This window comes from Pygocentrus nattereri, chromosome 8, assembly GCF_015220715.1.
Source record: "Pygocentrus nattereri isolate fPygNat1 chromosome 8, fPygNat1.pri, whole genome shotgun sequence".
Classification (NCBI taxonomy): domain Eukaryota; kingdom Metazoa; phylum Chordata; class Actinopteri; order Characiformes; family Serrasalmidae; genus Pygocentrus; species Pygocentrus nattereri.
The window spans coordinates 22189963-22306486 of record NC_051218.1 but is presented as its reverse complement, the minus strand read 5'-3'; the positions used below and the strand labels follow the sequence as shown (position 1 = coordinate 22306486).

Here is a 116524-nt window from a genome sequence, read left to right as displayed (position 1 = left end):
AAAACTTGTGATTGCCTGTAAACACAGGGTATTGCACACCTAATATGTGAATTATCTGAAAGTGATAATATGAAGGTTCTTTAAACCTTTAAAAGGTTCCTCAGCCTCAAAAATCTTTTTCAAACATGGTTCTTAAGAGAGCCAAAAAGCAGTTCTTGTATAGTATGACTCAAAGAATGTTTTATGAGAGAAGTATTGGAGACACACATGCAGGGAACTTTAAATTTTCCTGGTATTTCAGGTTTGTCATTAGTTAAGTATCAAGTCATGTCAGATTACAGTTACAGGCTTTAGTATATCAGATGTCATACACAATTTATTGTTAGTCACCACATGTCCACAAATGGTATTTCCAGCTTCTTTTTGTCCAGTAAAATCATTTGTATACAAAGTATGCATTTGTATTCCCCTTAGTGAACAGTTGTTTCAGAAACAGTACTGCTGGTAGCATGTTTAGTCCATTGGCAGTACTACAACACAAACTGCTTGTGTTTTGTAGCTGAACTGACATCTATCTACAATAAACTGTGTCATGAGCATATCCATCCATCCATCCATCCATCCATCCATCCACCCACTGAATTTAGCAAAAAAAAAAATCAAGCCACAGACTTTTGTGAATAAGACTGTAGATTGGTGACTCCTTCTCTACCTTATTTCTGAACACAGCGGTGACACTAGCATGGTAGTGGGATGCTAGTGAGTGTGGAACTGCTATGAGTGTAACAAGCTTGAGATCCACCATCCAAAAATATACCTGCTGATAATCAAGTTTCTGTTGGTTCCTAATGGTATTTTGTTTTCCTGATGGGTCACTATCACAGTGTAAATGTGCCTGGGCCTGATACCACATGCATTTGATGGTTTCTAATTCAGTCTAAAGGTGTCCTACATGGATTCCATTAAGCCAATTCCCATTAGAAAGTGAAAGAATCAGGTTTTAATCCTAATAGTTTTAATATTCTTTTTTCAACAGGAATCCAGCCAATAGTGGCCATGTGATTATAAATAAATGTATGGTTAAATCAGAACCCAACTCATGTAGTTCAGCCCTGGTTTGCTGACTGTAAACTAAGAGATTCACATATCAAATTCAGTGCAACGGTGTGAATCTGGTAGCCTACTGGCTGTTGGGAACAACCTGCAGAGCACAACAGGGTTCATTATTAGAGGCCTTGAAGAAGCATTCTATTGTTATCTCTCATACTCCTTCTTATTCTTCTTCCACATTTTTCTGTGATTAATACAGCCCGAACCGCTTAACGTACAGACTCTGTTCAAACTGTGTTTCGAAAGACATAGCACTGCGCTGTGACTTGTGCTATGTATTTTTGGAGTCGATCGGATTGGTAGTTTTTAATAAAATTTAAAAATGAAAAACCTCCCATAGGAATGAATGGCGGAATGTTCAGAACTTCACATGCTTACTGACATCGATGATGTCACAGCAGGCCACTCAGTCTCACAGACACAGCTGTCACACAGGGAATCTGCTGTAAAATCCTTAAACTTTCACCTAGAAACTCCAGTTCAGTTTATATGTTAGAGAATCTTGTCCTTTCTGAAACCTCAAATTATCTCATCATTTTATCAATTAGCTTTAGAGTTATGAGCATTTCTTTGGCACTAGGCACAGAAAACTGCCCCATTCACTCCCAGGTAAATATCTCAAAATCAGAATCTGCTCATTTCAAGGTTTTCTCTGTGTTTAACTTGTCATAACTCAGACAATTTCTTCTCAATACACACAACATTACACCAAAATAATCCTCAAGGGGTCTTATCTCACAACGTATATCCAGTTAAGTGATAGAGTAACATTTCCTGAGTTATGACTGTTTGTTCAGAGGGTGCAAATCAGACTCAAACAAGGCTTCTCCACTAAGTGCATAATAACAGAGTGACAGTAAATTTGAATGACCCCCCACTCCCCCTCAAACACATACATCCCTCCCTCTTTCTCTCTCTCTCTCTCTCTCTCTCTCTCTCACACACACACACACACACACACACACACACACCTACACTGTTGTTCACCTACACAGAAACACACACAAACATACACACTCTTGAAGCTCTTTTCAAGCACTCTTGCAGTTCCTTCAGGAAATACACATCTAGATATAATAATAATAATAATAATAATAATAATAATTATTATTATTATTGTTGTTGTTGTTGTTGTTATTGTTATTATTTGCATTACTGAATCAAGCACTAAGAAGACAGGGAAATTGTTACTTCTGGAGGATGAGGACATATCTGAGCAGGTAGGCACTGAGAAATGCTGACCTTAACTTACTGAGCTGGCATTAGTTCAGCGGGAGAAATGCAGCTAGATTTTTGAAGTGAGCTCGTGTGTGAAAACAAGCCTCACTCCAGCCCCGGGCAGGGCGGACCTACAAATGAGTTTGTAGTTAAATGGCCAGTAAGTACGGAGCCCCGGAGGGGAAGGAGGTAAAAAAAAACAATGAATTCGAGTGAACGTTTTGCATTTAGTACGTACGTTTTCTTTTATTCATGTTCACAATTTCTTACGTGGTTCGCTCGTTTTCTTTTACTCGTCCGCACGTTTTGTTTACTTCATGGGTACCTTTTTTTTATTCATGGTCACTTTTTTATAATTCGTTCTCTTTTAATGATGGTCATTTTTTATTTTTAACTGAACGTACATTTTTTTGTAATGGGTAATTTTTGTAACTGATAAGATAATGCTCATTTTGATTTGGGGAGTTATGAGGAAACCGTAACTCTTCACAGCAAACGTCCCACAGATTCATCAGTGCAGCTGCAGTTTGGTGGTGAATTGGAGGAAGACAATAAACTACAACCACAATCTTTACTAAACTGCACTTTCTACTGATCATATTTAACAGAGATCCAGACGCAGAGACACTGTTTCTGCTCCCGCGTCAAGCTGAGCTGTTAGAGACCATCACACAATTACAGGACAAAATGACCAGCGTTTCAACATCTTCACATTAACTTATCTACATCTAATCCATAGGTCTATTAAACTCTCTCGCCACGTGACCTCGTCCCACATGAATGTTTCTGTGTGTTTAATTGAAAGTTGACGCTGACGCAGGGAGCTGTTACTTCTGCACAGGACAAATAACACGACCTGTATCTACAACACTGATTTAAAATAAAAGATCGCCATAAAAAGAATAAAAATAAAATAATAAAACATGATCACGATTAAAAGAGGATCGCACTAGGACCCAGAGTCCAACTCCGAGGAAGTGGCCGCATGTGTTTGACTTCATTGAGAACCTTTCAGTGCAGTAGCTGTGGATCTGTCACAGAGCCTGCAGGAGGCTGCGAGGAGTGCCATGTTCGGTCCAGACAAGTCAGGGATTTTTCTTTGACCTGCCACACATGGAGGTAAACAACGGAACATGTGAGTAGATTGTTGCTGTCATCACAGCTAATCTAACAACGTTGCTCGTTCATTTTTATAGGTGTTTTTTGGAAGCTATCTGAAGGTAACAACAGGTGGCTGCTGCTATCTTGACACTAAAAGAAACAGTACAGAGGACGTAGCAGCACGCAGCCTGTCTGCCCACGACTTACCTTTAACCCTCCTGGAGTTCACCTGCACGTGTCTGTAGTGAAGGTGTGCATCTAACGGATTACTCTATGAAGGAAGGATGCTTTCTTCTTTATTTTGAATAAGTGCAGAATGCAGACATCATATATCTAACTAGCTAAAAATCACTGAACCGCACTAGCAAGCCTCATAGTGAACATTCCCCATCCAGTCTATGGTCAACTGTCCCCCTCTTTCTGAGGCATTGCTGCAGTACTGTCTTCAGCTTCATGCTGACCCGCATATTCAAAAGTTAAAAAGAGCTCTTACACCTGGAACATAAGCCCACATGAGTAGGAGAATGATTCAGAGGCTGTCAACTGGGATTACATTTTAATTTCTTCTGGTCTCAGCTTCTCAGACTGGCCTCCACCACCAGCACTCCTCTTTTTGTTTATAATAAGTAAAGCCAGTCTTTAAAAGAAGCTGAGTTCTAAAAGGACCCCCATGGTGAAGGGTTTGTAGGTTTAAGATCTCCTGGAAGTGCTTGTGTTTTAGTAGCCCCTTTCTTGGCGCAGTGTTTTCCACAGGAACTGTGGAGAGCTGCTGTTGTTTTCAGCATTTTCAGGAGCAGTCAGCAGGAGCTGATTTCTTGAAGTGTTTTTTCCTTCTCAAAAAGCCCCTCAATAACAATGAGGTGGTTCCGTCAGAGGCTAGGTGAGGGTTATCAGTTTAGAAATCATAAAAATACACTCAAACATCAGATAATGGTTGCAAAAGGTTCTGTGTTCAATGTTGTTACTATGTTTAGATTTAGGATTATGTTTTGGGCTAAAGTTAAGCTTATATTCAGGGTAAGGAAAAGAGAAATGTTAAAGTGGTGTTAATTAATCTTAATGACAAGTTCAAGTTATTTATGTTAATTGATACTTAATATGTCTTACTGACAACTTCAGCATCTGCAAAGCATCTATAGTGGATGATAAATGTATGTTACAATGAATGATGAGTCATAAGCATGTTGGTCTGATCATATGCCTTTATACTGTACTATGACATCATCTACACCAACTACCTCCCTGATCACCATCCACTGATTCCATAGGCATCTGGAGGCTTGTATACCGTCATAAAACACTCACACATGTACAGGAATGCATCATTAGAGGCATGAGGCTGAATACCAAAGGCATGAGAGTTATTAAAGTTCTGATCTTAATGTGTCCATATAAATAAATGCAAATAAAGACTACTTGATAATTTTTTTTGTTGCTGTTGAAAAATAATAATAATTGAATCAGTGAATCAGGAATGATTAGCTGGCAATTTTCATCATGATAATTATCACTGGTCTCACTTAAAGTGTCTGGTGGACACCAGCACTGCATGATTTGGAGAAAATATGTAATTGGGGATTTTCCCAATATTGCATTTGTGATTTAAATGTGATTATTGTCTATTAATGAAGCTCTAGGCCCTCTTTTGCCACGAAGATCAGAATATCCATTTTTTCCTTGCATTAATAGGTAAAAAGTAGAAAAAAATCTTTCACCTCTAATGGACACACACACAGTTTGAAACATTGTCCTATACTTGTTTAAATCACTGGAATCTTTGCAATCTCCATAACATTTAGAACAAAATTTCAATGAAAGAAAAATAAAAATGGCATTATATTCATGTTGTTGTACAACCTGATAATGGCACTAGAACTGGGAGGCGGGAGAAGTGCTAGAGGGATTTTTCAGCTTCGCCAGAGAGCTTAAGCCTGAAGTCAAGCCTGTCCGATAGGAAAAGAGCTGAGCTGTTGAAAAATCCCCAACTATGGGTTTAAGTTATCTGACTAGCTCAGAATTCCTGCTTTGCATAATACTCACCTGGAGTGAGGTGGTGTTGGTGCTGATTGTTTGCAAACTTCGGTGTTCGAACAATGCAGATGCACTGAATAGCATAATTAATAGAATGTCTAGTCTCCACAGTGCACCTCGTCACAGTTTTACGATGCATCATTACACCCCTATTCTATGACCTTCTTTGGAAACCCTTTTTTATTCAAATTTGTCATCAGTACACATGATACATCACCTGAAAGCTAATATAATCTGCTGCGACATACATTGTGAATACACTATATCACCACCTTAAGTGGTTCAAGGACATGAAGCTGCCTGTGCAGTCCCTTGAGCAGCCTTACTTGGGGATGTGTTTATGCAGTCTATCGTCAGGTGAACACAGGTGTGTCAAACTTCTGTGTTGACCTGTATTCCTCTATCACTTCCTCCTGAGGAAGCATGCACTCTGCTTCCTCTTTTGGCTGTAGGTGAAGACGCTTGTTTTGTGGTGCACTGAAAACTGTTTTTTTCTTTCTCTTTGGAATATTTGGAAATCTGCCTGGTGGATTATTTTCTCTCTCCCAGAGTGTGAGTCTGTTTACACAAACACTAGAGAGAGAATGAAAAGGAAAAAAAAAGAATGTAGCAGACATCCCATAGGGAGCAATGTTGTTCCTGTCTCCATTTATAACCAATCTTGTTGCCAAATGGCTTTTTGTTTATTGAACAGTAGACCTATTTTTTTATTTGTTTAGTTTTTAAAGAGTCCATCAGATTCAGTTAGTTGTAGGCATTGTGGGTCTCAGGTGAGATGAGCTTAATCAAGTTATTTTCTATTTGGCAAGGCTAAATAAAAATGTTATCGCTTTATTGATTTGCTGAAAATCAATGTGTGGATGCTTTCCTCATTAAGTGACCCACATTTGTGGTGAATGATTAAACGCAGAGCAGAGTCTGTTAGCAGAAGTGAATATGCTTCAGGCCTTCCTACACGAGTGTATCAGGTAGGCGTGAAGGGGAATATATCTGTCCTCATGGAGCTGTTTTATGTGTGGGATTGTCTTTTTATTTCAAAAGCTGCAGTGAATCATATTTATTGTTTCCTCCATCTTTCCCCCCCAAACTGCGAGCATATGGAAGAGCTTATGAGTGTCAAGAACAAAGATGTCCTGTCTTGTACCTCTCATAATGACACATGAACCAAACATGTATGTAGACTACTACTCCACTCTCCACTAATACCTTATATTTACTTTACCTTTAATACCTTATATTTGATCATGGAGATCATGAATGCCTGGCATTATATGGGCCAGAGCAATGAAAAGACAGTGTTTTCTGTTTGCTGGAGTTTCTACATGCCTGGACCAGTCTTGATTCAGGCAAGCTCATCAGGGCTGCGAGTCAGCACAAAGCATTCTGTTCCCTCAGGCTTGTGGGAATGCCACACTTGAATTAATACATGGATATGGGTTAGCAAGCTGTAGCTCAACAATGCAACAGTCTGTCAGTTCTGCTTTAAAGGCAAAAAGCTTTTCAGATGGCAGCATTCTGAGTTAGAGAGTGATGGGCTTAGCTTAAAACAGCTTTGTTTGCGTTGACTGTTTTGTGCCAGACCACTTATCTCACCTCATAGTTTGCTAGTGAGGCTGGGTGATATGGCAAATATAGAATACCAAAATATGTGGACCTGAATACATTTTCATGATACACAATATCTATCACAATATTTTGATATTTTATTTTTGACAAAACAGATTTTACAAATGCTTTAAAATGAGTATAATAATTATTTTAAAATTCAGTGTTTTACATACTGGACAGTGTTACATCCAATTATGCAATGTAACAACCAATTAAGTGGCATCCTCTGACATTGTAGGATTGAGCTAGCAGTCTCCTAGTCTTGCAGATGGTCAGAGAGTCTGGTGTTTGTTCCTTACTAGGTCCAAGAACCTCCTACTTTGACAGGACCGGGCCATCTGACTGACTTAAACTCAGGATCATAAACTGCTCTTAGACCAATCAGGGCTGAGCTCCTGACCAATCAGTGACAAACATCTGATGAAGTTGGACTCCTGATCCTTTTCATGACGTCTGAGGCATCAATCAGACATTTGAAAAAGTTCTTTTTAGCCGTATTCTCCAGTAAGTACTAATACAGTGGCAGTAGCAATGGCGTTGCTTTTTATTGTTATAAATGCTTTACGTTGTGCTTATTTACGTAGCATGATTTCTTTCTTCTTTGACATTTAGCCGATTGACTTATTATGCTTTCATGTGCATGTGCATCTAGGTTAATCACAGCTTGAGTATATATCCACAGCTATAAAACTAATTAACTGCTGTTCCATTTGTTAGGTTTTATGAAGCTAAAACTACGTCAGGAACCCTGTCGAAGTTGAACGTGCTTCGTAAGACAGGCCCCATGAGTAATGATTAATGATTTCAATGCAATGTTGAAAAAACAGTAGCTCAAAATTAAAAATGACATTATTGATATGCCCTTCATATTTTCAGAGGGTCTGTCATTTGCTGTCTTCCCAGAAAACCACTATCAATGTCCAGAACTTGGCATCTGGATTCATTTTATCAGATTACAGTGGGCGAGAAGTGGAAGGGGCTTATGCTATGCAAGGGCCCACACTTTAATTACAGGTCGTTTTTGTGAATTGATAAATTCTAGTGGTCAGGATTTTTGCATCTTATTTTTGTTAGCCAACTGGCATTTAAAAAGTTCAGTTTGAGAACTGTACAACTGTATATTTTTAACACAAAGTAATTAAAAAAAGAAATGCAGAAAATTGCATCAAGCATGGAAATGTCCATATTATTCCCAGGGACAAAGAGATTATATAGTCATATCCTTCACCACATACTGACAGCAGCTCCCATCTCCTGCATTTGAAGTCTAACAAAGGAGGCTTTAAATAGGGTTTGGTCCAGTGTTTAAGACCTGTAATGTAACCTCAGTGCTTTTTAGTGATGGTTAAACAGCCCATGGTGAGGTTCTGTTGTCTGCGGTTGCTATGGTGATACCCCAGCCTTCAGCCCTGCCCATGACTTGACAGTGAGCAGAAGCTCCACCTGGCAGCTAGAGGAAAGCCAGAATACATTAAGCTGTAAACATCAGCGCCCAATGCTGGTCAGCCCACAGCGATTTTAGGGTTATGCTCTCTGCCTCTCAGTCTTCTCCTGCCTGACTGGATAATGCTACATGTGCACATCTACATGCAGGTGCAGGGAGGGTTTAGAGTGGCGTGTCTGATTTATTAACCTGGCTCCGAGCAGAGCGCTCATTAAGTTTGCGTTTAGCGGCGTCGACCCACTAAGCTTGATTTCTCAGGGTGTATCTGAAGGTGAGGTTGTGGAAACATGCTGACTTTGTAGCTGCACTATAACCATTGGCTTTGTATGAATTTGTTGGGTCTGCAAAAGTGATTTATGGAATCTTCCACTCAAGTATTTGGCTCGATGGAGAGCTGCCGTAATGTTGTTAAAGCATAGTGCCTGTACACTTCCTCAACATCTCTCCTCTGTGTGTGCTTCCTCTCTAGAGCTGATCTATGAGGAGAGGGCAGGGGTCGAGACTGCGCCCTAGTGAGGGGAATTTTCCAACTTTCCTTGATTTCAATGCACACACATAGAGCAGACACACTCCCATGGACATCCTCTCCATGAATATTCCCAGGACAAAGCCTCCAGTCTTTGTGCAGTCACAATGTCGAAGGGGTCTGCACAGTCTTAACAGTGTCAGTGGAACACAGTAGTCCTTCACAATGGCAAAAATCAATGGCCAGTGGAAGGCATATCTGCAGAATGAAATCATGGGGGTTTTTGGGTGATAAGCAATATGAATTAGCCTGGCGGAACTGAAGGCCTCTTTTGTCCTGGAGTGTGGCTGACTCACCCTCTTCGTGCCATATTGGGGCAGGCAGTGAAAGAGGGCTGAGGGGTTCTGGCTGGGTTGGTGGCACTTCACTGACCTCTATGGCCTGACAGCACCAGAGCCAGCGTGTTTCATTTCCACACTCATTCACCCACTGCCACCCCTTCTGACCCCTTGAACCCCAGATCAAGGAACTCTTCTCAATGTACTGTACTGTAGCAATGGAATGGTTACAGGTTCTAATGACAAAACATGGTAGAAAACCCACAAAACACAAAAATAGGCCTGCAACATAGTATCAGAATCTAAAACTTTGCAAATAATTTTAATAGTAATGAAAATGAGAGACTTGTCAGACATGTTCAAATAGAGCAGCAGCAGATAAACAATGAAAATATAAGCCACATGTAACTATTTCAGCTGCTTCTATATGGGATGTCAGACAAGGGATATTTGTAGTCACTGTTCATATTGAGTGGATACAGTGCCCAAGATCTTATCCAGTACAGATTTGAGGCACAACAACTGAAGCAAAAAGGAAGGTTCCTGCACATACTGTAATCATTTTAGTACGTTAATTTTATGTAAACCCTTCATGTTACATTTTACATACCTTTATATTTTACATCACATTCTAAACAGGTTTTTTGGTTTTTAGCCCAGTGTGTCCTTAATTTTGACTTTGTGCCAAGGATTTTCATTTGAGTGCATCACTCCTCTGTATAACTACTTTTTAAAAAAAATGTCATGGTGGAAGTGAACAGTTTTCTAATAGAATATACATGAACACCAGCGCAATACATATTTACATAGAATGTAAACAGAAAACAGTAGTAGTGCTGGAGATCATTTTAAAAATGACTTCAATTGTAATTTATTCTCTGTCATTATAAAGAAATAAAGATTCACTATCTATCAAAGCAGCACGTATTGCATTTTTGATAATTATTGGTAACGGCCATCAAATCAATAGGTATATATTACACATGCACAGCAATGAGCTGACTTGTGAGCCACAGCATGAGTGAGTGTCACACGGGAGTGCTAGCTGCCACATTAGGACAATTGCATCTGAATGTGACAGTATTCTCCTTTCTTAACTTTAGTTGAATGTTTAGTAATGGATTTGTAGTAAAATGAAAACCTGCCATAATACATAATACTGAACAAACAAAATTGCTAATCATCCCTAGTAATACCTCTAGTACAATGATTTCAGTATGTATAATTATTTCTTAAACATTTTCAGTTAACTTTAACATAACTGTTAACATTAATAATTAATATTCATTTCAGTCACTGATATCATGTGACATTTTCATATTGTTTCATCCCTACTGTACCGGTGAGTTCCACCACCTGCCTAACCCACTGACCTCCCTATCACTGCCTCCTCCAGCTCTAAAGGCTCATATGACATATGACAGCCTGCAGGGGATTTCCCACTCTGCCCAGCCCACTTGAGCAGAGAAGCAGATAGACCATGATGAGTTACAGCTACCAAAGCTGCGACCAGCTTTCTTCTTGGAAGAGCTGTGGCAACCTGTTGCTTGATGATCAGTAACGTTATTCATGTCAAACATTAAGCAATGAGCATAAGCACTCATGCCGCTGGACTGATTTTTGTTTTGCAAATTCCATCTCTCTTCCCCTTGTGGCTGGGTGCGAGCTTCAGTGGTTATAGTGTATGTGTGTGTTTTTGTTAGTGTATGTGTCCGTTTACTCCCTCAAACCTGATATCATTTGCGACGAGTGATCTGGTATGATTCTCTACTTCTATCCTCCCTTCCATATTCACTAATGCATGAAGTCTGCCCCAGTAAAAGCCTATCTCACTATGGTGCATTGACCTGCAGGTTGTGATTCAACTGCATTAAAATAAAGTATGACATTGAATGTATAATCAAACCTTGAAATTATGCACAGGTGCTGGAGCTACAAGATTTCTTACAAGATACTAACCCCTTAGTGCAGGTTAAGTTCATAAGGTTACATGACAATTACACAAGCCTTTCAGGACAGCTAACATAAATATTTATAAGCACTTATTCCAATAAGTGCTTATAAATAATAAGTGGCAAAATGACATTGCATGTTATGACAATTGACTTTGTAGCTCATTGTATTTTTGGTTTGTCAAACTCTTTATTGTGAACATATTATACCACTTGACAAGCAAGACTGGCAAAGTTGAGCACTTCTAACAAGATGCTTTGACACTGTGATAACACTGAAATGAAAGTCTACTGTATTGTAGTTATATTGTAAAAGTTTAAATCCTAATATGAAGCCCTATAGCAATACTATAAACCTGGAATGCAATTTGAATATTTTCTCTGCCCCTTAAGTAGAATGAGTAAATTTTTTCCATTTATAAGATGCTATGAATTCTAATAGTAATGCCAAAACACTAAAATAAGTTATGTATATTTTATTTTATTAGACTTTGAATAAAATGAGCAGTTCGTACAGTTTTTGTTATTTATTTATTTTTCTGGGGTTCAAAAATGTGTTTATTTTTTTGAAACGTTCTGACACTCAAAATGTTGCTTCATTGAATCACGTCTTTCTCTCATTCTCTTAATTCTCATTGAAAAACTTCCTTGATGAAGGATACATCCAGGCCATTTTGTGTCATCTTTGGGAAAGACTTGGGTTAGAAATTTTGTCAGGATTAAAATGCCCAGTAGTATTTTAAGAATTGCATTGTTAGAAAGTGGAGATAAACTGTGAAATGTGAAACTAAAAGTCAGCTGTCATATTGTGCTACATCATTTCAAGCCAAAAGGATTATAGCAACTTGTGATTGTTATGGCAACTTGACATTGAAGTGGGCAAAAGCAGCCTTTATAACACTTTTTAAATGTATATGTAGGTTATTTTACATGTTATGTCAGTTGTCATGAAAGGCTTATGTAATTGTCTTGTTGCCTCATGAACTTAGACTACAGTGCAGTGTTCCCTCAAATACAAGTGTTGCAGTTATTGAATTGGAATTGGAATACTTGTATTTCTTTCTTTGCATTTTTACTTTTTGACAATGTTATGATAAGAGTCTGGTATATGACGTTGGCCTGACAAGTTTGATGAATCATCTTAAAAAAAACAATAGGAAAATATAAAAAAAAACCTGTTTGTTGCAGTGAGTTTTGACAGTAGATGAAGAGGAAAGCACTGTTGTGGTTATTCGCAAGCAGAAGTGTTTGGCTGAAGGAGGGTTAATTTCACTCCACCCAGGGACCCTTTAGGCCATGGACCGAGAGCTGCACTCCACAGGGTGGAAGTGATTACAGTTTCATTAGTGCTGTTGTCTTTCAGTATGTCCTCTGGCTTTAGTACCAGGCCCAGGACGTGCTGCACCTACCACACATTGTACAAGACAAGCTGCAAACTAGCTAAATAAAATCTCATTAAAATGAATAAAAAACCACAGTAGTGATAAATAAAACAGTAATTGTATTTATTTTTTGTTACACCCTTAGCATCCTATGTAATTCACAAAAGCTGTATTTGAACGAGACAAATGCAGGTTCTAAAGCAGCACATGGCGCATGAGCAGCTCGACTTCAGTCTGAGTATTAATACATTATTACCGCCTATTGGATATATTCTGAATTACAGTAACCAACAAATGAAGTTATATGTTATTATGAAATGTACATGTACAGTATGAATAGTATTCACATTTTTCTAAATGGTGTATTTTTGAAAGTAATTCTGAATTGCACCAAAATAATCAAATTGCACCGTATTGATCATGGTCAAATTTGGGCTTACAGGAAGTCTTGAACTGAAGTAATTTTTGTAAGATTTACACCCCTACTGTACAGTATAATAGGGTCCTGGCAGTGGTGGAGCTTCAGGCTGTGGTGGGAAAGGGGAGAGAGATGAAAGCTTCCTGTGTCCTGCTGAGCCAAGGCTAGCCTTCACAGCAGGTTAATGCTTAAACAGGTGAGTGGGAGTATCTGGGCTATAACTCTGCCACTGTGTGTGTAGATAGGCTGAACAGGGCGACCCTGAGAAGGCCTCCTGCTAATGATGAGCTTCCTCAGCTTCAACCACCAGCTAAACCTTTTCACTGAAACAGGACCTATTAACTGTGGCAGCGCCTGCAAGGCACTGGAGTTATGCAGGAGCACTCTCTGCAGTAGCCCAATTACTGCCAGGCATTGCATTGCTGTGCAGAATTGTCACCGTTTAAGGCGTTAGCTAAACAACATTAATACAGTTTTCCTTGTACCCCAAAATTCAAATAGATTTACTTTTGTAGTTTCTGACACTGTATGACAAAAATGTACAGAGGTGTGTTGAGTAGCTAAAAACGAGGATTGCTGCACCTCGCTGGCCCTGTAGTCGAGAAACTGTGAACTGGATACCTGAATACCTGAGTCACTCATGGCTGGCATGGTTGTGTAGGACGGCCTCTAACACTAACTAGCATGGGCATTTTTATGCTGATGCAACAGAATTGTCAATTAGTGTTCTCCTCCAAGAGAACTCAGTGCTCAATGATATTAAGTTAGTGGCAGATGTAAAAAATGCAGTGACTGGCTTTGTGTGTCTTGGAGGAAGTGCATGCTAGCCTGCACCCAACTAGGCCCAGCTAGCAGGTTGAATTGGCCATAATTCGAATACGATATGATGACAACGATGATGAAAACATTATGTGATATAATGTATATGACTACATCCTCTGAAGACATGTTCCTTAACAACTCGACCTTGTTTGAGACAACGGTGTAGTTGTACAATCCGAGTTGGTGTACATAAGCTTCCGTTACTTGTTAGCTACCTTAGCCTAGTAGCTCTAGTGCAAAACTAAAGAAGTCAGCTTCTTTAGATTTTCAGATTTTATTGTGGCACTATTCAGGTATTTGATGTGTAATATTATGGGTCAAACTAGTGTACACGGTAGATGACTGCACCTATGGTCTTTGTTTCAGATGTTTGAGAGTTGTCATTTTTTAAGATGGAGATGCAAAGTGATCTAGAGTCTTCCTAAGCTTTAGTGCAGTCCCACATTTGGGAATGAACGCCTCGAGATGGTCAAAGTTAATCAGTACTCCCGAAGAGTGTAGGTTTTCCCGAGCTTTACTATGCCTTGCACGTTCAACGCTGTGTGTCTCTGTACTGCTTTATTTTATGATAACCTGAAGCATGTTCTCATCCATCATAAAGCAGCAGGAGTGACATGCAATTTCCTCTTTTTCCACACAATGTGCACCAACCTTAATACAGTATATGGCTCAAGTCACACCCGGAGAACTGTAAATTTTTCCACATGCTCACCTGCTACCTTTTTTCCCCTGTGTATGGTTTATAGGGCAGACATGAAGAAAAGAATTGGAGATACTTCTCTGATATAGCCATTACTCATCACAGGTTTGGGAAAGCATAGATATTTGAAAAAAGACAAATGTAGGCCACTGTCAGGCCTGAAATATTCAATCCTAGAATCCTCATTATATTACCCTGATAAAATACTGATCATTAGGCTAACAGTAAGTAGATGTGGAGAGACAGTCAGCACAAACAAAATAGAACAAGAGGAGGACTGATAGACTGCAGAGGAGGAATAGGAAACAGAAGTAAGGGAGTGATAGTCAATGTCATCGGCTCAGACAGGAAACTGCTGCTTACCCTGAGTGTTTTTCACCGGTGTAGCCAACCAACGCAATCAAGACGCTTATATATAGAAGTGTTGTTTTCTATTTCTAGCACTTGGAGTGGTTTTGTTTGCTTGTGTACTTGCAGTTTAATCTGGTAGGCAGAAGTTCTGGGTTTTTTTTTTTAGACATACAGTTCTAAAAGTAAAGGCCCCCAAAAAGGGTTCTTTGGAGCAAAGCCATGAAAGAACCACACTGGGTTTCCCAAAGAACCAGTCACTTGAGTGTTTCAATACTGATGCTCAGAAAAGCATATTGTGATGACTGAGTTACACTAAGGCTAGCTTGGTTGTTTTTATTAGCTTATAGAACAGTGGCTAGGATAGCCATCAGGATTGGTCGACACCACACGAATTTCAAATGGTTGTGTCATGTATTAGCGTAAGGCACGCTGGGTATTGTAGTGAAAGAACATTGCTGAATGAACATGAGCCATATAAAATTGCGAATTCTGTAAAATCAATTAGGCTAATGGGGTATAATGCTGTGCTACAGAATACAGAATAACATTGTAAACAACATATTAATCTTACCATTTTAACCTGTTAAATTAGTTTTAGGCCAGAGTATTCAGCCTCCAGGTTTACACAGTGCTAATCAATGTCCTATAAGCTTCCATACAATACTTATACAGGGCTTCCATGTGTAGCATTTGGAAAATGGTTAATGTTTCACATTGATGTACATAAAATCACTACTTCTTGTATTAACAATACAAAATTGGTATTAATTATAATAGTAGTGTTTGTGTGCTAATAAATGCCAAACAGACAGCTTAACTTTTGTATAGTAATGCTAATAACTAATATCTAAGATACCTCAGCATATATCACCTAACAGTTACATCACAATTGGATTGTGTTATGAAAAAGGGAGTTTCCCTCTTTTCCCCCCTTTTAATTTAAATATTTTTTTTCTTGGTAAGTGGCATCCCCTTGCACCCCTTTCAAATTGCGCTCTGGCTATAAGTGTGACTAGCCAATGTGTATGCACTCCAGCAAACTACGCACAGTTGAGAGGTTTTCCTATGGGAATGTCAAGGTGTCCAAATAATAAGTGTTTATTTTTTTAATCTCTCAAATGTGGGAATTTCAGTGTGATGTCAGCTGTTTTGGAGCTCTGCGTAGACTTGGCTGTCTCCTGCAGATTTTTGGCCGCTCCTGATGTGAATATGACTGGAATTCAGAGATCTCTTCGTGGCTGAATGTGGTTAGGAGAGGATTACAATGTTTGGAGTTGCTTTCACAGTTACTGCCAGAAGCTATCACTCCATCTTAGCCTGGCTTTAGTATCAGAAAAAACACTTTCTTTTTTTTATTACTTAGATGAGTCACAGTGATGTTTCTGATCATCTTCAGCAATCGGTGACTAAGCACCCAGAATGCCGTTACACTATGTGGTACTGTTATGACGTGGATTATGGCTTTGTACTTCATCTCGCTGTAGCATCTCAGCTGAGTCACTTGTTATGTCCATGATGAGAAGGCACATCAGATTAGGGGGCAAAGAAAACATCCTGTAACAGCCCAAACATCTGCCTCGCCGCAGGATATCCATATTTGATGAGAGACCTGAGGTTTATGTTGGAGGGCTTTCCCTTGCTATTGACTTTGGGAGTGCTTAAGCAAGATGTCATCTCACAAATCTGATGCGGTATAAAAGAAAGCTGTGGGGGGATTGTGTGGAGAAATTCGAAACCCACTTATGGAGCCTTCTCCCTCTCCGAATTTGTGCCATTTAATAGGAATGGACTGCAGCTGTCGGTCTGTATCTCCAACCCAGTTGTTTGTGTGGCTCTGCTAGTGTGTGTTCTTGCTTGTGCAGGAGGCTAGACTTTATCTGTTTGTGTGTGTGTGTGTGCGCGTGTGTGTGTCCCTAGGCACCTCTGAGGAGGTCACAGGGCAAACTGCTCCGTCATTGTAATGCTGTCCAGTGTATGTCAGCTAGGGCGGTCTGCAGAGTTCAGTCACCCACCAAGCTCTGACATCAGTAGAGTTAATTATAATCTTATTTACAGTAGGCCTGGACTTTTCAGCACTGTTAATGCAACAGTTCAGCCATAAATTTTAATTTTCAAAATTTTCCACTCTAACCCCAAATGTAGCTCATTGGCCAAGACATGTTTGGTGTTTGAAGTTTGCTTCTTTCATTTTGCACTGGAGCAATGAGGCTAATGTAGCCAGGAATAATGAAAGCTTATACCCTACTTATTATCACTGCATGTTAAGTCATAACTCACTTAGCACAAACCACTTTAGATTGGTAAGTAATATGAAACAGACTTGTTTGCTGACACTGTGTGTAATATGACACACTTTTATCTAACAAAATACACAAAATATGCTGAATGGATAAAACAGCTGTAGCTGTCATTTTTATATTGGTATTTTGTACATTTTACAAGATGCAAGATCACCATGTTGAACATAGGCTTACATGAGCAGCTCTACAGTGTGTGCAGAATTATTAGGCAAGTTGTATTTGAGAGGATTCTGTTTATTATTGAACAACAACTATGTTCTCAATCAACCCAAAAGACTCATAAATATCAAAGCTTAATATTACTGGAAGTTGGAGTGGGGTTTTTTTAGATTTGGCTATCTTAGGAGGATATCTGTTTGTGCAGGTAACTATTACTGTGCAGAATTATTAGGCAACTTAATAAAAACCAAATATATACCCATCTCACTTGTTTATTTTCACCAGTTAAACCAATATAACAACACAAAATTTTCTGACATTTCTGACATTCAAAAACAAAACCAAAAACAAATCAGTGACCAATATAGCCACCTTTCTTTACGATGACACTCAAAAGGCTTCCATCCATAGATTCTGTTAGGTGCTTGGTCTGTTTATGATCAACATTGCGTGCAGCAGCCACCACAGCCTCCCAGACACTGTTCAGAGAGGTGTACTGTTTTCCCTCCCTGTAGATCTCACATTTTATGAGGGCCCACAGGTTTTCTATGGGGTTCAGATCAGGTGAACATGTCATTATTTTTTCTTCTTTTAGACCTTTACTGGCCAGCCACGCTGTGGAGTATTTGGATCCATGTGATGGAGCATTGTCCTGCATGAAAATCATGTTTTTCTTGAACGATAACGACTTCTTCCTGTACCACTGCTTGAAGAAGGTGTCTTACAGAAACTGGCAGTAGGTCTGGGAGTTGAGCTTCACTCCATCCTCAACCCGAAAAGGTCCCACAAGTTCATCTTTGATGATACCAGCCCATACCAGTACCCCACCTCCACTTTGCTGGCGTCTGAGTCGGAGTGGAGCTCTCTGCCCTTTACTGATCCAGCCTCGGGCCCATCCATCTGGCCCATCAAGAGTCACTCTCATTTCATCAGTCCAGAAAACCTTAGAAAAATCAGTCTTAAGATATTTCTTGGCCCAGTCTTGATGTTTTATCTTATGTTTCTTGTTCAAAGGTGGTTGTTTTTCAGTCTTCCTTACCTTGGCCATGTCCCTGAGTATCACGCACCATGTGCTTTTTGATACTTCAGTAACGTTGCAGCTCTGAAAAATGGCAAAACTGGTGGCAAATGGCATCTTGGCAGCTTCACGCTTGATTTTCCGCAATTCATGGGCATATTTTGCGCCTTTTTTTTTTTCAACATGCTTCTTGCGACCCTGTTGGCTATTTGCCATGAAACGCTTGATTGTTCAGTGATCACACTTTAAAAGTTTGCCAATTTCAAGACGGCTGCATCCCTCTGCAAGACATCTCACAATTTTTGACTTTTCAGAGTCCGTCAAATCTCTCTTCTGACCCATTTTGCCAAAGGAAAGGAAGTTGCCTAATAATTAAGCACACCTTATATAGGGTGTTGATGTCATTAGACCACACCCCTTCTCATTACAGAGATGCACATCACCTGATTTACTTAATTGCTAGTTGGCTTTCAAGCCTATACAGCTTGGAGTAGGACAACATGTATAAAAAGGATGATGTGATCAAAATACTCATTTGCCTAATAATTCTGCACACAGTGTACACTGAAAAAGTGTTATTTGGAAGCTACATGATTGAAATGTGTATGTTGGTAACTCAGTAAAATACATAAAATCAACACAATTCTTGCCTAACATCAGAAAAAAGAATTAGAGTGAGTGTGTTGATGTAATATATTTGATCCATATGGAACCAATGAACACATTTGAGTACATCCAAAGCAACTTTTTTCAGTGTAGTTGAGATTACTTTAGAGGGAAGCTCCCTTTAGCAGTTGCTGGATTGGAGTGGATTTTAGGAACCATCAGTTTTATTTATTTATTCTTTCTAGATAACATACTGCTAGGTAACGATATATTTTGCAGCCGTATTATTACTGTGGTACTACAAATCATCCTGGCAATAGACAGAATGGATTACTCAATAGGAATGACTCATCAAATAAAAGGGACAGCGAGCTAAAAGGTACCTGGATGGATACCTTAACTTAGCATGTCTCCTTTTCTTGGGATAAAAGAAACTTGTCCCTGGCATATATTTTGTGCTGAATATAAGGTACAAGGTGCTGTTTTCGGTACTTTTTTGTTCAATGAAAGAGGTGAGAGCCTGGGGGTGTGGCCATACAGAGGGCCATGCGAAGAGGCTCATGGGTCCCCTTAAATAGGGACATTGTTGAAGTTGCTGTACTGTGTGTTTTGTGTGAGTTAGTGGTTGCCATGGAGGGGAGAGCTATGGCTAGTCTTGACCTCCCCCATGAGTTTGACTGCATGTGCCTTCTCTGCTGTTGTTCAATAAAGGCTCTTTTCTTGCGCAGTGCTGCAATATGATGACTTATCAATGGCTTGCCTAGCATTCGTGAGTGGTTGACATCACAGGGATTCTTAGCTGTTATATGATGTAAGTGCAGAAAGCCTTTGTCCAGTTATTGGCACACATCATGACCCAGCATCTCTTTAACAAGAGTTTAAAGAGTTTGAACAGTTTTAGCCTTACCACAAATGTAGTCAATCATTCAAAGCATGTTTAGTTCTTTAGTTCTGTACTGAAGCTACGGGGCTAATGCAGCTAATAACAAATAGGTATCTAAATATGTCTGTGTATCTATAGACAGGCTTCCATTACTTCTTAGCTAAATTATCGCTGTTGTGCAAAACTAATCAACCCCACTACCTTTGACTGATTGACTGCCTTTGGGTGAAGTCTACTATTGTGTAAACTCTTTAAACTCTCTTTAAGAGAGTGAAAGGTCATTATGATGTGCCAAAATCTGGTCAAAGTGTTTTTGGACTCACTTATGATTCACTTTCTCTTTTATTCGTCTTCTCTTAAAATGAAAAATAAAGTTTTTTGCTTGGTTTATTGCTGCTCTTTTATATGAGATCTGAGACCAATGTTTGAAATTGTCCTTTGTAAATAAATGACATAGTTGGATAACTCTGGTGTTTTATGTACAATTAGATCATTGTTGTGGAGGGATGTCTGGAGTGAAATTGCTCTTATTTTGTTTCCAGTATATGGCTCATACAGCACTGTGTCATCTTTCAGTATCTCAGCTGTCTTTTTAACAAGGCAGATCTTAACATGCTTTCACGAGTGTTTTAACTGTAAGAACAGACAGAAAAGTGTCTGCTTTCATGCTTTCAGAAGCAGAGAGATGGAGCCACTGATATGAAGGGCTTATCTGAGCATGCGTGTGTGTGTGTGTGTGTGTGTGTGTGTGTGTGTACATAAGATGATCCACACATACGCGTGAGCTTGCCCTTCAGATATTCGGCATGTCAGATCCTGTGCAGCAGTCTGGACTTTTTGTCAGTGGGCTGGAGCAGCCCGTGCACGCCAGCAGTCAACTCCACTTTGCATGAGAGAACTAAACAGAGAGAAGTAAGACTCACCTGGGCATAGCTGGAGAATGACTCCTTTGTGTATCAACTTACAGCGGCTTGAAGCTTGGCATGCACGCTGTGGAATGGCCATAGTCCTCACACAGATAAAGCACTTGCATTCTTGTCTGCATATGGAGTAGAACACATGTTCTCCAATCACTTCTCCAATCATTTTTATATCACATGTTGTGAGACTGTCATAGTAAGAAGGTCAAACCGGCTGAAATTAGCATATAGTTATACTTTTCAACACAATACTGAAAGTGTAGAGTGAGGTTAAAAAGCTGGCAGAAATAAAGTCTGCTCAAAGCTGGTCAGGGCTGGTGGATGAGGCATGCCTTCACACTTTTTGCTCAAACTGAGGAGGGGGAGGTGTGAGTGTGTGTGTGTGTGTGTGTGTGTGTTCTTTTGTTTTTAGACCTGTGTAAGGACCAGATGTTATGATGATATTAGCATAAAGGGGAGCACTGAGGGTGCTGCAGCAAAACCAGATCTCAGGATTGTTTAATTTTTTACCGATTAAAAAAATGAGTAATAATGATACATTAAACTGAACTAAATCATTACAGAACAAGTAAAGAGGTGTGTTTAGTTGTTTTATGGGGGTGCAAACTACTAACCTCACTAACCTTTGAAAGTGTTTTAAACTATTTCTGAGCTAAGAAGCAGCCTAATATTTCTTTTTCACTTAAAATTAACTGGTGTAATGTGCAAAAACTAAAATAACAAAAAGAAAGAAAGCAAAAAAACTAAGTACTTCTACCAAAGTGTCTCTTTTAAGGTCACTTTGCTGGTCCTGAACCCGGATGAAGGAGGAGGGTTGAACGTAGAGTAGCAGTTCCACCGCACATAGCGTTAACAGTCTTTTGATTAAATTTAATATGCTAGTATGATATGCTAAAACACAGGACAAAATTGATTTATGTAGGGCTAATTTACGTAAAAATGATTTATGTAATGTGGTTCTAGACAAAGCATTAAAGACATGAAGTTATTTTGAGAAGTGACGGCCTATTTCAAAGGCAAAAAAAAAAAAAATCAACAGAAGAAGTTAATTTATTCTGAGTTCATTTGTAGTTCTAACATATTTAGGGTGTTTTTTACTCACTTTTTTTCTCTCCCACACAGTTATTCCTTTATTCTACAGCTTCAAATACATGCAAATTGACAATTATGCAAATTAGGCGATGGCGTCATTTAGCGATTTCTAGCGACTTTTAGAACAGCCAATAGCTACTTTCCTTACTGAGGAGTTGGCAACACTGGACCACTAAACAGCAGAGGGTGCCTGCGAGTGAGTCCTCAATGTATGAGAGTGAATGGAGCCCAATGGCTAAAAACGAACAGTTAAAATTGTTTCTAATCAGAACGTTTCTTTAATTTTAGAAAGTATAAAGATGTATTTCACTAAAAAAAGCAAAGAAAACTCACCTATATATTTCCTTTTCTACAGTAAAAGAGTTTGGGCAGCAGAAGGCGGGCATTAGTGCTAGAGCGGGATGATTGATTGGCGAGTGGAGCAGCTCATTGGCTGTCCATGACGTCATGGACCTACATGAGGCACCATTTTAAACTCCTACAGCTCGAGTTTAAAAGCTCTTAAAAATATAACAGCGGTGTTAAAATGTTTTATGATATTCACTGTTCAGGAAATTAATATATTCTTTTCTATTAAAAATGTTTAAGCATTTATAAACTATTTTGCTCAAATACTCCATATCAAGCCATTCATTTTGGACTCACTCGTGAGCGCCCTCTAGCGTTTGAGAAAACCGGAAGACATTGCAGAGTGGTAATTCTCTCTACAAGTTCTCTGATGTCGCTGCTCAGCTCAGGTTTTCAACAAGTTCCTCCAGAATGAGTAAGAGCTGAGAAATCAGGATGTGCATCATCAATATGATGAATTAGTTTTGCCTATTGTCGTATCTTGCCTCATAATAGTATGCTATGGCACGTCCCATTTAATGTAATGTGCATTCGAAAGTTTGGGATCACTGTTTTCAGTTAAATCTACCAACTGGGATAAATCTATTAAATAATTGTATTGTGATGCTACAACTCTATGACTTTGCAGACTTCAAGTAATTTGTTTGAATCTGTCAAAAAAATCTTAAATATATTCAGAATGTATTCAGATGATTCCATAATGACAGAGAAAACTGATGGTAGAGGTGGATATGTTCACGATATATATCACGGTATTTTTACATATAGACAGAGTGCACTAGTAGTGCCACATTATACAGTCATGTATTGTGTTATGTATTGTACCTAATTCAAAAATCCCTCAAAGATGAAAATTCCTTTGAACGTCAGTGTAAATGGGTGGAGCTAAACTACTGTAGACTGAATAGGTGGATAAATGTGTTGATTTTTGTGGCATCACAGAAACAATTACAAGTAGGCTGTTTGTGTAATTTAATTGTAATGTTGATGGTAGGGAATGGGTAGTAAATGGTATGTTTTGAACCTTTCAACAGTGTTTACATATTACTAATTAATATTATTATTATATTAATATTAAAGAAATCAAGGGAAATTGGTTTTCCATGATATAAACCTTTTAAATGACCAATAAAAATTAATGACAAAAATACATACTTTATAAGTAATAAAACAGCACCTTTTTTATCAGTTTTGAACACTAGAGTAAATAAAAAATAAAAAATTACATCTCCAACTTAAAACACCTTCATCCGTCTCTGTGTGTGAGGAAATTTTCACAAGAAACTCCTCTCGTTTTACCATAAATGTACCTGAAAAAGCTAAAAGGGCTTTTGGTTACTGAGGTTAATGATTAGCTTTAAGTGTAGACATACATTACTGAGCTATAGAAGTACGTGAGTCAGTGGAGGTACTCACAAACATAGTAATACCAACCAGTGCATGTGTGGGGGTGTGTTTACACAAAGCCTATCCCAGGTGCTTTAGAGTCCCCTGCAGATGGAGATTGGGTGCTTATACTAGCTACGCACACACACTGTGACCACCCTCCCCCGATGATGCATCAGAGCAGAAAGGGAGGGTAAATTCCCCTGTTACAGCTATCTTCACTCACCTTCATGAGAGAGAGACAGAGAGAGAGAGAGAGGGAGAGGGAGAGGGGGGAACTGGAAGGGTAAAGGCAAGAGAGTCACATTGCTGTCTGACTCAACCTCAGTTTGCAGTTCTGTTGTCTCTGGTCAGTAGTTAGACATTTACAGCTCCTTTGTTGCTGATTGTATGATTTTCTCCAGCCTGGTAGAAGATGGTGGGCCTGGCTGCCTCTTCAGCAGCTGTTGCTGGTAGGTGTTTTATTACTCATTCTCCTCTTTTCCGCTCTTTTTTTTCCTCTTTTGGCAATGATGTAGTACTGGACAGCTCTTGCCATTGCTCAGATGACTTCCCTAATGGCTAGAGCGAAACGTATCAGTTAGTTGGCTGTGTTAGACTTGGCTGTAAATAAGGAATAAGGAATATCTGAATCAGAGTGTGCTAAATCAAATCAAACACCTGTTCAGGCTGAAGTGAGAAACATGTTATTAACTGTCCTTTTCTACGAATAGCTTCATGGATAAAACTGTTTTAACTCCTTTTGTCTTGTAAAACTTGAGCCAAACCTGCTTTACCACCCTATTTGTGCAAGTGTAAGTGCAATACACATAAAGATTTTTTCCACATAGGTGTTTATCGCATTCTTGGGTGTAACCCTGATTCTCATGTGCAAGCAAATTGCTTTCCCAGTTTGCTGTCTGTGCTTTTGTCAGCTTAAAGGTGTTTGAGTAGGCTTTTTCAACAAGGTGAGGAATGTGCCCAGGCTTTAAAGCCCATTGTGTGAGGTGGCAAGTGCTAAAAGCACTAGTTCAGCTGAGGGGAAACCACCAAAACACTGCTTCCAGCGCCAGATTCCTCAAGACAACTCAAACATTCTGGCCCCAGCTACATCTCCGCTGGCGAAAGGCTTCTTTTTAAAGTGAGCGAGAAAGAAAAAATAGATAATCATCTGCCATAGGCCTCTCAGATCTCGCTGACAGACAGGGATCCTTTAGTACAGGCCTGATCTGAAGGAAAACAACAAGCACCCCTGCCATCAGCAGAGCCCGCAGGTTGGCCAGCCGTGGCTCGGAGCGCTGGTGTCAATTTCTGTGTGTTTGCAGTGCAGTGTTTTGATGTGATGTATTATCAGAGCGGACCACATGTGTGGCTCTTGGGAGGGGAGTGGGCATGTAGGCCCATGTTGTGCTTGGCTTTGGAAGTGACCCTCCACAGGTGCAGCTGAAGATAAAGAGGAGCTCCATGCGTTTGATCTCCTCCAGTGAGAGCGTATCGCTGTGGGAATCGTATATGCTTCGCTGCACCAGTGTTGTTTTAAGCTGGTTATAACTGGCCCCAAAGGAAGCTTTTTTCATTAAGATCTTAGAACATGCTGTGTAACCTGGCTGAGGTAATCTTAGGCCTTACTCAACAGTTATGCTACTTTCTTAAAAACAGATTAACTAAAAAAGCCATGACGTGGAGAACTCTGCAGTTCAGTTCATTTGCTCAAGGCAGTAAAGCTGGGTGATATGGCAGAAGTATAGCATCATGATACTTAAAGACTTTATCACAATTTGGCATATTAAAATGTGGTGTGTTCTCTGTAGACAGTGTGTACTTTTTCACTTCGAAAATCAGTGTAATTTGACCAAGGCCACTTCTACATATGACTGATCTACTTTGGATTATTAGAACTTGAGCATTGATATAGGAAATTGATGGCCTATGTCCGATTTTGCTTTTGTTCACACATCAACAAAATCATGAAACACCACACTTGAGTTTAGCATTTTCTGACTCAATATTTCAACAAAACCACCCCAAATCTCAGTTTGCAGAAAAATTAAGGTCCAAAAAGCCTGCTGCGTTAGTTAGAAGCTGCTCCTCTGATACAAGCCAGTGTCTCCTATGACACATGCTGCTATGTTGCACCACTTTATCATGCTGCTTTATCACACAGCTGTATCAATGATCAGATCTTCTATGGACTTGGGTTTTGAATTTAGTGCATTTGGCGTTTGATAACATATTGAAAATTTATTTTGGCTAAAAATTGTACATTACAAAAACTGAACACTGCAAAGCCTGTCTGTTACATCCTAATGTCTGTATCTCATCAGAGTCGCTTGTCATTTGAGTTTTTACGGTCGAGGAAATTCTGCACATTGTTATATCATGATAGTGATATCAGGTTGTATTGCTCACCCCAGTTCGCAGTTGTACAGTAATTTATGGCTTACCTATTCATAGACGCTTGAAGGCTTTCTTTTGGCTAACCTTCAGATACCATGGTTAGATTCTCAGTTACAGCATATTTCTGACTATAATAAATAAATTTCACACTCAAGTATGCATGACTAATACACCTCACCATGCTTCCTCCTCAACCATCACAATGTGATGGCACCCCTACTCAGTCTGCACAGCCTATGATTCTATGATTTTCCGAATTTAGGGCATTTCCAAAGATGCTGCCAACATTTTACCCACTCCCAGTTGTTGTTGCGCATTAAGTTGCTACTCAGCCATGTCTCCTGAAAGGGGTCATCATCAGGGCAATGTGGTGAGCTAAACCAACCTTTTTTCTTTGTGATGACAAAAGCTTGTGTCAACAAGTCTGAATAGGGAGGTTTTCAACATTCAAACAAGCACACTGGAACAACATATACACATTACTGGGAGTCTACCCTGGAGGCAGCTGAAGGGCATGAGGGGAGGAAGCAAGGTGTTTTTGCAGTAAGCGAATCATCAACAAATAAAGGGCTTTCTGCTCACTGTTATGCCCTCTGGATTGAGAAAGTCAGCTTTTTTCACTAGCAGCTCCGCTGACCTAAATTTCAGATAAACAATTTCAGTGTGTGGGCGTATGCATGCAACTGTATATGTTTGTGTGTGTGTATGTGTGTGTTTCTGTGTCCATAAACTCTTCACCTTCCCCATGGAGAAAGCTGATGTTGACTTGTTTTGACATAAGAACCTCTGGACCTTATCACAAGCTGATTGGAAGCCCATGTTTCACTAATAGATCTCAAGGCATTTGTAAAAGACAATGGCCTTAGTAGGGCTGGACAGTATGATATATTTTATTATCGTGATAAATTACATCACAGTATGCTTTTCTAAGCACATTGTTGATATCTTTAGTACTTAAAAACACTGACCAACTGTGTGGTTAACAAAGATGGCATAAATAGGCTTCCCTAATTGGATTTAATACAGTACAATATGTGAAATATTTGTTTTTTGTTTTTGTCACCATTGGTTCCTCCCACTCCCCCATGTGCCTTGTCGTCTATGTGTTTCTTTGTTTTGATTTTCACCGCCCTGCCCCCTTGTTTTGTGACTCCTCCCCTGATTGTTTCCATCTGGTTTCCACCTGTGTCTTGTGATACCTTGTGTTATATAAGCCCCGTGTTTGCCCTGGTCTGGGTTGGTCTTTGTTTGTATACTTGTTTGAGGTGCTGTATGTGCTGTTTGTGTTGGATGTTTTGCTTGTTCTGTTTGAAGTGTAGTCTTTGGATCCTGTGTTTATTCATTATGTCTGAATCTCATTCTCTCCGTATTGGTTCATTGACCCTGGACTGTTTCGACCATGACCCTGGATTTGCTATCAATAAAACTCACTTATCTCAGCGTATGCGTCCACCTCATCGCTCCACGTCACAGTTTTTCATAGCATTTTTAATGTGACACTATTGTGGCTTTTCTGTTCCAATTTACTAAACCCCAGGCAAAACTAGAGATCATGATAAATGTTGTGTACTGTGAAAGTGTCTTCAAATATTGTAACATTAAATATTTGCCATATTGTCCATCCCTGGATCACAGTATCAGCAACGTTGCAGCAAACAAAGTGACAACCAAAGACAATCGACCCGTCCATGTTCTGCTCATAAATGCATTCCTTTGTGGTAACACAGGCTGAGAGTGTGACATTTTATGTGCATATAAAATACAATAGTAACGCACTCTAACTATGTGATACACTACATTTTTCATTAAAGGGAAATTTCATGTCTTCCAAGTCTTCAAAATTTCAGCATAATTAGTGATTAACATATAAACCAAATCATGTAGAGTGGTTTGGTGTTGAAATGTGTCCCCAGGAACTTTAAACCTTTAAACTTACCTATCTGCTTGAACTAGACACCTACCATTCTTTCTTTGCTGGAAGTTCATTAAGACCTGGGCTAAACGTGTTTACGTTGACTGAACTGCAGGTGATGTAGCTAGTTGTCACGATTGGCCCCTCCCAGTCCTGTCCATGTGCGTTTTTGTTTTGGTTTGATTGTTTTCACCTGTCCCTCGTTATCCCTGTGTATTTAAGCCCTGTGTTTGCCCTTTGTTTTCGGTGGTCGTTGTTTGCTCGTCGTGTTTGTACTGTTTGTACCTTTGCATCCTGTTTAGTGTTTATCTTGTCATGTCTGTCCCCCGATCGCTTCGTGTTGGCTATATGACCTTGGACTGTTTCAACCACCACCTTGGATTTGCCCAGAATAAAAGTCGCTTATCTCAGTGTATGCGTCCACCTCATCGCTCCACGTTACACTAGTGTGTTTGGTGATATGACTGATGTGGAACTGAGGTGTAATTGCTGTCTCGTAGATTGTTGCTATTGTTTTTATAGATTGTTATTAATATTAATTGAAAATTAAAATACTTCTGCAGGCTGGAGAGGATTGCGCCGCAGGCCTGATTCGTGTTTGACAGATGGATTCTAGAGAAACTTGCCAAGTCAAAGTTGTTGAGTGGTGGTCACAGGAACCAGGCCTCTAAAAGCTACCTCACAGGATTATTACATCCCATGGTTACATACGTGTCCTCAGGTGTTGTTTATTTTGATAATTTCAAGATAAGGTTTTGCCTAAAATATATATTTTAAAATGCACTTATGGAAGAGAGGTACATGCAGGGCATTGTAAGACAAAATAGTCCCCAGAGAAAACTTACTTTTTCAGATTTGCCATTATTTTACCACCATCAACATTACATATAAAGCCTTAACAGACACATATATGTTCACTTGTAATTTTGAATGTTAGGTAAAGTTGCTATATTTTAATTGTAGACATTGCAACCTCTGGCTTTTGTTGCTACCATTGTAAAGACAACTGAATTGGAATACACCATTTCTACATTAAACACTGGAACCTTAAATGGCTTTACTTATAGCCTAACAATTACATTCTGCAAAACCTTTAAAGATTTAAAGGTTCCCTTAAAAGTTAGCTAATTTTTTGCCAATGTTCTATACAGCTTGCTAAAAAGAGCGCATTTGTGAGCATGGATAGGTCAACTGAAGCTGTCATCATACATAGTCTTTCAGCTTGAGATGAAAAAAGTGTCTGTTAGCTTTGCCTCTTGGTGTCTCCAAACATTGTCTTTAGAGCATGAATTGTTTTGAAGGAAAACATGTAATGATCCAGAAATGTACTCTCCATCTGTCTCCTGTCTATTTTCTTCTTGTTCTTGCTCATTTTTTCCCACTCTACTCTCTGCCTGTAAATGCATTAAAGATTTGTGAGCATAACTCATTGTCTAAGGAGCTGGCATATGAGAACGCTTCAGGTCCTGACCCATCGCGCCTGTTTATCGCTGTAAGCCCCTGGGCCCTGAGGTGGATGCTCTGGCTGGACTCCCCTACTGTTCAAGCCAAGCTGTCCAGCTGCATGATGGACACAAGCAATCACAGCCGCTCCTTTCTGAACTTCTCTCCCCTCTTTCTCTTCCCCTTCTCTAGCAGCGTGCAAGTGCTGTGGCCATGCTGTTGATTATGAGCTCATGTCCACTGGGTCAAGAGGTGTTCGCAGAGCACGTTTATTTTCCTCAAACAAAGCCAGGAGAATCCACCCACACCGGCAGGCCTCCTGCCGGAACGCGTGCCCCTCGGGGACGCTGATGAAACTCTGATTTATTATTGCACTTGCTTTTGAGCCGCCCCAAAAACTGGGTGGTAGATTTGTTTGAACTTGCAGAGAAGGCGTTTTTGTGTTTTTTTTAGTTAATTTGCTTACGATGCAGGTCCAAAGGCAATGCAAGGGTTTTGCATTAGCAGTTGTAGATCTCCAATATGGATGGGGAGCGTGCAGCTTAGGAGGCATTTACTGGCGTGCCAACTGTGCAATTTGTGGGCGGCAGCATCTGTTGCAGCATCCCAGGAGTTTTAGACTCTGCATGTGTCTCCTCCAGCGGTAACTCAGCTGCTTAGTGTGAGGCGCAGTTGTGGTTATCTTAGATCTAAGACTGTACCTCAGACATTATTATTATTGTTATTATTAATAGTAATAATAATTTTTAAAAAATAATAATGATATCCATGACTAAGAAACAGCTAGAATTTAATATGTTTCAAATGTTTCTTAAAATGTGTCTTAAGCTTAAGCACCTAATAAAAGGTGGAACTGAAGTCTACAGTTTGGAAGCATAATATCAAAGAGGCCTCTCTGTTGTTTCTGTATTTTACAGAAAGTATGTGCAGAAAGCCAGTATTTGTAGATATATGATCACATGTCGAAACATAAACAGACATTCTGTATTGTGCTCAACTGAGAAACTTGCCATTTCAAACAACTTGGCTAACTCCCCACACAAGGAGGTGGTTGTGATCTGTATTTCTAATCATCAGTGGAAACCAGGATATAGGCTGTAATTTCTATAGACCTGGATGTTTGCATCATATATGATCACATGACCACCCTCTAATCACATGGAAATTTCTAATATTGTTCATATGAAGCAATACTTTGATGCTGTATATGTGAACATAAAATGCTTTAGACATGTAGCTGCTATTATAATCACCCCTTTAATCAGCTTGCAAGATCTCACTTCTCTAATGGTTGAAAGGCTTCCAAAGCATCCACTGTTTCATGATACAGAAAATGTTTCACGTGGATATGCACTAGAAGACTAAATACAGGGAGTAGCAGTGGTTATCTGCCTGGGAAATCCACCAAATTTGTTTCCAGATGGGACTTAATCAGTCAAACAACCACAAAGTTTGATGAAAAACAGTAGGTAGTTCGGCCTGGAATTTTCTCATTGGAGCTGGGAGAAAAATACCAACATGGCCTATTTGGACTGAGATAAAAAGGAGCACCTTTTAGGGAGCACCCAGGACTTCATGTAACAAGAATGCTGACTTTACTTAATTCAAATGTGGATGTTTACACAAGAATAAAATATATTACGTCAACACACTTCAGACCAAAAATGATATGAATAACTGTGTTGATATAACACTTGTGGATTTGTGGAATTGATGTACTAATCTGAATCAATTAAAATCTGCACATTGTTTCAGTGTTTTTGCATGCTTGTCTTCAGTTTCTGTTCTCGGGCACTGATTTACCAGGCTAGGCTGAGCAGCCAGTCAGAACTTTCTCTCACTTCTGATAATGCATCATAAGTTAAATGGATGCTGACACAAACTATTGCCAATTATATGGGCATGCTGCAAAAAATGGGCCAATCGTCAGCTGTAGACACCCAACAAAAGCCCAAAAGAGGCCAACAGGTGGTTTGGTGTGTCAGGGCCCTTTTGGGGTAGCACAGCACATAACATTATTGCTCTGCAAAAATGCAAGATTCAGTGTTTGATTCTCTAAACAGGAAAGCCAAAGCTATACAAATGAGGGCCCCTGGGAAAGATTCCTAATACTTCATTTCTATACCACTGCTCTGTTAAAAATGTTCAATGTGGATGTGTATCTCTCCCGATGTAGTCAGGGTGTTGGTTAGAGAGGACGGGCAGCTTGCCATAAATTAAAGGGCATATCTTTGTTTTCCATATGCCTATGTGTAACAGGGGCGTTACATTACCCCAGCCGATCTCATCCCATAGAGAACTCTGGAGTCCCAGTGGGACGTTCTGAGATCCAAACCTGCTCCAAGTTATAAGCCCGCTAACCTGTCGTCATCTTCCCTGCCTATAACTCATGCTCTCCATTGACAGCACTGACGACACTCTGTGGAATATAATGTTACAGTGAACCATGTATCTTGATCTTACTCTCTTCAGCTCAGGAAGCACATGAGAGGCAGAGGTAGACAGACTTATCCACCATAAAATGTGCATTAAATCAACATAACTGATGTTACTCATATCCCTCCACTGAGAATTATTTTTATTTGTTCTGTCTCGCTGTGGTCATTAGCAGACTGAAGTTGAGATAATTGACCTGTTATTGTGGCATTCATAGACAGTTGTAAAGTCTGGTGTGTGATGACCTCTGATCTTGTTATTTGACCTATAGCAATGGAGCTGTTGGTGACTGAGCTGAACGTGCTGCTGAAACTGCTGGACCATGAGACCTTGAGTTCTGCTACAGAAGAGAAGAAGAGTGCTGTGAGGAACCTGCTGAAACAGCTGCAGCCCTCAGGTGGTTCTCGGCGACTTAATAAATGTATAAACTTATGGATAAACTCAATTTCTCCTAAGTAAATCACTGGTTAAAATTTTCAATGGTTAGCTCTCAGTTTGTAGGGCTGGGCCCACTTCTCAATCCATCAATAATTATCCATAATGGATATGAAGTTGCTAAGTAGAATATATCAGGTTTTTATCCATGAGCTTTTGGCACTCCAATCCATCTGAAACTCTTGTTTTTTCTGTACTTAAAAATATTGAGAAACATTCAACTTGGAAAGCTGGCACAAAGTGAAAGTGAAGCAGTGTTTTTACATTTTATCACATTAAGTCCAGTTTTCTTTTTTAAAACTGAGCAAGTGGGACACAAGAAAGAAAAAGAAAAAGCGGATTGATTAAGTAATGATGTCATCATATTCATTTGCCATGGATCAAAGATGCAAACACAGCCTGTTCAGTTTAAAAAAAAAAAAGAGTTTCAGTGGCAGACTGGAACTTTTAGAGCCAGGCCTTAAGTTCAGGCCATAAATGTCAAAACATTAGGGGAAAACCCACCTGTACGATGATGCTAATTTCTGCCAGTGTCCCTATGGCATTTCATGCTAGATTGAACACAAACATTTTAAGCTTCTAAAAGTCATGCCATTTCTTACATGAAGCTTGTGATAGAAATTATAGCATATACAGTATCTTAATTTATAGCAGTTTTACAGGCACTTTTTCAGTGGAGAACTATATTATAGCGCTACCTACCATTTGTCCTGATTTATTGTTTTTTCAAATTTTGTTATTGTCCTACCCCTACCAATTTGCATGACGAGTGCATATTTTGAATGTTATTGATCTCAATAAAAAAACAGAGGCTGAGATACACAGCTGCACATATGCATTTTGCTATATAGTTGTTTATGTATCTTTTAGTGAAGTTGTTCATATTCTGTCAAATGGGTAGATTTACTACTCCATTTGATAGTAATGGCTCATATCTCAATTGGTCAATTCTGACCCAATTCCCACTGCATATAGCCAGATTTAAGGAAACTAGTTTGTTGATTGATGCTGGCTCTCTTTCTTTACAGTTAATGGAACAGATTACATGTACATGAACACATCCACCTACAGAAATGGGACTAGCTTTGTGGAATCCCTCTTTGAGAAGTTTGGTAAGTAAGCACAGCTTTGACGTGCTTCACTCTGCACTCCCCATTGTTGGTGATAATTATGCTCACTAAAAGTGTTTACATATCCCTTCCACAGACTGCGACCTCGGTGACCTGAAAGTTGAAGTAGAAGAGCAGAAGAAAGACCCAAGCCAACCACACCAAACATCTCCACTGAAACCTGTAAGCACTCACCTTTACATACATATCCTGTTTCTTTGATTTCTGAGCATTTTTCCACAGGCAGCGGTCGTGTTTGAGTGAAATATAAGCTCTGGTGTCCATTTATAGTAAAGGGTGGTTCTCTGTCAGGATGAAGTATGTAAGAAGATTAATCACCCTACACTGTAGCCTCTTTCCAGCTGCACAGCAGACTCAGGGCCAGCTAGCCATCTTCAAGTCAGTCACTGTCCAGTCATCCCCATGTCCATGTCCCTAAAGGGCCATGATGACTTAATGAGGGAAATCGTTCTTCCAAGTTTTCCATATAAACATATTGTACACATTTTCTGTGTGGAAGCTTATCCTTGACTTGTGCCTTAAAACAATGCTCATTGCTGGAGTAATGTATTGTTTTGCTTGCTCATGCAGCATGTGGATTTTCATTTTGATTTACTGCAGGGCTTACATATCCTTGTTATTAAGCTAACTTGCTGAGTGGTGGATCTCTGCCATGTTGGTTGGCCTCTTATTGAGGACTTGTATGGACAAGCAGATGTTGATTCTGAGGAAGTGTGTGTGGAGCCAGGCAGATGGTTTAACGCTTTTGTTCCACCCAATTTCTGAGCAGAGGACAGCGGACTCACCACCTCCCCTGCCCAACACCCCTCCTCCAGAGGATTATTATGAGGAGGCTGTGCCACTCAGCCCAGGCACCATGCCAGAGTACATCACCAGTCGCAGTGAGTTTCCCCAGAACTACTGTTCCACTGAAATTAACGTCTTTTTTAGCACCCATACCTTCTATACGTAATGGTTCTGTTGAATGTTCTGATCTCTAAGTAAGATATCATCAAAACCTTATATTTCCATTTTTTTCATAAAATGCCACATGGCACATACAATGTGTCAAAATCTCATGATGAATAGACTAATTGAAATGGCCCAAAATTGCTTAAAATAAAATAGTGTCACATTAACTTCCATTAAAACTTAAAGGATGTTCTTTCCTTCTCCTGTAAAATTACTTTTTCGTACATTTAAGGTTTTGTTCCAACAGCAATGATATACTTCTTAAAAGATATACTGATGTGCACTTTATTGTTTTTTTAATACATTTTATTGTTTGTTTGTTGATCATAAAATATAGAGGAATGTGACAGTTCTTTGCCATGTGACTTTCACCACCTGACCCTAGGTAGCTCAAGTCCTCCTAACTCCATTGAGGATGGGTACTATGAAGACGCAGATAACAACTACCCCACTACCTGCATGAACGGGAGGCGCAAAAACTCCTGTAAGTGTGGAACAACAAAAATGCTGCATTTTCTCAGTGCTTCAAGAAGGAGATTTTCATTAATATAAAAGGCCAGCATTGGCCCTATCAGCAGAGTATTGTGAGTTCGATCCCTGGCTGCAGCCATCCTCAGCCAGGAATCCAAAATCACATAACTGGCCTTGAAAGTTGCTGCCAACCCAATAACTCAACATGGTGCTAGCCGACCTAAACTTCTATTAGCTGATACAACAGAATTGGTAGTTAGTGTCGTTTCCCATGCGTTCAATGGCATTGCAAAAACAGCAATTCAAAAAGACATGGTGGCTCACTTTGTCATGTCTCGTAGGTAGCACTGTGTGAGGGGGGAGTCCTACTTGGTGTATTGAATTGGCCATGAAACAAAAAAGGCCTGACCACATTTTATTTTCTTGCTGCAGAACTGTTTGTGGAGTTACAAAACAGAATTAAAGTGTTAAGAGCTGTTTTATTTCTTAATGCTACATCTTTATTGCCTAGATAATGACTCAGATGCTCTGAGCAGCTCCTACGAGTCGTATGATGAGGAAGAAGAAGAGAAAGGTCAGCGTTTAACTCACCAGTGGCCCTCAGAAGAGAACTCTATGGCCCCAGTGAGGGACTGCCGCATTTGTGCCTTCCTGCTGAGGAAGAAGCGCTTTGGCCAGTGGGCCAAACAGCTCACTGTCATCCGTGAGAACAGACTGCAGGTGAGCAGCTTCCAGCTTTGCCTAGAGACATGATCTGCCCTTTTCAAACATAATATAGCACTTTGTAAAAGAAAGTAAGTAGGGTCTACTTATGGTTATGTAATCATAAGTATGTAAGACATGTAATCATGCTAACCAATCCATTGTTAGCCATCTAAATTACTTTAGAGCAAATAATGGGTGATATAGCAGGTAAAAAACACAGCATACTAGTAAACAACACTACTGTACCAAGCATTTTTATGACACACAATATGTATGTGAGGATCACAAAAAAGCTGGGTCAGACAAAATGCATCAATAAATAGTAGCGCCACATTTTAGGCAGAAATAAAGCAGAAATAAAAATACATACTATGTGGCGTATTCACATAGTTATATACAATATTTGTTGCACTTACATGAGAGCAGATATTGCACCAAGTGGTATGGGATACTTAAATACACAATGAGTGTAAACATAACAAGAAGAGCAGCAGTATTTACAGCCTAAAGTGTGTAGTGAAAGTGTCATTACAGTAGCAATTATGATATGTTGCATAGTGTATATTAATAATAGTCTGAATAGTGGAAGTGATTCAGCTCAGTTCAGGCAGCAGTAGATCGGTATGATCTCTGCAGGAAAGCGACTCATTGCAGAGCCTAATAGAAGTGGATAGAAAGATCTTACATGGCGCTCTTTAACACAGCACAGCTGTAACAGTCTGCCACTGAATCTACTTCTCTGTTTTCCATTGTAGTATGCATGTAGTATGCATATGTGAGGAATTGTCTAAGATGGCTAACAGCTTGTTGAGAGTCCTTTCTTCTGCCACAACCTCCAGAGAGTCCAACTTGACCCATACAACAGAGCCAGGCTTCCTAATAAGATTGTTCACTTTGTTCAGAGCACTTTTGTTAATGCTGCTGCCCCAGTATAGAACAATATTATAACATATTTGCTACAGCAGACTGGTAGAATGTCCATAAGAGCTTAGTGTACACACCAAAAGACTTCAGCCTCCTCAGGAAGTACAGGTGGCTTTGGCCTTTCTTGTACACAGCGTGGGTGTTACAGTTCCAGTCCAGTTTGTTGTACAAGTACACACTACCTGTACGTCCCTACCACCTCCAAAACCAAAATAAAAATAAGAAAATGGCATGATGGACAGATATCTAATCAGTCACTTGTTACTGCATTGTTACTATAGACCAGTTGTTGTTGGCCCTCTATAGGCCCGCTATAGTTGAAATGTGTCTTTTTTTATGATGCAGTTGTTCTATGTTATAGAAGTGTGGATGATACCCATAATATACTCAGTAAAGCATGTTGTGATGTAATCATGATGGCGATAACATGACATATTTGGTCATCCCTACATTGTGCTAAATGGTAATTTGTGCACCTTGTTTCCCCACTAGTGTTACAAAAGCTCCAAAGACCAGTCTCCCTACATGGACCTGCCACTCAACCTGTGTAACGTAATCTATGTGCCGAAAGATGGGCGGAAGAAGAAGCACGAGCTGCGCTTTTCCCTGCCTGGGGGAGAGGCCCTGGTGCTGGCCGTCCAGAGCAAAGAGCAGGCTGAGAAATGGCTCCGGGTAAATATTATAAAAGACTTTTCAGGTCATGCAACCAGAGCATTAAGAATACACATGCAGTTTAATAGATGTATCCTGAGTGCAGGCCAGAGACAATATTGCACAAGAGAAGAATTCCTTTGGTGGAGGCACCCCAAGTGTTGCTGAATCTGTTCACGCACTGAGGCCTGCTAATGTGTGATTTTTTTTTCTCTGTGTGGTTTTAGGTGGTGCGTGAAGTAAGCAGCCCAGGGAATGCATTGGACAGCTCGACATCTCCCATGATCCCCAGAAAGATAGAGTTGGACAAGGTGAGGGCCTATTAAACTTTAAATTATCTCAAAGTGGATCTCACACATGCAACACATGTCCCATACAATTCATCCACACTCTTGGAAAGCATCCATACCAAAAGCATAACATGCAGAGGAAGGCATAGAAGACTTCATGTTTATTCCTTGGTCATCCAAATGGTGATCTCACTGAAACCATAGTGCTAATGAACAAATGATCTGCCTCCATAGGGTCAACTCATGATTGTAACAGCTGACACCTTTTCCTTTCTGGTTTCACATACTTCCAGCATTTTGTCACTGTTACAACAAAACTTTATATCATACAAACCTTGTTAATTTTAATATATATTAACATAATAAGAATTTAATTTTCTCATTAAACATAATAAACCTCTGAAGTCATGTCAGCATTCTGTAGTCACTGTCATGCCCATATTAGGGACTCTGGGTTCTTCTCAATGAGAAGAACATTTCAGGCATTTTTCTTCTGAATGGTGCCAGATTCTCTGAATTAGGTAATTAAGGAGTTGAAATATGACAGTTGCTATGTGCAAGTTCTTACTTGTCCACACTAAATTGACATCACAAAACTGAGTATTAATCACAGTCTAAGTTTAAACCTGAAACCTGGATTAACAGAGAAAGTTGATTACCGCTGTTGTAAAATGAGCCTCTGGTCCAACTACAAGCCAGCACAAATAGCATAACAAGGAAACCTTTATCTTTTTAGCTTTTTCTCCTTCTTTTCTTTTTTTTCTATTTTTCCACTTCAGTTAAGTATGTTCTTCCTTGAAACCTTCACTTGAGCATCTTAGACAATGTAATAGCACAGTTATAACTTGAAAGTTGTTGGGGGTGTTTTGGTGGCCGTGATGCCCTAAGCAGCTGTATATAGATAGCCGGCACTGCTCACCAGAATACCCCACACAAAGTAGTCAAGACGCCTACAGTTTGAGTTGGTGGTGTTGGTATTTAACAGTGTTGAAGTTTAATAGTAAACTTCTTTTCATGCGAGGTCATTTCGGAGCACAGGAGTGAGAGCTTTCTTCTAGTATGTATGTAGCATTATTTGTATATTGACTGTTAAACAACCTCATAATATAGAGAGTCTAGTGACACTAGATAATGTATACAGGACATATGAGACTTAGAACATTTATGTTTACCACAGGGTGCGACAGAGGAGATTTGAAAAAAATGGCATTCATTTTTCTCATAGTGAAAACCAGGAATTCCTAATGTGGGAAGGCGGTAACCACAGAATGATGCATGACAGCAGAGGTCTGTGTAAAAGGGAGCTACTGTTTTCAAATAGAGTGAAAAAACAAAAAACGCAGAAGGGCAAAACTTCATTTTGAAGGTCTACTGTAGCTGCTGTATAGATGCTTAGTTTGCTTTTAACTAACATTTGAGTTAAAATCTATTAAATTAAACTGAACATTACACTGAATGTAATCAATTCTGTTAACTCTGAACCTAATCCTAAGCCAAAACCTTATCTCAGAACTACGTAAAACAGTCTCAGGCATCAGGCAGCATATTTGTAGCTATTTATTGTAATTCTGTGAAGTTGCGTTCAGAGCCATTAAACTCTTCATAGGTCTGGTTCTAATCACTGTCAGTACAAACAATTCTGACTGTATATTTCTCTATAACAGAGCATTTCACATCAAACTTAGTTTGTATCTTAATGATTAAATTATGCAGAAATTTTTAAAAATCTATAGAATTCTGCTTTAACTTTGAACCAGAATGTAAATTTAGAGGACTATCAAAATAAAGTGAGATTGTTAAAAGGAGGTGTTTGAGGCTAACTGCTTAGAGCATGCTCACCATCAGCTCTGATTAAGATGCGTCACTAAGAGCAGTTAATCATTCGCTGGCAGCTGTAAGTAACATGTAATGAGTGAGAAAGAGAGCCGTTACGTGAGGCAGAGTGATGTCTATAATGGTGCGTGAGTGCATGAGTCTAGGAGGAAATGGAACACATTTAGCCTGATTTAGAGTTGGGCTCTGAGGGGTAGACTGTGGTGGGCTAGGGAAGCTACTGCTGGGAGTCTGCTTCCTGACTAAACTCATTCTGGAGCTGACTCCCCACTGGAGCTTTGAGACAAGCATTTTTCTTCCGCTCATTCTCTTTCTGTGCCACAGGCTACTTAAGCTAGCCTACACTGTTATCCACATGTGTAGACTAAAACAAATGGGCTGCACCAGTGGTGCAGTACGAAAGAAAGATTTATGTGCATCCGTTTCCTCATATGAAAAGTGCATAATGCTCTCAACTCTAGTTTTGGAGTTCCCTGTTTTCCCTGTTTGATACACCTAATTCAGCTCATGATCAGGAAGGACCTGATCATGACTCAGGTGCTGGGAGAACACAAAACTATGTAATTCAGTACTTCTACATCTGGAGTAGGGAGACATTGCTTTTCACACCCACTTTGACTCAGCAAGGTCTTTCTGATTAGATTAGGTGTGTTGAAGTAGGGAAAACAACTAAATAGTCCTGTTACTATTGATTATGTTAGTAATGTACAAATTATTCTGCCTACTGAAAACGGACTTATCTGAACAAATAATCCAAAATACTGTGTTAGAAAAAAGTAAACTAAGAAGCCTTTTAATAACTTCATAAGATACTTCATAAAAACACTGTAAAAAATCTGGTGGAACAGGAGAATTTAATGCATTAAATTCATTTAGGTGCATTAATTGAAAAGATGTACGTCAAGAGTAACAAATTGTTGTATCGTGACTAGAATGTTAGCTTGTGGCTATTTAATTGAGGCCCAGCCACATTAAACATTACCAGTGAATTTTTGCCAGTGAAATTACATTTGTGTCGATAGAAATTGTCACATGGAGCATCATTTTTCATCCCAAACCTCCGGAGTAAATACATTTTCTGTGTGAAATTTCATGTCAGGATGAGCTTTGATGAACTTTGACAAGGCAATTTGCATCTCCAACCCTTAGCACTACTGCTTTGGCTGCCTTGACCTTAGAAGGGGCAGCCCATCAAACCTCCAAAAGGGAGGAAACGTTTCTTCCTCACTTGCTATAAATAAACACATGAAAGGGAAACTGCATGATACACAGTCAGGATACATGGTTTCATTGTTTGTGATAGACAAGTTAACAAGTTTGCTAACTATGGTGTCAGCTTGTTGGCTAACTGCAGCTACACACAAGTCATACCACTGCCACCAACAATGCTAGTTCACTGATAGTGTAATTATCAGATGTAATTATGTTCACTCTTGTTTTTAATGTTCATGGTTAGCAGATTAACTAGCTTGTTAATTGCACCAACATGGAGGATTTTTTTATTGCCGGTCTTTGGGTCCAACCTCAGTCAGGCCAATTTTGCAAGGTGACTGCAAATATCTAGTGTGACTGCTGCTTTAGCTCAGGGCTAACCTATTAGCTTGTGTGTGGAGCATTAGATTAGGACATTGTAAAGCACAGGTTTTGTTTTAGATATTGTATGTTTAGAAAGTCAAATGTTCTTATGAAGTCAAAACAAAAACATGATAATATTATGAGGTACATTTTAAACCACTCCTTTTTTTGCTTTGCCAAAAATGTATAGAATTGAGACACTACTATATCGTATCCTATGATCTTATGAATTTCATTAATTGTTACACCTCAATCTTTTTACGTTTACTTACATAAAAAGTTAAGAAAGGTTGTATAAAGTTGCCATTTTTGATATGGCTTTGTTAAGGGGCAGCACTGTGGTGCAGTGGGCAGTGCTGTTGCCTCACAGCAAGAAAGACCTGCATTGGATTCCCTGGGTAGGTGACCAGGGTCCTCTTTGTGTGGATTTTGTATGTTCTCCTTGTGTCTGTATATGTTTCTTCTGGGTGATCTGGTATCCTTCCGCAGTCTAAAGGAGAATTTGAGATGCTCAATTGCCCTTAGGTGTGAATGTATGTGTCTGCCCTGCAATGGACTGGTGACCTGTCCAGGTTATTTCCTGCCTTCTGACCAGTGAATGCTGTGATAGGCTCCTGCAACCCAGGAGGATAAGTGGCTTTGTTACAATTTGCAAGACAGGGATACTTAGGAGCAGGATTGTGATCCATCAGGCTACAGTGTTTTGTGTTTGGAATGCAGCTACTAGTATGTATTTGTTCTATTGTGACATTTTTTCTGTCCTATAGAGACTGTCTGCTGACTCGGACAGTGTGCCTCATGCAGAGAGTAGCCGAGAGTGTCGGGAAAATGGTGAGATTCCTTTCTCCCTCTCAACTTTCCGTTGAGAGTTGACCTCTGTCCTTTACATGCCTCCTGAGGAATAATGCCTTTGGATTCACATAATTAGGTTAAAAGCCTTGTATTCAGCTTTACAATGGCCTTATTCCACCTTCCATTTTCCATCAAAGACAGGAAGTGTCTGAGCAGGATGTGTGTGTTTGTGTGTGTGTGTGTGTGTGTGTGTGTGTGTATACGTATCCTCATATTCCCCTTTAAAAGTCTTTTATACAGTGTCTTTGACCTAATTCCTCTACAGTGCCATTAGAGTTCCATCCTCTCTGACAGCTTCGAAAGGGTTCTTATTTTAATGTCAAGACTAATAAGAAGAGCAATCACTTGTCTTTCTTTGAGCTTAATTACAATGGAAGAGAATGTGTTTGTGTTTATTTAGGTAAGCCCAAGCGAGGTGCTCTTTCAGAGTTGACTGGCACAATGAGCAGAGCAGCTGGGCTTAAAATCACCAGGATCATCAGCTTCTCTAAACGAAAGCCACCTCTACCTGGAGATACTCGAACTCCATCTTTTGATGAGGACCTTCGTTGTGGTAGGAGGCATTTGTTTTTGTTGCACCATTAATATCCAGAGACTCCCAGCCTCGCCTGCTGACTTCATACAGTGTATTTGAACTTGGATAATAAGTTTCTTCACAGTCCCCCACAGTCTTCACAGTCATCGTAATGTTTTTACAACAATTATATGGTGCCATGTTTACTTACTGGGCACTTACTATGCAGGTGCACAGTTAGAGGCTAGAGCTATATTTTTTCAATGTACACTTTGTGTTAGTCATACTGTGGATCCGTGATGCACAACTCTGGTCTTGGAGGGCCAATATCCAACATAGTTTGGTGATTTACATACTCAACCACACCTGAATGCACTCATCTGTTAATTGGCAGGTTTAGTGGGTGTGTTTGAGTAGGGAAACCTCTAAACACTGGCCCTCCAGGAACAGACCTGTGCACCCCTGCTCTAGATTGTCATCAGTAGTCAGTTTCTGACCACAGGACCACCCTTAGCTTGATTTTTTGGCACTTTTCCAAACCCACCAGTGACACCTATATCTGATTAAATGGCCAATCAGGTTATTGCAAAGATAATAAACTGGCAACTCTGTATCTTTAGGGCTTTGCTATTTAGGGATCAAATGATAAAAAAAACATACCCCTGAATAAGTAAGAGTCAAACAATTTCCATTTGGTTAATGAGTCTGGAGTCCAAGGTTAGGGTTAGGAGTGTCCAATGCTAGGTGTAGGCCTGGCATTATTAAACAATACTCATACCAAAGTTAATGAAAATAACCCACAAAGACAAACATAAAAATGCATATGCTTTGGCAGGTTATCTGAGTGTTCTAGTGAATCAGTGCTGGAAGGAGCAGTGGTGTAGAGTGAGATCTGGCTCCCTGCTCCTCCACCAGGAGAAGGGTATTCAGCGCAGCCCCCACACCACCATCACCCTGCGCGGCTGTGACGTGGTCCCAGGGTTCGGGCCCAAGCATCCGTTTGCCCTGAGAATACTGAAAGGAGGCACTGAGATGGCAGCGTTAGAGGTACTGAGGATTACCAGAGGCAAACATTGGCAATACTGCTACTGTTTAATCATTATCAAACTTATAGTATAGTATACTTCAATTGTGGTGAAATAATTTTAATGCATGACCTCTCATAACTTCATGCTTTATTTTGTTGCTCTCATAATAAACCCCATATTTCAGAAAATTTATAGTACAACCCCAATTCTAGTGAAGTTGGGACGTTGAGTAAAACATAAATAAAAACAGAATACGATGATTTGCAAATCCTTTTCAACCTATATTCAATTGAATAGACTACAAAGACAAGATATTTAATGTTGAAACGGATAAATTTTATTGTTTTTTGCAAATATTCACTCATTTTGAATTTGATGCCTGCAACACATTCCAAAGAAGTTGGGACAGGTGCATGTTTACCACTGTGTTACATCATCTTTCCTTTTAACAACACTCAATAAGCGTTTGGGAACTGAGGACACTAATTTTTGAAGCTTTGTAGGTGGAATTCTTTCCCATTCTTGCTTGATGTACAACTTTAGTTCCTCAACAGTCCGGGGTCTCCATTATCGTAGTTTACACTTCATAATGCACCACACATTTTCAATGGGAGACAGGTCTGAACTGCAGGCAGGCCAGTCTAGTACCCGCAGTCTTTTACTATGAAGCCCCGCTGTTGTAACGTGCAGAATGTGGCTTGGCATTGTCTTGCTGAAATAAGCAGGACGTCCCTGAAAAAGACGTTGCTTGGATGGTAGCATATGTTGCTCCAAAACCTGTATATCCCTCTCAGCATTAATGCTGCCTTCACAGATGTGCAAGTTACCCATGCCATGGGCACTGACACACCCCCACACCATCAGAGATGCTGGCTTTTGAACTTTGCGCTGATAACAATCCGGACAGTCCTTTTCCTCTTTGGCCCGGAGGACACAACATCCATGATTTCCAAAAACAATTTGAAATGTGGACTCGTCAGGCCACAGGACACTTTTCCACTTTGCGTCAGTCCATCTCAGATGAGCTTGGGCCCAGAGAAGCCGGCGGCGTTTCTGGGTGTTGTTGATATATGGCTTTCGCTTTGCATGGCAGAGTTTTAACTTGCACTTGTGGATGGAGCGATGAACTGTGTTCACTGACAGTGGTTTTCTGAAGTGTTCCTGAGCCCATGTGGGAATATCCGTTACAGAATGATGTCGATTTTTAATGCAGTGCCACCTGAGGGATCGAAGGTCACGGGCATTCAATGTTGGTTGTCTGCCTTGCCGCTTACAGAGATTTGCAGAGATTTGAATCTTTTGATGATATTATGGACTGTAGATGATGAAATCCCTAAATTCTTTGCAATTGCACGTTGAGAAACGTTCGTAAACTGATGGACTATTTGCTCACGCAGTTGTTCACAAAGTGATGAACCTCGCCCCATCCTCGCTTGTGAATGACTGAGCCTTTCAGGGATGCTCCCTTTATACCCAATCATGACAATCAGCTGTTTCCAATTAACCTGTTCACCTGTGGAATATTCCAAACAGGTGTTTTTTGAGCATTCCTCAACTTTCCCAGTCTTTTGTTGCCCCTGTCCCAACTTCTTTGGAACGTGTTGCAGACATCAAATTCAAAATGAGTGAATATTTGCAAAAAACAATAAAGTTTATCTGTTTAAACATTAAATATCTTGTCTTTGTAGTGTATTCAACTGAATATAGGTTGAAAAGGATTTGCAAATCATCGTATTCTGTTTTTATTTATGTTTTACACAACGTCCCAACTTCATTGGAATTGGGGTTGTAAAAGGAAAAAATGTTTATAGCTTAACATCAGATAATGGAACTTCTGCTGTTCACAACTTCTATTATTCATTCTGAAATGTTCACACAATGTAAAGGGCAGCTGTATAAAATAAGCAAAGTGGAGTGAGATTTGTTATGACAGTGACAATTTGTTGCATGTATGTGTGTCAGGCAAGCTGCTCTGAAGAGATGGGTCGCTGGCTGGGTGTGCTGTTGGCAGAGACCGGATCTTCTGCTGACCCAGAGTCCCTGCACTACGACTATGTGGACGTGGAAACCATCGCCAACATCCGTACAGCCGCCCGCCATTCCTTCCTGTGAGTGAGCAAGAAAAGAGTGAATGGAATCGATGCACTTGTGGGTTTGGCTCTGTCTTTCAGAGCTTTCCTCTTCTCATGGTGTTCGTTTTCTCTTTCCTATTCAGATGGGCGACCTCCACAGATTCAAGGACGTATGATGAGGTCTCTAATGAAGAAGCAGAGGTTTGTAGTCCACAATCAAACATCCATGCATACATGCACTCCTGACCTGAGAGACCAGTATCAGCTCTCCTTTACAGAGATACGCTTCTCTTACTTAGCTCTAATATTGGTCATAATCCTCCTAGACAGCTGATTCCCTTTGAAGTTTGTGTGTTTGTGTTGAGCAGTGAAGGATTACGCCATCTGCCATATCTGCAGCTGTTTGAGTTTGTCACAGCGCTGCTCAGCCGTCTGCATCAAATTATGAAACTGCTTTCTTTTTCATAAACCAAAGCAAGAAAATGCATTAAGAGGATCAGAAGAGAAGAGACCCTCTGTTTGCTCTCATTCTGTCTGTTTATTTGAGAAATGAAAGGTGTGTGTGTGTGTGCAGACAGTAAGCAGAGGGCAGACAAGGCTGAGTCAGAAGAGCCTCTGGCCTTTGAGCAGCTTGTTAACCTCCCTGAACTCTCTGCAACACCAGCAGAAACAGACCCCTCTCCAGTGTCTCAAAAGATCATACTTTTATCCTAAACCTTTAAGAAAGAGCAGTGGTCTGCATGGTATGCTTACAACAGGCACAGCCTCAGTATCAATTTACTATTTTTGCTTTAATAATAATCAAGTATATTTCTCAGCTCATCTTGTTTGCAAAATTGTTTGTTTACTACTTCTGCCTTAAAAGGTGCTGACCAAAAAGCTTGTTTAGAGGCAACAACAGGCCTAATGTATCCATTTTCTGTTTGTGCTTAAAGTGAAAACCTGTGCTTAGCGGAATGAAACAGTTAATGTGAAAAAAAAACATGCATTCACTGATGAGCACGGGCAGAATGCCTCCCAACCAATCAGACTATGCTGTCAAAATTAAGAGTTATATAACACAAAATGTTTTGGACTGTATTGCAGCATATTGCATTGTGTGGTATTGTATTATGGTATTGTGACAAGCATGTTATTTTATGATGTTAACATACACTGTATGTCCAAAAGTGTTATGACATCCTTTCTAATTAGTAAATTCAGCTACTTAAAAAGGTGCACTCATTACTGAAAAAGGCACTTACTTGTGCATGCACAGCTTGTATAATCTCCATAGAAAAGTATTGACCAGTAGAATGGGTAAGGCTAAAATCAGCTAAGCATAGGCCAGAGCAGCATAAAGTCCCCCAGCGCTGGACTGTGGAGCAGTGGTGTTGAGTTATCTGGAGTGATGGAGCGCTGTTTGGAATGAGTTGGAAATCTTTTGGTCCAGAACTATGTGATGATAATTATGTAACATCATTTGACCACACAAATGCTCTTGTGGCTGAATGCCACACTTCATAGTTCCAACATCTAGTGTAAGTGTTCCCAGAAGAGTAGAAGCTGTTACTGCAGCAAAGAAGGACAAACTCCGTAGTATTCATATACTTGGTGTCAGAGGAAACGTTAGATGAGCAGGTCCATAGAAACTTGGACACACAGTGTGTTATCTTAGAGCATTAGGGACTGGGATTGGGACACTATAAAGCACAACTTTTGTTGCAAATATTGTAATTTTATAATGCTGAATGTTATAGACAAATGTATACATTAACATTAATGTAAAGTATATTTTCAGCTATACAATTTTGCAGTGAGATAAGAAAGCTCTGCATCATAATGCATTGGATTCTGAATTTTGTGAATTGTTTCACACCTACTACATTGCTATGGTTATCAGTGACTTTAAAAGCTTAGAAATAATGGCATGGCCCACACATTGTATTCTCTTGTTCTGATGTCAGTGAACAAGTCTTTCAGGAGTTTAACCCCTTTCTGCTGCCCCTCTAGTGGCCATTCCACTGGCAGAATGGAAATTGACTGATGATTTGAATGTGATTAAACTATTTTTATTTTACTCTATAATTCAAAATCAGATTAATTAGGACTCTGTTGGCTCTCTGCTTGTGAAATGTTGTGACTTTGTTTTGAGCTGCTAGCAAGTAACAAGAGGTAAAAACGATTCACACCTTTCCACAAAGATGGCTTTAACAATTGTTGACTTGCTTGCTCATATCATACACATTTCCCTCCAAAAAATACTCATATTGTAATCAATAGTCAATATTATTAAAGAAAATACATGTGGGACATTTTACCTGTCAAAATATACCCAGTGTATTAGTTAATAGCTGTTTAGTGTTAACAAAACCAGGTATTTTTGTACTTAACTGAAAAGTGACAGTGGAACACAGAACATTTCAAATAAAGGCAATGTGTCCTGAACTTTTGACAGGATTTGTCTTTTTCTCCATTTCCCTTTAAAGCAGGTGAATAAGCGGCTCAAGGATAGCTCTCTGGTGAAACGCCGCTCTGCCAGCAGTGACAGAAGCATGACCAAGCCCCAGATGAGCCTCAAGCGCCACGGCTCCAGTGAGTCACACAATATTACCTGCATATTGCTCTAAAATTGAAGTGAAAAACACTAACATAATTCCTATTTCTACATATTATGATTTATTCCAGTGGTTCCCATTCCTGGCCCTGTTACATTACAGGCATGTGTTGTTTTTTTTAACACATCCAGCCAATCAACTCATCAACTTCGTGAGATTGATTGGGTCTGTTAGAGCAGAGAAAAGGGCCAGTGTTGGGGCCAGACAGTGTGCAATTATACATTTAGGATCTTCATTATTATTGTGCTCTTCTGTGCAGATGAGTCTGACTTGGAGTACCTGATGTCTGTAGCTCACCCTCACGCTGCAACGTATTAATAGAGGGTGAAAAATCCTTATATCCTGGGGAATTTTAACAAGCATACTTGCAGCTTCTCCTTGTTCTCACCACTTTTTAGAGAGGTCAGGGAGAGTTCCCACCCACTCACTTCAAAGGGTTCTCCAGAATGGCCCAGCAAGACTGTGCAACCTGAGCTTTATAAGCTGTTTGAATTTTGATCTACAGCACCCTCCACCCTGTCCTCTTCTTCTTGCTGTGGGCTTGGTGGAGTTGTTAAGAGCCTTGCCACCTTCCCACAGCCTTTCCCAGCCTGACCTCTGACCTTCTCCTGCCCTTCTCTTGCCCTTTTTACCTTTCAGACGCGAATCAGTATGGACGGTATGGGAAAACGCGGGCTGAGGAGGACGCACGTCGCTACTTGAGAGAGAAAGAGGAGCTGGAGAGAGAGAGAGACAGCATCAGGAACACGCTGGTCTCACTGCGCAAGGACAGGCGAGAAGCGAAGGAGAAGATGAAGGGGGCATCAGGTCAGAATCAGACAGAGCTCACTGCACTTTCACATGATTTCAGGGCCATCACTTCAACAAAGCAGGACTGTTCTTCTGTTTGTGTGTTCTAATGTGGCTGTGTGTCTCTCAGAGGGAAAAGATTATAGAAGCAAGAACAGGCTGTTCATTGAACCTTATAAAGACATTTTTGTTTTGGCTTCTGAAATGATCTTTTTTATGGTCTGTTTTAAAAGTAATGCATGTTGCCTCCTGTGGGCTAAACTGCAAAATGTTTTCTTTTTTCTTCTGCTTTCTAAAGTCTATGGCAAGTGAATCTCTAGCTCCATCTATTGGCCAAAGCTTGAATGCTCTCTAGGGGATATTTCAAAAAAAAAAAAAACAGCAGCTGAGATCCAGAGAACATCTGCTGTACACAGCAGCAGCAGATGCTGCAGGGCTTTTTTCACTGATTCAGCTGAGAGCCCAATTCAGAGGGTCTCATTCTCTTGACAGGAAGCATAAACGTTTGTTGATTTTTGATCATTTCTGTGTACAACAAAGAAATTTCTCGACAGTAGGGGTGTAAATATTCAACATCACAGCAGCTCAATTTAATTATGATTCTTATGGACATCTTAAGTTTCAACACGATTGAACTTCATTGAAATATTTAAGATTTGTTTTTTTTTTAAATACACTTATAAATGTGACTGGAACAGTGTGGTAAAATATCACTGTACTGCAAGACATTTTCTCGCTACATGTTAAGCATCACAGCACTTAGTTTTTCTGAAGTTTGATAAGTTGGAACAGACACAGTAGACCAGTAGTGCTACACTTAAAAATGCTATTGGAAACTATGAGTGAAATTATTCTTATTCAGCATTCCACACAACCAGTTGCATATGACATTACAATAGATTTTTTAAAGTAATTAATATACTACACTAATTAGTATAGATCGTTTCTTCATGTCTCATGATGGCCCACAGCTACAGGGGGGTTTTAATGCAAATGTTTGCTGATATAGACAAGCAGAGGCTGGCTCTAGAGAAGCGCGTGGCCCAGCTGGAGGAGAGCTGCCGTCTGAAAGAAGGAGAGCGTGTGGACCTAGAGCTCAAACTCACCCAGGTTAAGGAGAACCTGAAGAAGTCTCTGGCTGGAGGAGCATTGGGGGCACCTGTTGAGACAAAGCCCTTAAGCAAGGTATGGAAAAGTTCAATCACAGGGTGTCTGGTTCTGATTGTGAAGGGTCCAGCACAGTTTGGCGAACCATAATCCACTCAGTAGCCACCCCCTCCACACACACACCTCCACTCAGATAAGCTGCACGTCACTTGTCACTTTTGGAAACAACACCCTGTATCTCCAAACTTGATAACTTTATAGAAGAAAGAAATTAGTTCTGAAATTTGATGAATATAATTTGATTCCAAGTATTTTTTTTTACATTTCTATTGTTTCATTCCCCATGCAATATTCACACAGTGTGAAAGGCAGCAGGTGTGTTAAAATAGTTTCTTGTGTATTTTTGTACCTCTTTCAAACACTTATGTGATGTTGAACTGGCAAATCTCCTGCCTTTGTAGAAGAATCAGAAGACTGAGATGCAATACATTGAGTCTTTCCTGCCAGTCAACTGCGCTTCCGAAATGCGCAAGCGCCCCCCATCCATCTACGCATCTACTAAGGGAAACGTCATGCAGAAGGCCAAGGTAAACAAACAAACACAGTCCAAGGCTAAACATATTGGTATTCATAGCATTATTCATCATATGGGACAAATATGGGCTCAGCATACTGCACCTCTCAATGGGATTGCATTAAACACATTAAATAGATTGCCAACTGAGTTTTAATGGTCCTCATCAGTCAATATGGGCTCATCCTGTCAGGAAACCTGGACCGGTTTCCAAAATCATTTTTGTTCTGCCATGAAGATAAATGACGGCCATGGTGGATCTCTTTTATAGCTCCAGTCATCTGCCTCTGCACAGTTACTTTTCAAATGGGTATGGACAGTGTGCCAAGAGAAGTCCTGTCTGTGCTGGAAAAATTAAACAATGTGCAACCTTTTCTTTCAGGAATGGGAATCTAAGAAAGTGACCTAAAGGAAGTGGTGATCAGCAACAAATCTTGGACTGAACATGTTGAAGTGAACACAAGAACCTGCAGCAATTCCTTGTGCAAACACATACAACTGCACATTGAATAACCTTCAATTACTTACCCTACTGATTGTCTATGACAGTATGACCGGGACATTCCCATTTTTGGGGAAGGAGAGTGAGTTCCAAATATTAAAATTGTATTTTCTTTTAGTTAATTGAACCAAACCAGACAGACATGACAAAGCAAAACCTGCCAAGTCATATCACCATCTTACCTTGGAAACGCATGGCAACTTGCCAGACTTGTTTCACCTAATTTCTCAGTGAATTGTATCTATCCAGGGCACCAGTATGGAATTAGGTTGTTTAACAGGCCTATAGTGACAGAAGTAGACTCCTAAAACCGATTCAGGAATACGTGTTCTGGTGTCAGTCATGTAAGACAGTTGTTAAACTGCAGGCAATATAAATGTTGCAGGGAATAAATTAATTTCGATATGGGAGAGAGTGAAAGTGCCTGATCGCTGTCAGAGTATGTTAGCAAGTTTGGGGAGGTTGTTTAAGAAAAAAAGCAAAGAAATATGCAGAATTTAAGAAGAACATGGGGTGATCCACTTGATTTTGTACTTAATCACTTTAGGAGGGATCATGACTGCTGTTTTGTAAATAATGTTTTTACTAATTTGTGACATTTTATGTCTAAAAAGGCTTTCTTCAAGGACCTTAACACAACCGGTGCTATTAATATTGTGCCTTGACAGTTTTACATGCTTATTTGTGTGCTGTAACAAAATAACAGCATATGGTGCATTCCCTTTTTACTTATCCACGTCTTTTCACCTGTCATCCCCCCCCTTTAATATCACCAAAACTGCCATTTTAATGTGAGTAACACTTGCACTTTATTGTCTATTGACATGGAGATGGAAAAGGGGACATTTATAATAAAATGCATAATTTGTGTAATGTGAGTCTGCCTGCTTCTTTACGCATCACTGTCAGAACAAAACCTTATATAACCTCATTTACAAAACAGTTGGGACACTACAAAATGTTAATATAAACAGAACGCAATGATGTGCAAATCATTTAAACCCTGTTCATTGACGATAAATGAAGAACAAAAATTCACTTGTTGAGGGAAATGAGTGAGATGGCCATTATAATTAATATTTATTGTTTAGGTGTGGTTTCTTGCATGGACCTCTCTTCAGAAAGTGTAAATAAAGATAAACAAATTAACTCACTCCTTTGTTTATGTGTTGTGGTTGCTCAAGCCTCTGATCTGGGCCTTACCAGGTAAACAAGGGCAGAGGCCGCATTTTCTTTAGTTATTTCCATTGTACCATCTATTTAAAAAACTAAATCAGGACAAATTAATGTGGTCTTTCAAGACCTGATGTGATACTAGAGATACTTATTTGGTATAGTTTTTCCATTTTCAAGTAAATAATCAAATGTTGCATCAGCAAGCTGGGTTAGAGGGGTTAGAGAGTAATTTAACAACAGAGCAGCTGAGAGAGGACAGTAACTGACCGTGCAAGCAACAGAAACAGGAGGTGAGAGCTGGCAGAAAGGGATGGAGAGTCAAAATACTGGAAACGTTTTTTACAAATTAGTGTTCTGATTTATATCGGCATACCAACAGATACAGATGTGTTAATTACTATTTTAATTACTACTATTGTTACATGAGTTATGTTTTAGATAAAGGTATTGCCATTTTTTATTTAAATTGGTAAATTGTTTGCAGTCTGTAGAGCAAGCACTCTGAAATATAGAAGGCAGGCTGTGTAATCATGTAACATAGGCCATGGGCTCAGCTGATGTTGGTACAGTCAAGTCAAACCCTTGGTGCAAATATAGAGCACTTTCCACACAGAAAGGACCCTGATCGCCCTGCTGGGGAATTGAACCCAGGTACTTCTTGCTGTGAGGCGACAGCGCTACCCACTGCTCCACCATTAATTTATGAACTTTTTAAAAAGTTTTTAATCAGATTTGAGTGCTGTTGATGAACTGAACTGAATTTAATGCTCTTAATGAACAAATTAACTGCATTCAAATCTGATTACAAATTCTTTAAAAATGCATATGTGTCTATATAATGGCATACTTTATCAATAAATCTGTGATAATGTAATTTATTTCTTACATTCATTCATTTTATTTATTTATTTATCACATTTATTACATTAAAGTGAATCAAGGTGTCATGATTGGCCCCTGCGAGTCATCCATGTGCTTTTGTTTTGGTTTCAGTCTTCCATGTGCTTTTGTTTACTTGTCCATGTGCTTTCTTTGTTTTGATTCCTCCCTGTCCTGCACACTTTCTTGACTCTGCCTCATCATCGCTCCCAAGTGTTACACAAGGCCAGTAGTAACAGTTTTAAGAATAAATTATACCAAAATCCACTATATATAGGAGACCAGTCCATTGTAAAGAATTTTTTTGTTTATTCTGGTACAGAATATTCATTATTGGCTTTCATTCATTGTGATGAAGAGTGTTTTTAGCTAGTATTTTAATGTATTAATGATGTGATATTTGTTGCGAGGAGGTCAACTGCAATGCCCAAAATGACCACCAGATGGCAGGGTGGCTACCTAGGGCTCCTGTGCCCTCCTCTGTTTAACTTCAGACTCTCTGTTTAACTTCAGAGTCACTGTTCCGCTTCTTGTTTCATTTTTATAGCAATTTTCTCAAACTCACACAATCACATCTGTTTTGTTTATGGTCAAAACAGCTCCACTCAAATTCCCTGAATCCTCACTGACTCTCTACCAGCAGGTTTACCAGCATTCACCCGCACGTTCCAGACTCAGCTGAGTGAGATGTGGCCCTGGCTCTATTTCATTAACCCAGGAGAAATACAGTTAATAATAACAGCAGTAGAAATGTTAGCATATTAAGCAGTCTCAGGAACATCATCCAGTCTTGGCCTGGGGACAACACAGTTGTGTTGATTCTGTGATCTCATTATTATATGGTATCAAGGCGCAGTACATTTAATAACAGCAATAGCAAAATTTGACACAGAACATCACTAATACAATACTACATACAGATGCTCAAGCAAACTCATATGAATATGTAATCAGTTATGTCAATTCTACAGTTCAGTACATCTTGAGGAACAAGTTTGGTGACAAGCATAGAGAAATCTGTACACAAAACAAAACTGGAAAAACAAAACGCCCAATATCCCACAAACTGAAAACTGTGATGGGAAAAAAACGTAAATGTTGCTTTTTTAATACTACCCCTGAATTGTTTTGCCATTATCCCAAAACAGCCTGTTTATGGAATGTGGTATCTGTAATTATCCCTGCATGATTTTCAGTCCCACAGGATGTCAAAATATTTCATTCAAATAAGGTGCATGATTGTGACTCAAAACTTTGAAATCATATTTATTTTTCTGTAATGCGAAGGTATCATTTGGATCCAAAATGACCACATCACCTTATGGCATCTTTCATCTGATCACTAGAGAGTTCTAGAGCAGTGTTTCCAAATCAAGATCTAATAGTGAAATTAATGCTTGGACCCCTAACATAACCTACATATTTTTACCTTATAAATTCACGCATTAATATAACTTCTGCTCTGTGTTATTGCACTTGTTTGGATCAGATGTTTCTTAGTTTAATTCCTGTCTTAAAAGTCTTTGTAAAAATTGGGAAATGGAACCAACATGGTGGCAGCTCTGAGTGTGTTCAAGTTTGGAAGGTAAATAGTAGAGTTTTACACTTTTTCCCCAGCAGAGTTCAACCAATCACATTTGAACTATTTTAATTAACATGGAATTGCTTGTAGTCGTTTAGAAATCAGCAACAGCTATTGGTTTCAAATATCTACTCATTAGCACTGAATTCTTTGAGAATGCAAGTGCTTTTTCAAAATTCCCCAGGCTTTTGGACAAGTCCATTCATGTATCTATTTACCACATCAGCATGAAAGCAGTAACATTTTGATATTTATTGTGTGCTACAACCAAAATTGCAAATTGAAGCCTAGCGTCAAACTCTTGTTTTTTAATTAATCAGGTATTTTCATGGAAAGTTGAAAACAACATTGATAAGATTATATTTTTGTGTCATGCAGTGTACCACAACAAAGACAATTTCACCTATTATGAATATTAGTACATGATTAAACCAACAAGATATGCCAAGCTTGGCTTCAATGTATATGAAGTAGGTTTGACAGTGATTGATTTTGAATGAAATACATAAAACGTTTCTCTTGCTCAGATTAAGAACTACTTGTATGGAAGGTTTGAGGAGGGGGAATGCCACCTCCGCTCTTGGATCTTTGTTGTAAATCTTTATTGCGAAACATAGGAAATAGAAACACAGATAGAAACACAGAAAATGAATCTTTCAGTGCACAAACAAAACCTTAGATAGCACATCAAAACATAAACAAATCATGTTAAGCTATGTAAAACTTACATGTTCTAAAGTTTCCTTGAAAGGCACCAAAAAAAAAAGTGCGCACACACACACAAAAACACACACACACAGACAAATCCATCCAATGCTTCTTTCAATACAAAAACAGTGAAAAGAACAGAATATACAAACATAGCTATAAGTGAACATCCACTTCCACTGAAGATCCACTTCCCTCAAAACATGGAATAAAACATAGTCTAACATTAAAATTGCAGCAACTATTAAAATACACAGAATAACTGAAGCTTAAATAATTTACCCAATTTCACTGTTGGCTTAGTCACTGTTTTATTTTTCTACACTGCAGATTGGCAATTCCAGAGCCCACCTGCCCCCCTGGGCTGTGACAAGTGTAGAGGGATAGACAAGATTTCAGGTACTGTGGTACATGTGACATTCGATTCCCCGGCCGGGTGACCGGGGTCCTCTCTGTGTGGAGTTTGTATGTTCTCCCCGTGTCTGCGTGGGTTTCCTCCGGGTTCTCCGGTTTCCTCCCACAGTCCAAATACATGTAGTCAGGTCGATTGGACATGCTAAATTGCCCCTAGGTGTGAGTGACTGTGTCTGTCTGTCTGCCCTGCGATGGACTGGCGACCTGTCTAGGGTGTATCCTGCCTTCCGCCCGATGACTGCTGGGATAGGCTCCAGCACCCCCCGCGACCCTGACGGAGAAGCGGCTTAGAAAATGGATGGATGGATGGATGGATGGTTCATGTGACAATGATGGGGTACTCTAGATATGTGGGATGTGTAAACATGTATTATAAACCATGTCAAGAGTGCAAAATTGCAGTATTTAGAAAATAAAAAAACAAAGAATAAATAATACTTAGTCGATGTCAATGGGACCCGTCTCTGTTGAGTGGAAAATATTGGCATTTCCACCAAGCCACCACACATGGTCACATCTGTGGCAGGTTCCGCCTCAATCCATGAGCATCATGACTGCTAGCTCAGTCCACAATTCACACCTCATGCTAACCTAAAACCACATCTGAAACTGCAGACAGAGGAGAACACGAATCACTGATCAATCCAATACACAATGGAGTCAATCCAACACCAGTGACTAAACCCCACATATACAGTTTGGTGTAGAGAAGACTGAGTGGTCCTGGAAACAGACACAGCTCTTCCCAATCTGGCATCCAACTCTGTTTCATTCAAGTGCTTCTGATGTTACTTCACAATGCAGATTCAAAACACAAAGACAGAAAAGACAAATTAATGGGGGAAAAAAGCCAGATTTGTACAGATGTTGTAAAGAAAAAAAACACTGCAAACCGTTCCATCAAACTCAAGAGGAACAGTCAGTGCCTCGCTGTCCTTGGTGTAATAATCCTCAACACATCTCTGAACAATGACTTGCAGTTCATCCTCTGGTCTTTCCAGCCAGGCACAGACATCAGCAAGTCCAGGCCAAGAGAAACCTAACTCAGAATATTTCCATGCTAATTAAAAAAAATGTATTTGGATTGAACAACGTTCTAAGTTCATACACATCCACAAAGTAATGGCAATAATTTCTGTACAATGCATTTCAGTAAGTAAATAGCAATGAGTGAAAAAAAGACTCCGATGTCCACTTAGCCAACACATTCACATTCCCAGTCCCTACAATTCACAGCTTAGGCCAAGCTGAAACACCATCTGAATCTAGTATTTTATTTTAAACACTAAGTTCAATAAGACAACCTTGTGACTAGGAAATCTAAGCCAAAGTACTTTTAAACAGAGCTTGCTTTAGCAGCATAAAACACACTCCAGTCTGATGACATAGGCACACACAAATTCAGCTGTAGGTCATTACTGTTAAATAAAGTGCAGCTAAAGCTTTGATTAAGTGCAACCATGAAATGTTACTCATCTGTAAAGTGATTTACAAAGAGCACTTTCAAAGAAATTTGCCAAAGCCACAGCACAATCTAATCACCAATGCCTGCTGCATGTATACATCAGTATGAAATGAGTAGTAATGTACAAAGCTACGGAAGGATTCTCCTGATGTTACATTTCAGAACTAAATACTTCTGAGTGACGGCAAACAGTTACTTAATAATAATAATAATAATAATAAAGGAAACGTCTGTTAAACTGGGTTTAAGAAAAATGACCAATGAGATTAATAGATTTTTTTGCCAAATAAATATAAATCTATTTAAACTATTTGCTTTATGGCATGTAGAGCTACATGTCTGTGTATTTTAAGTTTAATACATTTTTAAGTAAAAAAAAACAAAAACACTTTCATAGATGAAATGCACTAAACTGTATTATTTTTCAAATAACTTTTGATTAAATCACTTACAAAAACACGTTTTAATGTAAATGATTTTAATCAATGTTTGTCAACACAGGTTTAACTTTGATAGGACTCTATCAATAGAGTTTCGTAGATATATTTGTCAATTAAAATGACCAAGAGTAAATTTAAAATGAGTAAAATAACTATAATAAACAGAATCCCTATTTTCTAAACTAAAGCCTGTAGAATATCAGCAATCTGAAGCATTTTGTTTTAAGGCAAGTTTGATACAGTGACATTGAGCACTGAGAATTACTATCATATATTTTTACCAAAAAAATAAAAGTTAATGTACAAAAATACTTCTTGTTTAACAGAACCCAGAGACAGTTGTCACACTTCTAATCTAAATTGATGTCATGAGAACCGTTCAGTGAGTGAACGTTTGCCAATAAATATATTCTAAAAATAAAAAAAAAACTACAGAAAACAAAGATAAGAGCTTCAGAACATGAGTAGTATTGTGTAAATGTATGCTATTGTTTAAAAGGTGAATCATACAGTGAATGAAACGAACACGTGGAGCTACATCACGAACCATTGCCATTAGCCCTTTGTTTTTCCCCATCATGGCACCTGCTTCATCTGTGCACAAACCAACACAACTGTCCCAGCACAGACCCATTCTGTCCAGTTCACTATTGAGTTGAAATAGACTGTCAGTATCACTGCTCTACTTTAAATGCAGCTGTAAAACACAAGGGGAAACCACTTTTCTCAGGCTCTGGTTAAAGATGTTTTCTCAGTGTAAAGCTGGTATGCAACAAAACCCCACTTGGCCAGGGCCGCACAACTTTATTTACATATGAGTGTATGTGTTCTGTTGTGTTTTGAGTTGGAGAGATTACAGGAATAGTCAGGCTGCAGCTATTGAGTATTTTAAGTAAAAGTTCAAATCTAATATTTTTCAATTAAATATCATGAATATTTGTTTATTCTGTAGCATAAAGAAAAGACCAAGACACGTATCACTTTACTGAATGAACAGAACATAATCTTTTATTTTTCTTAAATAATCCATTGGTCAAGCGAGTGGTACATTAAATCAGAGGAACCAGTGCTACCGTCCTCATAAAAATAAGACTTGGTCAAATCTTTCAGTTAAACAAAAAATGATCCAGGTTTTCTAGCAACATTTATTCTCTCACAGAGGTGCATGGGTTCAAAACATAAATCATCATTTTAACTTTGAATCAACATAATGTCTTAAACATTTTGCCTCGTAAATATTATTTTTATTGTTATTCTTTTATAAGCATTTTATATTTTGATCATAAGACCACTTTACAAATCTAAATTTATGTTAACAATAGAAAATAACAGCAACAATAACAGTAACTAGAGTACTTACTTACAGTAACACTGTAACAACATGAAAATCAGCCCCCAAGTCTGCCTGTATTGAGGCAGCCCGAGTGCCTGTGCTGAGGTGGCCTGGTGAGTGACCAACGTTCAGCTGAGCAGGAACACCCTTTAGATCCACTTCTGGAAACTTTGGAAGGCTTTAGAAAGCGTTAGGTGAGTAATGCTTGGGTTATTTGACATACCAGCAGTTTTAAATGGGACATTTACTTAGATCTAATCCTATAATTCGTTAATGTTGCACTTTTTGTACAATATAACAGAAATTAGAGTCACTTGCTAACCATTAGCCAGTGTCTGCTATGCTAAGCTACCAAGACTTTTTTTATTATTATTATTATTGTTTGCTTCCACAAAATAATCACAGTCAATTTAAAAGGAATTTCTTTAACTTATTTTTAAAATTGTAACATCAAATTAATGTTCTAAATCTAATACCCTGTGAGTTGCTATCTATGTAGCTAAGTTAGCTATAATTGAACTAATGTTAGTAGACTAGCTAACAGAGCTACTGGAAAATAGGTTTGGTTCCAGCTAACTTGTGCTAAATTCAAGGGCTGCATCCTTCAGATGCTGCATTTGAAGTCTGATTGTGTCACAGCGGTGCAATCAGGCTGTCCCGTTTCCGAGGTCCATTGCCAGAGCCAGTGTTTGAGGATCTGGCCACTTCCTATTTCCCCCTTTATATCAAAAACAGGACTGCTAACCAGCAGAGGGGGCCAGCGAGTCCTCAGTGTATGAGAGTGAATGGAGCGCAACGGGTAAAAAGGAAAAGTTAAGACAGTTTTTAATCACCTACCCAGAACGTTTCCTTAACTTTATATAGTAGAAGGTAGTGATGGCAACACTGATGCATCGGCACATGCGCCGAGCTCCTAGAGCAAACCCCGCGTCTCGCTTTCTGAGAGTCACATGACCGACACAGGAACTGTTTCGAAATTACACTAACGGGCCAAACTGTGTTTATAAGGAAGCGCATCTGTCGCGATGCATCTGCCAAAAAAATCACTGAACTTTAGCGGTGCGTCGTCTTTTTCATCCAAAACTATGGAACAGCCTCAAGGAAGAAGAAAGGTCTGCTGTGTGGGACCATTTTGATCTTACATCGGAAAATAAGGTATTTTCTTTAACAGCGCTGCTGGACTTTCCTGCAGTCAGCATGCTAATTACACACTCCCTCAAAACCTGCAACATCTGTGGCGTCGTGCTGTCTGATAAATCTGCACATTTTAGAGTGGCCTTTTATTGTGGCCAGCCTAAGGCACACCTGTGCAGTAATCATGCTGTCTCATCAGTATCTTGATATGCCACACCTGTGAGGTGGACGGATTATCTCGACAAAGAGAGAAGTGCTCATTAACACAGATTTAGACACATTTGTGAACAATATTTGAGTCATTGAGTTCAGCTCATGAAAAATGGGAGCAAAAACAAGTGTTGCATTTATATTTTTGCTCAGTATATACACAGTATAAGGAGTTTTAGGGGCATGTTATGCAAAGGTGTGCTGTAGGCATTTTAAGTTTTGGCAATACATTTTAAATTTGTCATGTTTTACAGCCCTACTGGATTATTAAATATACATTCACTACAATTTTCCTGAAAAGCCTTTCTTAAGCATGCTACAAATTTATTAGCATATTGTGGCAGAATTAGTTTTTTTCTGGAACAGGTAATTTGTCACACATGACCAACATATTCTGATTGTCATTATTTCATGAATGAAGTGTTGCTGAGGCACATCCATGTGACAGAAAAAATATATATTCAAATTGAAAACAAAGGAAACTGAAAGGTTTATCCAGTCTACCTTAAGTACAAACTTCCATCAGAGCATCTGATGTGCAGAAGTAAAATTCTGTATATTCTGGGTTATGCATTGCTGAACAGCTGACTAAATACCAAATTAACAATACATTAAAAATAAGTTTCTGCAATGTTTAGTTTAAAAATACTAAGTACATATCTTCCTAAACTTTTTTTTTGCACATTTCACATTACCACATTGTTTCAGGAACAGCATCCGGCATCATTCCAAAGCACTGCATGGAGCCAACTTTTACCAGTTCCATAATCTAATTAACCAAATAGAAGAAAGGGTGTGATAACAGTACCAACATTTTAAATACATTCAAATTTTAGCATAAAAAGTCTGAAACTCTTAAAACCAGAAGTCAGTGAAACAATGCAGTAGCCACCCCAGAAACCAGCCATCAAGATTTCCAAGTCATTTGGATGGTCATTTATTTCTAGAAAGATAAATCATTAAAATCCAACTAGTGCATATTTTACCAAACTAAAGGTTGCATGTTTGTCAGGCATGTCTATGCATAATTGAGTTTAGATCGGCAAGTCACATGGATGACTCACAGTACTAATTTAAGTTTCATTAAAATGAAGGCATACCTTCTCAAACCAAATATTTTACTTGTAGGATTTACATGATTTTCTTCTGCAGTAGGTTTGTGCAGTGTTTCAGTACACAAGCTGGTAAAAGTTTTTTTTTTTAATGGCTTAAAGCATGATACAATTTCACCAAGTCATGTTGGCAACATTTTTCAAAACCAGGATGTGTTGTACAGTTGACAATCAGTTTGTATTCAGTATCAACCTAACTTTACCAAGCTGTATGGGCAAGGGGTGAAATGGGATTGGGCTAAAATTATATTGTTAATATCAAATAAAAAGTATATTTACAACTGAACCACACAGCATATTAATTCAAAACAAGTTTATTAAAACCAACAGAACTGTACTTAAAAACACAAAAAAAAACACCCATGTGGCCTTAGTAGTCACACTCAGGAGGCAAGTCCACAGTTAGCTCGTTGACGGTTTCTAGGAAAGCTTCCAGGTCATCTCTGAGGTTCTCTGTGTAAACATAATTTAAAGTGGATCATTCAACTGCCTCATCAATAAGCTTATAGTCTAGACACAAGTAATAAGATCTAATACCTGAAGGCATTTTAAGAGGTGATGGTGGCAAACATGGATCCATGATAAAATCCTCCTCAAGTGAAGGTATGGAGCACTGCTGTCTTCCCAAACCAGCCAATGAGAAGCGACTGAGGCAGACTTCCTCGGGTACACTGTATACTTCAAAGTCTAAAATGGTTCACAGGGAGGGTAGGGGAGAGAGAATTAAAGATATATAAAATTAAATAAAAAAAAATCAGTTGTAAGCCAAGAATCAGAGTAATGTTTAAGTATTTTATATTTTTTATACTATATATATTTTATACCACTTGGGTTGAATGGGAAGCATTTCTCAATCTCTGGATAGTCTTCAGAAACAGGCGGAGGGGGTACTTTACACTGCTATTTAAAAAATAAATTAAAAATAAGTAAGAGTTCAGGAATTTGAGAAAGCTTGGAATAACATTTTAGTAACTAACCTGTGTTCCAAGAGGTTTACTGTGCACTTCACCCTTATGAGAGACCGCTGGGGTGGACACAATCTTGTTGACTGTTCCCAAAGCTTTACGGGTTGATTGCACAGGAGCGCCAAGCTTCTTTACATGGAGTGGAGTTTTCAGAAGCTGTTCTATAAAAGTAATAAAGTAGCCACACATACTTTATAGTACTGAAGTTCTTCAAGTATAGAACTCAACCAAAGTGAGCTTACCCGGAGCTGACTGAAGTCTCTGGCGAGATTTGATAGTTCGAGCTGTGAGTCTGCCATTTTCTTGGTCGAGGTAAATCATGGCATCCATGGTTTCTCAGTCTAGCAACGACAGATTTGCAAGCAGTGAGCGACAACAACACAGTCGTAGGTTTGAGCGGACAATGTCCACAGCAAGTGTTTATCCAAGAAGGTCAGTTCTCCTGTACGGAAAAGACGAGTTGTGTGGCGAACAAGTTCACTGAATGTAGTTAACTAGTTAGTTAACTAGCGTAACGTTATATGTTGATGTGGGCGAACTCTGGTCGCCAGCTGAGTGTAGTTAAACCACCGTTTCGTAAATAAACTAGTTAGCGTTGTCACTTAGAAGCTGTGAGCATAATTAAGCTACAACGTTAAATATTAACACTACAGGAAAGCGGGGTTATGAAGCAATTAGCGCCGTTTAACAGAAAACTGCAAGAGGTTCATGTGGGAAAGCTGACCGTTGGCACTGTTGTCATAACCTTGTTACTTACTCAGTTCGATTAACTAAACCCCGTTAAACGACTTGATGCCTCACAGCCAAACAGCTTGGTCCTAAAACGTCCCCGACGACTTCCCACGAACTGTGCGAAGACTCTCGTTAACCGGGCGCCCGGTCTAAATCTGCGGAATCCGTTTTTCAGAGCAAAACGAGTTTGTTTTGGTTTCAAGTTTCCCCGCTTTTAAAAGGCAACCGGCCTTCTGATTGGCTCCTGCGCTTCCTCCTTTTCTTTTGTAGTGCTCCTGCTCCAGTTCCTCTTTGTAACACTGCCGCCGTGTGGTCAGAACATGCTATAGAGCGTTTAGCGCAAGTAAAATAATGTAAGACAAAAGAATAACTAAATAAATAACCAAATAAATAGATGTTAATGATATTATTAAAGGAAAATAATTATCAGTAAACATACAAAGTTATATAATACATAAAAATGGTCATACTTTAGCAAATACACAAAATAATTTAATATAATAAATAAAGGAGATGCAATTGAAGCCTATACAGAAACGCACAAAGAGGTTTTTTTTCCCACCATACTCAAATGCATTTTTACTGTAACAACATATACATGGAATTTATATGGAAATAACAATCAGCTTCCGGTTGTCTCATCTTGCAAAAAAATAAATACTATAAATAAAATTCTTCCTTTTAACAATGTAGAGACAGGAAGGCCATTACGTATGAAATGGAAACCCACAACAACGTCACTGAATGTTGTAATCCAACAGCTTGTTTTGAGTGTTGATTTATGTGATCACTACATTGTTTGTCGAGTATGGGTCCAGCTCAGCATTACAGGGCACTTTAAGACTGTAGTGTTTGTTTTAGTAGTGCATTCAGTCCTCGCAGTCACCAGGTTCCTTTGGCCATTGTGAGTAGATGAGTCTAGTATGTCGGTTCTGTTAAATGAACAGGTAATACAGCCAGTAAAAGATATTGACCAGAAGAAATGCCATGGGAAACAAGGTGCGCGCATGCCTATCGATGTTGTGAGGATTTTCGACACTCATCATGGACACTGCTCTGCGTGACACCTGCTTAACAGAGGACAGCCCACAGCTGTTCCCTTGCTTCGTCTCTGTTTGCTCAGCTCCTTCTGGTTGCACAGGCTGGTCAGTCATCTCCTCCTGAGTTTCTTGATTCAGGCCCTTGTTGGGTGTTGTGGAAGTAACTAACTGGATGGAGCCATTGCCGTTCGACTCATCAAAGTCCTTCAGCAGCTCCTGAAACAAAACGATTAACAGTAGTTAGAACAGCATTTAGTGCAACATTTAAAATGCAGTGTAATAACACTTCTTGAAGTACTTTTCACTTTCACGTTTATATCTGTCATGTTATTGGCAGAAGAATATCAACGATGGGTTTATGTTCATATTCTTATTTTTTATTTGTATTTATTTTATTCATGAAATATTATTGATTTATGTAACAAACAAATATTTTAATACACTTGAATACAGTTTACTATTGTTTAATTGCTTTAGCATTTATTAAACTTTTTAAATGAATGATAATCTTTTTAATTAATGATAATCCGCTTTCCTGCAGTATACTTCCAATCTGCATCTAACATGCATCTGATCCTGCTAATCAAGTACTTCTGAAGAAGTTAATTGGCTGGAGCAGAGGTGGCAGATTGTTTTTGAAAATAGGCTCTACAGGAACCTTTTGGACCAGGGTTTATGACTATTGCTGACACAAACACCGTGCGGCCTGCCTAGTCTTGTTTTGTGTAATGTACTCTTTTCTGTAAACACCACTATCCTCTGAGAGTTTATGAGATGCTTGAACCATTATATCACCAACAAGGTCACATACAGTGCTCTGAAAAAGGATTTGGCCCTCAAACGATTTCTTCTATTTATGGTAATTTGTCACATTTAAATATTTCAGATCATGAACTGTCCATTTAAAATCTTGCCACGGCTTCTTAATTGCATTCAAGTCAGGACTTTGACTCAGTCACTCCAAAACCTTGTCTCTATTGTGCCACTCAGAGATGGACTTGTATGCTTCAAATCATTATCCTGCTGCATAAGCCGGGTGCGCTTGAGCTTTAGGTAAAGAACTGATAGACGGACAGACAGAGAGCAGAATTCCTGGTTTCATCAATTATAACAAGACCTCCAGGACCTGCAGAAGCAAACCAGCCCCAGACCATCACACCACCACCACCACGTTTGACTGTTAAAACAATGATCTCCTAGTGGAATGTGGGGCTAACTTTATGTAATGGGACTCATGGCTTCCAAAACGTTCTGCCTTCTACCTTTTAAAATATTATCCTAAAAGTTGTGTGGGTTATTTACATATTTTTTGACAAGATGAGCCTTTATGTTCTTTTTGGTCAGCAGTGATTTGCACCTTGCAACTCTCTAGTGGATGCAATTTTTGCCCAGTTTATTTTTTATTGTGGAATCGTGTGCACTGACCTTAACTGAGGCAAGTGAGGCCTGAAGTGGGTTCTGTAGTGGCCTCCTGGATGCTGGTAGGCTGGGAAGGTTCACCATGCAGCCTGATAATCCGTTAATAATCCGACTAATAGCTCAATCGGAATAGAATACGTCCATGTAAACACTTCAGTCGGAATAGACTAATCTGATTGAGGCCATTCGGAATACAATTTCTATCCGATTGAACGAGGTGGGTAATCCTGTAAATAATCCATTAAATAGAAAAATAATATCCGTGTAAACGCCTGAATCCGATTACACTCCAGTCAATTACTGGGCAATTTTTCACACTGGGCCAGGTAGGGCTGAACAATAAACAATTAACTATAATTTAAAAAGAGCATTTTGTGTTTATTTGGGTTGTCTTTGTGTAATATTAAAGTAGTTTGATGATCTGATACATTCAAATGTGACAAATATGCAAATACTTTTTACTTTCCTGTTCCTGCAGCTTGACATTCTAGTGATTGGTCCAAGAGTAACCGTAACCTGAGTTCATTCACATCTGGAGAACTTCTACTTGACAGAGGAACTTATTTAGGGTTCAGTTAACGCAAAATTTAAGGCAGCCGGGTTACTTACTTTTTCAAGTGACCTTTTTTTTACAGTGTGATCTGCTGTTTGGTGGAGCTAGCTATTTGCAGGTGTAACTAAAAAAGTGGGCAGTGAGTGTAAAAATATAGTAAATATATCATGTCCTTTACATAGGCCACAATGTTATAATTTCTACTTATCAGATATTTAAGTATATATATATTTTAAAAAGGAAAATATTACATTATAGTTTTGTAAGGGATTGTACACAAATACTTACTCTTTGTACGTCTATAATTGTTTGGTGCTGCATGGTACAGAAATGGGCACAGGCGTACTCCAGCAGGGCTCCAAAGATGAAAGTAAAGCATATGCCAAGGTAGACATCTATGGCCTTGATGAAGCAGTTGGCATTGGGGAGTGAGGTCCTGGCACCCATCATCAGCGTTGTCATTGTTAGAACAGTGGTCACCCCTGTTAAACACAAAGATTGTATTGAACAAGTTGGTGAGTTTAATGTCTTTGGTTAGGCTGTTGTTAAAGCCATGTTTGTTCTGTCTTTGAGGCTGTGTTGAGTGTAGAAAGGTGACAGTAGCATAGACAGTTCTGTCTGTGCAGCTAGGTCACTCACTTTGTGTAATAATGAAACGGGCTGTTTTTATTGCTGTACCTTAAAGACTAATATACATTATATTTCCAAAAGAATTTGCTCATCTGAAATTGAGTGAGATCCCATTCTCCATAGGGTTTAATAAGATGTCGGCCCACCCTTTGCAGCTATAACAGCTTCAACTCTTCTGGGAAGGCTTTCCACAAGGGTTAGGAGAGTGTTTATGGGAATTTTTGACCATTCTTCCAGAAGCGCATTTGTGAGGTCAGACACTGATGTTAGATGAGAAGTCCTCAAAAACAATCCCACACCATAATCCCCCTCCACCAAAATTTACCACAAAACACTCTGGCATAATGCTGTCAGACAAGTACCGTATACCTTTCAACTGCCAAACCCAGACTTGGCCATCGGATTGCCAGATGGAGAAGTGTGATTCATCACTCCAGAAAACACGTCTAGTGTTTGTGTCCAGTGGTGGTGCTTTACACAACTGCATTTGACGCTTTGCATTGCACTTGGTGATGTAAGGCTTGGATGCAGCTGCTCTGCCCTGAAGCTCTCTACACACTGTTCTTCTAATCTGAAGGCGACATGAAATTTGGACATCTGTAAAAAGTTGGCGCCCTCTGCACACTATGCGCCTCAGCATCCGCTGACAATGCTCTGTCATCTTACTTGGCCTACCACTTTGTGACTGAGTTGCTGTCGTTTCCAATCGCTTTTATTATAATACCACTGACAGTTGACTGTGGAATATTTATTAGCGAGGAAATTTCACGACTGGACTTGTTGTACAGGTGGCGTCCGATCACGGTACCACGCTGGAATTCACTGACCTCCTGAGAGCGACACATTCTTTCACTAATGTTTGTAGAAGCAGTCTGCAGGCCTAGGTGCTTGGTTTTATACACCTGTGGCCATGGAAGTGATTGGAACACCTGAATTCAATGATTTGGATGGGTGAGTGAATACTTTTGGAAATATAGTGTATGTAAATCACCTCTGTTCTAATTGTCTTGTGCCTCATTCAAAAAACATTCCGGGCTGAAACACTCTTTATGGCTTGAGTGTGAATGGGCGGGCCTAAAGTGCTGTTAGCAGAATGGGTGGGTGTATGTAAATCACTGCTTGTTTTCTTGACATCACAGAAAGAATGAGTTTAAAATTGGTTGTTTCTGCAGCTCAGCCTACCTTTTTTTTATTTCAAAAAAGCAAGACAAATTCCATTTTTTGAGATGAACCCTTTGCTACAGTTAGATGGTAAATTGAGGCCCATGCTTTTCCATGTCTTTTGTAAATTTTCCCCTATTTCAGTTCTTTGAACAGCATATATAAATTATTGATTGGCAAATGTGGTCATTTGTATACTGCATACTTGTATACTACAATAAATGTGAAAGCACTTAAATGATTTGCACATTTAATGCAAAAATAATGCAGAAATAATGCAAATATTGCAATCACAAATACTAGTGATCACAAATTCCTGGAGGGACCGATCAGCTTATAAACACTAGCCCAGCTAGTTGAAAGAAGGGTAATGAAACATAAAGCAGATCAACAGTGCTTTCTTCACAAAAGAAGTGTGACAGACAGAAGTGAATGAGAAAATGGAGGAGATATAAATGAGCAAAAGAAGGATGAGGGGATGAGAAAATGAGGGGATATACACTCACTGGCCACTTTATTAGGTTGTTCAATTTCTTGCACAAATAGCTAATCAGCCAATCACATGGTCGCAACTCAATGCATTTAGGCATGTAGAGGTGGTCAAGACAACTTGCTGAAGTGCAGACTGAGCATCAGAATGGGGGAAGAAAGGTGATTTAAGTGACTTTGAACATGGCGTGGTTGTTGGTGCCAGACGGGCTGGTCTGAGTATTTCAGAAACTGCTGATCTCCTGGGATTTTCATGCACAACCATCTCTAGGGTTTAGAGAGAACGGTCCGAAAAAGAGAAAATATCCAGTGAGCGGCAGTTGTGTGGACGAAATGCCCTGGTGATGTGAGAGGTCAGAGGAGAATGGGCAGACTTGTTCGAGATGATAGAAAGGCAACAGTAACTCAAATAACCAACCAAAATCTCTGAGGAATGTTTCAACATACCTTGTTGAAATTATGCCACGAAGAATTAAGGCAGTTCTGAAAGCAAAAGGGGGTCCAACCTTTTACTAGCAAAGTGTACCCAATAAAGTTGCCAGTGAGTGTAAATTGCAAATGGAATAGCGGAGGATGAGAAAATAGAAGAGATGTGAATAAGCAAATGAAGGAGAAGTGGATGATAAAATGGAGGAGGATGGGATGAGAAAATATAAGACGTGAATGAACAAATGGAAGAGACAGGATACAGAAATGGAAGAGAAGTGGATGTGGAAATACAAGAGGTTAAAAGTACTGCCTTACCAATGCAAGTACGAGCAGGAACTGAAGACTGGCTGATCCAGAAAGATACCCAGGACAGAACCACCAACAGAGTGGAAGGCACATATGTCTCCAGGATGAAGAATAAAACATTCCTGCGTAGAGAAAAGTACAGCACCAGCTTTGGGTAATAACCTGCACAGATACAAATGCACAGGATCAGCACAGCACCAGAATGGAGACAGCAGAATTGAAAAAGTAAAAGACAGGCAAATATTAAAAACCCACATAATAGAGACATCATTAACTGTAAGTGTAGCCAGTGAAATATAGAGAGTACCTGTCTCATACACTGCCTCAGACACAGAGGTGTAGTAGCTCTCCACACTGTACTGAGCCAGACGGAGAGTGTCCAAACCCTTGACTGAGTCATTCCCTCGAGTCCAATAAAACACTACATCCTGCAGATTATAGCCCCCTGACCACATACACAAACATAAATCATATGCAGGGCTAAAGGCATATACTACACTATTTCAGTTTAATAGAATATCAAGGGTAGAATAAAACTACAATTCTGTTTTATTTTACCCCTTTATCACTTTATTTATGATAACAAAAAAGCATGTTGTAATTCCATGTTCATTATTTATTACTTGCAGATCTTTGAGACTTGTTAAGTGACACTAAGCTTGCAGTGTTCATAAGCAGAAAATAGAAATTAAAAAATAGAAATAGAAAGAGTATTGTTGTGTGCATTCATGTATATTAAAAATAAACATCCTTTACATTTTTACTGTGTTTTATACATTGAAAAAAATGGAAGAAGTCTGAATCTAAAACTCAAACCTGTCAATGATGAAATAAATGGAAGTAAATGGAACGTAATTCAATTTGTTACTATGGATTAATATTCATTACTTTAGAGATAACATTTTTCCATAGTACAGCAAGATGACCGCATTAACCTAGATTTCTAATGGGGTTAAGGGGAATTCCAGTAATAAAAAAATAAAAAAAAGTTGTTAAGATGGAAACAAAGTCATTGAGATTAGTTTGAAGTGAAATTCTTCAGTCTATTGAAACCTGACAAGTCAGGATTGTTCACAGTGGTGTTGATTTGAACAGTGTGTGAAATACCCCCTGGTATTCAAGGGGTCCCATGTTTGCTGGCTAGTTACAGTTGCTAAGGCATGAGTGAACCAGTATGCTACAGCGCCATCCTAGGCAGACCAAAACAACAGCTTGTGTCTATTTTACATCATAATATATTCACTTCCAGGGAATCCCCAGAATTTTGATTTTGAGATATACATGGGGTCCAAGAGAAAATTAGGGGTCCCAGACCCTCCCCAGAAGCCCCACTATTTCACACTTTGGATAGGAACCATATGTCTAGAGTGTTTAATGCCTTTAAAAGGAAGATATTACTTGAATTTGTTGCAAATACATCACCTGGTGTCTGAAAACTTGTTTTAGGATCATTTTGAGAGGATTTTGGACTATAACATATTTTTAAAAATCCATTCATAGTTTAGAGGTACATACAAGGGCACTGTAAGCCAAAACATTATTAAAGAAAAATATTTTTTTTCGTTTCATTTCATTGTATATTAGAACTAGATCTCAGAAGACACATGCATGTTCACCGATCATTTTGGGAGGTAAATAAAATTGTATTGTAGAATTTGTAGATTTCGCTGTAAAGAAATGACTCGGTAAGTTGATCTATAGTATATCATAATACATCAAACCACTCAGAATGACTTTGTGTAAATCTAAACAACTGAATGCAGAATTTTTTCATTTAATGCAAACTGACACTACAGATACTCACAGCTCTCCAGCTGCAGGGTGCACACTTGTCTGTCCATTGGGTACTTGGTCAGGTCCATGTTGCAGCCAATGGTAGCTGTGATTCTGTGCAGAGATAAAGAGAAAAAAAGGCTTTGCACACTTTCCCTTAGTTTCTGATTTTTGTGGTCAAAACAGGATTAAGAGTGATAGATGACAGCTAATACAAGACCAAACAGACAATGCTCTAGATATCCTGAGGCTTCAGCACACGTCAGCAGGTTCACCTCTTTTCCACAGAATTACCTCTGCTATCTCCTCTTTCCTAAGCCTGAGTCAAGGCTTACCGCAGAGCATAGAGTACAGTGCCATTGCTGAAGATTCGGATGAGTCTGTTATCCACAGTGACGTCATGAAGGAAAGAACGTTTGGAATCAGGAATGAAGGTGTCGGGGATCCAAAGCAGAGAAACCAGACGTCCATCCAAGCTCAAGCTTTCATTTCCGGGGAATATCAACCGCGAGTCCCGCCAACGCTGCCTCAGGAATATAGTAGCTGTATAGTCCTAGTGTGGATGTTTTGCATACAAAGAAGAAAATGAATCCAGTACTTTGCAAACTGCCATTTATGAAACTGGACACAGCTCAATCTGATGAAGGGCAAAGAGAATGTACTCTACCATATTGATCTCTGAGATGGCATCAATGCTGGCAATATCCAGACTCATCCCGATTTCAACAGGGCCACCTATGGAATATGAAATTTAGATGGAAGTTGTAGTTAAAGAAGTTATAGTGATAGAAGTTATGGCTAAATAGATATGGGTGTAAGTTTATACACAACAGCTGAAAAGTTCAGAATATTTTTTTTTTATTTTAGGTATTTATGTCAAAATATCATGCAACCATACCACATTTGCAGATTATGTCAATTACTTAAAGAAGCGGCTTTGTGTGTGTGTGTGGGTGGGGGGGGCTGGTAAGGTCAGGTGTGACCCCAGTAAAACCGTAGATGTGTTAATATTATATTGTGTGGTTGTGCCACATGACATTTTCTGTGATCCTGATTAAAAAAAAAACTGTGAAACAAATATGAATACATTAAATATATTCTCACAGATATGCACACTGTTTTTTGTGTGTTATTTGAATGCTATAATTTTTAAAGGCCTTATTTGTCACTAACTTAAAATGTTACATCTACATTTTATAAAGTATTATCGTACTTAAAATAATAGAAAGTTCCCACATCGACAGCTTACTATCTCCTCTTAATGTTAACTGTGAGTGCTACACATGTGAGTGTCCTGCCATGACTCACCATTGAAATTCGGCCTCAGGTAGCGATTGTAGCCTTTCATCAATTTCTGGATGGTGGGCTGCAGCTGAGACTCGTTCCATTCTCCGAAATGAATCCCGTGAATGCCTTTCTCACTGAGAGAGCGAAAGTGAGAGAAACAAGATTCATAGCGGAGGGCACACTATTTCTACACATGTCTGAAATAATGCAGTCACTCACCAGTTTGCAGAAGTTATAAGGAGGCCCAAGCAGGCGAGAACTGGAATAAGCATCATTCGTGAGTGACGGAGAGCACCTGCCTAGAGAAGAGCACTGTCCGTTACCCGTGTGATATACATTATACAGTCATATGCAACGGTTTCAACACTTCCAGTCAAACTATGTGTTTTGCTGAGGTGAAAATAAGTACATCAGTATATAGACCCATCTACAGCACGTTCTCTATCAATCTAAAGAACTATTTCACCTTGCACATAAGTATTTAACCGGGTATAAATTGGTTCTATATAGAACTCATGGTTCTAAATGAAACCATGCCCTTTACAAAAGAGCCCTTGAAGAGCCATCTTTTTTGAGAGTGTAGTTCATTGTAATATTGAAGTAATCTGTCAAGTGCAAGTTTTCTTTATTGCAATGTCTTGCCACAAGGTGGCAGCACTACATCAAGGCGATGTGCATTTACTGCCTTGCAGCCATTTACCGTTTCCTTTAAGGTTCTTCTGAGTCAATTGTTTTTCATGTACGCTGGAGGAGCTGATTCCCAGGTCCTCCAGCGTCTCCTCCCCAACACTCTCCTTTCTTTATTAATGATAGTACTGTGATGTTATAAGACGCCCGAGTATCTTTCACCCTCTTATTTTTTTCTCTCTCTGTTCCTCTCGCTCACTCTCACATTCTCTCTATTCTCTCAATCTCTCAAGTTCTCTCCATCTTTTTTCCATCATTCTTTCTTTGTTTTGCTCATTCACAGTTTCTCTCATTTACTCTCGGTCATCCCCTGCTTCTTATCTCTTTCTCAACCCTCTCGCTCGCTGCCTTGCTTTCCCTTTTTCTTTCTCTCTTTTACTAGCTTTCTCTTTCTCTCTTTTGCATATTCTTTTGTCTGTCTTTATTCCTCTCTGTCCTCCAACTCTCTCTCTCTCTCTCTCTCTCTCTCTCTCTGGTTTAATACACTGTGCTATTACTCTTTTGTTGTCTACAGCGGTGGTGATTTACAGATTGTACTCCATGTCGTTTATCTCTGGGGCGAGTGCCCTGCTGACGCCTCCACCCCTCCACATCAATCCAGGTTTATGGCTTATTCAATGAGAGCCCTTCCCCTGCAGCACACACAGAACACACACTGTGGACAACAGCAGGCTCTCAGTAAAAACCTGCTGATGGCAATTTGCTGGAAATTGCATAGCATGAGACACATGCTTAGCCATAGTGTGATAACTCTGTTTGAGGGGGGAATAAAAGCTTTTCAAAATAATTTCATTAAAATGATATGTTTTAAGTAATACTCCTCTACTAGCAACAAAATTATAGCATATGGCAAGTCTTAAACATGACTAAGTTAATTCAAATGTGTACATCATCTCCACATTAATAAAACATATTGCACATTTAAAAAAAAGTATGTAAACTGAAAAATGAAAATGCTGATTGTTTTTTCTGATTTTCTGTCATATAGAAATTGCATAATTAAAAATGTCAATGCATTATCTTTTCAGTTTTCTATAGTATTTGACTAGAACTTGCAGGTAACGCATTTATAATTTTTACTTTGTTACCTGCGTTTCTTCTCATCCTTCCATCCTCCTCCTTTCATCCACCTTCTCTTCCTTTGTCCCATCCCTCTCTTCCCCTTCTAGGCTTTGCCAGTGTTTATCACCATCACACATGCAGGAGTTGCCTGTGGTAAACTAGCTGTAGGTGAGATGCTGTTTTAAGCCTACCTTGCTTTTTTCTCCTTCTCCTTTTCTTTGTGTCTTTTTTGTCCAGGCTTAGCACTGAAACAAAACTTTAAGCTGAGCGTCTTCGTCTTCTCTCAGTGCCTAACAACCTGTTCTCTCAACTCCCTTTTCCATCGGCATGCTTCTTCGCTGTTATGCTCCTCACAGCTTCTGCTGATAAAAACATTCCTACTCTGCCTCTCTCTCTCTCTCTCTCTCTCTCTCTCTCTCTCTCTCTCTGCGTCTCTCTCTCTCTCTCTCTCTCTCTCTCTCTGCGTCTCTCTCTCTCTCTCTCTCTCTCTCTCTCTCTCTCTCTCTCTCTCTCCTGCTCTTGTGTATGTGATTGCTCTTGGAGCCCCTATAGCATTATGTATTCACCTCCTTTCCTCAGGTCCCAATACATCAGTGTCAATGACAATTTGTCTGTGCTTGATGGCTTTCTGTCCTGCGGCATCCCTTCTTCTCCCCTTTTCTCATCTGTGCTCTCATTCTCTCATCCTCTCTTTGTGATGGGGGGATGAAGAGTTAGGTGCTTTAGGACACAACGAATCACAGTATAGGAGTCATGATGCAATATAATGTGATTGCATTAGCATGAGAAAAGGAATAACCATGAAGGAAGAAACTGTATCTTTGAGGACCAATACAGTCCTGTGCAAAAGTTTGACCAGCCATGGTGAAATGGCATATTCTGTTGATTTTCCAGGTGAAAACAAACCATCACGCCTTAAGCAGCGAACAAACTTAAATACATAATTTTCCTGCCAATTTTAGTGCACAAACTGGAAGGTAAAAAAACACATAAAATATGAAATGTGCCATAACCTTTGCACAGGCCATGGTTTATATTTTATTGTTTTCCAATATCAGAATCAGAATCACTTTATTCTAAAAAGTATGTTACTCATACAAGGAGTGTGTCTTGGTGAGTGCACACATACTGACCAGACAAGCCAAGTACAAAGACTCTTAACAAGTACTTAACTGAAGGTATAAAAGAGATGGTTCTTCTTCTTTAGTAAAGAAACGGTTCTAAATACAAACATGAACAGTCAAAGAACTCATTGCATGATAAAGGGGTTCTTTGCATTGTGAAATGGTTCTTCAGGCTGATGAAGTGCTGGAGATGGGAAAAGGATTCTATATAGCACCAAAAAGGGTCCTTTTATTGATACAAGCTTGACATCATAACAATAGCAGAATCCTTTTGGCTGCTATATAGAACTTGCTGAAGATGGTTCTATACAGCGCATTCACCATCAATCTGAAGAACCCTTTCATGGCGCAAAGAACCCTTTAATCAGGTCGTTGAGTGGTCATTGTTCTGTATAAAACCATACTCTTGACTAAATAATCCTTGAGAGAAAATGGAACTCCCAACATCCGTGCTAGACCAAGTCCTGTAAGACCACCAAAACCCTCACTATCAGATAAACTGTAAAACTTAAATCTTTCTCTCGCTTCAGATCTGAAAAAGTCCATGGGTGTGACAAAAAGAAAAAAATGTGCAAATCAAGCAAAGAGGCTGTCAGCGGTCTCAAAACAAAGGAGTGACCACCCCAGACCTCAGACCTTAATGTGTTTGGGATAACAGGGGTCGTCACAGAAAATGCAAATGTGGACAAATATTCTAGGAAAATTTCTAGGAAAAGCTAAATTAGGGTTTCTTTGACTTTTGCAGTATCATCAAATTAAGGAATATGGAGAAATCTCTATGTGTAAAGGAAAAGGCCAAAAAACCCACAAATGAATTTGTGTGACCTTTGACCCTTACACAGCACTGCATTAAAACTACTTTGACTAAATACTTTGTCGAACCATTGTCAATATACACTGTTCATCGCTGCATTCACAAATGCAAATTAAGACTGTACTATGCATAGTGGAAACCATATGTCAGCAGCATTTAGAAACACTTCTGACATCTCTGAGCTTAAGCTCATCTGAAATGGAGTTCTCTATGTCAAAAAGTACCATTCAGATTATTACCAGCATAAAGTTCAAAAGCCAGTATCTGTGACAGTGTGGGGCATGCCCTGCACATCTGTGAAAGCACCATTAATGCTGAACACATTTTGAGGCAACATATGCTGCATTTTACATGCCAAGTTTTTCAGAATACACATGGTTATTTCAACATGACAACCAGAAGCCACATTCTGCATGTGTTACAACAGCATGGCTGTGTAACCAGAGTGAGGGTGCTAGAATAGCCTGCCTGCAGTCGACATCTGTCTCCCATTAAAAATGTCTTATTAAGCTCAAAATATGACAACAAAGGCCCTGTACAGCTGTGCAAAAATCAGCTCTCAAAACTGATCAGTTTGCATCTTCAGTCCCTAAATATTTACTAAGTGTTGTTAAAACATGAAATATTATATTTTTGTACTGTTTTTCTATTTAATGCAGGAAAAACAGAATTTACTAATCACTACTTTCCATTTTATTAGCATTTCACATACTGACCCTACTTTTTGGGAGCTGGTGTAGTATTATAACAGTCATATTGTAGGTATGTCTACACTTAGCTACACATAGAATGCTGTTCACTGTTTTGTATGGTTTACTTTTACCAGTTAAAATGTGTGACATTCTGCAAATGGGCAGTATCACGTCACTATCTCTCATCTCTCTGTGACATTCTGTTTACCTTTCACAACTGTCATTTCTGCTGTAACCATGCCTCTGAATTACTGCAGCTTTCGTGATGTTTTTCCATCTGTTCATCTTATTCTCGCTCTCTCTGTTCCTCTCTGTCTCCCTTTTTTCTTTCCTCTCTGTCTCCCATGTTCTGTCATTGCTCTGGGATTGCTCTCCATCTCCTCATGTGTCTCCCTCAGCTGTCATATTGCTGCCTCCCTCTTTTCAAGTTTCCTCAAAGGAGAAGCGCACATCAAGCCTGTGACAATACACTTGGGATTATTACACTGTCTTGTATGTCTCAGGATAGCCTGCACCTCAGAAGTACTATAATTTCACTGTATACTACGAGAAGAGCTTTCATTCACTTCCTGGGGTTTCGGGCTTTATGGTGCTATGAATGATGAGTTATGTCTCAGATGGAAGCCCATAGCGGACACTTTGTTGTGAAATTGGATTCTTGTAATGACTTCAGTCTCTCTGGATTTTCAGCCAAAAATCACATTTACATAGTTTTAAGCTGCAAACAAAATCTAGTCAACAAGTCACATGAAACCCAAGGTTTGGTTCTTTTGTTTTGTTATGGAACCACGAGGCCAAATGAGTAATGGAAGCGTAATGCAAACAGAGTGTGAAGGCTGATATGTAATTCAAGCGTAAAACATAATCTGTGATATTTAATAACATCAGTAAAGTTGGAACACCACAGAAAAACTACTGAAGTCTGAGCTTTTTACAAATATCACCACTTTAGTTTCATATTTTGTCATATTTTATGTAGAAAATGTTTCACATGCAAATATTGCACTGCATGTTGGTATTTTATTTCAATTTTAAACTGACACTGAGACAATCTTTTTGTGACATGTGAACCATGAACTTCTCAGCATTAGCCTTTCTTCCTTTGAGAAATCCATGCAAGACATTAAATCTGTAAAGTAACCTGTTTTTTCCATATTTAGGGGTATTTGATAACACCACTGACAAAAAATCTAGATAATAGTCAAGAATTCTCATCAAAATAATGATCATTTTAATGCGTTGCTACAATTTAAACTGAAAAATAGGCAAATGTTTGTCCCTCATTAAAATAATAATTCGGAGATTATACTCATCAGATTAGAATCTAAATTTTTTAATTGCTATGTTTTGTGTACATCCAAAGGAGGATAGCTAGAGAGCTTTCTGCATCAATCTCATAACAGTGATGAGAATAAACATAATATGAAAACGTTATTAACCTTAATATATACTAATATAATAAGTTCATACTCCAATTCATTATGGATCATTTTTTTACCATTCATCTTGACCTTTTCTGAGCATTTGTGAAGTCACTGCTGTTGTTTCATAAACAATATGACTAAAATTCATTAAAATCAAATTTCAAAAAGAAGAATTATCATAATGTTTTGTTGGATAATTCGGAATACAACAAGGTCATACACAGTCACCTTTTTGCAGTTTATTCTTATTTTCAGCTCATTTTCACTGCTTCAAAGTTAAGACAAAATTTGACACTGCAATAGTAGCATGACCTGTGTACTGGACCAACTAGCATTGCCCTAACTGCTGGCCTAAACTTGCCTTAAAGCATGAAGACTTGTTGAGTAATCAAAAAGACTTGCTTATGTAGTTTTGGTACATGATATATTGTTATCCAGGGATGGACTGGCCTTCGGCACAAACAGGGCAATTCCTGGTGGGCTGCTATATGTGCAGGCCAATGAGAGAATGAAAAGGGATTCATGGTTGTTTCTAATGTTTCCTATGTAAAACACGTGGAGGCAAACAGCATGTGCCAGGCCAATACTGGAGTACACGTATCTAGACACATAAGCGACCCACTCAATGGTGGACAGCAACTATGTAAATGTAATTTGTTACTGAACTTAAGTATTTTTTCGTGTATCTGTACTTTACTGAAGTATTTCCATTTTGGGTGACTTTTTACTTTTACTTCACTAAAATCTGTCGTTCCTTTTGGTTTCTGTGTGTATAAAAACCTAACACGTCAAAACAAAAGAAGCGTGAAGCAAGAACTCCAGTCAGGGCACAGAGCGCACATTGTTTTGAGCTTGTTTTGACCTGTTGGTCATACCGACCCAGTGCAAGTAAACAGTTCAACATCAGTGCAGCAACAATTTTGGCAGTGTCTATTTAACATAAATGATGGAACTTAACTTTGTGTAAATAGACCACAGTATAGAAATATGTACACATATGCAGTTGTGGCTGTCATGTGTCTTTTTTTCTGAATTTATACAAACACTTTCATTTTATAGTAAATTTGTTATGGCGTGTTTATGTTTATGAACAAAGACCTACAGATGCAATACAGTAAAGGAAAACTCATTTGTGAACCTGAGTTTAAGGCAAGTTTTCATTAAACTTAAACTTGTAACTAAGTTCTGCCTAATGGAAATTGTTTGCCTTCAGTGTTTTGTGCTTATGATAATTCTGGTAGACATTAGTGTCAGACTAATTAATGACATTCTATTAAAATATTGGTTTACCAAGAGCGACATTGGAGTATTTTCACCTAAAATGAGTTGATGAAGCAAGAGTCTTGTTACAAAAATGATAGTAGGACATTAGAATCATAATTAATCTTTAAGTTCTTTTACATTCAATACTTAAGTACATTTGAAGGCAAATACTTTTGTACTTTTACTCAAGTGGAGGTCTAAAAGAAGGAACTTCTACATTTACTGGAGTAATATGTCACTTTGGGTATCTCTACTTTAACTGAAGTACATGATTTGTGTACTTCGTCCACCACTGGACCCACTGCTTCCACAGTATGTCATTGTGAGTGTAGTGAGTTGGTCTACACAAAAGTCCAGTGCTGAATTTAGTTCCCAGTCCAGCGTTTATAAAGAAGCAAATTTCAGGCACTGAACAGAACTGACTTATCAACTATATCTGGGATGAGTGCAAAATTGTGTATAATTGATTTTTCATTTCATGGATTGGGCTGCTTTAACTAATATTTCATAGCCTAGCAACAATTTCTAGGTGCCACATACACTCCTTATGCACTACTTAGTGCTTCTTCTTCGTGAATTAAGATTTGACTTCTAGTACAGTTTGGTTATGACTGGGTTTCTTAAAAGTGATGACTGCCTTCAAGATAGGCATTTCATACAGTCTTGTAAAGCATGTTTTCTGCAGAATGAATACCACAGATAGCTTGATGGACAGGGACCAGGTGTGCCCTACATGAAAAACATCATTCCTCCCCCGCTTCCACCATCATTAGACTTGCAGACATGTATTCATGAGCTCTAGCTGGTGACCTGCTAGTGTTAGTGCCAAGACTCAGAGTCACTCTCTGTCCAGCATGATAAAGAGCTGTCATAGTCTGAGGTTGACCCTCACATGAAATTGAAGCAGAGTTCCATACCAAAGTAGCAATCATGGATGTGCTAAGACTAAGTTTTACTCTCTCTTTATGATTCTTCAGGATCCATGAGTCCAGGACTCACAGGACACTGCTGACAGCCTACAGCTCTCTCTCTCTCCTCGCTCCTTCATCCCCCTGTAGTCCAATATTTTATTCATCCTCTCGTCATCTGTCCACTCTGTCACTTTGGGTTTGAGTGAGTTCATTTAAAGGCCACTCTCATTGTCTTCCATCAGCTCTGTTCTTAACTTACTTATTATGACAGCTCTTTAATTTTGTCTTCAAAAAATCTTCATGCATGCATCATTTCCTGATTTGTGGTCACATGACCTGCCTTGAGCAAATTGAAATGCCGCATTCTGCCGTTTTGGTTTTTATGGACTGTTCCTGGTGTCCTACGGACAAGCTGTTAAACATGCGTCGGCCTGCATTTTAAATAGAGATCGCCTCTGGGTTCAAATGTCTTCTTTGAGAGACTTTTTTTTTCAATAAAGCTTCTTCTCTAGATGTTCAGCATTGTCTTTTCTGCTTTTCTAAGTCTCATGTTTTTTCTTGCTCTGTGCATCTGTTATCCGTTTCTATGCCACAAATCATCTGTTAAGATGTAAACAAAGTCATCTGCGTGGTTTGATGTGAAATGCACCGGCCTAAAGAAACTTACAAAGTTAGAATGTTTCACTGTGGTGGTGAAAGGAACCAGAATGTTTTGTTTTGTTTGTTTAAAAAAAAAAAAAAAAAAAAAAAAAAAAAAAAAGGAACCAGACATTTGAAGAGTTTAATGCCTCTAAATTTCATTATCACACGATATGCCTGATGCATGAGACCTTGTTTTGCAATAGTTTTGACATTGTTTTTTGGTCTAAACCGTCATTTTTAAACACATGCAGGGCCGAGAGGCACTGACTCTTGGACTCTTTGGACTGACTCTTATTTTAACGTTACCAATATTCCACAAAAACTGACACACTACATGTAGGTTCACTGGTTGTTTTGAATAGTTAATAAAGTGCCTATATTTGTGTTGTAGACATCACAACTCCTGGTTCCTATTGCTTCCACTGTCAGGAAAATTAGTCAGAACCAGTACATTTCTCTACATTGCACCATTTGACATCAAAACATGTGACTTTGTTCACATATTAATCATTAAATTATGCAAATAAAATGGTCGAATGTGTAAAATTGGTGGAATTCCTCTTTAAACAGCAGCACTTACCTCAGCTTTGAAGGTGTGCTCATGGGATGGTAGAAGTCCAGTCTCATACCCTTTGCTCTTTCTCTCTCTTCGTTATCAGCAGAGGGAAGTGAGCATTCCCTTTCTCCATGCCAACCACAGGGATGACAGGGATGACAGAAAGTCTGAGCAGCAGGAATTAGTGCGAGCTTATTCAGCCTCCAGCAACATTGGGCATGAACCAGAATGGACTTTATTAAGACCTCACCATATAAATCACTATAATCCTCTGTCACATGACTCAAAAAGATTCTGTGTTGGGGGGGTGTCTACTGACTAATCATTTGGATGGCATGATTTGTGATTATTAATGCTGAACGGAGGCTTTTCGTGTTCTTATTTGTAACATTTGAACAAAAGGTTCCAAGGAAATCTTTGCTATGAATAAGAGACAAATATGACATTCTAGAGGTCTGTAATCCGCTTACTCTGCCTCATTCCAAAAACCCTGCATGATAATAGAGCTGTGTGTTTAAAGTCATATTGGGTGGCACTTGGGTAAAAATCCTAAGTATTAACAATGTACATTACTGCAAAAGCATTGATTGCATGTTGTCCTTTAGTCAAGTCTAATGTATTGTCATAAACTACAAAGCATTCATAGGTGGGTCTAAACAAGAATGGGGGATTTTATACATACAAGAAGGAAGTGCCGCACATAGTATGCCTGGCAGCATGTAATAATAAATAATATCAGGTGTACCAAAAAGTACAGACTGCTGGCTGTATAGGAAATTTCAGAAAGGAAATAGGAAAGAGAAAATTTCAAGGTGAATGGACCAATAGGAATGGTCCAAAAATAACTGCCATATAATCTTGATATATTTACACACACCACATCTACACCACACATTATATCTGGAAAGCCACCAGTATTGTGGATGACCCCATCCATGCCTCACACTGACCTTTTTCACTGCTGCTGTCTGGCAGAAGGTACTGGAGCATCCATGCCATCACTGCCGGGCTCTACAACAACTTTGTTCCGCAAGCGATCAGGTTTTTAAACTCACAAGGTCTGATCTGAAAGCCCCCCTCACACACATAGTCTACACTCACACACACACACACACGCACACACTCTTCTTTTGATGCTCTACTTGCACTATCTGGAACATTGCTGCTAACCCTGTGTTTACACTGTTTACTCAAGTTTTACTGCCTCAGTAACTGCTGTGTTTATGTATGTTATCTGACTGCGTGACTCACAGATCACAGCATGTTTAATATCTTTGCGCTTTATTCTCACTACCTCATGTCCAGAAACGAGTGCTGTGTCTGTGCTGCACTGTCCTGTCTGTTTACTGTGTCTAATGTCTGTTTTAATTTATTGTATTTATTATATTGTTTCTAGTTTCATTTTTTGTTTGCACACTATGTCTGCACATTCGCACTTTGTACTTTTTGTTCCTTCTTGCACTGTGTTGTTCCTGGAGGAACGTGTACTTGTACATAGATGGAATGACAATAAAAGCCTCTTGATTTGACACATTAAAGTTTCAATATCATCTCCATCTCACCATTGTGTGAGAGTTTAAAGGTGCAGAAGAATTTTTGGCTCTTTTCTTTTGGACTGAAATTTCTGGTGCTAAACATTTAGATACTAATCATATGCACAAAATCTCAGAAGGACACCTGACCCAGAAATTGCCCTGTTTGGATAATATTTCAAAGCCAAAATTCAGCTCCAACTGGTTAAGTGCCAGTTCAGTGACAGTTGTATTAAAGGAGGGATTAGTGATTGCAGTCCTTCACGGCTTGAAATCACAACATGAACAGTATGTTTACATGTTTATAGTAGTAGTTACTTTTTTTGTCACATATAGAACCAAATACTTGCAAGCACAGCTGGGTTCTTATCACTGCAGCACTTGAGATTTGTTGTTTTGTTATGTTCAAACAACACAGTGTCCATTTAACATGTATACACATGATGACAATGTCTTTTGACTTTGCACACACAAATGTGAACAAAAAAAATCAGACACCACAAATTAATAACCTTAGTCTTTATTGCAAATTTGTTGTGTTTTATAGCTTTGAGATGTCTACAGTAAGAAATAATACATTTTTTGGGATACTGTCCTTTAACTTTGGCCCATTCCTCTTTGCAAGCTGTGTTCAATTCCCCAAAGTTATGAGGGTCCCCCTGACAGACTTTCAATCTAATGTTTAAAAACCAGTCTTCAGTTATTTTGGCTGTATGTTTGGGGTTGTTGCCTTGATGAAATGCACATCATCTCCCCTTTGTTGGTGTTTGTGGGACCATACATGCAACGCTATTTTCTCCAAACATGACAATCTGAACTACTACCATCATTATTAAAGGTTTCATAAACTTTTCAATCGGATATTATCAAACAATTTTTACTGACACTGATATTTAGGGTCTTTGCTCTGACTGTAGCTTTTTCTGTTTGCAATTTGTACGAGAATGCAGTTTTCACCGGTAATGTGTACAATTTATTTATGTTTTTCATTTTGACATGTAAGTATACTTTAATGGATACATTTATCAGTCAATATAGTTTTTTATGTTTTTGAAATTATTGTTATACTGTGGGTTTTGCAGTACTAAATGAGTTTGTATGGGAACTGGAACTCCTTTTGAGGCTTCAGTGAACAGTCATGTTTTTTTGTGATTTTCCATAGCCCTCCTGAGTCCTTCAGCTACAGATGCAGAGTTGAGTTGAGGTAGCTAATCAGGTTTCCTCAAAGGAGGAGGCAAGAGATTACGCCCCCTAGAGAGTTCACTACTGAAGGGCTGCTGGGGTTTCACACCATTGAAAAAGTTGTTGTCTTGAATTCATATCCATCCTCAAACCCCAAAACCTTTTCCTTTGCAAGTGGCTACGATATGGCTCTATTACATCATTCCTTCCAATTCAGTCACATACCTCCTCCATCCTTGTCCTGTTTTTTATTCTGACGAGATTTGTTCTGACTCTGGTCTTATGTCATAGACTTATAGCTATAATCCAACATGACAATTTAGTCCAAAAGATTTCAACCCCTACAATATTGAGAAATTCAACAGACAGACAGACAGATAAAACTGATTATAACTTTAAGCGTCAAAGGAAGTCATTGTGTTGATATGTATTTCCAGTGTTTCTAAGAACAGCTGAAGCCAATACCTGAGGGGCTGCATTCAGGGAGGTAGAGAAAGGGATGAATAAAACATTAGAGAATAAGAACAAGAAACAGAAGGAGACATGGAGGGAGGCTTGGGAGCTCAGCTGTGTTGGCAGGTGCGGGAACAGAGGTGGAGTGTTGGTCACCGGCTAGTGGTGTAGTGCAGGGCCTTATGCACAGGGCTGACACATTCATTACTTCTTTAGAAGAAGTGCATCCTAAGTGCCCCCTTTTTTACTTTAGCACATCAATAATGTAACTAATAACCAGGATTGAACCATCAGGTCCTTCTAGAGCTTCAGAGAAGTGAAATAAAAATGAAACAGGTCTGTAATTTAGTTCATTTTAATTAAAGGAGTAATCATGTTTCTTGTATTTAAACTGTTAGTATTGTAGTAATATTCTTATTTCATGGTTAGTTTTTGGTTGGAAATGGAGAGATTAAGAACTTAAAACACTCCACAGGAAATATAGGCTTGTGATAAAAACATCACTTAAAGCCTTCTGCTGATCCTAGATATGTCACTGACTTGAGTGGTATTCTGACCTGTATGTTTTAGTCAGACCTCAAAAATGGAAAACAGTGGCATTTCCTTGCCAGGACTCTTTACAGAAAGAGTAAACTACAAATAAGAAAAAATACAGGGATTCACTGATACCACTTTTTACTTTCTGATATTTACATATTTTTACATTACTTGTTCCTTAAGTTTTAAGCCAATATGAGTACCAATACCAATAATAACTCTATCTAACCTAGTTAGCTTATTAATATTAATAATATTAAGTCCTAATATTCATACAATTCCACTTATGAAATGTTTTATTTTGGTAAAATGCATGTCCAGTTTCACAAATAAAACATACCATGCTTGAATGATTAAAAAATATATACAAACAGCTTTAGCTTAAGACTAACCTATTTTCTGTTACTACATACAATTAGTATTTACTTATATAATTAGTAATGCAAACCATATTTAACAAATAAATAGCAAATTATTTATATTGAGCAAAACTAGTTCAAAAGAGTATTGAACAATACACAGGAAAACCTATGGTGTGTCCTCACACACATGCAGCAGCCTCTCTGGCTTGGCAAAAAGGAATTGAGTGTTGCTTCACATCAGAAATTTCATGCTGTTAACAGCATCGGTTCAGCTTGGTTGAAGCAAAAACCACAAGACCACACTGCTGTGTGATGCAGCTGACCAACAGAGGTGCACTGCAAGCCACATGGGTTAAACCAAGGCAAAGCCTATACTCAACCCAAGAGACCAACGGTTCCTTCCATATGTCACTCTAACATTCTCTCCTTCAATAACAACCTCGACTAACATTAACTCAGACCGCTACAGCAAGAGCCAGTAATGACTCAACCATTCAGGCAAGGGGCTCCTGTTAACATCTTTTACACTGTTTGTATGTTGTGTTGTATTTGTGAAACAAACACCAGAATTCCAGCGCTCACCCACTGCTGCTGCCTTTCCAAAAAATACTAGCGTTACAGATGTCAACCCACACTGCTGACATGTTAAGTTCCATCTACTGGTGCACATGCATGCTTCATTTAGTAGCGCGCATATCAGGAATTGCTTCCTCATTGCTACCTCAATACTGCATGTATGTCCTAGTATCTAAATGTTAGTGTCTGTTACAAACTTAAAATAGAACACGAAGCTTCAAGTGTCTGTGTTAAATGTAGAACAGCCAAAACATGTTCATCACTGTTAGCTCACAGCTAACACACTACCCGACTCCCAGATGGACGCTAGCAGATATTAACATTATTGTAATGTGTTTTTTTCCCTCACTTTGGCCTAACCTGAAATTCTACCACTAGCAGCCACAATTCACCACTGCTTAAAACCACATCCTGTGTGTATAACACCTAATAACTACCCATCCTGTATCTACACTTATTATCCATTTTATCAAGTTGAACTATCACATAGGTGCACTTTACAGTTCTGTTATTACAGATTGTAGTCCATCTGTTGCACTGCATAATTTGTTCACCCCTTTACCCCATTCGTCTACGGTCAGGACCCACACAGGACCACCACCGAGAGGGTATTATGTGGGTGGATCATTCTCAGCACTGCAGCAACATTGACATGTGAGTGGGTGTTGTGTTGGTATCAGTGGATTTGACACAGCAGTGCTGCTGGAGTTTTTTTTGTACACTTAGTGTCTGCTATTTTAGACACCTACCTTTTTGGTGCACCTTGTAGATGTAAAGTTAAGAGATGAGCAGTCAAATGGGCCCTGTTTCCCAAATACATCTTTATATATAAAATGGTAGAGAGCATGTTCAATGTGATGCTTGCACTACCATGTAAGAATCATAAGAATCAAATGATTTGCAAAACTGGGCCCAGTTTGTTTTAGTCATGCTGTCTTTCACATGTATGTTGTAGGCATGAAGGTAAAAATCCTGAGTACCAAACCAAACAATAAAAATGAATGAGGTGCCTGAAATAAAGTAATTTAGATTTTAAAATGATGTACAAGGAGAAATGTTTGGATTAATGTCTAATATTTCTGGAGTTGCTGTGTAAATTTTCTGCTCTCTTTGCATGAAGAAACGTATAAAGATCCCTCAAGCTAAACTGCACATTTTGTGAAGACATATTGGTATTGTTCGCATCCTTAACTTTCATTCTTGCAGAAGGGAAATGGACCTTACTGCAAATATAAAACCACAGCCCCTTAGGTAGAGCCACTAGCATGCTTTTTGTTTTAATAGCAATACTGCTAATTGTGATATGCGCCATTCGGCAGCTTCATTGTGTACACCTACAAGTATCTACACTTTTGCATTTTCTCAGCTCCACTTTCCAAATCTGGCCCAACTACATTGTCCACAACATTCATGCCGAATTGGCCAACAAAATATAGACAAGAGGCAAAACTGTAAGCTGTCTGGTATTTAGCCCTATTCTGGCCCGCATGCCTAATACCTTCCCAGTAGTCAGACAACACTCATGTAGGAAAGCTACAGTCAGCCCAAAAATGCCTGCTATCTGGGTAGCCAGCAGAACAATTTTCGTCACAAACATAATTTGCTCTAAACTGCTCCCAGCTGTTCATTTTTAGAGCAAGATGAAGAAGAGAAAGTACCAGATGCAAAGATTTTGCATCATTTACTTTCACTAAATTCAAGTTAGGCGCATTAATGCTGAATGATGGCACCTGTGGAGTGCCAAGCTGACTGTTCTCATTGTGGCTGCCTGGCCATGAATCAGATATGTATCCAAACTAGGACCATATGAAAGTGGCTTAGGTCTGAAATGATCAGATTGGTCCACACAAGTCTGAAAAAAACATACCTGTGTGACATTGAGGCAAAAAATGCATTACTGTCCATTGTTGAAATACACATGCACAAGCAAAAAGTAGGTACCACAATATAACTAACTGAGGTCAAGTCATCCACTGTAAGGCTAACATATAGACAATGAAAGAAAAGAGAAAACAGATTCATCGAACATGTCACAAAACAAAGGCTTCTCCTATAATGGCTGCAGTAAGAAATCAGTAAGTTCTGTATGTTTGTTTGAGTTTGGGCTACGTCAGTTAGAAAGTTTCACCTTGCAATAGTGGTGTTATTTAGCACATTTTCACTCTTTCTGGTGAGGACAAGTCATCAAGTGCTACTACATTACCGAAAATGCACCAGAATGTAAAGTGGAATAGTATTTTCATGTGTAGATCTCTTTTAGATTGATCACTTTGTTGGTAATGAGTTTGGTAATGTATCAATGTTGCTATAATGCTAGCCTTATTAGCTTGCTAACATTATTAACATTATTAACTATTAGCATGTATGGTAGCAGCTAGAGAAGACAATATTTTTTAAAAATTATTAATGAAATTACGTTTATGTAATTTATGAAATAGGAATAAATACAGCATGTAACTAGAGAAACGATTCACATAATCAAATAAATTGGTCTCTTATGATAACACAGGATGCAGAAAGCATAGTGAATAACTCCTCTTTCAAACTCTTTCATTCAATAATTGTTGTCGTTATTATTATTATTATTAGGAGGAGTCGTAGATGTAGCAGTTGTACTTTAATCCCTTATAATACCAGGCTTATTACATACCAAGGCTTGTTATTCAGTAACCACAGGGACTAATACAACTTTGGGCTTGCTGGCATGCCCATGGCCTGTTAAGGGGTTAAGTAGTAGTATTATAATAGAAAATTTTTGCATCTGTTGACAAAAAGTTTCTGGTTGAAGTGTAATAGCAGGTAAAAGTTGGGAATCCATGCAACACTGTGGGCACGCAGACCACCGCGCACATAATACAATGAATGATTGTTTATCTACCAGCAACACTGTTTGTTTGTTTGTTTGTTTTTTTTTCAAAATTGTTTCTGGGTTTTCCTCTCTAACACTCTCTTACTCTCTCTGGCTCTCTGTCTGTGACACACACAGAGACACATGCAAACACGCACACATTTTCCTTCTCTCCAGATTCAAAGTACAGACACATTATCACTTTTTCTTGCATCTTATAAGTGCATTAGTATTCTCCACCTACTACCATTTCTGATCTCATGGGTTTGAGTGTTCAGATCAGGTCACTGTATTAATGGACTGCAGCCAAGAGGTCAAGGTCAAAAGAATAAAAATCTTTCTGATACTTGAAACTTGAATCTGTTTCCTCCTCTGCAAGGTTTGAATCTCTATGTTGTATCTCTGCTTTCAATCTGTTTCAAAGACTCTTTAAGCTTCCATACCAGTGACATTATCAGTGAAAGTGATACTTTGAGGTACTTTAAATGACTCCCATTTGACTTTAGTTAGACTCTAAACTCGATTTCTGGCTTGTGTAAATTAGCTATTAGGTCTTAGCTTCACTGCTCTCTAATTACTTGGCTTATTTTTTTCTCAGTTTTTCTCCATTTTTCTAAAATTTCTTGAGATTATCTGTGTGTCACACAGTGTTGCCATAAAGCTGGTCATCCAAACACGACACATCAGCCTCTACTTACCACATGTGATTTATTTTTAATTCCTCTGCATACTGTTGTGAGGTATGTCAAACTTTATCTTTCTAGGATACCCAGGCACAAAGGTGAACAAAGCAGATAATGGACTGAGCTTGTGCACTGCCTGACACAAGTTTACTCTGCAGAGACCTGATGAAGTATGAGAGCCAAGAAAGGCCCAACAGCATGAATCCATTTGAAGGTCTCCAGCGTATATTCCAGCTCCCCATTTTTTTTCCATTTGAAGCTGCGGTCTTTGCTCAGTTCCTCGTGTGCGTGGGGCATGCTGACGTACAGTATGCTGCTGAAGCAGGGCGCAGTGCTGTGCAGGGAGGGCCACGTCTCCCCCTCAGGGCCTAAATGAGCAGCATGGCTGACTGGAGCCTAGAGAACAGGTCTAATCTGCATGCATCACTGCGCACCGGCTCCTAGGCTGGGCAAGAGGAGCAATGAGACAATTTAAAAGGTCAACAGCCATGGGGCTCAGTCCCATCTCACATGAGAAGGTGCAAGAATTCATTAGTGGGTGTTATGACGAAATGCGCCTACAGAGATGCATGTACTTTTTTCCTCAGTCTTGTTGTTGAGTTTTTTAAAGGAAATTACAGGGGATTTCTTACAGTTCGTTTGCTGCAAACACCCACACACACATACTGGCGTAAGGCAACACATACTGATACGTATTCCACCTTGTAGTACTAGGAAGGTGGTCAATTTGCATGGATCAAGAAAACGACTTTGTTATTCAAACGTCTGCTCGCCTGAGTTAGTCAATTCCCCCGAGACATTGTTCCTGGCTCTAACTTGATGACTTAATAGGTTTATTTGATTGAATTTATGCATAGTATGCTCCTTGTTGCTATGGAAATCCCAGGCGATACATGTCCAGGTCACAGTCCAGTGATTCCCAGCAATCCTAATCCCCCTGCCATCTCCTCATAGTGTTTACTTTGGGCCCTTTTACACTCTAACTTCTGCACAGGATCAAATAGCAACGGTGGCTTTTGATCCTGCTGGAAATACGGTTGTAAACACTCTTGGACCACATCAAATGTACAAGCAATGAAACTCTGCTTCATTGGGTTTTGTCCAACTCTTTCATGGATTTTCTCCTAAAATTTTAAGGACGTCTCCAGGGCTATAGCTAGGATGTAAATTTAAGTGAGGTCCACTTTGCATAAAAGTCACCTGCATCACATAGCGAACAAACTAACTGCCCAATATGTGCATTTCAACTGTCAAGTTCTCCTTTTTTAAAACAATTTAATTCAATTTTATTTTTACTCATCTGTAATTAATATCTGGTTTAATTTGTTCATTATCCATCCTTCATTCATTTTTGTTTTTTGCCCATAAACTGCTAATGTTGATTTCAACCCTGATTAATTTCATTTAAGTAGTTACTACATGTTGAAACCTAATCAGTTGATTGTTTTACATTGATTTCATTTCATTTACCTATCTCTCTTGACTAATTATAGAAAAATCAAGGGAGGGAATAGAGGCTACTCATACAGTTAACCAGGTACAATGCAGCATCATCTACCTACTGATTATTTCATTATTGAACATATTTAATTATGTTACTTTCTTTGCCAGCAATATGTTATTTAGCAGTAAAATTCCTTATGCTCATTGTCATAAATTATGAGTAGGTAACACAATACATGCATTGTAAGTCAAAAAATCTCTCTTTTGTCAGTTCTTTTTACAGATTTACCATTGGTATCAACATACACATATTTAGAAGACACATGCAGGTTTACAGGTGGTTTGGGGTAGTAAAGAAAATAGTTATATTTGTGTTGTAGACATCACAACCACTGATTCCTATCACCCCCACTATAAAGAAATTGCGGCTTTTCCACAATGAACAATTTCACATAAAACCACTCTGAATGGCTCAATGATTGAATTATGAGGATACACTTCAAAAATTTGTGGAATTACACAAGTAGTCTGTGGCCAAACTACAGCAGTTCTGATTTCAGCTGTCTGTCTAGGTTGTCGAGCAATTGTTTCCACCCTGAATCTTGAGGTCAGGACCTTTGTGTCATCAAGCCATGACTATGGAAATTACTGCTTGTTTATGTAGTAATATGTCATTGGTAATCTGATAAATGATTTTTGGGACACGCTTTCTCTCATACAGCACTGCAGAAAAGTAAATTACATGTAAAGCCATTTATCTGGCTTAACAAATATTAGAATAAACACAAATAAATAAGTAAACAATGTGAAAATCCAGTATTCCTTTCAGTACTTTATTAAAAAAAGAAATAAACAATTATCTTTTAAAGGTCTGTCACTATGCCTGCCTTTGCTCTGAATAAAAAGATGGTTCCACTGTATAAAAATGATGAAGAAGGACATTAAAACAACTGCTTTAATAATAAAATGGAAAGCTTGCAGAGCTGTTTGCGAATAAAAAATGAGTTCGGCCTGTGTAAGAGAGGTTGGGAGTCTCTTACATGAAGATCTTTATTCATTAGTGCAGGTAGCACAAGGGTGTGCAAATTATACACAGCAATCAATTCAGAGCATGTGCTATGTGTAAAAAAAGCATAGGGGGACAGAATTACTTGTTTGTGAGATTGCGGTGGCATTCCCATGCATTCCCCATGGCAGTTACTATCCAATACCTGGTTCAACTAATCTTTCATCAAATTAAACAAAATCATGTGTGCTGCTAGTGAACTAATAAATCCATGCAATGGCTGAAGTGCACCAAGAATTTGGAATCAAACAGTGTTTTCTAACTGTATTCTTCTAACCAAGATATTCATAAGTTTAAAAACACACTTACTGCCAAGATAAATCATTTTTGATGGCAGCCTTAAGCAACAGTGATTAGTTTTTTCTCTTTAAAACCTTTACTCTTTCTGAAGTACATTAAGCCATTATCATTCAGTTATTAATTCCTTATTGGGTTTAATTTCATTACATTACGTTGCTGACAGCATTGCTTTGCAATTGAACACCCTTCTAACTTTTTAAGTTAATTTTTTTTCAGACCAAATCTGCTTCAAAAAATGAAGAAGAAACTTGAGTTCCTGTGAAGTGCTGAATATACTAATACGTTCTATAAGTTACTTAGTGTTTTTTTACCTATTTCACCTTACCTATTACACTATACCTTCTCCTTGAGTCTATTTCATTTAAGCATACTTTCACTTGAGGATGGCTTTAGGCTGCTTTGCAAACCTCTGCTCTCTGCCAATGTTGCATATTTCTTTATAAAAAAAAAGACACTGGCACTTCACAGTTTCCACCACAGGGAGGCACAACAGGTAAATTCACATTAAAGCCTTCTGTCCATTTATGTGAACGCATGGCTCTCAGTCCAATGTTCCCAAATTGTTGTCATTACCTCAGCTTGTAATTTACTCGACTATCTTACAGACTGGCCTATGTGCTGTGGTGCCAAGGAAGCTCACTTTCTACCTAAACATCCTTTGGTTGCTGTTATCCGAGGGAGAATTTTTTTTCTCTCCTCCGATCACATATTCCAGGCTATTCCAGGCTAGGACATCATCTTATTTACTTCAGCCTAACTCTGAGCACAAATCTTCTGCAACCTCTCGATGAACTGAAATGTGTACATAGTGCTGTATTTGGTTAGAAAACAGTTCCAACCAGCAGCCTGCAGACTCACTAATCACTGCTTAACAATCGTACCTTCTTGTTTACGTCATGTTGACATGTCAAATATTTTAGGATGAAATAACAGTACAATCCAATACAGTAATGCCTGTTTGTTGTCTCCCAACACTATTTTCCCTAAATATTCTATAAAAGCCCTGGGAGATGGCAGTTTGGTCAGACCTCTGTGGTTCTGTTCGGACATAAAGACTCATTCTTCATCAGATGAGACAGCCTGCTTTAATCACAAAGAAAATAATTTCTCAGTTTTTTTTTTTCATTTGAACACAAATCTGGATTACTGGAGAAGGGGAGATTCAGATTTTTTTGTGATTTTACGGGATTCGGGCCAAGGAACTGTTTCGTTCCCTGTTGCCTTCATCTATGTTCTACACATTTGAAGACCAAAAGGAAGTAATAGGTGTGATTTCAGAAGTTTGGCAGAAACTCTCTTCAGGCCTTATCCCATTTATTTCTGAATGTTCTGAAAGATGGGCAGTTAGTTGGAACACAAAAGCAGTTGAGGTTTCTGTGAGTGATAGATTGTACTATCAAAGCATTTGGTTTTCATATTGACCATAATTTAAGTTATATAATGTGCTACCACATGCTTAGAATGTTTTAGAATGCTCAGTTTTTTATGCATTACCATAAGTGAATGCTACCTTTAGACAGTGGACTTTCTTGCAGTATAAACAGGAATATGTCTGGATATTTAAACTGTAGTTGGACGTTTGGTGAATCTGAGAGCAATACTGAAATCACATTAGAGATATCAGTGACTGAGTATGTGCATGAGTGAGTGAAAGGGGGGCGGGCTATGCTGAGAGTGAAAGATGGCAATTCAAAGCTGGTCTATGCTTTCAGCTTCCTCACATAATGTGTCTGGAGCGTGCACAAGTATTTACAGACAACAGAGAGCTGGAACTGGAAGGCCTGCCTCTTCCATCATCTCTGCCTGGTGTTCTCAATCTGAGTTTACTAAACATAGCTAACAGGCAATTCTGTTTTAGTCATAACAGTGCAGCGTGTGGTCACTGTTTGGTGTTCCTTTAGAAGCAGGGTGATTTGTCCTGTGTCATGATGATGCCATCTACAGCTTAAACGTTTGCTGCCTTTAGATTTGTGAAAACACATTGCCATTTTCTTTGGAAAAAACAATTATTAGAATTATTATTAAAGTCTATGAACCTTATCAGGTCCTTTGCAGCCATTGAGTCTGATCACCGTTTTTCAGGCCCCACCCTTAGTTGTCCTCTTCACCGTGATGGATTTTGCCTGTTTAGAGTTTGTGGTGTCAACATTACAGAGAACATGGCTATGTCCTATGTGACACCCCGACTTAGTCTAAGCTGCACTAATGTTTACCCCTGCAGGCATTTACTTCTTATATCTAAGCAACCCCGCTAGAGAAAAGCCATAATGTAGGTGACTCTTTGTACAACTAAACATCTTTAATGGAACTCAACAGTCAGAAAGTTTGAAGAGTTGAAAAGGATCCCAAAGAGCCTAAAGCCGGTTTCACGTTCATGTTTGATGCACTGCCAAGTGAAACAAAACATATAGTATACAGTTTGATGTACTGCCAAATGATACAAAACACTGAGAACAGTTTGTTTTCCTAACTGTGCTTACATGGCATAGGAATTTTTATAATTACTCAAGAAATAGTGGAATATTTCAGCTGTTGAGGGTGGATTTCTTATTTGAAACACCCTGACTGCACTTAGATGTTTACATAACACTCACTTACTCAGAAATGCCTGTGCATGGAAATATAGGCTGTGCTATTATGTCATAAATTCATAAAAGTGTAAATTGCTACTCTTAAATGTCTGCATATACTGTGCATACAATGAGGTCTAAAACACTGAGACCACTAGTGAAAGTGGTTCTATTTTGCATTCTTAGAACAAAGATTTTTAATACAGTTTAGATTCTTAGTGTAAAAAACTGAATGAAAAGTAGTATCTTTGGAATGTTTACATGTGTTTCGTATGTTCCTCTTATATTTCCACATAGAGTACACAATCTAGTGATGTGTAGATCAAATCCACCTGACTGTCTGAACATGTGCTTCAATGAAAGAGATAAGACATGAAAAAACTCTGAACTTTTTTTTACTGCGGTCCTTTACAGTACCTCCAAAATAGTTCGTTTACAGGACAATGAAAAATTTTTATTGTAGTAGGATTTACTTCCAAATTATTTTAGAGTGTTTGTACTGATCAGTCCCTATATATTTATACATTATATATACATATACACATATTAACCCCTCAGAAATATTCAATGTGCAAAATATTCATATATTCATGATAGGAATCAGATCATTGTAGTCCTGCTGCATCACCCAACCGTGCTTAAGCTTTAGGTCAGGAACTGATGGGCAGACGTTCTCCTTCAGGATTTTCTGATAGAGAGCAGAATTCATGGTTCCATCAATTATGACAAGTTGTCCATTTACTGCAGAAGCAAAGTAGCTCCACACTACCAGAACCATGCTTGACTGTTGTTATGATGTTGCTATGATGGAATGCGGTGTTCGCTTTATGCCAGATGTAAAGGGACCCATGTCTTCCTAAAGTTCCACCTTTGACTCATGAGTTCATAGTATATTATCCCAAAAGTCTTGTGGGTCATCTAGATGTTTTTTGGCAAATATGAGACAAGCCTTTGTGTTGTTTTTGGTCAGCAGTGGACCTTGCAACTCTTCCATGGATGCTTTTTTTGCCCAGTATCTCCCTTAATGTGTAATCTTGTACATTGATCTTTAAAGAGGCAACTGAGGCCTGCAGCTCTATAGATTTTCTTCTGCATTTTTTTGTGACATATTGGATGTGTCGACGATGCAGTCTTGGTCAAATTTTGGTAGGCTGGCCACTCCTGGAAAAGTTCATCTGGATTTTGTCGCTAAGGGGACAAATCATTTTTCACATAGGGCCATGTAGGTCTGAACAGCAATTTTCCTTCGATAAATGAAATTATCATTTAAAATGGCATTGTGTTTATTTGGATTATCTTCAAATCTTCAAAGTAGTTTGATGATCAAGTGTGACAAATATGCAAAACTAGAAGACGTCAGGAAGGTGGCAAACACTTTTTCACAGCACTGTATATACCCACCATTTCCAAGAACACAAACTGCTGTTCAGTACTGTGTCCTCTATCAGTCCTGTAGCTAGCGGAATGGCCACTTTTATTATAATTAATGTGATTAAACATGATCAAATGCATGAACTGAATGACTTTGTTTTAAGTAAACTACATTACAGGTCCTTCAAAATCTTAATGAATGTGCATGTAAAATATGAACTCAGAAAGAGCTCATTTCTTGGAAAGAACTGCACAAATTCTCAGAAAGTAAACGTAACTTGGGTGATTACATTGCTTTAACATAGCTTAGAGAGTTGCCAGATGTGGGTGTGTGTTTCTGCCACACGACAGGCAGCAGGTCTGGCTGGAGATTTATAGATTGAATCTCATTATGATGTTGAGCAATAATTCTCCACCCCGTACACTGGAAAGCATGAACTTGGGCTCAAGGAATGAATGTTGGCCCTGAATCTCATTTACTACAAGTACATTACATTACAATCCAAAACATTACAATGCAATTCTATGCATATCACCTGTAATTACTGTCCTAATTGCATTGTGAATCTATTCTTTTCATATCAGTAGATATAATAGAATCTCTGTGCTGAATGAATATGACTGATAGGTGGCACGGTGACTGGACATGTGACTGGCAAAGGCTCTGAAAGCTCAATGTGCTACAGAATTTGGCAAGATATTAAATAAACATGAAGTAGCGGATTATATTACATGATAACTTTTACTCAGGTATACAGGGAGAAATTTAAATAAAAGAGGTTTTCCCAGATTTCAGGGGAGAACCATCTCATGTTTTCTTTTGGAACAGACATTAAAAAGATGAAAGAGGAAGAAGGAGATATACATGTCAAAGAAGCTTGAATAACCGTTGCACATTTGCATTATTACAGTAGGCCATAGCTTACATCTTAAACACACCCCTTCAAAATTAGTGGCTGTGTGTTCTAATAGATTTGGGGATTCTTTCAGTTTCAGAAACCTGCAGGGTTAGTTTTCCATGTGGAAGAAAAATATGTATTTGCTCAAATTAAAAACATATCCCTGCTATTGTAAGAAAACCTTGTATCTCCATTTTATCATTTTTCAGTCTTTGACATAACTTGAAAATGCCTGTTGCTCTTTACATTGTGTGTAAATTTCATGATGAATAGACCAAAAGAAACAGCTCAGAATGACTCCTTTGACATACATTAAAAGTAACATACGTTTATTCCTTTTCCTGTAAAGTTATCATTTTGGAGATGCAAGGTTTTCTTCTGACAGCAGCTGGGAATTCCAACTTTCAGTTGGAAATGCAAGAGTGCTGCTTATGTTTAGGGGTAAATACTATCCTAAGGCAGCATGGAGAAAAATGCAGGTTGTAAAAACAACAGAACAAGTGAAATTGTTGTGATCTACCCGGCACACTTATTTTTGGCACCTGGAAGACGCTGATACTATCAGGTGGAAGGAAAAAGTACATACCATGGAAAAGAGCTTAACACCTCTTCTAGTATAGGCCAAGGTGAAAATAAAGGGAGCATAAGTGACTAAAGTTCTGACATCAGAACCACAAAAAGTTATTGTCACCACCTTTGGAGGCATCCCAACAATTAACTGTTTGTTTAAACAAACATGAGGTCATATTATGACTCACAACAAAAAATTAAACAACCAAGCATCAGCACCTGCCTCACAAATTAGCATCAGGAAACCACTTGCTCCTCTTATCTCAGCCACCAGAAGCCCCTACACACACTGCACTATTTCTGGCAAGCATCCAACAATATTATTTATACGTTGCTGCCTACTTTTTTTATACAGCACACTACACTGTGTGCAATTTCATTAATTCCTGCTCTTTTTTGTTTTTCTAACTTATTTACAAGTCTTTTTTATGTGTACCAGTCTGTGATGTGATGTGCTGAATATATAAAATTTGAGTATACAAGCTACTGTACTGAGAAAAAGTCAGAGACCACCCTTCATTTATCTAATTATCAAGTTATTAATTTCTTTGTGTCAGGGAAAAAATGCATAAAACATATATTTAATACAAAATTGCATCAACAAGATAAAGATATACACATTATATGTGATTTTTTTAAACGTGCAAAATGTATTTACCTATGCCATTTTTGGATCTCTAAATATGTGTAAATATAAGCACATGTATATCAATATATGAAAGAATGTGTATTAAAGGTTAAATATATATGTGTAAATATATTACAAACTTGATACATTTTTAAAAAAATACATACACTTTTCTTATTACTCCCCTGGCTCCACGGTTCCTGAGTGGGCCTCTCCTCTCCCTCCACCTCCTCCAATGTGCCCCTTAGGCTCCCGCTCCTCTTTAAGTTTATGACCATTCCTTACTTTATGCAACTGGATTGTTATCTAATCTCTTTAGAAATAGCACTTGAAAATTAAAATTTATTATACTTAACAGCCATTTTGACTGGAAATGAAATAACAGATGGATGGTCTCTGACTTTTTCACTATTTTTTCAGGGAAATCATGACTTTCTGGATGGTTAGTTTTGTTAAGGATGTAAAATAATTATAAATGATTGGATAATGGAAAAATACTTTTAGGTTTAATGGGAAGAGCAGTGCTATTTCATCAGAAAAAGGACACACTTGTTTACATAACTCATCAGAGCAATTATGCCCAACAGTTTTCTAAATTTAAAAAAAAACACAACATTCCACTAGATGCTTCAATTACATGCAAAGTGAAATGTCGTGAGCGGCATCATCTATCATACAATCATTTTCACCTGTCTTTCTTTCCTCAAGGAAAGATGAGTAATGCTGACTGGGACAGGAGTGGTGAAACAAGTTTTTCCCCTCAAAGATCATCTATTTTTGTCTGAGGTACTGCTGTTGTATTTATTTTATATCTGAACAGCTCATGTAAAATATATATACATATATATATATATATATATATATATATATATATGTGTGTGTGTGTGTGTGTGTGTGTGTGTGTGTGTGTGTGTGTGTGTGTGTGTGTGTATAGAGAGAGCGAGAGAGGGGGCTACCTTTTTCATTCCTTTATTTTAAAAAATCAGTAGGCATACATCGCAGAAAATTTTATTCATCATTCATTTTCACCCTTACACGTAAAAATACATCACCACTTTCCATTAAACAGACAAACAAGACAAAGATAAAAAAACTGACAGGATCAAATTACAGGTGTAGACTGAAGAGTGCTGCATCGCATGCATTTCTGTAAGGTTACTTTGCCAGTTGAAGGTCTTTTTTTTTAGCCTTGTTTGGCTTCATAATAGGTACTCTTGGTCTTGGTGATATGATCAGTGTAGCGAGAGAGAGATAGGTGGAATGGCATTATGTCAGCATCAGACCTAGGTTAGAGCTGCTGGTGTCAGGGGCCTTTGGGGAGTGTCATGCATATCACATGCTGAGCAAGCTGTTCCTGTGGGAATCTGTTCTAATCTCACACTCACAGGATCATCTCAGAATTCATCTGAGGCCGTCCACTCTAAACGTGAGTAATGTGAAACTTTTTGGCCTTCACCAAACTTTAGCTGAAATTCATCATGCAACTATGTGTCTATTCTCAGTCCAGTCCTGTCACACTTCTGTACCCTCTCGGGGGTAGAGAATTCCAGTCGAGCTCAACCCAGGGTAGAAATGGCCATTGAACTGGTTGAGAGTGGGGCTGCTGTAACTTAAAGAGGAGTGGGAGCCTGAGGGGGAGATTGGAGGAGGTGGGGGAAGAGGAGAGGCCCACTCAGGAACTGTGGAACCAGGGGAGTAAGACCCAAAGCTCGTGGGTTGGGGGGCTCTCTGTGCGCCATCCACTGGTAGACTGAGAGCAAGAGGTCGGTTGAGGGGGTCGCCCCTCACCTCCGCTGATCCAGCCACCACCCCAGACATCTCTGTCAGGAAGTTGCTGAGGCAATGTGAGGGACCTGTGGATGGAGGAGAAAGGCCTTTTTCAGGAGAGGCTGAAATGTCAATGGCCGGGTTTTTAGGGCTACCCCTGCCGCTGCCCTCTCCTGACTCCATGCTGAGAGACCCTGCAGAACTGCCCTCTCCGGGGAGACAGTCTGACTTTCTCTTCCTCTTGCGCCTGAAGTTGCCATTGTCGAACATCTTTTCACAGTTTGGGTCAAGGGTCCAGTAATTACCCTTGCCTTGAAGGTGAGAGAGAAGGAAAAGCTTTGAATTTGATTGAAAACTGATGCCAAATTGAAGCAGAAACAACAATCACACTATAAAATAGCTTAACCACCAGTACTGAAAATTTGCTAAGAATGGTTAAAAATAACAAACACATCCAAGAGCTCTTACCAGGGTCATCTTCATCCCGAGGAACCTTCTTGAAACAGTCGTTCAGAGACAGGTTGTGACGAATGGAGTTCTGCCAGCCAGCCTTGCTCTTGTTGTAGAAAGGGAAGTTATCTGCTACATACTGGTATATCTGACTCAGAGTCAAGCGCCGGTCTGGAGCACCATGAATCGCCATTGCAATGAGAGCTGAGTATGAGTAAGGTGGTCTGACCAGCTTCATGAGGTCCTCTTGAGAGGGCATGGAGAACCAGCTCAGCTCTCCACCAGCTCCTGCAGGACCCCCATGCCCAAGGTAGGGCCTCTGCATGCCATAGTGCTGAGGCACAAAGGGGGGACCTGCAGGACCTGGTGCTCCACCAAGATATGGGGAATTGTTAATCCCAGTTCCATTGAACCACAGGTACGGATTAGGTGACGAAGCCACGTATTCTCCAAGGTCATACGAGGAGGGGTTGGTCCTCTGTGGACTCGGCAATGACGGAGGAGGATAGTAGTTGTCACTGTATAGACTCAGCTCTGGAGGCTCCTGTCCCAAGCTGGGGAACTGGGGACCACATCGAGTAGGAGACTGACCTTGTTCGTATGAAGTCATGATGAGTGCTTCATAAGGTGCTCCTCTCTGGATAAAAAAGGTCAAGCAGTTCCAGGTATTAGATGCTGTTTGTTCTTTGGTCTTATGGTCCAGGAATCTTTCTTGTTTTGCTTGTCTTCAGGACTGATTCCCAGTTGAGAGACCTGTATATATCTTCTCCTTACTCTGCCACTGTTTGCCCTTGTACTCCTGTCACCTGTCGCACCTGTTTTATTTATGCATACCTAGCACCGCCTTCTCTCTTCTCATTGGTTACTTTTCCTTTCTACTGTTTTGAGTAGATTCACTCTTTTGTCAGTCAGTTTTACTAACATTCAACAGGTTTGAGAAATTAATCTTTACTGAAAGGACATGCGACATGGGCATTCAAACTTTATTTTCTTTTTGATAGTATAATATAATAATCAATATACAGTAAGAGCAGCATCTTTCATTTGGCTTTCTGAATATAAAAAAAGATCATTTCAGATTAATAAATAATAATTTCTCAATAAAACATTTTTAAAAACTGTTACCATGCTGATTGATACAGAATTGCGTCAATTTAGATGGATGTTCTGTTTGTTGTGATAAGACAAGACACCTGACGCTCTGAACATGTCTGAAAATTTCTGAAAAAAAGTGTTGCCTTGGTGATGTTTACAGAGCTTATTCTAAAATATGGGCATAATAAACCAGACACCATATCAGCCTATAGAGTGAGAGGGGACAGAAAACCTGACAAGATTACCAAAGCCTATCTTCTAGATTACATTTTAGCAGATGTAATTTACATTTCCAAAGTATTAACCTGAAAATAGTCACCTGATCTCCAAAATTTCAGGCAAATAACTACACAAAGAACTACTAACAACAGCAAGCCTTTTAGGCTGTTTGATTATTACTGCTATCTTAAATGTCTTAGCTAACATTGTTGTAAGCAATTAAGCAATTTATTTAATCAATACCAGTGATGTAATGTAAGCTAGAGTGAAAAATGTAAGTAAATAAATAAATGCATACATAAATAAGTAAAAATTGTTATTCAGATCGCTGCAGAAGTTTTTTTTGTCAGAAATTAAACTTGAACTCTCAACATCTCACTTTATTCACAGTCACATAAGTTTTTGTTTTGTATTTTGAAGGACAAATGCTCTCGCTTAGAGAGTTTTTTCAGTAACTTACTGAGTAGTAAAGTGAAAGTGAGTTATAAAGAAAAAATTTTACATAGGCTATTTTATAATGCTTATTGGCAAGACTTTTGCTTTTGAACACTATATGGCTTATACAGGTTTAACTTGGTGTCATTCATGGTTTGAGAAAGAAAACACTTTTACGGCCTCTGTCAGGCTTTAGTCTAATAAAACATGGCTGACAGCACTATTTGCACAGATAGTTTAAAGGCTACTCTCTTAAAATGATGGTTCTTTAAGGGTTTTCTAGCAAAGAAAAAATTATTCTTTATAAAACCAGGAACATTGAGTGCCTTTGCATCATTAAAGCTGGGTTCTTCAAATGGATGGAGAATGTAGTGCAGATGGTTCTATATAGAACCTTTTTTGAAAAATGTTTACAAAAGGTACCCTTTTTGTGCTATATAGAAGCCCCTTTAAAAAATTAAAATAAGAAAAAAAGTTTATATAGAACCATATGCAACACACTCCATCAATCTGAAGAACCTTTTAATCATGCAAGTGTTAATGGTTCTATATAGAACCATTTTCGTACTAAAGAACTCTTCAAGAACCATCTTTTTCAAATGTGTGCATAATACATTGTATGAGTTTTGGTATTAGCTGTATTTTGTTACAGATTGTAGTTTAAAGACTCAGACTCTTCCCCCAAGAGCTCTTGTGTTCACAGTATTCAGTGAAGTCCATCCAGTGTATTTTCACTATACGTCACCGCATGAACAAAATTATATGCTTAATTCACGACTGTCTGCACATCTGGGCTAAGTATCATAATCTATGGCTGTGTCTTAAACCGTATATACCATACTAAATAGCATGTCAGTTCAGTACACCGCAAACAACGCGGTTACTATTTAGAACATACTGTTTAGTACGTTGGTATGCGGATTGAGACACAGCCTATGCTTGAAAGTAGGCGCGTGCACAGACAGAGAAACACGGTTATCCCTGAAACCTCCTGTAAAAACACCGGCTCTCAGAAACGCTGTGCTAATACCCGGTTGAGAGGTAATGTGGTTTCTTGTTTAACGTTTTACATACACTTTTATGTCACGTCAAATCATGTTAAGCTATGACAACTAACTACGTTAGCGAGCTAGGTTAGCTAAAAAAAAAAGCTCGCTAGCTAACTTAGCTACTTGGCTAACGAACGTTTATGCGCTCGCTTCAGATTAAATAACGTTAGTTAGCTTGCTAACTAGCGAGCTGTTTAAAGAACAGGATTAACTAAGCAACCTACAGACTTGCGAGTGGTTCTATATAACTTATTTACTTGAGCTAATAAGAATTAGCTGGCTATTTTACTTTTCTCTTGGAAATGAATTTGGCTAAGGTTAAAGTTACCTGACCTAATTGTTTCTGGAAATGCTGTTTGCTAACAACGATTTTACGGACTGGGTAACTTAGTTCAACCAGCTCTGACGCTTTTTAGATGGTTGACAGTGCTTCAGCTGGTGAACAGCGTGAGGATTTTTGTCGTGACAGTTTACAGCTCAACAAAGATTTAGAGAAAATGACTGAAGAAATGGAGAATATTTCAGGTAACATAGCCACATCACTGTATAAATTACCTCGCTAATTTTAATTTTAGCTTTATGTAAATGTTGCCGCGCATTTACTGCTGTTTCCTCGTGTCTGTCTACTCGCAGTGCATTTGAGTTGGATGGCTTATGATATGGTCGTACAGCGTACTGACCCCCAGCTTGGAAAATCCCTCAAGAGGTTGGAGGACGAATACCTTCATTGTGAAGCTGTTATACTCGGCTTCGCGGACAAGAAGCATATAGATGTCCACTCTGCAGTTGTAAACCAGAAGGCAGCCCAGGAGTAGATGCTGATTTGTTTCTGTACACAGCTTTCTGTTTCTGTTGTTCACTTGTTGTTGTCATTGTTATTGTAGTTCATGAAAATGTGTTAATTCAGCACTTGGGGTTACAGGGAGCCTGTACATTAACAGTTGATTTGTTTTGTAAAAAACAAAAAAAAGACTTAAGTAACATCTTAAGTCTCATTGGAATGGGTGTAATCACCTGTGCACACCGGAAATAAAATGTGTTGGTTAATTGTTTGGAACTTTTATTCTCAGTCTGCATTTCAGTGGTTATATTGTTTCATATGAACAATGATTGTGATTAAACTGCATACAGCTTCAATATATCCATTCTGTTGGGTTATTTAGGGAATTTATTTCAACAAGATTGTTTATTATTTTTATGGGTGCAATACATGCATGTTTTTTTTTTTTTGCATGTATTAATTTGAAGGCTTTTGTAATTTGTTACAGATGGAGGAAGCAGAAGTGGCTGCAGGGAGCAGCGAGCATGGTGTTTCTCTTGACTTGAATTATATACTGATGCAGCTGGATTCTTTTTCTGCAAGTTTGGATCAGTTGGAAGGTGTGAAGTTAAACAAATCACATTTTGATCATACCGACCTTTTGGCTGAGTAGATTTTTGTGAGGAAACAAAATAATATAATAATCTTGGCTGTATTTTTTTCTTCCAGTTACTTATACATTTGGCCTTAGACAGTCCAAAATGCAGGACTGGCCTTTACCTTGATTGCAGTGGAGATAGGAGGATGTACTGTTTACACAGTGAATGATCACTTACTGTACACAATAAGAAGAAGCAAGGGGATTTTTTTGTCATATCATGGAAGAACCACTTTTGTGCCTTACCAAAATTAAAAACAGAATTTGTGTATGAAGAACCTTTTAAAGGTTTAAAGAAACTTCACTTGACATAAGACTTTCATATCAGTGTAAAAGTTCTTCCTGGAACCTTTAAAGTTTAAAGATTCTTTAAAGTTTAAAAAGGTTCATTATTCTCACACTTCTAATTTACAAAAATGGTTTTCTTAGGAACCATCCACCCAAGGTCTTTAGGAAAACAGAAGTGGCCAGTGCTGTCTTTAAAGCGCTTTGTAGAACTTTCAGTTATGTTGCAGCAGGTCACAGGTCTACAGCCCGCTTGAGGCAAAACTCCCGTTACACTAATGCTGTGACCCAGATCAACATCTGCTGATGCCTGTCAGCTGTGGGGGTTGCTGTTGATGAAAGAGAAGTCAAAAGGGAGGGGATACATGATGTTGTAGTGGAGGAAACTTACAGAAAGGCTAAATTAGACTTTTGAACTAAGTTCTATCCTAGGAGCAGTATCTTTGTTCCAGTGTACAGTCTGAGTCCAAATGTCAGGGAAATGTTTTAGAAAGATTGAAAAAAAAAAGTGAATTTCATCTTTCTTAATAAAATGGTGTTAAGGGCATACTGAGACTGTGGTTTGGGTTTGAGCCCAAGCTGTGCCAGGTGCTGCTGCTGGACTGCATTTGCAGGACTTTACCAGGAAGGGAAGCATACCTCATCACCTACCTTCCTAGTATTGAACATCATGCAGAATGGTTATGTGGGACAGTTAGTGGTCATGTTGCTGTGGTTCATTCAAATACTGCATGTCAATTACTTATAAAATAAATACTAGCACACTGATCATGTTTCATGATTCTTTTTTTTTTTCTTTTTTTTTTTAATCCCATGGCCACTGTTACAATTGTTCTTACTAAATTCCATCAGATGAATGTGGTTGTGTGGTTACCTTTGACTACTTTAAACCAGTATTTTTTAATCCTACTAGTGGGGACCTGCTGCTCTGCACAGTTTCAGATATTCCCTGTATCACGGCACCTCGATCAGTTGTCCTTCGTGAGTTGGATCAGGAGTGTTAGAGCTAAAAAAATAATTAAAACTGCAGTCCCCAGGAGCAAAATTAAGAAATATTGCTTTAAACTTTGGTAAATTTTTTTCATTTTCAGTGAAGACTCATCTGTTGCAGTGTCATCTTACAATGTCCTTTACACGCCCTGATAAGTCAGCATGTCTGAGCTCTGGTGCAGAGGACTCAACATGGTTGACAGCAGTTCCAGAAGTGGAAAACTAAAGAGGTAATTTTTGTGACATGTGACATTAAATTTTCAGTTGACTTTATTTACATTTGTAATACAAAGTGAGGTTAAACATTGAACATGCAGTCAAGTATAAAGATACAAGTAATTTGATAAGCATGAGGCATTCATAAACTTACCATCACCAAAAAGTACCAGACCAGTGCAAGTACACTTTTATAGTTTATTTACACTAAAAGTCCATGCTAGTGCACAGTGAAACAAAGAAACATTCCTCTAAGACTGTGAGTGCTTTGACTGTTTGCTCTGAGCTGAAAGCTTTTCTTCTGCTCCTCAGAAGTGTGTGGGTTGACGCCTTGCTGGATATATTAGACAGCACTGATGCTGAGCTCCAGACGCACGTTCCATTGCATCTATCAGCATCAGGTGTGTGGTTGTATGGTGTGTGACCATGTCTCTCACACTAGGGAAACTCTGTAGCACATGAACCATGTGGATGTTAATCAGCCAGAAGTTCAGAGAGCGATTTAGATTAATTAGTGAATGACAGTGTTAAATCATACTCCTGCTCTATTACAGAAGCTGTTTTTTTGTAAATAGAGTAAAGGTCATTATTGATTTTTATATCAACTGCTCACCTCTGTACCACTTAGGCCTGTGCCCAAGGAGTAGCCATCCTTGTTTCCATGGAAACGGATCTGGATGTTGTAGACTTTTTGTTTGTTCAGCACCATTAGTGTGTATGGTTGATCTGTGAAATTTTTAGAGCTGTCTCTTATGAGGAAGGTACCATCCTGAATACAAGCATTTGAAAAAAATTACAAGAGCACATTGTTATGTAATGTTATGTTAGTAATAGTGGTAGTGGTCCTTGTAAAGTGGCAACCAAAAAAGAAACTCATGTTTGAGATGGTTTCCTTTATAGTGTATTATTCTAATAAACATGATATGTTGTGCTGAAGTCACATAACTGAAAACATTTGAAATGCTGGTGTGTATAAACATTTTGTTTACACATAAACATTCAGTGAGACAGAGACCCCAGTAACATGAAGCAGACAGGCCAGATTTTTGTACAGCAAATTCAGGGATTTTTAAAACACTGTAATGCCACACCCACTATGATGTTCAATAGACTTCTGAAGTTGTACCTTCATTATGTGGTCAGCATCATGACCATATTGGGAAGTCTGTGTCTAAGCTGATTTTCTCTATTCCAAAAATGAATGCCATGAGTTCATTAAGGACTCAAAATACTACTATGGTTACATGCAAGCTAACATATCTGCACTTTAAATGAACATTGTAAGACTGGCAACCTTATCAAAATACCCCAATACACCACTTTAATTAATGTGGTGATTAAGTTGCTTGGGCAAATGTGGTCTACGGTTGGAGTTGCTGGTGTTGGTCTATAATGAAATGGAATATATGTTGGAATGTAAAAGTGGACTTCTTTTCATGTGTAAAATTTTAGCATATTTAGCATTATTCATATGTTGACTGGTAATCGACTTTGTAATTCAGAGAGTACAGGCATACATTGTTTCTACACAAGAAAAAATATCCGGTTTAGAAAATTTTTGTTTACCACAGGACATGATAACAGTTTTTTTTCCTCATAGTTTCTCACAAAGTCTGCAAGACCTGACTTCACGGATCTATACATCTGTTTTTACTCTCCTCATTGATACACTAATGACTATTCTTGGGGTGACTGTGCCACTGATTTTGATATTTCTAATTGATGCGTTCATACACATGTGAGGAGACAACACACAATGTGTAATAATTCTTATTTTTGTCTCTTTCTGCTTTACACTTTTAAAACCTAGTCTTTGGCAGACAAAAGAGCTTTTTTTCTTGACCCTTTTTTCACTCACCTTGTTTATTTGTCTCAGAGTGACTTCAGCTTCCCCTCGTGTCATTGGTCCTACATACCACTGAGGGTCCATGCCCTGCTATTAGATATTTACGGTAACAGGTTAGATATTCATGTTCAGATTTGTTTAAGATCATGTTTAAGCATCAAATATTAGGCAGTGCATGTCATGTCAGTGCATTACCTACTGTTCATACTGGTGGTCATGGGACTCACTACACAACACAACTCATGTTACAACATTGCCATCTTGTGGTCGTGTAGACAACTGACACCATGTAGCTTGACATGTATTTGTTAAATTTATTATTTATGACATTTATGTAAAGTCATTAGAACTGCCTGTACCTGAGCCTCTTGGGAATTTTGGACTGTTGAGTTTTGTTGTTCATGGAGATGGGAAGAGCTCTCATGCTGGTTGGTACCAAATCTGTGTTAAGACAATATTAAGGAACAGCAGGTATTCAAAATAGTTTCAGCTCTCTTTTATGGTTTTGGGAAATTAAATTACGGTTCTTGTTGATTTTAAATATACATACCTTGCTGTGGGTAATTTTGGTAACTGTGAAGCTGAATGTAAGTCATTTCTCGTGTTCATAGGGTAACATCCTTCTTCTAAAAGTTTAAGTGATTACATCAATTATTTTGTAAAGGTAATTACTCATAATTTTAGGATGGTCTATATTAATGATGTGTTACAAATTAGATTATTTATGGCTTAAACCAGTTATACCTGATCTGTCTTGACTGGTTTTGGAGAAGCTTGTTGACCGAGGTTTAGTCCTGCGGTCTATATGAGGTGCTGCTTTATTAGGCTTGGCTGTGGAGATGGAACATTCAGGACTTAAGACTACTTTATTGAAAGAATCCCCATAGAATAAAAAATCTTTACCTACATGTGCTGTTGGATGGTAAGGGTCTGTGTGGGGAAGAATCAGGTCTTGGAACTTTAGCTGCCAGTAACTGTGAAGTAAAATAGTTAAGGTAAACAAACTATATCAGTATCCAACATAAGCTGCAGTTTATTTCAAAGAATTTTTTAACTTACTTTAGTATTGCCCTTCACTGCTTGTGAAAATGTAGAGTCTGGTCGCGGGGGTGGCCTCATTGTCTTTTCTTTGGCTGGACAGTTACGGACACTATCTACAAATGCAAAAGAAAAGAGCAACAAAAATAAGAAAACTGTGTAGTGTTAATGTTTATCTAAAATATTACCTAAGAACTTTGAAAGAGATGCTGTATAACTAGCTTGATTACAGTACAGTGAGATTAAGGATCACCTATGTAGTCACTGTCATCCTGAGGCTTGGCAGCACGGAAGTGGCTTGGTATTTCATTAGGTATTTCACTGGGGGGCAACTCATAGTCATAATCATCTTCCCCTTCATCATTAGGCTCATCTGATGCACATATATAGGTGTCCTCACAGTTGTCAGCGTCTGGCTCCTCATAGTCTTGGTCACTGTCTTGATCCTGTAAACAAGAGGCAAAAGAACATTTTTAGAATAATAAACTGAATTCACTGAATGTGAATAGAGCAAACTTTAGTAAGTTTAGTCTGGTGAATTACAAGTGAGACTTACAAAGTCTTCTGAGTCCCAGGTTTCAAGGGTATGTCCAAAGCCTGCTAAAAGCCAATAAATTAATAAAGGAAACGCAGTGACCCAGGGTATACAGAAATAAATTGTCATTATGTGTTAGAATTACCCTGACTTGGAGGTTGCAGAGGTTTTGGTCTGTGCAAGCAAAAGTACATTTGGATATTAGATAGTGTTATAAGATAAAGACTTTGTGCTTATGTATGATAGTCACTTGTAAAACTCACAGATGAAATAGCCCCTTCTTTTTTCCACTCTGGTTAATGTCATTGCAGATCTTTGTGAGAAGTCTTTAAGGAACAAAGAGGTGACAATGTAGGCTAATTCAAAACACAGAGAAAGTTATTACGCTGTTAACTTAGAATTATAAAGTTTTATTTGTGTTCGGCCCTGCCATGGACTGGCAACCTGTCCAGGGTGTATCTTGCCTTTCACCCAATGACAGCTCGGATGGGCTTAGAAGATGTGTGTGTGGGTGTATATTTGTGTTAAGTGCATTTTTGTTGATGCTTAGGGTCAAAAATTTCACTTTCAAAATAGAAAAGCTCTTATGCAGTATAATCACTTTCAGTGTGCTCACTAGTGTGAATGTGATGTTTCACTTCATGGATGGGTTAAATGCGGCGGTGAAATTTCCCTGTTTGTGGGATTAAAAAGTGTCACTTAAATTTAAAGCTTTACACTGTTCAAGATTCAAAGTCTGTTAGCATAAATACTTAAAATACAAACATAGGTAAATATAAAGGCAGCTGTTTCAGTGTAATACAATGTATTACACAGTTTTACATTTATTTTATTTTCAGATGTTTGTACATCACATTAATATTATGAGCAGGTTGATTCAAATATATCCAGATGAGAATTATCACAAAATATCAAGATGTACACAATAGAACAGGTCAATTTCCTAGTATAAATATGTTGTACAACATCAGTATGAAAATTCTAAATGCAGTATCTCACAAAAGTGAGTACACCCCTCACATTTCTGCAAATATTTTATTATATCTTTTCATGGGACAACGCCATTAGAATGAAACTTAGGATATAACTTAGCGTAGTCGGTGACAGCTTGTATAGCAGTACAGATTCTGTCCTCTGAATCCTCTGAAAACACACAGCCATTAATGTCTAAATAGCTGGCAACACAAGTGAGTACACCTCACAGTGAACAAATTGTATCAATATTTTCTGGGACCACCTTTATTTAGCACTGCCTTAACCCTCTTGTGCATGGAAATCACCAGAGCTGCACAGGTTGCTACTGGAATCCTCTTCCACTCCGCCATGATGACATGGAGCTGGTGGATGTTAGACACCTTGCGCGCCTCCTCCTTCCACTTGAGGATGCCCCACAGGTGCTTAATTGGGTTTGGGTCTGGAGACATACTTGGCCAGTCCATCCCTTTTACCTTCAGCAAGGCAGATGTCATCTTGGAGGTGTGTTTGGGGTCAAAACTGCCATGCACAGTTTCCAAAGGGAGGGGATCATGTTCTGCTTCAGAATGTCACAGTACATGTTGGAATTCATGTTTCCCTCAATGAACCGCAGCTCCCCAGTGCTGGCAGCACTCATGCAACTCCAGACATGATGCTACCACCACCATGTATGACTGCAGGCAAGAGACAGTTGTCTTGGCACTCCTCACCAGGGTGCCACCACATATGCTGGACACTATCTGAGTCAACAAGTTTATCTTGGTCTCATCAGACCACAGGACATGGTTCCAGTAATCCATATTCTCAGACTGCTTGTCTTCAGCAAACCGTTTGTGGGCTTTTTTTTGAAGAAGCTTCCTTCTGGTAAGACGGCCATGCAGACTGAGTTGCCGCAATGTGCGACGTATGGTCTGAGCACTGACAGGCTGACCTCCCTCTTCTTCAAACTCTGCAGCAATGTGTCTATTTTTTGAAGCCAACCTCTGGATATGACACTGAACACATGGACTCAACTTCTTTGGTCGACCCTGGTGAGGCCTGTTCCGAGTGGGACCTGTCCTGGAAAACCACTGTATGACCTTGACCACCGTGCTGTAGCTCAGTTTCAGGGTTTTAGCCATCTTCTTATAGTCTAGGCCATCTTTGTGGAGAGCAACAGCTATTTTTCACTTCCTCAGAGAGTTCTTTGCCATGAGGTGCCATGTTGAATATCCAGTGGCCAGTATGAGCGAATTGTACCCAAAACACCAAATTTAACAGCCCTGCTCCCCATTCGATCAAGTCACATGACACCAGGGAGGGACAACAACACACACATTTTCTAAGCTGCTTCTCCCTCAGGGTCACAGGGGGTGCTGGAGCCTATCCCAGTGGTCATCAGGCAGGATACACCTTGACCAGGTTGCTAGTCAATCACAGGGCAGACAGACACACACACACACACACACACACACACACCTCTAGGGGCAATTTAGTAAGTCCAACCGGCCTAACTGCGTGTCTTTGGACTGGGGGAGGAAACCAGAGAACCCAGAGGAAACCCACGCAGACATGGGGAGAACATGCAAACTCCACACAAAGAGGACCCCAGTTGCCCAGCCAGGGAATCGAACCCAGGCCCTCCTCGCTGTGAGGCAGCAGCGCTACCCCACCGCGCCACCATGCCACCCTGACAACAACACAATTGGGCACAATTTGGACATCTTCACTGTGAGGTGTACTCACTTGTGTTGCCAGCTATTTAGACATTAATTAATAAATAAAATTATTTCCAGAGGACAGTAAATCTATACTGCTATACAAGCTGTACACAGACTAAGTTACATCCAAATTTCATTTCTATAGTGTTGTCCCTTGAAAAGATATAATAAAATATTTGCAGAAATGTGAGGGGTGTACTCACTTTTGTACGATACTGTATTTATGAGAATAGTATTATGGAGTATTGTTGTATTTCTTTAACATTAGAAATATTCTTTCTGCTGTTGTGTCTTGCAGTTGTCTCACTCTCTGCGCTCTGTGTGTTGTTTCTCTCTCTCTCTATGTTTGTGTTAACAATTCTGCTTCACTGCCACTGCCTCCTGCAGTTTTCCTCATCATTTCTTGCACTAAATGTTGGAAATTTTCTTTTGTGTCATTATCAGCTAACATGTCTAGGTCCTGTGGTAGCTTTTCAGGTGAGGTAATTTAGCTAAGTAAAATGGATATTACTTAGCTAATAGTTAGCTGGCTAACATCAGCTAGATAAAAGCAAGTTAGCTAACTTTTGTATTTAATTCTCAAGCAGCTAAACTCCAAAGACGTTTCTCGGCACATGAGTAAAACATTCATTCTAATTGGTTATCTTATGTTCTTCAGCTGCACTGATTCGATTGCAGGTCTAAGCTTATGATGCCAATTTAGTTTGCCAATTTTTATCTTTCCAGAATACAGGTTTTATGATACTTTTTCTATAAACAATCACCACAGTTATCTATTAGAACCTTGTAATTCTAAGCCCATGTCAATTCCGCTACGAAAAAAAATGCAGTAGACACATACAACATACATAATGTGAGTTTATTGTTCAATGTACCATCAGAGACCACAAGAAAGCGTTCTTCTGCTTTGTTTGTTCTGCACATAACATAGCCCAGTAAAGTGCTACTTCCTGCGTCGCTCTGTCTGTTAAAATGTGTAGTGATGGTGCATGAATGTAGATCTTAATTCTTGAAACTTACGGCACATGAACATTGGGGAACTTCTGCAGATCACTGCCTGACATTGCCTGGAGTAATACAGGCCAAAGAGTGTTAGTGACAGTTACTTTAATATGTGATGGCCTCTAAATAAATTATTGATCATAAATACTATTAATTGGCTTGGCCCTTACAAAAATGTTTATGTAAATATGGCATCTTTTTCTGGCATGTATTATTCAGAATTGACACATAAACATTCATAAAGAACTACAAGAAATACTTGTAGTGTGAAGGAACAGTATGTCGAAACATCAGGTAGTGGCATTTAGTATCATCAGAAAATGATATGTTTTCATATGAGCTCTAGTTGTTGGGTGAATATGCTTCAAATTTATAGCATGAGAGCTTTTCTAAAGTACATCATTATCTGCAAAAGCATTTACAAAAGAGGAAATAGAGTCCTACCAAGAACGTTGCACCGTTTATGCCACATCTCTTCACCACTGTATCACAGCCAGTCAGCCTCATCTACAAACAGAAATGTGTGAAAACAAACTGGGCTGCAGTAACACTACTAAGTAGCTCCTTTTGACATTTCATTTCACAGTCACTTGTTTTTTGAGAAATAATTTTGGTTGTTGTTCCAGGAATAATACAAGCTGTCAGTTCCAGTTAAAAAGTCAAAAAAGTAGTTGCTGAATCTACAATTGGAATCAATGAGAATGGTTTGTTGGTTGAGCTGTTTCTGAACTTTTAGGAGCCCTAAACGATACCCTACACTGCTAGAAATAACGGTACTGTGTAGGTACATTTTTTATTCCTCAACGTACAAACAATGTAAATGTACCTTCAAAGGTCAACAGTAGTTTTAAGGTCCAATTGTGTACCTTAAATAAGTCCCCTCACCCCGTGGGGAAAAGTACGTATTTCTCCATTTTCATAAGCAAATGTTTTAAAACAGAACAATAAAATAAAAAGCCTGTAGCTGCGATGGGGTGTGTAGAGTCAGTACAACTTAGAAAATATAATTTCAGTGGATTATGGTACAATTATGTTTCCCTGACCAGAGGTGCTAAAACTAGTACTGCCCCAGTGACAGTTCCATGCCTTCATTTTTGAGAGTGTACCTGGCAGCCCATGACACGCATGGGTCACAATAATTGATATAAAATGATAAATCTATCATTACATGCTCATGGCAATGGGTCCTCTATCAATAACAAGTCTTGTGTTTTCATGGTCTCTGCTTTAGCAGACTTTCACAAACATTTACAAACTTTTGGGGCCTGTGTTTGCTGTGTTTAGGTCTTGGTTTCTCTCAACAAATATAGCCTAACGTGCTACATGTTTGTCAGGGTTTATACAGCTCAGCTGGTGGCAGAAAAGGTGATAGTATAGAATTCATATATTTTTTCATTCTTTTCGAATTGTCAGGTGTGTATATCAGTTGGCATCCTCTGTGTTGATGCTAAACAAACACAGGGAATACATTGACTGTGATAAATGGGTCAACTGCCATTAATGTTACATTGAGTTTAGTTTGTTAAATTAAATATGTATAAAAAGATGTAGAGCCTATGTATTGCCCAGTGCCACCAGCCACAACATTTCAGATTTGGCTACTAAAAATTCAGAGCCTGTAGCCCAAGTGGATTAAAGTTCTAAAGCAGTGTTTAAGCTCTCAGTGTTTTTGAATGAGGAGCGATACATAAATCAGTCCTAAAGGCACCCTGTTTGTTTCTTGAGAATAAAGAGAGGCTGAAAATGGTAATGTAAAAAGTAATTATGACCATTTTTGGTACTGTAAGAAAAATGTAGGGCATGGACCCTTGAAATAAGCTGCGTTACACCACAGTAAACAGTACCTAATAAAATAACTTAGATTGTGGCAGGCTAGCTTTGCAGGGGAAACCACCATGGTCACCAGACAGCAATGTTCTTATTAATGGAAAGTTTTCAATTTTTTCAAAGCTGCATTTTTATATCTGCCTACTCCTGTGTGTAAATATATAACTGTGCATCAGCAACACTAATTATTTCATCTTGTACAAATATGTGATGCCTTACTTTTTCACTATTTTGTGCCGCTGTAAAAAACATTTATATATTAAAAGTTAAAGTAAAGTTAAACATTAAAGTTATTTAATCATCAGGAATAGAGGTTTGTCAGTTCTAGGTGTTGTAAAATGAAAGATAAAGTAAGTAAAAATTTCTGATCTTACTCTCTTTAAGTAGTCAGCCAAACGATTCGAGTTCCAGCCCATAACTTCTGATTTCGAGGGAATGCTGTCCAAATTCATTGTTGCCAAATAACTTTCTGTTTTGCAATGCAATAAAGAAATAATGGTAATATATAACAGGATTAACCTTGAGGCACTCTCCAGTTACTGTGTTAAAAAGACAGATGCAGTTAGCTTTTTTTCTTCTACTGGCTCATCTGGGTCACAGAGTATGCAGCAACAACCACTCCTTCCTTCTGCTGGTGGCTTTGACTAGAGGAAGTGTTTTGTCATTAGTTATTTTAAAACACTCTGTGTTTAGAAACCTTGCAAAGAACAAAACTGACTGAGCTTAGACATGCAGCCTTTAAGGTCTTATGCTTTAGATGACTGTAGTGAAAGCGCCGTTGTCTTGGGCAGAGCAGTTGCATACACAGTAGAGGCTTTTGTACATCTTTTACTGCAGTCCTTTACCAAATATTCTATTTATTCTGAAATAAACATTAATGTATTTTCTTATTGATTTGGTCTTGAATAGAGTTCCTGAAACAAGGCTACTCACTAAACACACAGTTGTTTGCTTCCAGAGTAATATATTTCATGTTCTTTAAAAAGTGCAAGGGTCAGTTGTACACAGCAGTACAGAATTATCTGCTTTAGATTACTCTAACAAAGCCAATTTAAGTTTAAACCATGAGACTGTCTTACACATATGCTTTAAAATGTTTGATACATTTGCAAAATATGTGCTTAAGAAGTGGGTAGAAGGTAACAATCCTGAGAAAAATCAGGTCTTGGTGCAACTTAAACCAACTTAATTAGTGTTACTCAATAAGATGAAACAGTGTTCTGTAAAACCATGAGAAACCTAATGGTTAGGGCATGTAGCACTTGTAAAAAGGTTAGATCTCGGAGCATTAGCCAGTTTCTGGTTGACCCCCATGTTGTCCTATTATGCATGGCCTACACCAAACAGAAAAGGGGGAAATCCCTGGTGGGAACAGAGCAGTCAGCCAGCTGTTGAGCCTGTTCCTTATAACACCAAGGTGAGAGTCGTGAGGAGGCTCATCACTTACCTCCAGGCCAGCAGGAATCCTAGTGAATGTAGCTGCTG

At 38.9% G+C, this 116524-nt stretch overlaps 6 protein-coding genes and 1 long non-coding RNA gene across 17 annotated transcripts; 3 read left to right on the top strand and 4 right to left on the bottom strand.

Moving 5' to 3' along the window:
• The first annotated feature begins 3302 nt into the window (after positions 1-3302).
• afap1l1a (actin filament associated protein 1-like 1a) lies at positions 3303-51638 on the top strand. 7 transcript variants are annotated; one of them, XM_017698375.2, is made up of 19 exons: positions 3303-3403; positions 32032-32157; positions 33224-33307; positions 33402-33487; positions 34095-34206; positions 34662-34760; positions 35259-35467; positions 36869-37048; positions 37255-37338; positions 41493-41556; positions 41978-42130; positions 42927-43138; positions 45082-45227; positions 45335-45392; positions 47660-47765; positions 48428-48595; positions 49587-49762; positions 50146-50271; positions 50641-51638. In XM_017698375.2, exons 1-19 carry the CDS (start codon positions 3382-3384, stop codon positions 50665-50667), a joined length of 2238 nt encoding a protein of 745 aa, XP_017553864.1. In that variant the 5' UTR covers positions 3303-3381; the 3' UTR covers positions 50668-51638. The 7 variants fall into 7 exon arrangements, with proteins under 7 accessions (XP_017553864.1, XP_017553867.1, XP_017553865.1 ...); XM_017698378.2 differs by having other exon boundaries at positions 3368-3387; XM_017698376.2 differs by lacking the exon at positions 3303-3403 and adding an exon at positions 3522-3619.
• Positions 51639-59758: 8120 nt separating this feature from the next.
• On the top strand, positions 59759-106565 carry LOC108427855. The gene is made up of 4 exons (XR_001857891.2): positions 59759-59912; positions 104476-104587; positions 106002-106130; positions 106429-106565. It is a non-coding gene; the product is annotated as an uncharacterized LOC108427855 (long non-coding RNA).
• On the bottom strand, positions 61512-63108 carry pttg1 (PTTG1 regulator of sister chromatid separation, securin). 2 transcript variants are annotated; one of them, XM_017698372.1, is made up of 6 exons: positions 62936-63108; positions 62421-62519; positions 62191-62339; positions 62038-62110; positions 61751-61900; positions 61512-61666 (listed from the first exon to the last, which is right to left on the bottom strand). In XM_017698372.1, exons 2-6 carry the CDS (start codon positions 62506-62508, stop codon positions 61584-61586), a joined length of 543 nt encoding a protein of 180 aa, XP_017553861.1. In that variant the 5' UTR covers positions 62509-62519; positions 62936-63108; the 3' UTR covers positions 61512-61583. The 2 variants fall into 2 exon arrangements, with proteins under 2 accessions (XP_017553861.1, XP_017553860.1); XM_017698371.1 differs by having other exon boundaries at positions 62038-62113; positions 62936-63107.
• On the bottom strand, positions 63390-81278 carry LOC108427849 (gamma-aminobutyric acid type A receptor subunit pi). Of its 2 annotated transcripts, none has more exons than XM_017698364.2 (10): positions 81197-81278; positions 72217-72296; positions 72019-72131; positions 71378-71445; positions 71046-71263; positions 70742-70824; positions 69245-69382; positions 68947-69099; positions 66211-66404; positions 63390-64166 (listed from the first exon to the last, which is right to left on the bottom strand). In XM_017698364.2, the coding sequence occupies exons 2-10, from the start codon at positions 72270-72272 to the stop codon at positions 63846-63848; spliced, it is 1344 nt and encodes a 447-aa protein (XP_017553853.1). In that variant the 5' UTR covers positions 72273-72296; positions 81197-81278; the 3' UTR covers positions 63390-63845. The 2 variants fall into 2 exon arrangements, with proteins under 2 accessions (XP_017553853.1, XP_017553855.1); XM_017698366.2 differs by lacking the exon at positions 81197-81278 and adding an exon at positions 73938-74142.
• On the bottom strand, positions 99146-101219 carry foxi3b (forkhead box I3b). Its single transcript, XM_017698370.1, has 2 exons — positions 100428-101219; positions 99146-100270 (listed from the first exon to the last, which is right to left on the bottom strand). The coding sequence occupies exons 1-2, from the start codon at positions 101017-101019 to the stop codon at positions 99705-99707; spliced, it is 1158 nt and encodes a 385-aa protein (XP_017553859.1). The 5' UTR covers positions 101020-101219; the 3' UTR covers positions 99146-99704.
• syce3 (synaptonemal complex central element protein 3) lies at positions 102771-104264 on the top strand. The gene is made up of 3 exons (XM_017698373.2): positions 102771-103199; positions 103624-103732; positions 103841-104264. Exons 2-3 carry the CDS (start codon positions 103624-103626, stop codon positions 104020-104022), a joined length of 291 nt encoding a protein of 96 aa, XP_017553862.1. The 5' UTR covers positions 102771-103199; the 3' UTR covers positions 104023-104264.
• lcp2b (lymphocyte cytosolic protein 2b) lies at positions 106153-115707 on the bottom strand. Of its 3 annotated transcripts, none has more exons than XM_017698369.2 (15): positions 115414-115707; positions 113657-113719; positions 113231-113277; positions 109799-109861; positions 109681-109709; positions 109557-109600; positions 109254-109446; positions 109022-109116; positions 108870-108936; positions 108707-108793; positions 108513-108588; positions 108322-108403; positions 107975-108049; positions 106730-106885; positions 106153-106565 (listed from the first exon to the last, which is right to left on the bottom strand). In XM_017698369.2, exons 1-15 carry the CDS (start codon positions 115489-115491, stop codon positions 106425-106427), a joined length of 1296 nt encoding a protein of 431 aa, XP_017553858.1. In that variant the 5' UTR covers positions 115492-115707; the 3' UTR covers positions 106153-106424. The 3 variants fall into 3 exon arrangements, with proteins under 3 accessions (XP_017553858.1, XP_017553856.1, XP_017553857.1); XM_017698367.2 differs by having other exon boundaries at positions 107975-108052; positions 115414-115706; XM_017698368.2 differs by having other exon boundaries at positions 107975-108052; positions 109557-109597; positions 115414-115703.
• Positions 115708-116524: the final 817 nt, after the last annotated feature.

Bases quoted from the DNA above. Each gene is read 5' to 3' on its own strand.
- syce3 (XM_017698373.2), top strand. From the start codon at position 103,624: ATGGTTGACAGTGCTTCAGCTGGTGAACAGCGTGAGGATTTTTGTCGT. The intron at 103,733-103,840 runs GTAACATAGCCA...GTCTACTCGCAG, and splicing joins AGAAATGGAGAATATTTCAG to TGCATTTGAGTTGGATGGCT.
- afap1l1a (XM_017698374.2), top strand. From the start codon at position 24,009: ATGGTGGGCCTGGCTGCCTCTTCAGCAGCTGTTGCTG. The intron at 33,488-34,094 runs GTAAGCACTCAC...ATTTCTGAGCAG, and splicing joins AAACATCTCCACTGAAACCT to AGGACAGCGGACTCACCACC. The intron at 45,228-45,334 runs GTGAGTGAGCAA...TTTCCTATTCAG, and splicing joins GCCGCCCGCCATTCCTTCCT to ATGGGCGACCTCCACAGATT.
- lcp2b (XM_017698367.2), bottom strand. From the start codon at position 115,491: ATGAATTTGGACAGCATTCCCTCGAAATCAGAAGTTATGGGCTGGAAC. The intron at 109,710-109,798 runs GTGAGTTTTACA...TTGCTTGCACAG, and splicing joins AAGAAGGGGCTATTTCATCT to ACCAAAACCTCTGCAACCTC. The intron at 109,447-109,556 runs GTAAGTCTCACT...TCTTGTTTACAG, and splicing joins CCTGGGACTCAGAAGACTTT to GATCAAGACAGTGACCAAGA.
- foxi3b (XM_017698370.1), bottom strand. From the start codon at position 101,019: ATGACTTCATACGAACAAGGTCAGTCTCCTACTCGATGTGGTCCCCAG. The intron at 100,271-100,427 runs GTAAGAGCTCTT...CTCACCTTCAAG, and splicing joins TCGGGATGAAGATGACCCTG to GCAAGGGTAATTACTGGACC.
- LOC108427849 (XM_017698364.2), bottom strand. From the start codon at position 72,272: ATGATGCTTATTCCAGTTCTCGCCTGCTTGGGCCTCCTTATAACTTCT. The intron at 71,446-72,018 runs GTGAGTCATGGC...CATATTCCATAG, and splicing joins CCTGAGGCCGAATTTCAATG to GTGGCCCTGTTGAAATCGGG. The intron at 64,167-66,210 runs GTAAGTATTTGT...GTTTTGTTTCAG, and splicing joins CAATTATAGACGTACAAAGA to GAGCTGCTGAAGGACTTTGA.
- pttg1 (XM_017698371.1), bottom strand. From the start codon at position 62,508: ATGGATGCCATGATTTACCTCGACCAAGAAAATGGCAGACTCACAGCT. The intron at 62,114-62,190 runs GTTAGTTACTAA...TTTTTTAAATAG, and splicing joins GTAAACCTCTTGGAACACAG to CAGTGTAAAGTACCCCCTCC. The intron at 61,901-62,037 runs GTATAAAATATA...GAACCATTTTAG, and splicing joins CTTCCCATTCAACCCAAGTG to ACTTTGAAGTATACAGTGTA.